The sequence below is a fragment of the Semicossyphus pulcher genome, unplaced genomic scaffold, assembly GCF_022749685.1.
Source record: "Semicossyphus pulcher isolate SPU_LCO1_2020_fin unplaced genomic scaffold, fSemPul1.0.p SCAF_12, whole genome shotgun sequence".
Classification (NCBI taxonomy): Eukaryota; Metazoa; Chordata; class Actinopteri; order Labriformes; family Labridae; genus Semicossyphus; species Semicossyphus pulcher.
Window position 1 is genome coordinate 15,457,733 of NW_027211626.1, and position 121,896 is coordinate 15,579,628.

At 41.3% G+C, this 121,896-nt stretch overlaps 8 protein-coding genes across 16 annotated transcripts; 5 read left to right on the plus strand and 3 right to left on the minus strand.

Annotated features, from left to right (window-relative positions):
- Window positions 1-5,304: 5,304 nt before the first annotated feature.
- On the minus strand, window positions 5,305-10,274 carry LOC138588810 (uncharacterized). Its single transcript, XM_069659061.1, has 6 exons — window positions 10,139-10,274; window positions 9,467-9,661; window positions 9,076-9,242; window positions 8,795-8,944; window positions 7,329-7,501; window positions 5,305-7,252 (listed from the first exon to the last, which is right to left on the minus strand). Exons 1-6 carry the CDS (start codon window positions 10,247-10,249, stop codon window positions 6,804-6,806), a joined length of 1,245 nt encoding a protein of 414 aa, XP_069515162.1. The 5' UTR covers window positions 10,250-10,274; the 3' UTR covers window positions 5,305-6,803.
- Window positions 10,275-17,803: 7,529 nt separating this feature from the next.
- thumpd2 (THUMP domain containing 2) lies at window positions 17,804-22,855 on the plus strand. Its single transcript, XM_069659042.1, has 11 exons — window positions 17,804-17,992; window positions 18,767-18,905; window positions 19,058-19,588; window positions 19,710-19,843; window positions 19,926-20,003; window positions 20,205-20,257; window positions 20,354-20,441; window positions 20,764-20,835; window positions 21,173-21,287; window positions 21,950-22,070; window positions 22,270-22,855. Exons 1-11 carry the CDS (start codon window positions 17,882-17,884, stop codon window positions 22,616-22,618), a joined length of 1,791 nt encoding a protein of 596 aa, XP_069515143.1. The 5' UTR covers window positions 17,804-17,881; the 3' UTR covers window positions 22,619-22,855.
- A 795-nt stretch (window positions 22,856-23,650) lies between these two features.
- Window positions 23,651-71,388, plus strand: LOC138588192 (mitogen-activated protein kinase kinase kinase kinase 3-like). 8 transcript variants are annotated; one of them, XM_069658118.1, is made up of 35 exons: window positions 23,651-23,852; window positions 36,690-36,747; window positions 37,167-37,257; window positions 37,348-37,412; window positions 37,553-37,608; window positions 39,182-39,229; window positions 39,628-39,670; window positions 39,931-40,003; window positions 40,282-40,413; window positions 41,946-42,008; window positions 42,188-42,269; window positions 43,700-43,816; window positions 46,748-46,826; window positions 46,927-46,985; window positions 49,660-49,722; window positions 53,476-53,528; window positions 53,953-53,991; window positions 56,692-56,766; window positions 59,184-59,235; window positions 59,341-59,710; window positions 61,532-61,638; window positions 61,746-61,787; window positions 61,879-61,963; window positions 62,117-62,196; window positions 62,998-63,058; window positions 63,212-63,329; window positions 63,461-63,519; window positions 63,757-63,860; window positions 64,035-64,206; window positions 64,308-64,376; window positions 64,488-64,580; window positions 64,734-64,804; window positions 65,751-65,806; window positions 65,905-65,958; window positions 66,649-71,388. In XM_069658118.1, exons 1-35 carry the CDS (start codon window positions 23,754-23,756, stop codon window positions 66,734-66,736), a joined length of 2,976 nt encoding a protein of 991 aa, XP_069514219.1. In that variant the 5' UTR covers window positions 23,651-23,753; the 3' UTR covers window positions 66,737-71,388. The 8 variants fall into 8 exon arrangements, with proteins under 8 accessions (XP_069514219.1, XP_069514220.1, XP_069514224.1 ...); XM_069658119.1 differs by having other exon boundaries at window positions 61,749-61,787; XM_069658123.1 differs by having other exon boundaries at window positions 59,341-59,533.
- Window positions 71,389-73,593: 2,205 nt separating this feature from the next.
- Window positions 73,594-90,909, minus strand: arhgef33 (Rho guanine nucleotide exchange factor (GEF) 33). Its single transcript, XM_069659091.1, has 17 exons — window positions 90,858-90,909; window positions 88,152-88,195; window positions 84,700-84,864; window positions 82,195-82,316; window positions 81,819-81,967; window positions 81,522-81,647; window positions 80,057-80,183; window positions 79,294-79,426; window positions 77,802-77,909; window positions 77,336-77,428; window positions 76,971-77,119; window positions 76,777-76,866; window positions 76,490-76,668; window positions 74,945-75,405; window positions 74,640-74,861; window positions 74,121-74,263; window positions 73,594-74,026 (listed from the first exon to the last, which is right to left on the minus strand). Exons 1-17 carry the CDS (start codon window positions 90,907-90,909, stop codon window positions 73,897-73,899), a joined length of 2,493 nt encoding a protein of 830 aa, XP_069515192.1. The 3' UTR covers window positions 73,594-73,896.
- Window positions 90,910-93,777: 2,868 nt separating this feature from the next.
- On the plus strand, window positions 93,778-101,826 carry slc17a5 (solute carrier family 17 member 5). Its single transcript, XM_069659092.1, has 11 exons — window positions 93,778-93,934; window positions 95,113-95,309; window positions 95,773-96,006; window positions 96,154-96,241; window positions 96,372-96,458; window positions 97,371-97,489; window positions 98,321-98,482; window positions 98,699-98,831; window positions 98,943-99,090; window positions 99,248-99,338; window positions 99,891-101,826. Exons 1-11 carry the CDS (start codon window positions 93,850-93,852, stop codon window positions 100,026-100,028), a joined length of 1,482 nt encoding a protein of 493 aa, XP_069515193.1. The 5' UTR covers window positions 93,778-93,849; the 3' UTR covers window positions 100,029-101,826.
- Window positions 101,827-102,741: 915 nt separating this feature from the next.
- On the plus strand, window positions 102,742-107,333 carry eef1a1a (eukaryotic translation elongation factor 1 alpha 1a). 2 transcript variants are annotated; one of them, XM_069658977.1, is made up of 8 exons: window positions 102,742-102,807; window positions 104,011-104,191; window positions 104,301-104,480; window positions 104,882-105,178; window positions 105,517-105,667; window positions 105,800-106,056; window positions 106,165-106,399; window positions 106,508-107,333. In XM_069658977.1, the coding sequence occupies exons 2-8, from the start codon at window positions 104,048-104,050 to the stop codon at window positions 106,630-106,632; spliced, it is 1,389 nt and encodes a 462-aa protein (XP_069515078.1). In that variant the 5' UTR covers window positions 102,742-102,807; window positions 104,011-104,047; the 3' UTR covers window positions 106,633-107,333. The 2 variants fall into 2 exon arrangements, with proteins under 2 accessions (XP_069515078.1, XP_069515079.1); XM_069658978.1 differs by lacking the exon at window positions 102,742-102,807 and having other exon boundaries at window positions 104,171-104,214.
- Window positions 107,334-107,549: 216 nt separating this feature from the next.
- On the plus strand, window positions 107,550-110,224 carry cgasa (cyclic GMP-AMP synthase a). Its single transcript, XM_069658914.1, has 5 exons — window positions 107,550-108,260; window positions 108,360-108,573; window positions 108,811-109,068; window positions 109,277-109,376; window positions 109,535-110,224. Exons 1-5 carry the CDS (start codon window positions 107,571-107,573, stop codon window positions 109,875-109,877), a joined length of 1,605 nt encoding a protein of 534 aa, XP_069515015.1. The 5' UTR covers window positions 107,550-107,570; the 3' UTR covers window positions 109,878-110,224.
- Window positions 110,225-112,025: 1,801 nt separating this feature from the next.
- On the minus strand, window positions 112,026-121,595 carry ddx43 (DEAD (Asp-Glu-Ala-Asp) box polypeptide 43). Its single transcript, XM_069659203.1, has 17 exons — window positions 121,247-121,595; window positions 120,924-120,979; window positions 120,040-120,157; window positions 119,445-119,642; window positions 119,097-119,178; window positions 118,213-118,372; window positions 115,588-115,706; window positions 115,325-115,435; window positions 115,076-115,217; window positions 114,732-114,832; window positions 113,648-113,735; window positions 113,332-113,459; window positions 113,067-113,176; window positions 112,782-112,920; window positions 112,609-112,696; window positions 112,171-112,271; window positions 112,026-112,104 (listed from the first exon to the last, which is right to left on the minus strand). The coding sequence occupies exons 1-17, from the start codon at window positions 121,593-121,595 to the stop codon at window positions 112,026-112,028; spliced, it is 2,169 nt and encodes a 722-aa protein (XP_069515304.1).
- Between the last annotated feature and the right edge of the window lie 301 nt (window positions 121,596-121,896).

Consider the following 121,896-nt stretch of genomic DNA (forward strand, 5'->3'; position numbering starts at 1 on the left):
TATATTGACGCCTCCCTTAAAGTTTCCGAGAAGCCAAATCAGGGCAAACCAGATTGTTATCATTGGCATTTTCTGGAAGTAATTACACACTTGTACTGTCTGAGGTTTCTCCTTGATGATCCTTTCCTTCACATATTCTGACATACTTTTTCTCCCCTACCCTGCTGTGCCACATTCAGCAGATGCGGTGGCATTTAAGTGGTTTAATGTCAAGATTGTTGAAAAAAGAGCGGGAGGGGGATGTCGGCATGTCTAGGCAGGCCGGGGGGTTAATTTTTAGTAATGGGACTGTCACTTCTTCCTTCCAGCACTTAAGGGGCAGGTAGAACCAGCACACACACACACACACACACACACACACACACACACACAAATATGAAGGAAAAGCCTATCAGGCTCCAATATTGTACATGTCTGCTTCTATCTCTCTGCAAATTACTAGCTGCTCAAGTACTTTGACATACTGTGTGTGCGTGTCTGTGTGCATGTGCGTGAGTTTGTAGCCATGTTAGAGCAGGTGTTTCACACACATGAAACGGATTGAAATTAAATGTCAGGGAAATACCAGAGCATGAACTCTTGCCCAGATCTGGCATGCGTGTTGTGTGTTTGTGCCAGCAGTAATGCATCAGATCTCGACAATGTTCTGGACACCGTTGGTGTCGGTGGGCCTGGGGACATTACATGGCCTTTAAACAGCAATGAATGGAACATGGATGAAGCTTTCCTGTGTGCAGCATGTGTATAAACACATGCATGCTTCTTCATGATGTGTGTTCACAAATAAACGCCTTTTATCCAGATCATTTGAATGCAGCACATATAGCATTCAGAGTGTGGATGCGTCTGCGTGAGACACAAGGAAAAAGGAAAATTTTACTGGTAAATCTTTCTTACATACAATACAGACTTATTCAGGAAATTGTTTTTTGCATTGTTTTTGAATAACTGATGCTTTTACTTTACACAGTACACTGCACATCAATTTAGTACACTTAAGAATCCAATGTTACAGTTTTTATTTAGTTAATGTGTGACAGCTCTCTGAATAGATAACTTAGCACTTACCTTTTAACTGTGCAACATGGACACATTAAACATAGTGTTTATAATGAACTACTACCATTTGACAGCCATTGCCAAAGGAGATAACTTAATGATGAATCAAGCTGTTCTGACCAGAAAAGACTTTAAAATGTTGAGAAGAGTTGCAATTTTGTCTCAGTGATGTTACACTTTATGTGTCAGACTCAGCTGCCGAAAGGTATTCCATTCATAAGCTATGTTGCTAGAAAATAAGAGCCAAAATTGTACCACTAAACAAACATGGATGAGGATAAAATGACTTTTGCAGCTTCACATTCTCAAATCTTTGAGACTTTTAAGCGTCCATTAACACCAACGCTCCTTGCTCACAGCTGGCCATATTGGATCTTCGATAAATACATTATTCACTGTGATTGATTATCTATCTCAAATGATTTCCAAGTCAGTGAAGGTTAATTTTCCCTTGGTGAAATGACTTGAATCCAAAGGATGGCGTGAAGGTAAGGAATCAATCTAATAGCCTATATGGCTCTGCTATAAAGTAAAGTGTATGCAATTTGGAGTTAATGGGCTAAAACATGCAAAGTCACCAGAATGCTACGTGAACACTTAGGTCTTATTCAAGCTGCACTAATCCATAATTTTATATAATGATGATTGATCAAATAACTATGTGTTATGTCAAAGTTGATCGCAGCAAACCAAAGGCAATTAGAAGTTTTGGACCCCTCCACAGAGCATTTTAGTATCTTAAGATGATTGTTCATCCATCCAAAAAATTATCGTTTTCTTTTTCCACTTTTAATTATTCAGCCCTAAAAAACAACCTCGTTTCAGAAATTCTATGCTACCACATTAACTATAAAAACGTCATGTGTTAAACACTTAAAGCTGTATTTGTTAATAATAAGAATAAGAAGAAAAGTTTTTAATCTTGAGTACCATTGAGTATTTTGTGTACCAGCCCCCTGGCCCTTCTGTGGGCGGCAGTGAAGTGCTACTAGCATTAGCTCATGACACACTCAAAGACATTACTCACTGTACAGTTTGTCACATAAACGCAGTTGATGTGCTAAGTGATGCGGCTAATTAGCTTCCAGCATGTATTGTGTCATGTTTTTTGCTAAATTTTAGCCACACTTATGATTGTTAACGCAGTCAATCTTTAACACTGTGCCGGCATTAGCCGTGCATGCTAGCTAGTTTGTTAATAAAAGAACACACTGTTTTTCTAGTGCAAGGCACATTCAAGTAGGATACAGGTCCTTTCTTAATTACTTACTTATTAATCAAAAGGGTTATCATGTTTGGTAACGTAAACTGAAATTAATAATGGGACTTGATTTTTGCTCATTTAGTCATGAGTATCAATGCGAAAGAGAAACACCATGAAGACAGGATTTGTGATGGCTTTAAGCTTTTGTGATTTTTTCAACCTTACCAATTTGTTCTTTTCTTCTGATTCTTTCTCGCCCTCTTCTCTCAGGTCTGTCACCCCCTTCCCTCTCTCTTTTGCTCCTTCCTTCCTCTCTCCATCATTAAAACTTTCTTCTTCCTTATTTCTTACATCTGGTCCTGTTTTACACGTTGTCTTTTCGCGTTTTCTGTCTCAATTACATGTCTCCCACTTTGTCTTTTGCTTGAAGTTGAAGACCATGTGCTCCTTTCTTTGAATCGCTAACACCAACTCAAGAACACACACACTCTTGACAGTAGGTTACTCTCAGTCAGGGACGGTTCTCTGCAGAGTAGCTGTGGGTGGCATGGTGATGATGAGTTAGTGTGGCGATTTTTTCATGCTGCAGTGACGGTTACAGCACAACAGACTGTGGTAGAGAAACGGAGACATGTGAACACAAAGACTATGCAATATATGTATTTACTATCAGTGAAACATTCTCACTCCCAACTACAGCAATAATAAATAAGCAGTGTCAAGTGTGACTTTAAGTGGTCAATTAAAATATGCAACTTCCTGAAGACTTTCTTTAAAGCCTACATAGAAACATTTCAAATTTTATCTTGGTTGGGTTCAGTGAAAGATCGTGGTTTGGGTTAAAATAAGGAGGTAATATACGCAAAAAGAAAAAGTCAACTAATAAAAAGAATGTCAATGTTGACAATAGGCTTTACATGTGAAACAACCCTGGTCTCCCTAGTTAAATTCCCGTGATTGAGCCATCAACCACCCTCTCCTTGTAGTGACATTTTTCACTCTTTACTTACCTGACTGCAGTGTCATTTCAAATGAAAGAGTTGGTCTCACCTTTGATCCTTAGTTGATACATGTCCAATCAGAGTTAGGAGGGGCATACAAGCTGACAACGTATGTAGCTGCATCTCCACCAGGCACGTAAAATGTTGACCAACCCATTAAAACCACCCCTGATACCTCCTCCAGGATGGACATACACGCAGTAGATGTTGTAAGGAAACTGGTGCTGTGTTCAAAATTGGATACTATATGCTACATACTGCGTTCGGCAGTCGTATGTCGTATGGAGGAGCTTTTGAAAATGTTATTGGTGGCGCCAGTTTCCGGTTTCGGAAGTAAACAAAAAACGCTACTTCTTTAGCTATAGCGCCCCCTGCTGCTGCTGTCCGTCATTTCAACTGCCACTGTGACGTTCCAGCGCTTTGCATTGTGGGATACAGTAGGCGAGGCAGACCGGTCCGATGCATACTGGAGATTTTCTCCGAATCAGAACGACACCCGGGTATTTTTGGCATACTGCACATTTTGCTTGCTTGCATACTGCATACTACATTTTGGCCAAATCAGTACGTACTGCTAGTATAGTATGGCATTTCCAACACAGCAATAGAGAACTATTGTAAAACTGCAAGATGGAGGAGCAGGGTGACAGCATTATGTAATGTGAGTGTGAACGGTTGTGATAGACTGACAACCTGTCCCCTGTGTACACCACCTCCCACCCTGTGTGAGCTGGCTCAGGCACCCTGTGACCTCACACAGGATTAGCACACAATGGATCGACGGTACGTACATATGTCACAAAGTTAGCTTTAAAATAAATGTGATATCTCGACGTTCTTGCAGAAGTAGCTTGTTTCGTCTAATGGTGATAATGATGGATTCAAAGCATGCTTTAGGTCAGCCAGTGCTGCTCGGTTATGGATCAATGCTCGTCAGCCCTTTTCAGTCTCTTTTTTACTGTCTTTGTGTTTACCTGGCTGTGAAAGAAACTCTTTACTGTGCCAATAAATCAATATGAAATGCTTAAACTAGGCAACAAGCGGGGCTGTTTATAAAGATCGGGGATGAAAAGCGAGATAGAAGATTAAAAGGAGAAAAAATAAAAAATATATTAAATATTTGCAAGAAAAAAACAGCGAATGAGTGCAGATTATTGCAATGTCACGCGCACAGCTGTGTACATAAATGACATGACTGTTTTTCATTAGTGTCTGTGTATAAAAACCAGTCAGTTACATTACAAGGAATAATAAAGTCACACCGGTCTGATAGCTAGAGGGATGAAAAGGAAAAAAAAGAGAGCGAGATGGAGGAAGAGAATAAAAGAGCGAGAGAGTAATAACACCAATCAGACGGCATTAGCAGAGCAGAGACCAGTAATTGAGCTGTGAAGTGTGACTCATCGATAGCTTGCGAGACCCGACACACAAACACACAGAGAAAAACCATCAACCACTTGTTCCACTCTCCATCTTTCTTTTTATGCACACACACATTTCTCACCCATTCACACACACACGTTATTTTGCACATACCTGAATTCTTTACACATCTTTCTCCTTCTCTAATCTAGACATACAGACACACACACACACACACACACTCTCCTTCCCGGCTTGACATTCACACAGCGCTGCCAGCTCCACCACATAAGAGCTTCTTCCTGTGCCGCTCGCCCACCTGCTGCATCGCACGCCGTTCTGCTGAGAGAGAAAGCATCTTTTCAACCTTTTCTGAGTGAGAAACACTTAATGGAAAGTGCCATGTCTCCTGTGGACGTCACTCAAAATGTCCTGCTTTTCAGCACATACATAAGGGAGAACGGAGGTGGAGGACAGGTTGTCGTAGCTTGTGACCTTTGAGAGGAAGTCTCAGCCGTGTGATTTGAGTCCATTTTTCCACCAACTCTAGTACTTTGCAGGTGTCAAATGTGGGAGAAAAAACAGCCCTGCATTATTATAAAAAACACACAGCACTTTGTAAAGGCAGCTCAATATCTTACTGTTTATTAAATATTAGCATAAATAAGTTTACTTTCACATGTTTACATTTATAAGCTCATACTGACACTTCAGCAGCTGCACAACAAACAAATCTCTGTTACAGTTACTAGCAATCAGTAACCATGGAGACCATGTTTTGCTATGCTCCTTCAATGGCTGCATAACTGTGACTACAGACCCCATAATTCACTTCATTAAAGCGGTTGGCACATTTAAGATAGGTGGAGTGATTTACATTATCTCGTTACAATGGAGCCTGTCAGTGGGTGGTATATTTTAGGCAGCAAGAGGACAGTCTGTCTTTAAAGTTGATGTGTTGGAAGCAGGAAAAATGGGCAAACGTAAGGATGTGGCGTGACTTTGACGAGGACCAAATTGTGATGGCTTGACGACTGGGTCAGAGCGTCTCCAAAACCCCAGCTCTTGTTGGGTGTTGTCGGTCTGCAGCGGTCGGGACTAACCAAAAGTGGTCAAAGGAAAGAAAACCAGTGAAACGGCGACAGGGTCACGGGCTGCCAAGCCTCATTGATGTACGTCGGGAGCAAAGCCTAGCCTCTGTGGTCCGATCCAACAGAAGAGCTACTCTACATCAAACTGCTGAAAAAGTGAATGCTGGTTCTGACAGAAAGGTGTCAGAACACACAGTGCATCACAGTTTGTTGTGTGTGGGGCAGCATAGCTGCAGACCGGACAGGGTGCCCATGCCGATCCCTGTCCACCGCTGAAAGCGCCTACAATGAGCATGTGAGCATCAGAACTGGACCACCTACCTAAGCATTGTTGCAGACCAAGAACACCCCTTCATGGAAACAGTATCTTTCAGCATTATAATGCTCCCTGCCACACTGCAACAATGGTTCAGGAATAGTTTGAGGAACAACAAGGTCAAAGTGTTGACTTGGCCTCCAAATTCCCCAGATCTCAATCCAATCGAGCATCTGTAGGATGTGCTGGACAAACAAGTCTGATCCATGGAGGCCCCACCTCGCAACTTACAGGACTTAAAGGATCTGCTGCTAACGTCTTGGTGCCAGATACCTCAGCACACCTTCAGAGGTCTAGCGGAGTCTATGCCTCGACGGGTCAGGGCTGTTTTGGTGGCAAAAGGGGGTCCTACAAAACATTAGGCAGGTGGTCATAACGTTATGGCGGATCTGTTTATCAAGCTTAATGTGAAATCAATTCCAAAATTATACATTTCCTAAATTAAAGTCGTACATTTTCAGGGGGAAAAAATCACAAATCTTGGAGAAATGAACTGCAATATAGTTTCAGATTATGAAGTCATTAATGTAACTTTAAAAAAAACCCAACAGAATTTTATATTAAACTCACAAATTTGCAACATAAAATGTGGTCAATAAGCCTGTGTGAAACTGAAATAACAGAAATCCCATTAAAACACAAAGTTCCAATTGCCATTCAGCTTTTATCCAGCACTTAGTTTCAAGCTCTCTGAATAAATTACAGATAACTTTGCAAAAATCCTTCATGTGTCTGTTGTGTTTTCTCTCCAATAAAGGACGGATACTCCTTCATGCACTGTGCAGACTGTGACCGAGGCTCTCATCTGCCTGCGTCTCCACAATACTCAGCTTCAAACCTTCACCTCTCTGCTCACATTCCTCCGTCTCATCTCGTCTTCCTCTCCTCTCCACCTCTCTCTCTTTACCACCTTCTCCCCCGTCCTTGTTTGGTTCTCCGCTCATGCCCTCTGCTCGGTCTTTAAGTTGCACTCCATCACTTTGCTCTGTCCCATTTCTCACCTCTGTTGCCTTTGTACTTCCTGCTTCCGTTCTTAGTGTTCTCAGACTGTCACTCGCTTTTATGAAGTAGTTCTCCAGCTCTGCCACAGGTCCTTTATCAGAGAACAGATGGTCCAGGTAGGCCTGGGCGTACTGATCTGAGGTGATCAGGTCCAGGTTAATGGAGGAGGACACAGCTGGAGAGGTGGTTTCCTGCACAGGGACTCTCCTTCTTCTTCCTGTTAAGTTCAACTTAGTTCAGTTAAATGCATCTTGACTGACAGAGGAATGATTGGCCCCTTTAAGAAAACGTACCTGTCTCTGTCTGCATGGTGGAGAGAGAGATGGTCACACTCTCTCCTGTCTCTCTGTCAGTCACAGTGAGTCCCGTCATGGATCCTTCCTCTGGCATCTCGCTGGAGGTGTCACATGATCCCAGAAGTCCCCCGCGACATTTAACCACACACACTGTATTTGACTTGTAACACCTGTGATGAAGAGATAGCAGGAAGGCAGGAAGAGAAGTTCAATCAGCTAATCACTTATCTTTTTTTAATGAGATGTAGATGCGTCACACGATGTAGGATGTTTGTACTCAACTGCTAGTTCCGTAAGTGCATATTCATCAACTAAGAGAGAGACATGGATCATCTATTCAACACTACAGAGAGGAGATGTTGCAGGCTTAATGGGTAAGGAGGTATTAAATATGAAAGCAAATTAAAAAATGTTTCTCTTCCGCTTTTACTCAAATGCTGCTGCTGATGTCATAATTGCAGCTTTCGCCTGTCTGACTGAATGTTTTTGCTGTAAGCAGCAAGTCCATATGCAAGCCAAAAGTTTCGGGCCAGACTTTTTCTGACAGTCTGCTGGTTTTTCTGTGTCATGTTTGGAGCCGGCTGGAGAGCGTATCTCACTGTAGACAGCCCTGCGCAGCTCTGATTTCCACTGGCAGGATGTTTTGTTAGACTTCTGCTTTCACTGAAGTGCTGTGTGGTCTCTTTCTTCTGTGTCTGTAGTGTCACGACACGCTATCTCCTGATTGGCTGTCAAGTATGGCCGTCAGGCGAGGGGGTGGGCCTAGCTAGTCGCACGGGCAGTGTCTAATTAAAAGTGATTGGAGAGATGAAGAGACAGCTGCGAGGGAGTCGCAGCGTGAGGAGATGTTTGGAAGTGCTGCATGAGAGGAAGACCGTCGAGTTCCCTTGTTATAACTTGTTTAAAGTTATTGTCTGTCTGTCTATGTAAAAAATGTCGAAGAGAGCGAGCTAGCCGTGGGTGAAGAGTCAACAGCAGGTAGGCCCATTTCACACAACTTGAATCTGGCAGCCGAATTCTTAAAATCAGTGACTAATATGCACGGGCAATAGACTCCTGGAAGCCCTAGACAAGAGCTGGAGTACCTTTTCCCAGGCTTGTCTTGCCATGACGGTAGTTTGACTCATGCTGTGTTGTAAATTTTTCCGCATAGGTTCAGTAAAATGTACTATGTGGCTCATTAAATGGATCATGCACTTTGTTTGCATGCACTTGTTGCTGGCCAAACAAATGAACTCCATGTCAATGCCAATATGCAGCTTAATATACAGTTTGCGACATAACTCATCCTGTCTAACCCACACTGTAACCAACAGATACACGCCCTAACTTGAGGTCACTTTGGCCCCATTAGTGACACAAATAGGCCTATACGTGGAGTCAGTTTAGGCACAACATGTTTGCCTAAGTGATAACAACCTCCAATATGGTTAATATGTAGATTAGTCGAACTAGTATATTACCTGTAGGCAGGTATGATCTGTGTGAGGTCTTCCTTGTATTGCTCCAGTGCTGCTCTTGCAGACAGAGGCTCAGTCTGACCCTCAAGACCCGCCAGGTGAACCAACATCTGTGTGTGAAATGCTGCTCCGCTGGCCCAGTGCCTCACAGACCTGGAGGAAACAAATAAACAAACCCATCTTATTTTGTATTCTCACCTGCATGCAGCTACATTGTGTCTCCATTCCTCCACCCCTCCCTGTTTCCCTGCTATATGACACCAAACTCTGCTGTCTTCTCTGACCTGGAGTCACAGTCTCCCCCCAGCAGACAGCTCTTCAGCTGGGTGAGGGTGAGGCTGAGCTGGGCCTCAAGTCTGTTGGAGTCCTGGATCAGCTTGCTTTTGTCGCTCAGGTTGATCCGACAGCGCTTCAGGTACTCCTCCATCACCTCCTGGAGCTCCCACACTCTCTGCTGGATGTTAATTCAAGCATGGGAATTGTAGTTTATTGTCTTTATTTTGCAACAATCTTTGGCGCTTCATCACTTCCTCCTGCATTTTCTACTTGTTCTTGTTGCACTTTACATCAAGATTTCATGGACACAGTTTGCTCAGAGGTATTCGTTAATACATCGAGAAATATACTCTCCTATTTCCACTAGCACTCATATTTTAAGCACTTCAGAGACGTTACCTTGCATGATGATGACCCTGCAGACTTCCCTTTCACACTTGATGACTGTTTTGATGATGTGTATGCCATATCCATCACCATAGTAACCACTAATCCCACAAGGCCGGCCAGGCGGGGCTCATCTGAGAATGTCGACAATCGACCAATCAGGTCTTTCAGGTAGGTGGGCGCCTTGTTCCCAATGTCGCCCTGCAGCTGGGTTAAGAGGAAACGAACAGAAATATTGATGGCAAACTTTTCCTTACCATCCGTCTCAATGAAATAAAAATGCTTGGTGAGTAGATCGCCCTCCGCTCTTTTCAAAAACATAAGAGACCAGCAATTTGTCATCATCAGTTTGCTTCTCTAGGCCACTGTATTGATTTGTATCATCTTTATAATCCCCAGCAGGACTACATTTCTAATACTGAGTGCTGCCTCATTTTGCACAGTTGCTCTTTGTTGACTGTCTCAAGGCAACAACATCTTTCTTTCCCTGATGTACATCTGCACTTCATGACTGGATGGTTTTAAAGGTTAAATCGATGAGCAGTTCGCCCACACAGCCGATTTCAGAAGGATGAAATCAACTGATGTTTTGTAGTTTGGTCTTTGTCCCCTCGGTGTTTTGCTTTCATGCTGCATCATCATCACTCATGTATACTGTAACTCTTTCATTTAAATGTGTTTTACCTTTTTCAGTTGTTCCTGGAGGCGGGCCCGTGGGTCAAAGCTCACACCGTGATTGGTTAGGAGGAGAGGGTGGACGACCCCGAGGTCAGGGACCGCACCACCTTCTAGCATGGCATCGTAGATAAGAGAACCAACCACGCCCTTTACTTCAGACAGCTCTCCTTCTGACGATAAGAGCTGGCCCATAATGACTTTTTATATGCGTGTTTGTGTAGTCGGTGACAAATGCGTGAACACTAGAAAATCATTGCAGAATCTGAGGGAGAAAAGAGGTAAAATACACTTAAATGCAGGTGATACAGTAGATTTTTTATCTTAAATTAGATTATCATACTACAAATATACATATTCTCATTTCCATACGTAGTTCATCATGCTATGCAATAATTCTGCGCTATAATTTCTCCTACACTGTGCAATATTACAGCAATATATTTTTGTCATTCTGGTTTTATTCATACTACACACCATGTGTGTTTTGATTTTAAAAAATGACAATGAAAAATTAATTAAATTATTTTGTTACTGTTATTTATATTGTCTTTTTTTAAATCTTTTTATTGCCACCTGTACTTTTTGTCTATTTTAATAACTTGAGTACTTTAATTTGCCTGTTTTGTGAGCTGCTGTAAGGAGTACATTTCAGCTGTGGGGATCAATAAAGCTCATCTTAAACAATCAAGTTCAGATAATATAATTGCAATCGATGTCAGACCTGTTCAATTGGTGGCCCCTTCACAGAACTCAATCCGGCCCTTTAATCATATCATATCTCAAGCTGTTGACGCAGCTATAGATGGCTAACATTAGTTCATCTGACAGTATATTTATTGATTAGAAGATAATTTACTGGCTATATAGTCCATTCATTAGTTTTGTCTGTTTGTGCACCGAAATACATATTTTATTCAAAAGCATATACCAGGCAGTTTAAGCAGAGAGGATTTAGTTAAACTAAAAAAAAAACATAAATGCAACACTGAGTGTATTAAAACAACTTTTTTCTCCTCAAAGTTTGAGAGGGTGGGTTAACACGTTCAATATCCTATTGTCTGACATAGGACATGTAAAATCTAGTGCTTGTAAAAATAAATAAATAAATAAAAGACTTCAATAGGCATCGTCTATGTCTTAAATTGCATTAGTTTTTAACGTAATATTCGTATACTAATATAGTATAACCTAGTAGTTTCAACAAAAGTTAACAAGTTCAATACATAAGCAGTATTATACATATATTTAATTAATATCAGCCAGACGTAACATTTTCTAAATACCTCCAAAATAACATCCTTACATTTCACACTAACATCCCAGCTGCAGTTCAGTCACTTATTTTTCTTGGTTACTTCAGTTTGTTGTATTTTGGTCTGTTTCTTTCTCCTCCCGTCTTTGCCCATGTCACGTGCTGCAGAGAAGAAAACAACCAAGACGACACAGCAGCAGGAAGTAGCTCAGACGTAAACCTAGCGCGCCCCCTAGCTGCGCTGACCAGGAAGTGCAACCTGATTTGAATGCCAAGGAGAGTTTGTTATGTCTGCAAGGCAGAGAATGCCATCCTTTTTAAGTGTTTAATCTCCACTTCAGAAGGTTTTTGTAGCCTGTCTGCTCTTGTTTCATGGAAAATTTAAGCCTCTGAGAAAAGTTATTTAGCACTCTTTCTTAAAGTGCCATCTTTAAGTGAATGATAGTGAGATTAAACTAATCCTCCTTGTGCCGGGGGACTCCCTGGAACACGCCGGAGGTCCTTGGGAATTAAAATAATAGGTACAAACTCTTTATGGCTGTGTTAAACATTGACAAAATAGGCCAAGGGCTTTCAGCTTTTTATTTAGCTAAATGGAACAGTGGCCTTGCTGGTGGCGTGATGTTGACTTTTTTTACTTGATAAAATATGGGGCAAGGGGATTTGGGATTTTGTAAAGTGTGAGAGATGTTCTTTTCTAACTGGGACAAGGGCTTGTACACTGTCAGGCCTCAGAGTTTGTGTGTATTACAGATGTAGCTAAATGTCCCACAAGGTGTTGTGGAGTGTAGCCGGGTTAATGTGGATGTTGGTCTGATCATTTAGATTTAATCTCCCTGACCTTCCTCCTCATACTTCTTTATCCTTCTTAGTTACTTTGTTATTTGATGTCATTCTGCACAATAGGTAATTTATAAGTTATATAATTAAGTGTTATGTATTCTCCCTGTTAACTTATGTAGTTAATTCTTTTTTGCGTTAGGTTATCATTTCCTGTTTTACTTGTCACTTACCTTTCCTCGTGTATGTAGCTTTTCTTCCTACCTTTATCGTTTCCCGCCTGTGTGATTGTGCCCCACCCTAATTGTTTTCACCCGTGCCTAATTAGTCTCACCTGTGTCTAATAACCTAACAATGTTTATAGTGTGAATTGCTTATTCTTCTTCTTTCTTATTCCTAGTGTTCCTTTTCTTCTGGACCATGTTATTTCCTGGGTCGTCTTTCTCTGTATTACTACCTGACTCTATCACTTACTTCAAGTTACTCACTTACTGTTTTTGAGAATAAATTAAACAGAATTGTCCTTTACCTAGGTATATAGCCATTTTATGTAACTTAAAATTTCCCCCAAAGTCCCCTAAATTGAGCGTTTTAGCATCTTTCAGCTCAATGTTTTGGTTTTATTGCCCAAGTCAGTTTCCAGTCGCAGGAGGCAGCTGTTTTTTGACACACAAGAAAAAAATATATAAACCAACTGTACACACTACCGGTGGAGCCCAAACCAGAGCTTCAAGGAAAACAAATGGACTTCATGTGGTGGCTTGAAATGCAAGATGAGACTTCATACCTGCTGGATGCACATATGGAGGGTGTGCGCTGACACATCACTTTCCTACCGGAGCACGCCCCCTCAGTCAGACTGAGTGGCATACGTAAAAGACCAAAGTCAAAGTGGTCCGTGGACATTTCCTGACATTTACTTGTACCTGAATTCAAAGCCGGGGGAGAACACAAAGCAAAGCCTGAATGCGTACAACAGCCAAGGACAGCCAAGACACTTCAAGGCGGGATTTGTTGGCGAAATTACATTTATTTTAATCTCTGCACAGGATGTAGACATGATTTCATCATTACTTTAACATATGACCCGAGTATAATAGTATCGTTTTTTTAATGCAAAATCTCTTCAGTCAAGTGTATATGTCTTTGAAGGATGATGTGTTACTCCCTCCTCAACCTAATAAGCATCTATTTAGGACCGTATGTGTGCTTTAGCAAAACCCCTACCTTGGTTGAAATCACTTGCACCACAAATAGAAGAATTAAATTCATTTCACTTCTTCACTGTCACACTGTTACGGTTTATTAAGGCAGAACGGAGCCCTCGTTAATATTATTAGTTACACCTGTGCTTTTACTGCAATGACAAGTGAGAATACCTGCTGTCAAAAAGGCCCACAGCTGCAGGATATATCATTTATTTGAGTTTAGATGCAGGATAAAATTAATTAGAATGTGAAGAATTCCAACCAACACACACGTACACACATTTTCTCATTTCCCTCTCCTCCTCTTCTCTCCATACATCTTCCTCTCCCTCCACGCTCCTTCCATGCTCCTGCCCTTCCCCATTTCTCCTGCTATTGTTGATTCTGATAGCTTCTGCCAGGGTGATGCTGTGCTCACTGCATCAGCTCTGCTGCCGGGGTTGTGTCTCTCTCACTCTGTTCCTGTCTGTCTCTCTCTTTTTATCTCTCTCCATGGATGCATGGCCCTGTTAGCACACTTCACACTCCTCCGAGAGCAGTAAATATTTAAATGTGCTCACTCACACACACACATCAGCACTCTGAAATGGGAATGGATGCACACATATATACCTGATTGCGTGCAAAACTTCCACTGCACCCTCTCTCTTACTTTCACTTGGATTTTTTTTTCGCTCTGACTCTTTTAAAAGGTTGCATTTCCATCTAGGAGTGAAGTGAGGATGAAAGGATAGACAGTCAGGGAAGAGGAGGCGAGGAGAGGAGAGAAAAGGAAAGCAAAATAAAAGGAATGAAAGATAAAATAAATGAATGAAGTTGTTGGAGGGGATTACACACACACACACACACACACACACACACAAAGATACTAGCCTTTTTAATAACAGCCCTCCTGAAGCGTCACTGAATATTAATCATTACACACACAATGTGTAATTTCAAGAGATAATTCCACTTGAAATTCAAGTTTAATTTTCAATTACAAAATAGATGATTCAGGAAGGTGACCTTTGACATTTACACTTGTGTGAGTGTGGGTTGAAGTGTGTGTGAGTGTGTGTCCATGTCCGAAATCCTTGTTGCTGAGATCCTCTGACAAAAGATCCAATCTTTCCGTTTAGGTTTGGACTTGAAGCGATGTACTCTAGGATCCATGGGGAAAATGTTAACAAACCACACAGGATGATTAAACGACTTTCGATGCCACAGACTCTTGAAAATGTTCTATTAATCTTTTAATTCTAATTTTTTGCAATGATTTGTTGGTTTGACGATCCCAGTTTGGTTCACAAAAATAGTCTGGGTTTTAAGATAAGATAATCCTTTATTAATCCCCAGAGGGGAAATTTGAGAATTTATTTATTAAACTTTGCCAAAACTGTCCATTCATTCTAAGCTTAATCCAAAAGGCAATTGGACATAGTTAAAGTTCTTGGAGATGTTTCACCTCTCATCCGAAAGGCTTTTTTCAGATGAGAGGTCAGTTCAGAACTGAAGAAGCCTTTTGGATGAGAGGTGAAACGTCTTCAAGAACTTCAACCAAGTCCAGTTGCCTTTTGGATTAAGCTTTGAATAACCATCACCTGGATGACTGACAACCTTCACAGACACGTCCATTCACTATGTTCACACAGTGACAATTTTCCTCTGATATCATGCTCATGGCGGGAAGCTTGCTGTTATCATTTTGCTTGCTGTGCACTTGTGCTTCCAAGTTGGCAAGATGTAGGCAAAAAAACATGGGAATCAGGCTAAATTGCTAACATTTCACTGCTTCTTGAATGATCAGCAACAGGAAAGACAATCCACAGGGACTTTTCCATATAAAACAACGTATTTGACAACTCCTTAGCTAACATTAGCTAACAATAGCATTCAGCTAGTTCCTAGCTATCATTTGTTAGTGTTACAAAAAAACCAAAACAATGGAAAAGGCATGAATTGCCAGCTTACTGCAATCTCAGAACCCATCGGCTATTGAGGATGGTGTAGCCTCTGGGAGTGACGGCAAACTTGTCAGGCATTCCAGTTTAGCCAGCACTTAGCGATAAGGGACTTCCAGCCTAGACTTTGTTTCCGTGTACTGTGGACTCCCAACGGAAACCAGAATACTTCCAGGACTAAAATCCAGTTGAGTGCCGACAAGCTGTTAGTTTCACACACTCTTCTACTGTATGTTTATCATAGTTATTTATGTCTTTTCTAAAGATGTTGTGTATTGGTTGTGTGTCAAATTCAAGAGAACAGATATTTCAGACCATCTTTGTCATTACAATATTTGAATGTTGTTAGTTGACTGGTGTTGGCAATTAAATATTCCAAAGACAAACTCCACTCTTTTGGTATATCCAAAGCTGATGGAGGCCTTGTTGGCACAGAGATGGTTGTATTTGTTATCATGCAACTTTAGTACTGAGTTTTGTTCACACAGTAGTAACATGTAACCCACGCACTAGAAAAAATCTGTCTCTTAATCTCACCTCACCCCACTCTTTTGTTGTTGAAAATGTATCGGGGCATTTGTGAACAAAAGAAGAGTGACAGCAAATATGGGGAGACTCCAGGCCACTGGCAGGCTCCCTCAGTGTGCTGTAGCTCTACAATACTGGTACAAAATACATTTCTGGCAAGAGAGCAGCGCAAAAACAAAAATGTTTGTAATGACTTAAGCACCTTGGTTTTCTCCAAGCTTTTAACCAGGACTAATTTGTTTTCTCATTCTACAAATGGAATTATGTCAAGTGAAGGTCGAATGTGGGTTTGTGAGTGTCATTATCTATGCAGAACTTTAAATCTGCCCTTTTATCCTGCATCGTTTGCAGTTTTACCAACACTGCGTACATTATTGTCCCATTTGCAAACTCTTCAGCCTTGAGCTCTACATTAAAAGCAAAGGCTGCACTAATAGGTCCACCATGACGAAGAAAACAAAGCAATAGTTTTCTTTGCTCTTTTCATGCCCATGTATTTATCCCTTTCCAACATTTCTTTTCCCTCTTATCTGTGCCTCTATCGTCATTTTTCCTTGTCTTATTCTCCCATCTCCTATTTTCTATCTGCTTTATCAACCTCCCTCACTCCGATCATTTATGGGGTGTGGAGGAGAATAAAAACAAGTTTAATGTACTGTAATACATCACTCCATGGCTGGCGTGCCAGGCAGCATCCATTTTGTGAGGCTGTTGTGTTCACTTAGCAGCAGTGGGGCTAATTATTGCAAATGGCAGCTGTTGAAAGGAGTATTAATGTCTCCTTTCTACATGGATAGATCCAATATTATGGGCTGATGAGAGTAGTCAGTGGATAAACTTTAGGGAGAGAGAGAGTGACAAAGAAAAGAGGAAACTGGATTTTGTTGTGTCAGTTAAACGCCCCATAAATCCAACTTTAGTTTCAATTAAAGCCAAGAGCAAAAGGTACTTTAATCAACATCCATCTGCAGACCAGTAAAGTTTATATTTGGAGCAGTTTGATGGAACAGGACGTCTGACTGTACGCATATGGTAATTATGTGACCAGTAAGTATTTTCAATCCAGTAGCTGGATGCAAACCGACATTGTTGGGAATAAGGTAGAGAGGGGACACTTATTGATTTGTTGGGAATCAAATTCCATTTATATCCCATCTGAGCAACACCACATCAATCTGCATTAATACTGATGTTCGCTGTTGTTTAAACATATTTATACACCATAATTCTTCACTTTGTTATGAGCAGGTGGTACAATGTGGCAGGTCACATGAGCCTGTCAGCGTTTGATCTGTTTATAGTACAAGGCCACAAGCAGAACACTGTTCATCATACAAAGTAAGGGTGGATTAAATGTGTTTGGGGTCATTAAAATGTCAGAGTGAGGAAAGAAGGAGATTAAAAAGTGTTAGAGAGAGTGTGACAGGGCAAGAGGAGAGCCAGAGATTTAGAAAAAGGGGGTTTAGAGAATGAAGTCTTAAGACACAGATAGATGAAGAATCTCTCTGACTTAAGTAGAGGAAAAGCAGGGATTGTGTGAAAGTAATCATTTCTGCTGCAGGGTTTTTAGAAGTCTCCTCTCAACGTTGCAGGAACACCTGTTCAAAACAGCCTCAAGCCAGGTAACATACTGCAGATCCATCCTTACTTCAATCCATGAGTTAAAATTAATCCCAAAAGAAGGCTTGTTGTTGTGGCCTTTCCACAGCACTTTCACATTTACATGCAATTAGTACAAAGAAAATTGATGTGAACAATTATTACTACATTCTTACGGTGATAAATGTTACGATTAATATGCAGATTGTGTCTGCAAAAAGAACATTTATTTTACAGTCGTCACATCAGAATTTTTTTTCTCCACTGTTTGAGAGAGACCCCTGCTGGCCAAGACTAGTCACCGCAATCTGAGGACGTCATTCCATTTCCGTTGTAAACAAACAATCCAATATGGCGACTTGGTGACAATTAGAAGATATGTCAAACTTCTACTAAAAGTAATTGAATTTTCTCAACACGGAACACATTTTACAACATAATGACTGGAACGGAAAGTGAGGGGAGTTTAGTTCGCTACTACTGCACCGCTGGTAATGGGATGGAGCGTTTTTTAATTGACGAGGTGAAGAAGAAGCTGGCAGCTGAACATGTGAGTGTTTCTTATCAGCACGGGTCCGTATATCCCGTACCCTTTACGTTAGTCTATTGTAGTTAAAGAATTTGATTGAAAGACGTGTGCGAAACAGTTCCCTTTATATGTGCATTATTGTAAATTACCTATCGAACACTGTTAGATGTGTTGTGAGACGTTGTGTTAAGCTCAAGAATAAGCAAAAATGCGCTCCGATTCTAACATGTCATGGAATTTAGTTACTGTTAGTAGTAACCTGTGGGTTATATTACTTGTTCTTATTTCCTGTGGTTTTTATTACTTGTGGTTTGATGCTCGTGTTTTTGTTCTGTAGCTCTTTGAGATTTGCTTCAAATGTAAAGTGAGTTTAAAAAAGAAAGATAGGCTATTGTTAATAATATTGTTATTATTAGGCATTAGTTATGAAATAAGAAAGATCCTTGCCAAAAGTATTTATTTTGTGTATATGTCACATATGCTGTTTATAGTTCCCCTGAGATAAAAATAGATTTTTTTAAATGTAAGTATGCAATGTAGTTTATGTTAGTGGAGGGGTTCTTAGTTTCGGGTGAGGTGGACCCTATCTGCTATAAAACACAGCAGGACAGCCTGAAGAATTGTCCAGTATGTCAACACCCAATACTCTTAATTACTCCGTTAAGTGTCCTTCTACAAGATAATGGAAGACAGAACTGTAATTAAAGTGTTGAATATGGGATTTAATTATTGGCCTTTTGGCAAAAGTGCAAAGTCTTTAAACACTGGCCTGTTCTTTGTGTTGTGTGTGTGCAGGTGTGTCAGTTGCCAGGTAAAGTGTTGTTCAGCTCCTCTGCGAGGATCGACAGGTTAACTGAGTTAAAGGCTGCAGAAAGACTCTTCCTACTGTTGAAACAAGACTCACCTGTGCAGCTCTCTGCGCACACAAGCCCAGGTACCAACCTGACTAATGAAATACCCAGATTCATGCAATACAAAACATTAGGAATACTTTAAATTGTATGCCATTTAATTTCAGCTCCTGTTCCATCAACTTGTATCTTATTTTAACTGACTTTAGTTTCATTTTCTCTGTGATATTTACAGCAAAGGCAGCCTCTGTGCTGCAGTCCAGACTGCTGGGTGACAGGAATCAGTGGACCTCTGCTTTAATGACATGGAGCCGCCTGCAGGGGGAGCTGGCTGACAGAGGAACCACTGTCAAGACACAGAAGAAAGAGGAGGAGAAGTGCAATGTTGAGTCTAGTAAAAGTACAGGAGAGCAGGGGGAGGAGGAGAATGGGAGCGGGAGGCTGAGGAGTGGTGAACATAATGGAACTCAGACACTGGAAAAGAGAGAGAAAGAGGAGAAAAGAAGTGAAGGAGAGAGACATTTAGAGAGAAATGAGGAGGAAGAGTTGAGTGGAGAAACCTGCGTGGAAGCTAAGAGAGTGGAGAAGAAGAGAAAGAGGGATGATGATGAAGAAGAGGAGTTTAGCAGCTGTAGGAAAAATGGTAAAAATGTTATATTAGGAACAGATTTTTCTGGAAGAGACGCAGTATCATGTCCAGACCACAATATGGAAAATAGCTGCAGGAATATGGAGCACATGGCAAAGGACTTTACTGTGGAAAATGGTAATAAAAGATTTTTTCAGTTTTATTTCAACATGTTAACTTCAAGGTTTTATCTATTCATCTGTTTTCATTGCTTCTTTTTTCTCTTCTGTCTTCTGATGTCTGCCTTTATGTAATAAAGTGAAGACTACAGGAGGAAGCGATAAGAGTCTGCCACATCCCAGCGTGATCAAACCAGAGGCTGCCTCTGTCCCAGTGTCTTTTAGGGTCAACTGCAAGTGCACCGGATCTCTGTCCCGATACTTCAGCACACAGGTTTCGGCAGTTGACAAAGCAGTGCAATGTCAGAATGTTGTCCATAAATAGCTGTTTATTACGTTAAGTGTATTTAATACAGGAGGTGAGCAGAGTTGTTGGAGTAGGACTGAGCAGACTGCTGGGCTGGACGGTGGACCTGAAGAATCCACAGATGGAGGTTCTCTTCATCTCTTTGATAATTATCATTCAGATTGTCTTCATTTGTGCCAAGACAGTTTACAACACAATGTTCCTTCATTGGAATAACTGTGACATATAAGTAAATACTCCCTCACTGATAATGCTGTAAGCAGAGACTCTCTGCTCTCTAGCCTGTCCTTTCAAATTAAAAGCCTTATTTGTTTGCTCTTCTTTGCAGATAAATGTTTATTTGAGTGATGACCACTGCCTGCTGGGGATTCCACTAACCAGGTTATTGATAGAAAAAAGTATTTTTTTATATTTATTTTTTTAACACATACTTGATAAGAAGTCCTAAGTTATGGGTTTCCTGCGTCTCTCCTTCAGGTTACCGCTGGCTAACAGAAGCTACATCAAAACCACAGGACTGAGAGCTACTGTAGCCTGGGCTATGGTCTCATTGGCTCACATACAGGTACTTACACACACAGCTGCTGGGTGCCTGCTGCTGTATCCTTATGTATGCAAAACCACTTTTGTGTATGTTTTTGTTTATGTATGCAAATCAGAAGGAATTAATAAATACTTCAAGAAAAAGTCAAGATTTGTCTTTCTTGTAGGGAGATCGTCTGCCATTTAGAGATTATTTTGTTTTACTAATACCTTAACATTTTAAGGCAGGTTTAAATCTGAGCATTTTCCATGTGCTTAAACATTTAGGGCTGTGATGTAATATTGACCTACAGTCAAAGTGTTACTATGTGATGCTGACAAGCATGTGCTCCCCTGTTTCCCAGCCAGGCTTCTGTGTGGTCGACCCGATGTGTGGAGTGGGAACCATCCTGATAGAAGCAGCACGGGAACATATGGTCAGGACAGAGATCTACATAAACCTCCTGTATATCGGTCAAATGTAGAAAAGTCTGGAAGGTTAACTTTTTAAGTTTAAAAAATGTTGAGGTTGTAAAAATGTTTCAGTCCTGTTACACTTGGATACACATTTTATACAGCTGTTGTTGACCTGATTTTTGTGTGACATTTATCAATATAAGTGCCCTGTGTACAGCCTTTCTTTTAATCATCTCTGGTCTCAATAGAATTATTATTTTTTTGTTTTTAAACATACATAGTTTTTAGTTGTAGTATATACTTTATTGGAATACCACTGTTCAAATCTGATATTTAATCATTAATGGGGACTTCTAGGCTGCTCATTTCCTGGGCATGGACAATGATGATGGACAGCTCCAGAAGGCCAATGAGAACATAGAGTTTGCAGAGCTGGGAAACAGGATGCAGCTGCTGAAAGCTTCGTCTATGGGTAGGAAACATGCACAAAATCATCACTGGACTCATGTTTATGTGTTACATTAAAGCTTTTACATTTCTGGCGTTAAGCTGATTTTAATCTCCAGCGTGGCCAACGGGGTGCCACAGTTTAAGGTTAGAGTAGATTTCAGGTAGGATTTGTTTGGCATTGTAAAGTTGTACACGATCAAAAGGGCAAAGGGTAAAGTTAAAGTATTTGACATTAAGTGATATAATCGAAGAAAAATCTCATGTTCAAGAGTTTCATTTAACTTGCTTTTATGTGTTTTGTTATACAGTTTGGACCAGGTTATAGACTATGACATGGCATAATTTAAACTTTTAGAAATATAATAATATATAATCACTTAACCCTTAACCAAACAAAAAGATAACTCAGATTGAAATACCTCATGAATTCTTCTAAAGCATTTTTAGCAACATCAATAAATAACACTGTTACATAGCGTCATTAATGTCACAGAGAAATAATCTTGGAATCTCGGGTGATTATGTCTTTTATTCAATCCATGTGAAGACATTGACCTCTTTGTTTTGTTCCGGGGATCCAAAGCTGCATGTTCTGGAAGGGAACCAGTGAGAGGGAGGTGAGAGTGAAGCCCGCTGTCATGTATTCAATTACCTCTTGGCTTGTCTGTCCTCCTCTGTGTGCAGCTCTGCCTCTGCCCAGCGCCAGTGTAGATGCTGTAGTCTGTGACCTGCCATTTGGCAGGAAGTTTGGCACCAAAACAAACATGGCTGCCAACCTGCCACTCATCCTCACTGAGATGGAAAGGTTTGTGTGTCTGTTTGCATTGTTTCTTTATGAATAGTTCAGTGAATCAGAAAATGTTACAGTGCTTTTCTGTGTGTTTGTTCATGTAATGTGCAGAATTCTAACCCTCTCAGTCAGGTTGCATAACAGAACAGATTCCAAACTGTGTGAGATTTATTGAATATTACATTATTACTTTGACGCGTGTTTGTGTGTCTAGAGTTCTCAGAAGTGGTGGATCCCTGGTTCTCCTGCTGAGTCCTCAGTTGTCCTGTCTCCTGAAAAAGCTCCTGGCACAGAAAGCAACTGGACCGACGCCTAACCAGGAAACAAAGCCTTCCACTGGGATACATGACCGCCCGTCCCGCTCTCCATCTTCCACGAGGCAGCAGAGTTTTCAAATCCATCAGGGGGTCGATTCTTCACCTACCCAGGAAACAGTCCCTCAGTCTGGGCTCCGGCAAAGTCTGCCTCCCCCTCTCTCCTCCCTGAAGCATGATGCTACTTTTAGGGTTAGCTTAGGTGTGATAGATGGACTTATACATAGATATGTCAAAGTAGACTCCTGATCTGCGTTAGTGGAAGCTGCACTTCAAAGTTATAAGTGAATTTTCTTTGTTACTTGTTATTAAAAATAAGGATTCTTGTCTTTAAAACACTTCTCTTCTAAATATAATTTTTTTTCTTGCTGTCTTTAAATTGCAAATAATATGAAAAATGTGTATATATATTTTGGCACAATGGTGAATTTTGACAATATGTGAGCTGTGGATTGGAAATGTAGCAATTCCAGAGGTAAGGTCTTAAAGATGTAATAAATAAGTTGTTTAGGACTATTTTCAGCTTGAAATTAATAAATTTGGTGCTCTGGAAAATATTGACACTATCAAGTAGGTATATTCTTGATTGGCTCAACATAGACTACAGTTCTTATGTCCATTCAGAAGAAGGATCATGTCACCATGTGCAACAGCGTGGCTAATAAGGTATTTCAAATAAATCTTAGACAACAGTCAGCTCTATGCCAAGGAGTAATGAGCCAAGTAAAATGTGGTATAACAGAAGTCTTATCCTGCAGAGAGACACTGTAAAGTTCTGTGTATTGACACTATTGTTCAGCCTGTAACAGACAGAGTCCATAGGCTGAATCACAATGTTGCCATCTGCCACTGTTTAGCCCTGCTTAGCCCAGTTTTACACTGAGGGGCCAGACAAGGCCACACAGGGTTTAGTGTTTTCACTCATTTCTCCATTAGATGTAAACTTCCGGGTTTTTTTTTTCTGCCAGTGCAGATTAGAAATCATGTCGCCCTCATTTTATGGATCTAATAGTGGTGGAAATGATGAAGTGAAGTCAATAATGTGGAAAACAAATTACCCTTTTAAAAAAAATTTTACTTGCACGAACTCATTTTTAATTTATGAATTTGTCTACGTTTCAGTTTATTGTTATTTAATAGTCACATTTGTGTCTAGAAACCATTTTTAAATTCAACAGCTCCCCTTGCCCTCGCCAGACTCTATGGAGAGGGTACGCCATGATGTCCATTGCGCATGCTCAATGCGCAGTGGAAGCCATGTTGGAGCTACATTGGATTCGGGCTGGGATTTTCTGACGCCGTATGTTTTTCCTTAAATATCTGTCTCATAATATTGCTGGGGCTCGGCAACCGCGCGCGATCGGCGCCGTAATCGGCAGTGGAAATGATGAACTCCAGTGTCGACCTGTCCCGGAGGAATCCGCAGGAGGATTTCGAGCTGATCCAGAGAATAGGAAGCGGCACATACGGAGATGTGTACAAGGTAAAACTGCAGTGAGACGAGGAGAAACACAGTTCCATTATCGGACACGGATTGGTTACACATTCAGAGCTTCGCTTTGCAGCTAATCAGTGTTGTCATAATAGTAGAAACGCGTAGAAAATTACATGGTCATCTTTAGCTGGTTTCTAAACTACGTATCTCCCTCCGTGTTTATGTTTACTCATGCGCTGTTTAGGTACATAACTCCATTGTCGGACAAGCAACCATGGCTCGGGTTCGCTGATGTTTTGTGTTTTTGTTTTGGCCTTTCTCTCCGGCTGTTTTTGTCGACATTTTGGACATCCGGGTTAACCCCAAATGATTGCTTTTTATTTTTATAATGCCCAGTTGCCGAAAAAAACACGAATACCATCGCTTACATGACTGTTTAAAAGGCGCTTAAATCTGATGCTGTCGAGCAAACATCATTTTGATTTTAAGTGTGTGAGTTATTACACAGATTTTGAAGCGACTTGCTCGTTGAAACACCAAAGTCTGAGGGTTTTGTGTAATGAATGCTGTGATTATCTACTGTTACTACTAAAGAAGAGCAATTGCAAAAGACGCGTCCGATAATGGATGTTTAGCCACTAGCTGTCCGAAAATGGACGCAGTGGGCTAGCCTGTTAGCAGCAGGGGGCTAACCAGGGTTTGAGCCGCTTCGTGGGAATATTGTGCCCAAATGAACTCAAGGTGTGATTTGCTACATGCGTAGGGACGCAAACAAAAGTACAGAACACGCAGCAGGACCACTTTGAAGCGTAATATTGTGGAGCTTTTGCTTAATTTCTTAAACTATCTCGGTTTGGCCGTGACAGAGACTGACAGCTGGCTGCCTGGGGTCTGGGAGCTACAACAACAGCTATAATACCAGTACATATTATTGTTACCATTCACGTTTTGGCACATGTAAGAAGAAGTGGCCGTTATTAAGGAACCTGGATGTTCATATCCACCTAAACTGTGTGATTTAAGTAGCATTTCGGCTGTCATCTGTGGTCCTTCACTGTACCAAGGGCCTGCGCAGGAGCAGACAGCCTGCATCCACCAGGAGAGGAAGTTCCTGAATTACAGCCCAGCTCCACCACAGTCACATCGGGTATCAACATGTTTATTATACGCAACGTAGAGCAACTGCAGCCATATAACACAATCTTGTAAAATAAAACACAGCATTGTTGCCTCACTTCATGCAAATTTTATAGCATCACGGAAAACGGCTAAGTAATGCTGGTGCTGGATATAAAAGCCATTACCATCATGCGGGATGGAGTTGCTGCTGTAAATCCACAGACTCAAGGAAAGTCCCATTATAATTATAAAAGATATTTGAAATGTTGATTCCTCATTCTTGATGCTTTGGAGATGTATGTTCCATCAGCCTTACCGGTTTATTTGTGCATCAGCTCTCTGTTTATCAGTCAGGTTATGCAAGTTAAACATCCACGCTCTAAGCTCTGTGGTTGTTTGTGTCTCGGTCACTCTGTTGAGGAATTTAATTTAACCGCTGTGTGAGGGAGAGGCTTCTGGCAGACTGGAGATTCATTAAACACTTAAATAGGAGTAGATGATGTTTGGTTAACCTCTAGGCTCTTGATGGAAGTTACAGGAATATCAATGTATACTAAAGAGTAGAAGCCAAAAGTACATCCACAAACCCCTCTATCTGTCTCTGTTTCTTACCTTTTTGTGTGTGTTCAGTCTTGTGTCCCTCCCTTGCTGCAGCTAATCTGGTTTGTTTCTAATTTAGGTTCGGTATCTTGTGTTGTTGCAGACACACAGGTCTGACAGGACCTCCTCAACAGGTCAGCAGCTTAGAGTTAACCATCTGACACAAACATTACACAGCTCATTACGGTAAATAAGATTGTAAAGAGAGGAAGCTTTTCATCTATTTTACACAACCACGGCAGGATAATGAGCAGCATCCTTGAATAAAGCTGATATATGATGATTATACAGCTGTTAGCCTGCTGCTCCGGATCATGGCAACAACAGGGTTTTTTCCCCGAGGGACACTTGATGAAACCTGGAACCTCTGGTTTAAAGGATGTGCTTGTGAGCACCAGGGCACTTGGTAAACCTCGCTGAGTGATGCCTATATTTGGTTCTACCGCTGTGTGAAATCTGTGGCTCGGATAGGAATGTTTGAGCAGGAAACAAAGTGTGAACTCGAGCTGGCTTGTTTTCTCCTCTGTTTGTGGCCCGGCCTCTGTCTGTATCAGTCCGACACTGAGGGAGGATTGGCTGATGGTGGGACAGGCCTCCTGGCCACTAGATCACAAGTTTGATCCTTTTGAAGAGGGTGCTTGTGGAGTACAGTAAACTGGCATCTTTTTTTCTTAGGGCGCTACCATATTTTTATTTTAGCCTTGCAACACTGTTTGCTGATAGGCAGTGTCAAAAAACTAGGCCGTTTTTATTACAGAATTCATGCCAAGGATTAGGTTATTTCCGTCCGGACTGTATCCTTAGAAGAGTTTTAAACACCTTATCAGCACTCAGAGAATTCAGTAGCATTGAAATCCGACTAATGACATTCTTAAAGGGCCAGTTCGCCGATTGTCAACCTCACTTCTGTCATGCTATTGTGGGGAGCTAATGCCATTATGGCCTCTGTGCCTTTGGAGGACGCTATCCGCTCCACTCCGATATCCAGACTATGTAAAATGCGTCGTCTGGTGGAGACCATAATCTAGGACGCCCGCCTCAGATGTCATGTCTCGTTCAAAATCGTCAGGTTTGAAATTTAGACTGCAGACCCCAATATATATATATATTCTCGTAGTATTTCCGAGCCATTGCCTGCAGCGAAAACGGTAGTATTCACTCCAGCGTCTCTCGCTGGGCTGGGAGGGGCGCAATGCACGCTGGGAGTTGTAGGAATGTAGAATGGGCGAAGCCACGAGCTGTTTGTACAACTTTCTCCACAGCTATGGCGTCAATTTCAAATATGATTGCCTCTATCGATTACAGAGGACACCAGCTTTGACTGACAGTGCCTTCATCCAGGGGCAAGTTGCTCCTTTAAATTGCTCAGGGTGAGGCGGGGGTGACATTTAAAGCACACCCCTCAGGCTGTTCAGTGAAAAACAAAAACTTAAGCATGTATGGCTGCATAATTCATCAGCTTTTCACGTTCTGTCGATTATTATTATAGAATAAAATCACAATTTTACCTTTCAACAGAAGACAAAAATCAGCTCTTCTCCCAGAATGGCTCCTGACCTCATTATACAGTCAGTGTAAATAACCCCAATAGGACATGTTCATGTGTTTACTACTCCTGAAGACAAATCATTAGCCAAGTGTCGATACAGGAGGAAGCCAACCTACTCCCCTGGACTGGAGGTGGCAGCAGCACTGAACGATTTCCAATCTTTAAACCTGCTTTAGGTCCAGTGAAATGACACAGTTTGTTCACTCTGGAGTTCCTCCAACATGAAGCCAGTAAACTGCTTATGCTACCTGATCTAACTGGCGTCTGAAGCTTTACCAACGCACGTCGGATCGGACGTAACTTCTGTTTGAAGAGGATGACTGGCTCTGTTTCTCAAGGTGACTGTACTTGCGGCTTCAGATTGAGGAAGTAAAGATGCAGATGACGGCCTTCAGCGGGGATAGAGATCAGTTAATGACGAATTAAATTCACTAGAAGCAGTGTGTGCTTTGGAAACGTCCCCGACAAGTGGGTATTTTTGGAGTTGATGTAAGGGGAAAGCAATGCTACCGGTCTTTATGTTGGTTTTGGTTGATATTACCGGCACATGAAGCCAAATATCCCAAAGCTGACAGGGTTACTTTGAGCATGTAGTCGATGTAATAAGAAATAAAGAGATAAAACAGTATATTTGGCCATATTTTAGGAAGAATTTATTATTCTAATCCCTTCAAACTGCTTTGAAACAATCCAGGGAATAAACGAGGATAATAAGCTCACAAGCCGTCGTCACTAGTCCATCATTGAAGCCATATTAAGTGGCTCTCTTTGTACGCATTCACACACATTTAATGCTTTTAATATAAGACTGATGTACTTAGCAGTGGTAAGTGTAGTGACGTTAACAATTTCCTCTGACCAGACCTAAGTCTCTGTATGTATGTGTGTGTGTGTGTGTGTGTGTGTGTGGCACAGCTGGGCATCCGTGCTCCAGGAATGCAGGACTCTTCACTTCCTCCGTGTGTGCGTTCAATTCATGTCCTATTGTTTCACACTAGTCGTCGGCCTGCAGCATAACGCGCACACACACAACCAGATGATTGTATCCCCACATGCATGCATAGACGCACACACACACATGCACAGATGGCTGCAAAGTCACAATCAAACCATCCTGTTTTTGTCGCTGTTCCTCCAGTTGTTGCTCGGTGAGGTGGACGCACAGACCTCAGCCTGCCTTCACAAGATAGGATACTTAGTCCCCCGTCCGGGCTCTCTGGTTCTGTTCACCAAGTGCAGTTCATGTTCTGTGCAGGAATTTGTCTCGGCCTCTTTGGTGCTGTGACATATTGATAACTTGCGTAGTTACACGGTAGTTAATAACAGTGTAGCGGCAAGGGACAAAACCAGATGCACCAGTAAAAATAGCCGTCTGAAGTTATTTAACATTCATCCTAAAAGGAAGCCTTTAATAAGAATTCCTCTGCACTGACTGTCAGAAGTGACTGATCTATATCTCCTGCTTAAAGCCCTTACATTTTGACTATATAAACACATGGCCATGTCAGAGCATAACCAACTAGGCCTATTTAAAGTCCACTTGAGCCATGTTAATTAAGTCAACATTAAATACCTTGCATTTTTCCACTATCAAAATACTAAATGATAACAGAACATCTGCAAGGTTAAGCTGTAAGTTTGCAAAGTGTTCGCATAGCACGCCGTGAATGTCATGACACTTCTCTGCAGGAGGGATCAACACAAAAGAAGTCATGCAGTGACAGGTGAAGCCTCCTCCCCCGCACTTATAGCACCGCTTAGCTGCATTTGAGCTGGAAAACCTCAACTCAGCAGGTTCTCATCCAGCTCCCGAGGAGCTGCTACTGTCAGTCACCTTGTTTCAACCGGGCGTAGACACATAGCATGTTACCATGCAGCAGTGGGATAGCATTAAAACATTGTGTGTGTGGCTGGATGTCTTCCTGATGAGCCCAACGGATATTTTGCTTATATATGGTTGACAATGGACCTACCACAGATGAATGTATCACCTTATAATTACCAGAAGAAAAACAACTTTTACAGAAAACAGTGTTTGGGGTGATTAAGTAATGGTGCCATTCATAGTTTGTCTTGACTCCATACTCTCAACACTGTCTGTAGCACACGTCACAGAGAATCACAGCTGAGCAGACTTGTGGTCTTTCTGGAGCTGATGGATGTAAATTATGTTTCTTTAATAAAATTATTTGTTTAAGGTGCGCTGGTTTAGGAAAGGTCAAAGTTCATCCCAGCTCTAAAAATCAGTATATAGGCTGCCATATCTATAATAATGGTTTTTACCCCCCTTACAGCCTATGCTGTATCGGGTATCCGCAAGAGTGCCGGTCAATGCATGCATCCAATACCAAATTTTATTAGCCCCCCCAAAAAATCAATAAGTAGTGCCGTGCTAACAGAAGATGCAATGCAAAGCTAGAAATTAGAAAACAATCATGTTTTTACACCGATAACATTTTTGTTATCACACTGGTATCGGAGGGTTAGTCGTGGGTCAACACTCGATGTCCAGAGAAATATGTAATCTGAACATCTGTATTGCAAATCAGGGAATTTGTTCCCTCTGTAATTGGTATCCGTAAAGATCCCATATCGGTCGGGCTCTAGATGGAATATGGATTTATATTTCTGCCAGTGTAAGTTTCAGATCCAGGCTGAAACACTCTCCATTTTCAACCCTAATTAATCGTTAAAGATCTACGTGCTAGAATAACAACACGTCTTTTTAGGTGAGGACAAAACTATGCTGCCTGGCATCCAGATGAATGACTCTCTTGTGCTCTGACGGGCAATGCTAACCTCTGAGTGAGTAACCTGTCACTTCAGCCAAAAGCCGCCTCATTACTAAGTAACCACGAAGGCCTCACTTCTCTGAGGCTTCTTCGCAGCACCTTTTTGTTCATACCTGTGCCCGGGCTTCAGCTGTGCTGCTGAACCGGTTCAGCAAACCTTGGCACCGTGCTTGTACAATTGTCAAATCCTATTTTGAGCTCGTGTGCTCATGTGATGGAGCGCTCAAAGCCGGCCTGGGCTGAATAACTGTTTAATACCAGCTGAATGCTTGTCAGGAAACATGTATGTGAACAGTCATGGGTGACAGGAGTATTTCTGTCTGCTGTCTCGGCTGTCATTGCTGTTTCTTTGACTCCTCTAACACGTACAATAGAGCACATACAGAGTGTTTGGGTTGGTCAGGGTAGCAGGAGGGTGTGAGGTGTGTGTCCATGTGACTTTGCAGGTCGACACTGAATGTGGATGCCATTGGTGACATTATATTAAATTCCGTTGTATTACTGCTGACAGAGACTTTGCTTGCTTTAAGAACAGAGGATTTTTATGTCTTAACGCTGGATTAAAGGCTCCTCTGTGACTTTTCAGTGTACAGAAGGAGGGTGAATATAAAGCTACTCTGCTAAAGTGAAGCGGCTCTGAGAGCTTTTTGTGAGTCTAGTGTGTGTGTGTGCGTGCGCATATATATGGGTGTTTTGCTTGAGTGAGTGGGCTTTTTGTCAAAAGACAGGTGTGTTCATTAAAAACACTTCATTGCAGGCAGCTTCCCGCCTCACCTGTTCCCCTCCTGGGGCCATGTGTTTATTAATGGCTGAGCAGTGGAGCTGTAAAGAGTGAGCTTCTACACTCTAAAAGAAAAACAAGCTGCAGGGTTTTACCTTCACATTTTTGCCAAAAGCAAAATCGCTAATTGAATCATGCTCTTTCTTTAAACTCATTTGTCATGCTAATTAAAGTACATGTTTTGATTAACTGATGTTAATCTAATAAATGTCAGTGTTTCCCAAAGCCCAAAGATATTCAGTTGAATAGAAAATAAACACATTTAAGACACTTAAAAGATATAAAACATTGTGTAATTAATTTAATGATTAACAACAAATCAATTCATTGATTAATTGTTGCAGCTTTATTGTTAACCTCTTGGTTCCTTGGAGGGAATGACATACCAACCATGTCAGGGCCTGTGTCCACTAACAGCATTTTTTGCGCTGCAGCGCCTATTTTCTACATTAAATCAATGCAGTTCTGTGTTTTCAGCGCTCAGCGTCAGCTTTTAAAAAATAAACATTTTGGCTTTTTGCCTTTTATTGGATAGGACAGCTGAAGAGAGACAGTAAACATGGGGAGTAGAGAGCGGGGGATGACATGCACCAAATGATCAGCAGACCAGGATTCCAACCTGCGTCGAACCTGCACAATGGGCCGCCCGCTTCACCAACTGAGCCAAACCAGCTCCCCTTTTTTTTTGTCATTGCACTCTCAGCTGAAAATAGTTCAACTTTTGGAACACCGCCGTGCTCGACAAGCACGTCACAATGTCAATAAGTGAGGTGGAAGAAAGATCATTGCTGCATGGCCTAACGCTTAGGTTATCTTAAGGTCAGAGTAGAATTGTTGTTGTGACTGGGAGGTCACCTTAAAGCACCTCAACTCTCTTGGAAAAATCGTGTCAAAGGAACTGAATAACCACTGCTATTGTTGCCCCAGGCCGTTTTAACACGCTAACTTACTGCATTGGAGCTGCTCTGTGGCTTTCTGCAGAAGGCTCTGCATAAACTGGGCTGCTCCTGTGTGTGTGTTTGATTGTTTGTGCGACACCCGCATCCCCCAGGCCGTTCTTAGGAAAAAGAAGTGTATTTTTGACTGTTTCCGTGTAAATAGGGGTTTGAAAATGTCAAGACAATGATTAATTATGACATCATAAGTGTGCAAGAGATTGTTGACACAATGGAAAAGTTCAGAAGGCAACTTTTCCAAGTTGTCTTGAGAGGAAGAGAAGAGGTGAGGAGGCTTGCATATTTCCTATTTCTTACAAGGAATAAATTTATAAATTGGTCTGAAAAAAAAGGCATAAAATAAAAGATGATACATAGTAGAATAAAAAAACTATTCTGAGGCCTTTTCATGCTGAAGGAAGAAATGTGTCCCTGTCTTACATGTGCGTGCAAAGATCGGCTTTAAAAATGGGGACGTTAAAAGAAATCAAATCAGTTCCAGACAGGACGCTTTATAAAAAACATGCTGTCCTCTCTTATTAAGATATCGTAATTGTTGCATTAAGAGCTGTTTTATAATTTAATCTGGAAGCCTCGGCTCGTTCCCGTCACCGCGGAGGAGAGAGAGAGTAAAGTTAGTGGACCCTGTGACCTGAGACGACCCGTCTCTGCAGCCAGATCCACTACCCTGACATGACCTCTGACCTTTATGTGAAGTCAACCTCCTAACTCTGTTAGCGCGCAAGATTAACTATAAGCGTTGTGGTGATTTATTCGGTTATAAAGATCTACAGTATTTGGTGCAGCTCTGTCTGCGTGTGACGACGTGTGAGCTGCTGCTGCTCGGGCTTGTTTTCATGGTCAGAGAGAGGAGAGAGTGAAATGCCACACTGATCCTCCACTGAGCGGGCCATATGCTGAGCGCATGACACGCACACACACACACACACACACACACACACACACACACACACACACACACACACACACACACACACACACACACACACACACACACACACACACACAGAGACACACACATGCAGCCTAAAAGAGGTGTTACTGACGGATGCAAGCTAAGTTTCTCCATTACTGTGTAATAGAAGCTTACATCAATCTGCTGCTGATCTGGCGACGCAATACATGTAAACAAGTGCTTTATCTCTAAGCTTTGAAGGAATATTTGTGTTGAATATTTAAGAGCTTTGGCTTCTTTTAGACGGAGGAAGATGTCTTTTATTCCCAGAGAAAAATACATTGTTTTGTTATCGAAAACAAACTCACTTTAGCGGTCGTTTCTGATTAGCCTAGCATGATTTGTTCCTTTGCTAGCTAGCTGCTTCCAGCCCTTTAACTGTCTGTCTGAAGGTTTATACAGGTGTCTGTTTCTGAGCGCACACAGCTTAAGGACCTTGTTATCTAGCTCAAACCTAAAAGTCCTCGGTCTCACCAGCCACACGCCGGCATGCTTCAGTCGGTCGTGTGTTGTTGCCGCTAACAGTGGCACTGAGCGCTATGAGTCATCTCTGGCCTGTCTGCTGACTGAAGACATACTGTCTCTGCTCTGCACTCACATTCCCTCTTCTTCTTTTCTCTGTGCGTCTCTTTGTATCTCCTCCCTCCCTCCGCAACTCTGTGTTGTTGTGTCTTCCTTTTGCCTCTGTGCTTCTGCTTTCTTCTTCACTTGTTCTTCCCCTTGAAGTGAGGAAACCATCTTTGCCTTCCTCTCAGATCAAACAAAAAAAAACTGCTCTTGTTTTAAATATCACTGGTACATTATTTAGTTGTCCTTGAGTTCTTTGCTTTATTCGCTCTCCTTATCATGACTGTGCTTCTGCAGTCCACTTGCCTTATTCGTGGCATTTTTCCCCCTTTTTCCTCGAGCCATGGAGGCTGTCACTCCTCATGCTGACTGGGCACTTCCGTTTGCACATTATGCATCAGTGTACCACAGAAAAATTAAATTACATTGCTCAGAACTTGTCATGTTTTTACAGCAGTAGGTAAGAGGCCAGTGGTGCAAGCCTTTCCTTCAGATATAGCTAAACGTTCCTCTTCTTTCACACAAAACTTTTCATTATTAAGTGCTTAAATAGCATTTTTGTCTCATTAGATTGTAGAAAACAGTAGAGAATGTACAGAGGGATGGGAGATGGGTCAGTTCCCCGACTCCAAACTAAAGACACTGGGCATACATAAACCCATACCCAAACATAGAGCTGCCTTTTCACACATGTCCCCCACAGCAGGAGGGGGAGGGAGGTCTCATGAGGCAGGACGTGATGTAAAAAGTACACTGCGGTCCCCACCCACTCGCTTGCAGTGAATGTTCCTGACTATTACCTGCTGCGTTCACACTTCGGCTCACCCCGGACATTTTACTAGGCAGCTGGCTGGAAAAAGTCAGCTTAAAATCGAGGTTAAAAAAAGGGGGTGGAAAAAGGGAAATTAAATTTTTCACTTTGTTAGTACAAACACGCTACACACACACAAAGGCCTGCAATACTGTATACTACTACTAATGGAGAGATGTCAGAGTGAGGGGGCTGCACATGGACGTGCAACCCCTTGCTCAGGGGCACCTTGACAGTGCCCAGGGAAGGAAGTGGCACCTCTTTAGCTACCAGCCCCAATGCCACGCTTGGTCTACCCCAGTTACATTCACACATGCAGCCCACTGGAGAATGTGGGGACGTTTTCAGGAGTGCAGTGCAGGTGTGAGAGGGGCTGTAGTGTGTATCTTAAACCCTTAGGACCCCCAGCACTCTTATGTATGCAATCATTCAAAGTAGATCGTCTTTATTGAGATAAATGCAGTTTGTGCAAACTAATGGAAAACTCAACATAAAGATGGCAAAGACCGCCCTATTTTTAATATATTATAACTTGTAAAATGTGATTTAAAGTCTTTTTAAAAGGAATTCTTGTCCGGACGTATTGAAATGACTGCCGTGCCTTTAAAACAGAAGGTTAACCCTCCAGTATGTTACAACCTTTCCAGTAAAGTGAACAGACCAGACAGTAAAATGTCATGTGTCTGTTCTCTAATGTTGGATAAATATGATGGTGCTGCTGCAGCCGGGATGAGGGCAGACAGGTCTGTTCCTGTCTGTCTCTCAGTTGAAAGTAGAAATAGAGACACCAAAGCATTAGTAAATACATCAGGATGATGGTCAAACACGGTGTTGAAGCTCTTATGTCGAAAGTCTCATCAGTTAATATAAAACTTTCTCTCTCACATTCTTCTCACTGAGTCTTATTTGCACATTCTTGGCCGGAGAGCAGCGAGCAGTTCCTGTCTCCTCTGAAAGGCCATCTTTTATTCATGTATACTTCATATAGAATTCCCCCCCCTGTCCCACCAGCACTGCTGCTAAATGTAAACACAGATCGCTATTTATAGAAGATCTGCCTTAGTGCCCTGCACAAATACAGCTTTCATGACGAATGTCAGCTTTTCAGGAATACAAGAAAAACTGTCTCGATTTCCTGCTGAAGTCCGAACATTCCTCCGTCTCTCCGCCTTATCGCAGTTTGCATGTTAATGTGCTGGGGATGTGGTATGCAGGAATTCTGCTGCTTTGACTCTGTCATAGTGGTTGCAAACAACATATTGATTAAATGGTGTTCTTTGTGGGCACATTTAGGAACACAGAAATAAAAAGATACATGACAAAAATCGGACAGAATTTAAATCCTAATAATACCTCAGTTGTGCAGATTTTTCTTGCTGTATGAAGAGCAAGAGAAGTTGTTCTGCAGTGTTTCTTCCGAATGGATTCACACTTCCAAAATCGATTCAGCCTTTTTCCCATCATGCTCTTGTTCCTCCCGTGCACATCTCTCCATCATAGCTGTGTGACCTGTACTGAAGGCGCACGGAGCTGACAGGATTATGTGCTCGCCTCGCACGTATTGGACTGTTCAACATAGTGTTTTGCTCCACATCGCATAGTGGAAAAAGATTAACAGTGGTCACCTTGTCTTTGTTGGTTGGTGTTTATAAAGGATGGCGCTATAACCCAGTCATTCAAAGAAGAAAAAGAAAATCAAAAGTCTGAAAAAAAAATCTATAGCCGGAAGACTGCATGGCAGGCTGCAATAGCGGGCTGAGGAAGGAACACAATATATCAATATAGGTGACAAGTAACTGTACATGTGTAAACATGTAAAAAGTCCTGTTAGCAAGGTTAGAAGCATCACTGCTTTTGGCGAGGAATGTTGCCTCATTTGTGACGCCTCACAAAGGAGATAACGGTGCACAGCCTGACGTCACGAGCCAAAAACACTGTTTACTCCGTCTACACGAGTTTCTGAAAGTCTTCACCCTGGCTGGAGTTTTACAAAAAAGTGTGTTTGTGTGGACGAAAGGCCAAAACGCAGAGAAAAAGCTACATTTTGAAAAATACCCATTTATGTGTGGACATGGCCTAAATGTGGGTGAGGTTTCAAATCTGTAGGTAAAAGTGTGTTGGAGTAATCCCCAGGCTGCTCAGCTCAGTCTGCAGGCTGCTGTGAACGCCAGGTTTCACACTGTTTTTTCTACACGCTGCACTTCGTGACGTCACAAAATGCAGCCTCAGCAGGCTTCGGAGAGCTGGCCAATCAGAAGAAAGCGGGCTTGTAGGGGCGGGGTTTCTTAAAGGGACAGAGCTGACTGAGTCGTTTCAGGCAGAGGCTGTATGAGTTTTTTTTTTTTAACTGAAAATTATGCTAAGCTACTCCACAGGTGTCAACGAGAGAAATATGAAGCTTGAAATTAGCATAATACCGCACCTTTAAGGGTTCAAAAGTAATTGTAAGACAACCAGGAAGTTATGACTCAAGTATTTTGGCCTGGACAGTTGTCAAATGAAATTTTCACATGGTCCCACCCCTAGGTGTGACATTTATTAGTGCTTAATCACCGTCCAATCAGCTTGTAGATGCATTCCTGATGTTCATTTGATGTCTTGCAACATTCTGCTTTGTGGTTGGACGAAAACAGCTACAGTTTTCTCTCTTTCTTTCCCCCCCCCGTTCGTTAAAATCTGTCTCTATGTTGCCGTATCTTGGATGTATGTTTCAGAGCCTCTAATGACTCACTTTCTCTCATTCGTCCTCCTGTAGGCTCGCAATGTAAACACAGGAGAGCTGGCTGCTATCAAAGTCATCAAACTGGAACCGGGTATGTAATCTCATCCAGCATATCTTTCTCTCCATCCCTTCTATTCTTCTCCTTTCTTCTCGGCAGCACCCTCACTCACTTTTTCATTTAGCTTTTTTTTTGTTCATTTTTACACACTCATGTCCAACACTCGCACATCACTGCCCGTAACCTTGTTTGTCTCTCCCTCCCCATGCATTATTTGCCCCTTTTCCTTCCCCTCTGCTGGTTTTCATCTTCCACCTCTCTACCCAAGGAAAACACACACACAAAACACTGCTTATCACAGTATGACCCGAGCACACACTCATGAACAAACCCACCTGTCCTCTTTTCTGTGGCTTTGCATTCCTGTGAAATTTAAGACATTTCAAGTATTAAGATGTTCGATAATCTCTCTGATGATAACGTGTGTTTGTGTGTACACGTGGTCCCTGCAGGTGAGGACTTTGCTGTCGTCCAGCAGGAGATTATAATGATGAAGGACTGTAAACACTCCAACATCGTAGCCTATTTCGGCAGTTATCTCCGGTAAGACTGTGTGAAAGACAGATGTGTGAGAGACAACTACTACTGTGAGATTTGTGTGTGTACTGACCCAGTGTTCTGTTTGTGTGTCAGGAGAGATAAGTTATGGATCAGTATGGAGTACTGTGGAGGAGGTTCTCTGCAGGACATCTACCACAGTAGGAACAACATGCACCCAAACACACGGACACATAATATGATTCAAGCTGTGCCTTTATTTGTACCCTGTCTCACACTGTGATATCCATCTTTCTCTTTTCCTCACACTCTGTCTATCTGCCTCGTCTCTCTGCTTCAGTAACCGGGCCTTTGTCAGAGTCACAGATAGCCTACATGTCACGGGAGACCCTGCAGGTAGAGTATACACTGTGTTTATTGTTAGTGTAGATGTGTTTTGACAAGATTCAGCTTCTTGCTGTACATCAATCAAGTCAGAAAATGACCTTGAGTTATTAAAGAAGTTAGATTTTAAAACATTGCTCATTGAATTTAGAGAATTACATCAATTTGGGAACCGATTCCTCAAATACAACACAGATGAAACACTCTAAAGTGTAAGCTTTATACCCTGGAGCCAGTCCTCTAACAGGGACACAGTTGTTCTATAAAGATGGACGACACGTCTCCATCTGCTTTCAATGTATGAAATTAAAGCTGAAATAACCTCCGTGACAGGCTCTGCCACCTTGCGATTGGTGGCGTCATTTGGAGCCAGAGCTGCGCAGTAGAGATCAGCAGGTGGAGCCGCAGCAGCCACTTCCACTAAACCAGCGGTTCCCAAACTTTTCATCAAATGCACCCCCTTCTACATCCCGACCGAGTTGATGTTCCCCCAACTCCCAACACTTGAAAAGAAAAAAACGCAACACAGCCTATTTATAAGCACTTAAAGTTTAATTCTGCACAAATAATCAAGATATTCAAAATATTCCACAGATTACAACAATGCGATCTTACATTCGAAACTGAAACTACACTGCAACCAACTTACAAATCCTCACTTTTAAAGAGCAAAGAAGATGAGTATGGGCGAGGAGAAACGCACAGGCAGACAGGTCCATCATGAGAGAAGATGGGGGAAATGCTGTCATATTTTCAGCCACATTAAAGAAAAGTTGAATCAAGTTTAAATTATAATTACCAAACATAACATAGCAGTTATGGAAATCAGAACATCAGTCGTCTAATGTGAATCAAACTGCAGTTACACAAGATCCACCAGATAAAGAAAACTTGACACACGCACAGGCTCACAAACCGATCACATGGACAAAAAGCGGATTCACTTGAGGATTTGAAGTGAAAAATCCCACTTTGTGTAATTAATACACCGTTACACCACCATTACATTTTTCCTCACACGCACCCCACATTGGGAATCCCTGCGCTAAACAAAACACACTTAACTTAGTAAAAATAAATACAGCCGATCTTTTCCTCCTCTACTCTGCTTATCCGGGACAGATCGGCTGCAGGTGCCGGATTTGACAACATATTTTTACAGCATCAAATAACTAATTAAAACTAAAATGAACACTTGGATGTAAATCAGCATGATAAGAACTAACTATAATGACAGAAACCATGTTTGAGAAATTTATTTGGCGTGTTTTGATTTTATAGTTTGACTCATGTCCCACCTGTTAACATGGAGGAGGCAGGCTTTATGACCTATACTGCAGCCAGTCAGCATTTAAAGTTTTGGCTTCACTTTTAGGGAGCTGTCACGTCGTCCATCTTTTTATACCGTCTATGGTTCAGCCAGACAGATTAAAACATTTACTTCTGCTGAAAAAAATATTTCCTTTAACAACTGTTTTAAACACGAGTTGTATTCTGTCTTTCAGAGCTTTGTTGTTATTTTGATCACATGACTGTTTCCATTGTTTCTGCAATAACACCAGTCCCTTTGTGATTCTGTTAACAGGGTTTATACTACTTACACAACAAAGGCAAAATGCACAGAGATATCAAGGTGAGTGTGGAGTGACATGGATGGCCTATGCATGTCACCAGAACTTGTCATTATAAAATCTCTTCAGGCTTTTTAAGACACAATTTAATTGTTAAGGGAAATGTACCGTGTGTGACTTCCTGTTGGACTGGATAAAATATAATTTTGCTTTGTGTGAGACAACTTTATATCCTGCTGCAATTTAAAGTAAATCAGTAACAGGTACACGTAGATACATGATAAGTCATTGAATTCAGAAACAGAATGCAATCAATCAAGAGACACATCTTACGGTATGAGAAAATGAGTATTGGTCCATAGCTGCTGTGTTCATGGATCTATGACGAACTCTGCTGATTGCACTAAAATCAGATTTCTTGTGTTGAATCTGATGCATGCTGTCTTTGTCTCTGTTTCAGGGAGCCAACATCCTCCTGACAGACAACGGCTACGTTAAACTAGGTGAGGGGAACACGCGAGGCTCCTGCGATTACCTTCTGCTCCAAGAGACTGAATCTGACTGGCCTCATTTACTGACTCTCTCTCCTCTGCCTTTCTCCTGTCCCCCCCCCTTCATCTAACCCTCCACTTTCTCTATATAATCTTCCCTTATCATGTTTCTTCTTTTTTCCTTTTTCTCTCTTTTTCCCTCTATTATTCTCATTTTTCTTCTGTATCCCCCCCACTTTTTTTCCTCTCCTCTCTTCGTTTTTTCTCCTTAGCTGACTTTGGTGTGTCGGCCCAGATCACAGCGACTCTAGCCAAGAGGAAGTCTTTCATTGGAACTCCGTACTGGTTAGTTGTGCTTGTTTTCTCAACCAGCTCCCTTTGTACAACATATTAATATGCATGCAGGTAGATAGCATGTATGAAATACAGCTTTCTTCCGCGTAAAAGAGCTCTATATGTTGAACATCATGGAAAAATCTTAGCTGAACATCAGGGTCATGGTTGCTGCTACTGTAGTTACTGCAGCCAAGAAGAATATACTGTAGGAAATTCAAAATCTTTCCTTCACGCCCTCCCTCTTTCTCTATTTTCCCCTCTATCTCTCTCCTTCACTCTCTCCACAGGATGGCTCCAGAGGTAGCAGCAGTGGAGAGGAAAGGCGGTTACAACCAGCTGTGTGATATCTGGGCTGTGGGCATCACTGCAATAGAGCTGGCTGAACTGCAGCCACCCATGTTTGACCTGCACCCCATGAGGTAGGCAGAGGAATGTGTGCTGTGATAAATAGTGTGATGATCGCTGAGTGGACCTGCAGCGAATGTGAAAAAAACATCATTAAGGATATGCATTATACCACAATACCTGTGCGTCTCCTGCTGTGATCCAGAATGAGGCTGGGCTGGTGTCCTCAGTAAATGTAACAAGCTTTCACTGAGCGTTAAACAAAGGATAACTGTAACATATGAGAGGAACATGGATGCTAAACTAGAAGCACCTTCCTTTTGACCCTGTTATTATGAACTGGTTAGAGGCCAGTTCACCGTTATTTATAGGAGCAATTTGAAAAAGCCACTGTCAGTCAAAGCTGGTGTTCTCTGTAATCGATAGAAGCAATAATATCTGAAATTGGCGCCATAGCTGTCGTGAAAGTTGGACAAACAGTTTGTGGTTTTCGCCCATTCTACATTCCTACAACACCCAGCATGCATTGTGCCCTCCCTCTGAAAGGAACGGCCCAGTGAGAGACGCTGGAGTGAAATACTACAGTGTCGCTGCAGGCAATGGCTCAGAGCGGTACAGAATCCAAAATAAGAATCAGTCTACATTTCAAACCTGACGAAGACATGGCATCGGAGGCGGGCGTCCTAGATTGAGGCAGTTTAGTTAAGCAAGCTCCCTGGCCTCCGCCAGATGACGCGTTTTACGTAGTCTGGCGGAGGTTTTCCAGGACCCATTGGAGAAGCGGATAGCGTCATCCAAAGGCACAGACAGGGTTCCCACGCGTCCTGGAAAACCTGGAAAATCTGGAAATTTAGAGACTAGTTTTCCAGTCCTGGAAACACCTGGAAATTGATTAAAATGAGCAAATATCATGGAAATAATTTCATGTTGTCCTGGAAAATGTAAATTTAATTTAACCCCACTCTCAGCACAAGTTTGCCGCCTCAACTCCGGTCGGGGCTCCCAGAGATGTCACATTCACAATCGAGTCCTGCGAGTGATGTAAGATCACCGCTTTTAGACGCTTTCTAACAAACTGAAAGACGATAGAAAAGTATGACACTTGAATTTTATCATCTTTTTTTCATCATCTATGTCCTTTCAGGTGTAACTTGGATAGATGTAGGCTTAATGAACGACTTCGCTCCATCATTGCGCCTCCGTGCGTTTTACACAGAAGACAGAACATGACAGGTGTAATAATCCCACCTTGAACTGGCAGTGTAAAAGGGGCTGGAGACACTTCATCGTGAACCCTGCATCATCAAAAAAAGGAGGAATAAAACTGGGGTTAAATGTGTCAGTACTAGGCCTACCGGTAAATGATATATTTGAGAGCAAGTGCTGTCCTGTATTGTCAGGAAAAACTCCTGGAAAATGTCCTGGAAAATAATTTTGTAAAAAGAGTGGGAACCCTGACAGAGCGAAAGTGCTTTTATTTTCTACCATAATGGCAGTAGCTCCTCATAATAGCATGATAGGAGTGAGGTTGTAAATCGGCGCACTGGCCCTTTAAATATACTCTGAAGAGTCGAGGTTTAATCTTTGTCCCTCTGTCTCCCTGCAGGGCTCTCTTCTTAATGACCAAGAGTAATTTCCAGCCTCCGAAGTTGAAAGATAAAGTCAAGTGGTAAGAAACACTCTGTCCATCTGTCTTTACTATTTCCAGCCATTAAGATACATTATTTTTAGATCCCAACTGTTGAGATTACCCAGTTTTATCAAACTGTAAACGGTACCTCGCTCGTAACAAGGCTGAAATATTAACCCCCTTTTACCTTTTGTCTCCCTTTCAATGTTGGACAACAGGACAAATAACTTCCACCACTTTGTCAAACTGGCCCTGATAAAGAACCCAAAGAAGAGGCCCACAGCTGAGAAACTGCTGCAGGTGAGTAAAACATTTTCCACCTCCATATAACAAGCAGAATGGACGGTTTTGCTCTTAGTAAGGATGCTCCTTCCCAATACACACTGCAGACTAAAGTATATACACTAGGGACACAGAATATGGATTCTTCTGATTCTTATGGTCAATACTATAAACATAACAGATATTTACAGATTCCTGTACTTTAAATTAGAGGTTATAAACCTATTTTTATAGACACCTATGAGTAAGAAAGTCTAAGATGTAATGACCAAATATGGTTGATTTGATTTCTCCGCTCTCTAAATGCCTGCTGAATGTGCACTGCAGCTTGTATTGTTGTAAAATTCTTGTTAACAGAGAAGTCAGAGCTGCAAGACAATTTATCTGTCGGCATCTTTTTCTTCACGTGGGTTTATAAAAGACAACATGCAAGCCGATACCTACATAACTGATATTCTCATATTGACTTGATATATATCTTGCATTCCTAATCCAATGATTCGTATAATGCTTTTGGCATGTATGGATGTGTATGTAAACAGTGGCACATTATATATAAAATATAGCAAAAATCAGTTAGTAGAGCAGACGCCCTTTATACTGAGGCTACAGTCCTCAACACAGCGGCCCGCAGGTTCAACTCCCACCCTAGGCCCCCCACTCTATTCTCCAGATACTTCCTGTCTCTCTTCAGCTGTCCTATAAGTAAAAGCAAAAATGCTAGGGATAGACCGATTATCGGCCGGGCATTTTGACGCATATCGGCATCGGCCATTTTTTTTTTTTAATCCGACGGCCGATAAGAGATCAATTTAAAACTGGGTTATTTTGGCTCTGATGCATATGCTTAAAGGCATTTAAACAAAGTTAAGTGTTGGAGTTTGTATTATTCAAAATTTTGACGCCAATATTTTCACTTTTACTGCAAATGAATATCATCTCCAAATATCGGTTATCGGCCTCCTTGACTACTAATAATCGATATCGGTATCGGCCCTGAAAAAACCATATCGGTCTATCTCTAAAAAATGCCCCAAAAATGTGTAAGTGAATAATAAAGTTAGAATCCTGGATGACAGTAAAACAGTACCACATACACTTAATTAACACAAATGCAAAATGTAAGTACTTCAGCAAGAGAAACTCCAGTCTCTGCTCTATAATCTGAGTCAATCACGAGGTGTTAGTTGTTATATCCATTCTCACTTGTGCCACAGCATGTAGTCACTGATTAATGGGTCAGTCAGTAGACAAAAGCTTAAGCTACTGTCTTACAGCTCTGATAAGCAGTCCTTTCTGTTATTTGTCAAGCAAACACCAAATAGCAATCACAGTTTCTCACACATGAACAGCTGAGTTATAGTTGGTTCTTTCAGATTTGGTGTGACAAAAGAGAGAAGCATTTTTAAAGCTCCCCTCTGATTGGCTCCTCTCTCTCCTTCTTCCAGCACCCCTTTGTGTCGCAGCCTCTCAGCCGGACGCTGGCGATAGAGCTGCTGGACAAAGCCAACAACCCCGACCACAGCACCTTCAACGACTTTGATGATGACGACCCTGAACCAGAGGTAACCTTTGACCTTCTCAGGCTTACCTTTCAAAACAAAAGTCTTTATCAGCTGTGCAGGCAGGTCAACAGAGCAGCGATTATGTTTTGCCGGGTTTTCTTTAAATCGTGTCTCTCCTCATGTGTTCATGAAATTCCTTCTTCATCAACCACAACCTCAGTCCTTCTTTTCCCTGGCACAAATGACTCATCTTTCTGCTCTTTGTCCTTCTTCTTCTTCTTCTTCTTCTTCTCCCTTTTGTCTCCCATTTCACTCGTCTTCTTGGCTTTTATCTTCTCTCCCCTCTGACTCCTCTTCCTCTTTCCTGCTCTCTTCCTCCTTGTAGCACTTCTCCTTTCTCTCTTCCCTTCTCTTCTCCTCCTCTCTCCCTTCCTTTTTTCTGTCCTCTTTTATCTACCCCACATCCTCTACCTCCTCCTCCTCAGTTTAAGTACAGGGGTCACTTCTTACCCGTAAGCCCCGGTGCTCGACGTGCACCCCGTTTTGCGGCCCGCAGGAAGGTACCAGTTTGGGCTGCGGTGTCTGAAGTGATGTCATTCTAACACGATGTCGATGCTGTCAGTAGTTTCTTGAGGGGAGGGTCTGCTGGTGCTGTCATGGAAACGAGCACTGGGATGTGATTTTCAGAACTAATGAAGTACACACTGCCGTTGTCTAAGTGTGGCTATCGGGGTGTTTTATTGTTGTTACAGTTGTTCAGTTTTGGAAATACGCTTAATCCCTTTGTTGCCGACATTTAGATGAAAAGATTGATATCACTTTCATGTCTGTTCAGAAAATATGAAGCCTCATCCAACAGCTTAAAGGAGCACTTGGCCCCTGGAAAAACCCCCTGTCAGTCAGAGCTGGTGTTCTCTGTAATCGATAGAAGCAATAATATTTGAAATTGGCGGCATAGCTGTGGAGAAAGTCGTACAAACAGCTCGTGGTTTCGCCCCTTCTACTTTCCTACAACACCCAGCGTGCATTGCGCCCCTCCCTCTAAAAGGAACAACCCAGCGAGAGACGCTGGAGTGAAATACTAACATTGCAGCTGCAGGCAACGACTCAGAGTGGTACAGAATCGGAAATACGACGAGGATATACCGGTGGATCGTCTAAAAAATCTTCAGGTCTGCATTCTACATTTCAAACCTGAAGATTTTGAACGAGACATGACATCAGAGGCGGGCGTCCTAGATTGAGGCAGTTTAGTTAAGCAAGCTCCCTGGCCTCCGCCAGATGACGCGTTTTACGTAGTCTGACGGAGGTTTTCCAGGGCCCATTGGAGAAGCGGATAGCGTCATCCAAAGGCACAGAGCGAAATTGAATTTATTTTCTACCATAATGGCATTAGCTCCTCATAATAGCATGATAGTACTGAGGATGAAAATCAGCGAACTGGCCCTTTAAGCTCACATTAAAACTAAAAACAGCCACTCTGGCTCTGTCCAAAGGTAACAAAATTTACCAGCCCATAGATAGCTCACTAATTAACACATAATATCCATTTCTTTCATTAATACAACATTAAAGTGTAAAAACAACAAATTGTGATTTATGGAGGGGTTACTGCTGACTTTATTATCTTTGCACAGAACCAGGCTAGCTGTTACCTGTCGTATCCAATGCTAAGCAAACCTTCCTCTGGCTGTAGCTTCACATTTACTGTACACATCAGAGTGGTATCAATCCTCTCATCTGACTCTTAAGTTATTTCCTAATATGCAGAGTTGTTCCTTTAATTGTTATGCAACTACATAATTATTGCAACTTGGCAGTGACACCCTTTGATCACTCACTTGCTCACTTCCATGACGGCATTATTGCCATCTTGGCTAAACCACAGCCGATCACTCACCATCATCAATCAGGACTCTCTTCATTTAAGTTCTGTGGCAGCGGCCGTCCAATAAAGACATGGCATAAGAAATTCATGAAGATGGCTACCAAAATGTGACATCATCACACTCCTTCGAATGATGCATCCAAACCACGTTGAGGTTAGATTATGTTAGTGAACAAATAGTGCTGACGCTGCGATCTGTTTTTGTCCGGTGCTAGAGAAGCAGGGTTTTTTTTCACTTTAAATTAAAAAAGTCCCTTAAATTAAACACATCAGCTGTCCAGTGAAGGCTGCCCATCTGTTCCTCCAAGCAGCCCAAAATAGACGGTACAAATGGATTCATGCAGCCCTTGTTGAAAACTCTCTCATTTGTGGTTTGATGATGCATTTTTACGGCAGCCATCCTCATCTACCTTTGCCTTTTACGGTTACTAATCTTCAGTTGTGTGTTATTATATTGAACTGTATTACATCTGCAGAATCAGACATGAAACATTTCAGCGAGTCTGTGCAACAAATGTGGTTTTTGAGCATTTCTGTGTGTTTCCAGAGCTGAACAAGCATGGGTTGAGGTTGCTGTGTGCTACAAGGACGAGTTTGGATTGTTTGGAATTGTTGTTTAATTCGTGAATGAGCGGTTGTGCTGTATAAACACTAACACAATGGTCATGAAACAATACGTATCCCCCATTATTTATAGAGGAAACCGACTACTAGCGTCACATACAGTAGCTGACTGGATGGGTTTTAAAGGACGAGGCAATAAAACAGTGTAAATCAGTGGATAGTGTGTGATGCTGAGACAGCTGGGATATGTTACCTTCAGGGACCCATGAGAACTCTGAAAACACTAAACTTAAAATTGTCATCGTTGCCAGGAAAGGTTTGTGTTTTCCGTCGACTGTGTTGCTATGTTCTGGTTGTCTGGCTGCAGTGTGTGGCTGCCTGTTTTTGCTGTGTCATTGAATCCCACCCACAGGAAATAGCAGAGGGATCATAGCTTTTTTTAAACCTATTGTAATCTTTAAAGTACCCTGTAAACTCTTACACTGTGTGTATTCTTTAAAGAGTTTTTTTTAAATGTGCGTCTTTCTCTTTCCTGATAGTCTCCGGTCTCCGTTCCTCATCGCATTCGTTCCACCAGCAGGAGCGCCAGGGAGGGGAAGACGCTGTCGGAGATTAACTGTGAGTTCATTCGCAAGGTCAACGCCAAGAGGAACATTTTATTCTGTTCATACTTTATCCCCCTGTTCTTCTTTGTTTTCACTCCTGTTATCTTTCTCAGTTGGTCAGGTGAAGTTTGATCCTCCGTTGAGAAAGGAGACAGAACCTCATCATGAACCGGTGAGTGTTAAGTTGTGCCATGTATTTATGTGTGTGTGTGTGTGTGTGTGTGTGTGTGTGTGTGTGTGTGTATGTGTGTGTTTGTCTGTGTGTTTGTGTCACTTCACCAGTACCAGCATGGCCGATCCTTTTCTAATCAAAGGAAGCACCCCGACCAATCTGTGTTAACCTGACATGAAGCCCATCCACATAGTTCACTCTGGTAGTTTAGGGACGTCCGAACTATGCCAGCCATATTTTATAAATCTGCCAGCATTCAAACAAGTAGCTGCAGTGTATGCTAATTTTTTCCTTGAATTGACCGGCACCTGATTTTGTTCCCCTGTAACCTCACATGTATGCAGTTGAAGTTCTTAGGGATCTCCTTTAGGGACCGGGTGAGGTGCCTAGATGCCCATTGGGAGCTCAGAGTTGTTTGGCTCTTGCTGGGAAGTCTTCTGGTTTCTGATTGTGGTATGCTCGTAGTCCAAGTAGTATTGACCAATCACTTATCAGCAGGCTGCGGTGTATGCAGAGCAAAAGCAGGCTGAACGTAACCCATCCTGCCTCTCATCTGCGGTCATCTGACAACAATTTACCTTCTTATTTATATAAATAAACAGACATCTGATGCAAGTTCTAGATCAAAACACTGTGTCACAGAAGCCGTTCAGCGTCTATATTTCCTGACTTCCTTGAATACACCAGAAATGATCGATCGGACTTCCGTTCAACAAACGAGCATTATTAGGTAGTTTTCTTCTCCTCTTGAGGACAGACCTGACTAAGCTTAATTTTTACCTTTTACTGATCTGCATTATGATGTTACTTGTTGATTAAAGTAAATCACAAGAAAATCTGTTTCTTTTCTGGGTTCATACTCCAGTAGTAAGTAGTAACTTACTATTTACAGTGAAACTGAGACTCACCAGAAACAGATGAACGGGCTCTCCTCCGGGGGATTTAATAATCCATGAAATGACAGCATTTATTTTGCAGACGTATCATGAGGGTAGAATTTCACTTCACTTTTCATCTGAACACAAGTTGCTTACTGGATTTTAAACCAGTGGTTCTCAACTGGTCTTATCTCAGGACCCACCACCACCTGCTTAATGACAATTCGCGACCCAAATTTCTGAAATTTTTAACCACTCTAATTATTAATGAAAAATGGTGCAGTTTGGACCTGAGATGGAACGAGACATGACATCAGCTTCACAAAACAACAGTATAATATTCAACCAAAATGACCAGGCGGTAGCAGTGCGAGAAAAATATTCCCTCTATTTCTTTTTCAACAGAAATAAACTGCTACTGTCGGGCTCTTCAAGTTTCAGTAATGTAATGTAGCTGGGATTACTCAATCAGTGGATACATGGAGTGTAAATAAACTATACTTCTACTGCATGCACGACACGTCACAGGTAACCCATGTCCTTCAAATTAAAAGCGCAGCATAGACTTTTGGCCACAACATTTTTCTTTCAAACACACTTCCACTGAAAACACCTCTGCGACCCACTTTTGGGTCCCGACCCACCAGTTGAGAACCATGGCTTTAAACAATGCAGCACACGGAAAAGGAAGTCTTGGTCCTTATTACTAAATGCTGGCTACACCAGAATGCCCGGCATGTTCATCGTTGCTCCTGGACGCTATATGGTCGTCAGACTACAGCTGATGGGTTCCGAGATTTTTCTACGTATGACCTTAGTTGTAGCATGGATGGACACATATCTTCCAGGTTAGACTGAAATCAAATCACAGATGATTGATTTGTATTTTATTTTATTAATGCCTGATTTTGGCATGGGCCTATGTTATATCCAGTTGTGGTTACAGGTGCGTGTTTCGTTGATCTGATCACGTTTGGAAGAAGTGTGTGAACAAATGGGATGGTGCGAGGTTCATGCACAGCCACAGCGTCTTGTTAAAGCTCCCTCACTCCCTCCCACTTCCTGTCTTTCCTTTGCACTTTCATCTTTTCCACAACTTCACTGTTGTATTCCTCCTACAAGAAACTCCATCCTAAAATCCCTCCTTATTTCCTCTCTCTGTATCCATCAACATATTTATCAATTTAGAGCAAGACAGACACTGGTGTAGGTCTTTGGGACATTCACATCCATTGCCCTTGTCCTTCAGTCTCCATCCTCTCCTTTGATGTCATATAATAACGTGGGGTCTGTCTCTGTCTCTCTGACCAGTATGACTTTTAGCTCTGCAAGATCAGCCCATTAGGGATTATGGTGCTACAATATGTTTGGCTTTTAAAGATCAGTCATTACCGTATTAATTGGTGAATATAATAAATAACATGGCTACTGTCGCAAAAAGGATAAGCTGCAGAATATCGGTCACCTTTAAAAAAAAGTATCTATATTTTCTAACCGATGATATTTGAATGTAATCTGTTGTCTCTCCTCCTCAGTTCTGCTGATTTTAAACCCCCGCCCACACCCGTTTACTCCGTCCCTCCCTCATTCTCTAACCCCATGATCCTGTCTTCTCTTCAGATTAATATTGCAGTATCTCCCTCCTTCTCTGTCTTGCTGATACATGGACTTCAGAGCCCATTTTGGCCTTAATCCATTTTTCATCCATCATCCGTGTCTCCGTTCCTCCCCGTTCCCTCCATCAGTCCAGGTTAATGTATTAACTGAGGTCTCTCTCGCTCTGTCTTGCTGACCAGTGTGAATCTGAGCCCTATCTGGACTGTGTTGAGGAGCTCTACTATACCGCCAGACCTAATATGGTAGTACTCTTTCTAACTGTCTCTCTCTCTCTCTTTCGGCCTCTATCTCTGTCCACCTACTCTGGCCTTTTTATTTTCAATCCTTCTTATATTCTTCAACCTTCTACAATCTTTCTTTTGTACCGCCGTCTTACTCTCTCCATGTTCCTCTTCAGTTCTTAATCTGTTTCTGAAGGACGAGTCTGTGCTCGTCTTCTTGCTCTCTTGCTTTCCGAGCCCTCGCTGTCGCTTTAATTGTATTTTATTTTCCAGACTGCTGATTATTTTGGCTGCTTCGTGTCCAACATGTATTTTTGTTAATTTTCACAGTTTTGTTCCATCTATTCTGGTCCACCCATCTGTCTCTGTGCCTTTTATTTCTTCTTTTTTTCCCAGCCTTGGCTTTGGCCTCACTAACTGGTGTTGTAGTTTTCACGGTGATTTGGGTCCTTAGTGGTGTTGTTGTCTTTTCAGATATACTGTACATACAGCACACATTCACTCAAACATTGCAAATAATCATATTATGTCATTAATGCTCTTGTTTAGGATAAAAATGAAGCTAGTGTGACACAGACAAGGTCAGAGGTCATGGTATTTTATCTGTACAATGCAGTGTCTTGCTCAAGAACACTTGGGTTTGAACGTCAAAAGTTGATGCTTTAAATACCAACATTTATGAAGGTACACTCAACCTTTATGTTTGCTGTTTTGTGCCTGATATTGATTTGACAAATCTTTTGATTAGGGCTGTCGCGGTCACCGCATGACCACATGACCGCGGTTACGAGACGCCAACCCAGTGACCACCATCACCACCCTTTTTTTTTATGTTTATTTTTTTATGTTTATTGTCTTACATGTATGCGTACATGGGTGCATATGGTGTGAAATCATGACAATACAAGTGAAAATACACCAGATTTGAATTTGTCAAACAAACCAGCAGGGAATAGAGACGGGCCTGGCTGACGGGCTTATAGTCCCAACCAATGACTGTATATATAGACGGACGACGCACCTCCATCTGCTCTTATCTGCTCTCGAAAGTGAAGCCAAAATAGCCACCGTGATAGGCTCTGCCATCTTGTGATGGTGCCATCATTTAGAGCCAGAGTTGCGCTGAAGATATCGGCGGGTGGAGCCGCCGTAGCCACTTCCGCTAACCAAAACACACAGATAACTTACCGAAAAAATGCAGCAAAGATCCTGCACGTCGGCGTATTTAACAGCATAACAGCTTCTTGTGTTGTTCTGAAGCAGACGTTCACAGATATGGAAACTTCACTGACTGTAGTGACTGTTTTAGTCACGTTTCCTCTCACCATTTGTCTCTGGTCTGCTAATCCGGAGCAGCTCAGCCATATTTGTCAACAGAGCTGTCAATCATCCTTTTTACAGCATCAAATAACTAATTAAAAATAAACTTGTCAGAAAAATGAACACTTGGACGTAAATCAGCATGATAAGAACTAACTATAATGACAGAAACCATGTTTGAGAAACATGTATTTGGCGTGTATTTTGATTTTATAGTTTGACTCATGTCCCATCTGTTAACACGGAGGAGGCAGGCTTTATGACCTATACTGCAGCCAGTCAGCAGGGGGCGCTCCAAATGTTTTGTCTTCACTTTTATGGAGCTGTCATGTCGTCCATCTTTTTATACAGTCTATGGTCCAAACAAATAAAAACGCACAACAGCTGGCTCGACTCGTGGATAGTATTTAATGTCTGGCGGGGAGAATATTAACTTTATCTTGTACTTCGTGTGCACGTTGTGTAAACCAGTAAGAATGTTTACCTTTATACAAAATTAGGCTATCGACCAACACAGGCGTTAGTGATTCACCGCGGTTAGAAAAATTCAGAACTGCGACAGCCCTACTTTCTCTGAACATTACTGTTTGTATGTCCTCTAACCTCTCACGTCCTGTAGTTGACCAGAGTAATGAGGCCTTCATGTGTGTCTGTGTGTGTGTGTCTGTATAATGTTGGTACTTGTTTGTTTGCTGTATGTGTGTTTTCCTCTGCATGCTTGTTGATTTATGTCACTATCTTAAAACATGTTTTTGTGGCGAGATGCTGCATTCACATTGTGGCAGAATGTAATCAGTGTTAAAACCAGGTTTTCATTCATTTCAGTCAGTGAATGATGCTAATTGTCAACCTGCTCCTTAATCAATGTAGGCCAGGTTAGAAAGGCATCGTTGGACTAAAAACCAAATGAGTAATGATTTTTCCACGTGCCTTAGCGATGTGTACTGTGCTGAAGAAAGAGAGTTTAGAGGGTTCTGTCTTGTTTAAGGTGCTAAAAAGTGTGTGCTTATCTGCTCTCACCTGCTGCTCTTAGCTGCAACTGTTAGCATGTGTGGCCAGAAGCTAACATGCTGCAGTCTTCCAAGTCATCACAGCACAGAAACTTTATTATATTAGTTTGTTGGGTTACATTAGGAAACTAGCACATCAACTGTGTAGTATGCCCCTGTTAGATTTAAAGCCTGCTTAATTAGCCAGCTAGCTACAGCTGCTAGCAAGACTTGAAGTATTACTTTGCTATGTGTATCATATTTTTTTATGATAACAGGACTGGATAAGCTTAGTGATATGATTATAATAATAATAACAACAACAACAACAATACAATTTATTTATATAGTGTTTTTCATCATACTAAAATGCACTTTAAATTTTTAATACAACTGAAGAAACAAAATTAGAACAGAAGAAGCGCAATGAGAGGAAACCACGCAATTAAAACAATTAAAACAATCAGCATCAGAGGTTAAAAGCAGTCAAAAGACACACACTGGTCAAATATGACTCCGAGATTCTTTGCGACAGGTTTGATATTTTATTGAAGTGGTCCAATAAACTGTCGAACTCCAGTGTTGAAGTTATCAGGTCCAATTAAAAGTATTAGAGTAGTAGATACATCCACTCTTGGATAGCAGCTAAACAATAATGAAGGGAGGACAGTTGATTCAGGTTGGTTTTGCGGAGAAATAGATCTGAGTATCATCGGCATAATATTGATAAGATACATCATGAAATCGGCTAAACAAATCACCTAAAGGAAGCATGTACAGTGAGAATAGGATTGGTCCAAGGACCGAACCCTGTGGAACTCCACACAGCAGAGAAGCAGAGGACGACACATGATTATTAATGTAGACTTTAAAATACTCAAATATGAGTGAAACCAGTTTAAGGCTGTTCCAGAAATGCCGACCCAGTTATGCAACTACCCTCAGTTCATGTACACACAGAGGCTACAGTATAACGTGTGATGACAGGTCACAAGTAGATATTGCATCATTTAGGGTGTCACCAGCAGAAAAAAAACGACTTTTGCTCACTTCTAAGCACATATTGAACACATTAAGGATAACTGCAGGTGTCTACATGTTTCTACCTGCTTCTTCCAATGACTGACAACAATTAAGTTTTGTTTTTAGGCCACAATGTGAACTCATAGGTCGCCATACGTTCACTCTGTTCAACCTCTGTCTAATGTCTGTGGTTATTAAATAAAACCTAAGGTGAAATAGCTGTTAAATCAGGGTTCGTATCATAACCAGCAGCTCAGCAGCAATTCTTAAATTAAGCACGGTTTCACAGTAGTCACTATTTCGGTGTGGTGTATTTTGGCACTTGTCCAAGATCTTCTGCCTTGTTTGTCTCCGTGCAGAAATCAAACACATTACACCTTCTTACATGAGCTAGTTATAAAGTATTATGCCACAGGTGTAATGTAATTTGTTTGTCTTGCAGGACTTGCAGTTGGAGTACGGGCACGATTCACCAAGTCTACTGGGAGGAAACAAGTAAGTCGCTCTTTACTTTTCACCTCTGTCTTGCTGTCTTTATCCTGTCATGTATACTTCTTTCACTTTTCACTCCTTTATCTCTCTGATGCATCCGTTTTCTCCCAGTCTGTCATATGCAGTTGAAGTTAGGAGAGCCAGATTGTAGGATAATTAGGGTTTTCATGCTGTAGGTTTGATGATTTATTCATTATTGCAGCTTGGGGGTGTTCTGCAGCTGTTTGTTCGTGTGAGTTTTGTGCTTTCAACTGTGCTTTATAAGCAGAAAGCTCAGGTTCAGATCAGTGCTGCTGCAAAAGGTTGTTTGTTTCTCGAGCTATAGATTTTCAGTGTCAGTGAATATATTAAGGAATCAAATCTTTGTCAGATTATCTGTGTACGTTTACATCATTTACACTTTTCTGTTTCCTTGTCTGTCACACAGGAGTCTTCTCAAATCAGTGGAGGAGGAGCTGCAGCAGAGGTAAGTCAGCCCTCGCGTCCTGATTCACTCGGGGCCTCTGAAAATGCTGGTGTTCTAACCACGCCACCCATCAGCCAATCATTGTTAACGGCAGGACTAATCTTGGCCAATCACACGCAACTAATGCTGTCGTAATGACTTCAGGCTGTGACGCCTCTCAGCATTTCGGATTCTTGTGGGTTTTATTTTCCCCTCTGCGGCTTGCTTCACGCTTTGATTTCATCAGGGGGAAGGCTGTGCTTCATAGGAGCTTCCTGCAGAGCATGGCTTACGCACACACACACAAACACACATTTATGCAGACACACATGCACGTGTACACAGATCTTTAGCCAAAGCTGCAGTCGGTGTCTCAAGCAATTTTACCAGCGAGTGTCAGGAGAGACAATGATGATCATTTACTTGTGCTTTGCTATTTTCTATGAGATGATCTGAAAAGATAAATGTGTTTCACTGAATAATTTGGTCTCTATAGAAAAGTGAGTGTTTTCACATCCATTGCGGGTCTTAACATCCCTTTTTAGAACCTAGATGCTTAATTTGTTCCCCCTTGCAAATTCCCACTGTGTACAAGTTAGATCTACCCAATCAATGTTTTACATACTGTATATAATCTAGCTATTAATGCTAAATTCAAATGATTCTTGTCTGTGAGGCTTTTGCTCCCTGTTGTCATCCCTTTTAGTATGCTTAAGTGGACTGAGGTAGTAAAGTAGTTGATAACAGTGATCCTGTTTCAGTCTTTGAGAGAGTTATCGTACAGTTGATGTTTATTTTGCTGTAAAAAAGGCACCTTAAAGTAGATGAAAGTGGCTTTTTCTTACTTAGCTCTGACAGTGATATTTATTCTGTTGTGGTTTACTCAACCCTCTGGTTCCCTAAGAGGATAAAACCATGAACATTTGTTCACAGAGGCTTTTAAACCAAGGACGGGTCAATAACTGTCTGAATGTAGCCTCTTCTAGTTCTATCGAGTTTTGTCACTGCAGATTTTTAATGTATCTTAACTTAAGAAAATTTTTAGTTTACAAGAGTTCTAAATGGATGGAATAAATCATTATAACCTTATGTTGGAAAATATGCTACCGTATTGGTTCGAATATAAGACGGGGTTTTTTTGTCCTTGAAGTACATCTGAAAAAGTGGGATCGTCTTATACTGTATTCGGGGTCTCGACTTTTCAATGCCAATATTCGTTCCCACCAGTAGATGGCGCCACTAATCTGTAAAGCGAGTGTACCGGTCATGACTGAGGCCAGCCGTCACTCACATATACAGTGCCAGGGGATGAAGACGGAACGAGTGGCTTGAGTGTAGGCAAAGTTAACCGACAACTGAGACGGAGTAATGATGCCAATTTTAAAATAATTGTTATCAATGCTGCAGAGTCATTAAACAACCGTCAAGCAGCCAAGAAATACGGTGTCACAGAATGTAATGTCCGACGATGTCGAGCCCAAAATGATCGTCTTTAAAACGCTAACATTCTTAGCGAATAGATGGTAACAGAGAAATCGTACCCTAGTCCTCATAGCAGCCGCTTCCAAGAGATTGACAGGGGAGTGTGTGAGTATGTAACTGAAAAACGGAACTAAGGTTTGCCCGTTACCAGAGCTGTCATCCAGCTGTTTCTACAAATAGACCTCACTTCGATGGTAAATGATTTATTGAAATGTTGAAAGGCATTTTATTTAATTTAAATGTGATTATTAAAGATATTGAAAACGTGATTTATTTAAAAGGTAAAATAAATAGTATTCTTCATAAAAACAAAAAACAAAACAAGATTTGTCTTTTTCGAAAAAATTAGTCTTGAAAAGGGGGGTCGTCTTATATTCGGACCAATACGGTAATACAAACAGACCTTCCTATTCGGTGAACTCTCAAATAAAAGCTGATGTTAAAACACTAGCTTAGTCTCACAGCTTCCTGCACACGTTTCTCAACAAATCAGTAAAATCCTTCTGTTGGCTGTAAAGGCAGGATCACTTTTCTTTATACTTTTACTTTTAAAAAATTAGCAGGAAGTAATGTTTAAGTAGAAGCAACTTCACTTATCTAGTGAGGATGATCTCTGTTTTAAAAGATAGTTGGAAATGATGGTACAGCTCTAGTGTTGTACTTTAAAGATGTAACGCTGAAGAAAGGACAGAGCTTTCATTACATTTTTAAACGCGGCATATTAGAAATCAGGGACATGTGTTACTTAAATATCGTTATGTATTAACTTTGATATAAAATATATAAATATTGTGTAAAGTCTAGGCCTACATGGTTGTTTAGTTGCCATAAGATGAGTAGAAGATCTGCTGTTGAAGGGTGTGTAGATCTGTAAGGACTGGATAGGTTTGAACAACTTGTGGAAGTTATTGTGGCATGATTTGGCTGGTGGTTGTTGAATCTATAGAAATAAATGTATGAAAATAAAAATATTTAATGGTGAAAGGAAATCCTTAGGTTTGGATCTGTTCAGTCCTTTCAGATCTAGTTGAAGGGTTAGAGGTAGATTGTGGACTGAGCTTCACTCAGCTCTCCCTCCCCTTTCCCTTCTTCATCTCTCCTCTTCCTCCTCCTGTTTCCACCTTTGCTTGCTCCCTCTCTCCCTTAACCTCCCCCTCTTATGCTCTCCCTACCTCAACCCCCTTCTCCTTTCTTCCTGACCCCTCCCTCTCCTCCTCCTATCTTCACCTCCTCTCCCAGGGGCCATGTGGCACACTTAGGGGATGATGAGGATGAGGATGATGATGGTGCAGATGATGATGAAACTCACACTCAGTAAGTTCTCTCCCAGTCTCAGAGCGGGAAGCCTCTCCCTCTCCGCCTCCTTCTTTCCTCACCCGTTCCTCCCTCGTATCAAAGAGGAAAGGATGAGGGAAGACGGGGGGGAAGGCTTCCTTTCTTTGCCACAGTTTCATCCACACATCTCTGTGCGACACACCCACCCATCACGCCACATATGCCACCTGTGTTTGTGTGTGTTTAGAGCCGGTGTGTTTTCTATGCCATTAATACTGTCTTGTGTGGAGTCTAATAGCTACTAACAGTAACCCTAACCCTAAAAACTGACCTGGAGGCTGTTTATATAGAGTATCTTCCTGTTTATTTTTCTACATGTTACCTCCTTTAATGCACACAGGTGCAGGGAATAACTTGAGCCACAGATAGAACTTAACAATGCAGCATTAAAGGATGTATTTTTGGCACATGTAAACCCAGGGCACATGTAATATAAGGGTCTTCGGTGCTTAGATAACTGATCCTCGTGACCTTGAAATCTGATTTGCTGTTGTCTTGTTTTGTTCTCCACTTGCATCGCCATCTGTGTGCTTCCTTGCTGTGTGTGTGTGTGTGTGTGTGTGTGAGAGCGCACACGCTGCCTTCTGGCTTCTCCTGCCTTTTTATAAAACTGTATATTTGGCATCCAGCCTGATCCCTTATTGTTCCCAGGCCAAATGTCTGCAGCAGACTTCAGCTTTCTTAGTAGACATGTATTTTTCACTGCGGTCAGAAAAGGGGAAGTACTAACACATGCACATCAGAAAAATATGGAGAAACTGAAGTCCTAAATTGACGGCAACTGGAAGTGGTGTAAAGTAGGGACGGAACAAAATATTGATACGGTGATATTTCGTTGTCCTGACAAATAAAAGGCTCTAAACAGATTTCCCTACGATTTTGATTCACCACGTCACTACTTCATGACTCCCCGCGGTGGCGCTTATGACACGAGTAAAGGTAGCGTAAATGGAAATTAATTGGCTGAGGAAGAAGTTGGCAGCGGGATAAAAGAAGAAGACAGCGACATAATGTTGGACAGTGGTGAAAAGAAATGAAGAGATGCGCCAGCCACTTTCAAATCCAAAGTCCAAAGTTGTTTTTACACTTCTATAGTTCTGTAAATGTAATCGACAGGCTGAAAACAGGTACATTGTTTCATCTCAGTTTGTGTCGCATTCTGTGAAACTGACTCCAAGTTGCAGAGAATAAATACATTGATCCTGCACTTTTACTTTTAAAGGGCATTTTGTATTCTTCAGTCAATCATATATCGCGATGTATCATAATGATTGTCTTGCGATATAGCAATTATTGCAGAATCGCTGAGCGTGATATTATCATTATCGTGGGCCACATTTCGTCTCATGAGTTACCCTGTGTGTAAAGTGAGTCAGAGCCATGTTTCCTGTCTATAAATATGTTTAATAAGTGAAGCCAAGTTATCAGAGGAGATTGGAAAAGTATAAATACAGTCAATGGCTAGCCATAGTTGCTATGTAGCATGTTAATGAAAACAAAAATAATTATCTCGCTCATTTTCACACAAAAGTAAAGCTTTCCTTTTGATAGAAAACACTGGTTCAGCTCCAGAAAAAGATCAGAGGTTCCTTTTCCGTTATCCATTTCTTATGTGGTCGGCGTAGGATCAGTGGATTGTCTGACAAATCATCTTGCTTTCTTTTTCGATGCTTTTTTTCTTGGCAGTTTCTCTAATTTCTGCTCCCTTATTTTCTCTGCTGAAGGAGGTTTTTTTCTTTGACATTTTCCACCCACCACAATGCCACATTTTCCAAAACAGTTTTTGTATTCTAACCGTATAAAGATCAGAGGTGGGGCGATACATCATTCACAGACTTTTTAGCTGTCGGAGTGTGTCATCACTTGCCTTCATTATTCTCTGCTAAAGTTTCCATTAGCGGGGTGGGCAATATGCCGACCGCCAATCAACTTTTATTGGTGTTCTTGTATTTGTGTTGTGATCGGTTCTTTGTCTGTCGTTCATTAACAAATGGCTCATTAAGTCTGCAGTTCATCGGGCAAAATGGATGAAGTCTCTGGGAATATAATGCTGATTCATTACGAGGTGTTCGAAAGCCTAACATCTCTTGAGTCAATGGAACAAACATTTAGCAAAGCTGTTTAATTAGTGGCTTTTAAAGTCAGTTATTTCAGTAGAAATGCATGTGGTGCTTTAAGCAACAATGTTTTTGTTCATTGTCGGTGTTTCTATTCTCAGAGACTTTAACCGCCCTCCATCTGTAGTTTGTCTGTAGTGCCAGTTTCACTTTGTTTGTAGTCGTTCAAGTCTTAAATACTGCTCTGATTAGACTTGTCATTTCAGAGTGTCCTGTGAAACCTGACCCAAAATACATTAATGAGGCAGAGTCTTTAATCTAAGTCTTCTCATTCTTCAGTAAATCGAGCACTATCATGAGGCCGAAGGTCCCGCCTCCACTTCCTCCCAAGGTTTGAATAATTCATGCATCTACCAGCCACAGTCAGTGATTTGTCTTATAAAGATTTGAGAGCACAGTTTAGTTGTCTTGACTCTTTCTCTATGTTTCCTTTCAGCCGAAGTCGATCTGCTCGTCCCAACAGCCACAAAAGCACGACGAGAGCCAATCGCACAGCGAGGACGACGGCGGAGGAGGGGGCACCATCAAACGCTGTCCGGTCCCGGAGACGCCGAGCCCCGCCAAGCCCTCCAACGTCCCCCCGCGGCCCCCGCCCCCGAAGCTGCCACCCCACCGCCGCAGCAGCCTAGGTAACGAGAGCCCCAAGCGCACGGACGTGGAAAACTCTGCCCCAGAGGATGATGGGAGCTTTAGGCATTTCTGGGAGTGGCTCCACACGCCTCACACAGAGGAGGAGCTGGAGGAGGCGTGGGAGGTGCTGAAGGAGGTGAAAGAGGAGCAGGAAAAAGAGGAGGAAGTGGAAGAGAGTAAGAGCAGCGAACTTGATAGATTGGTAGTGTCCACAGACCCTGTCGTCCCCTCCGACCTCCCATTAGTCAGCCCTCGTAGTCTGATTTCTTTGTTCCATGAGTGCGTTAATAACAGCGCTTTGACATTTTTTTGTTTGTAGCTCCTCCTGTCCATCAGCTCCTGGTCAATATAAGTGTTTGTCATTCGTTTGTGAACTCTGATTGGTTGATTAACCCAATCAATCAAAAACTAGCTGTCTGCTACCAACCCCCCCTCGCTTCCTAGGAGGAAGAAGGAAGAGGAGAAAACATTGTCCTGGCTGATCAGAACAACACAGGAGAGTGACTAAACATGTGATATGATAGAACGCAAGTTAGGAATGAAGCTCACCTCTCAGTCAGTTTGAATGCTGGTACACACATACAGCTCTGAAATTAAGAGACCACTGCTCGTGTTTGTGTGAAATGAACATCTCCCGTACACTTCCAAATCAAATGTTCTCATTGAGGTCTTTTATTTGCAGAAAATGACACCTGGTTAAGAAAACAAAAAGTTGCAAAAAAGATGTTTTTCAGAGCTCGAATAATGCAAAGAAAACAAGTTTAAACAACAGAATACTAATGTTTTAACTGAGGAAGAGTTCACGAATCAATTACAGCTCTCATGCATCTTGTCGTGCTCTCCACCAGTCTGTCACATTGCTGCTGGGTGACGTTAGGCCACTCTTGGCGCAAAAATTCAAGCAGCTCGACTTTGTTCGATGGCTTGTGGCCGTCCATCTTCCTTTTGTTTCAGGAGGTTTTTAATTGGGTTCAGATCTGGATTGGGCTGGCCGTGACATGACGAGAGAGATGATGATTTAAGGAACATTTGGAGTTATCTCTTAATTATTTTCCAGAGCTTTACGTCCATGTATCCTCATAATCCCCATAATATTGCAAGATATATCAGTCTTATAATTTCATTACATCCACTAAAGAAAAAGTTTAGTTTTTATAAAAGCCACAAAGCTGGAAAATATACATTATAGTTCCCATGTTATTTATACACTAAATAGTTAAAGGTTTTGTTAAGCTGTTTGCTCCCCAGATTGATTGCACCTATGTATTTGGAGATGTTAACAGTGCAGTTGGGAGTTTAAGCCCACAAATTAGGCAAATCATTGGAGAATTTGGTTGATTCTCGTTACACAAAAAATCTTCAATAACATTAAATATGTAAAAAAAAAATACATACAAGAATGATCCTTTAAGCCCTCAACAGGCCGTGGTTGAGCTGTCTGAGTGTTGTTCTCCCAATCATTACAGGAAGTGTCCTAAAGGCGAGCTGCTGCAAATTCTTTTTTTAATCAGAGCAGGACAGTAAGAGTTAATGATTTTTTTAGGGTGTTGGATTAGACAAACCCAGCAGTCACAAAGACCGATTCTGGCCATTATCTGTCAGGCAGGTTGTATGTGGTGCATTAACACCTCCCATTCGCTCATGGCTATATTTGATCCTCTGTATTCTTCCTGCTAGCCTGCTCCCTCCTTCCCTCCCTCTCTGCTCCCAGTAGTTTGTTTGTTACTGTTCAAGTTTAACTCTTTGTGTCTTTAGTCCTGCAGATAAGACTGTACTCACTGAAACCAAATATGTGTTTAAAAAAGTGTCTGTGTGAGTGGAAAGAGTCGACGTGCCTGCAGCGTGTTCTGCAGCGGAGTCTTTTCACTCACAGCGCAGCATATTCACACACACACACACACACACACACACACTCTCTCTCTCTCTGTCCCTCACTCATATGCTCACTCTCTTTTTGTTTCTCCATCACACGTTTAGTTGTGTCTCTGTCGTTGTAGGTAACGGGCTGAATTCTCCACACAGTGGAGAGAGGGATAGTCCTGCAGAAAGACAGTCCACTATGCCCCCTAGTGTCCCTATACGGAAAGACAAGAAGGACGTTCCGGTAAGCAGACTTTTCTCTAAAGCAAAGACCCAGATATCGACTGTATAAAGTGGATGTTTACTGACAGTATGTGTGTGTATGTGTGTGTGTTTATCTGCCTGTCCTAGAAGCCAATCAGTAATGGCCTCCCACCAACACCCAAAGTCCATGTAAGTGGAAACATTTGTGCATCATACTCTGCAGAATGGTCTGTCAAGTCAATCCCTTGCATTGCATTCATTCTCGTCCTCCCGTTCCCAGATGGGTGCCTGCTTCTCCAAGGTGTTCAACGGCTGTCCTTTGAAGATCCACTGTGCCACTTCCTGGATCAATCCCGACACCAGAGGTAACCAATAGGAAGCCAGATACTGTTTTAAACATTAAGCCTACAGTGTGATGGATGCATCTTCATAGCTTCATCCTGAATCTACCAGCCTGTCTTAATGTGAGCTGTTGCTTTGCTCTTCAAAGGTAAAATGTTTGTGTTTGTGTGTTTCAGATCAGTATTTAATATTTGGAGCTGAGGAGGGAATCTACACATTAAACCTTAACGAGCTGCATGAGACCTCAATGGAACAGGTGAGACTGGAAATCATGCATTTAAAGATTATAGTGATACATTTTAGGAAATTTACATTTAGGTTTACACCTATATAAAGAGATGGAAGACGCGTCTCCTTCTTCTCTCATCTTATAAAATTGAAGCCAAAATACTCCGAGGCGTGCGCTGCCATCTTGCACATTTGGAGTCACAGTCTGCGCAGTAGAGATCTGCCGGCAGAGCTGCTGTAGACTAACCAAAACACACTTAAATTACCCCCCAAAAAAACAGCAAAGATCCCACACGTTGGCATATTTAACAGCAGAACAGCTTCTTGAGTTTGTCTGAAGCAGACGTTCACAGGAGGAGCTGTCAATCATCCTTTTTACAGCATCAAATATCTCATTAAAAGTACACTTGTCAGAAAAACACTCGGACGTAAATCAGCAGGATAAGAACTAACTTTAATGACAGAAACCATGTTTATGAAACATTCATTCAACATGCATTTTTATTTTATAATTTGACTCATGTACCATTTGTTAACATGGAGGAGGTGGGCTTTGTGACCTATACTGCAGCCAGGGGGTGATAGAGATGTTTTGGCTTCACTTTTAGCGAGCTGTCATGTCATCCATCTTTTTATACAGTCTATGGTTTACACTGTTTACAAAAAAATGCACCAATAAAAGATGCTTTATAGTGGTAGTCCTGTATTTCAATTTTCAAGAAAAACACAGTTTTAAAAGTCAAATTCTTTAACCTTTGAAAATGTGGCAAATCACTGAAGCAAATTATGTTGCTCATTTGTTGTCTCTCCACCTTGTATCTGTCTGCAGCTCTTTCCTCGGCGGTGTACCTGGCTATACGTCATGAACAACTGTCTTCTTTCCATATCTGGTGAGCTATAACAAGTTTGCGTGATGGAAATGTTTGGAAGTTGACAATAGAACAAGTTTTTTCTTATAAAATCTGTATCTAAAGTCAACTTTTTAACTCTCCACTTTTGGTCTCCTCTTATCCTTCTCTTCTATCCTCTCTGTGTCACTGCAGGGAAAGCCTCTCAGCTGTACTCTCACAGTCTGAGCGGCCTGTTCGAACAGGCCAGACAGTTACAGAAGTTACCAGTAGCCATTCCCACACACAAGCTGCCTGATAAGATGATTCCCAGGTAACTCCACAACCAGGAAGTCGACATTATCAATCATGCAAATAATAAACATCATCTGCGACACAATATTGACCTGAACACAAAAAGCCATCTTTGGACTGACACAGAGTTGTTTGTTTTTCTGTTAACAGGAAGTTTGCTGTGTCCAATAAAATTCCAGACACTAAAGGGTGCCAAAAGTGTTGCGTAGGTGAGTGTTCAAGTTCAGTGTTGAACTCTTGCATGTTTAGCGTTACTGACATAAATACCTTAGAAAAGGTTGTGCAGTGTTGCTTTTCATATTAACCTGTGTATTAACCCATAGAAACATGTGAAATATAACAGTACATTGCAGAGTTACATGCACACAAATGAAGCCCAAGCTTAGAGAATAGAAGAATATTAAGAAGATACAGAGTTATTGATCGCTGGTGTCGTTTCCCTGCAGTTCGCAACCCGTACACCGGCCATAAGTACCTGTGTGGAGCCTTTCAGTCTAGTGTCATGCTGTTGGAGTGGGTGGAGTCCATGCAGAAGTTCATGCTCATCAAGGTCAGTTTTTTTTGTGCTTCAAAACTTTGTTGGACTTTCTGGGAGTGACTTTGTTGACTTGGAGAGTACAGAATGCTACACTGTTAGCACAACTAGCTCTTAAGTTTCTATAGCAGAATATACCGCTGACTCATACTGACCCATCCTCTTACTATCTTTTCATCTCCTCCACAGAATATCGACTTCCCCTTGCCGTGTCCGTTAGAGGTCTTTGAGATGTTGGTGGTCCCGGAGCAGACCTACCCTCTGATCTGTGTGGCGGTCAGTAAAGGCACAGAACTCAACCAGGTGGTCCGGTTCGGCACCGTCAACCCCAACTCTACCTCCTCCTGGTTCACAGAAGCAGGTGAGAACTGTGAGGCCCGTTCTCTTCTCTATCAACATTTCACCTGTTCTCATGTTGCTGTGTGCAAAAATAACGCTCTGCCCTCGTCCTTCTCTCTGCAGACACACCACAGACGTGTGTGATCCACGTCACCCAGCTAGAGAGAGACACTATTCTAGTCTGCCTTGACAGTGAGTAACAAACGTCTGTGCATTTGCACTGTGCAACTTCAGCCAGGTCACAACTCAGAGGTTTTTGACTCATCAGATTTACACTAAGCTGCTTCCTCTCTCTCTCTGCAGGGTGTATAAAGATAGTGAACCTCCAGGGAAGGTTGAAATCCAGCAGGAAGTTGTCAGCCGAGCTCACCTTTAACTTCCAGATCGAATCCACAGGTAAAAAAAACGTTAATTTGGAGACAGCACAACTTAAGGCCACATCTGAAATGGATGTTATTTCTCATTATTTAAGGAACTTCTAGTGAATTCCTACCATACAAGCTTATTTGTATTCAAAGTAATAATTTTTTCATCCCTGTTTCTTTGCAGTTTGTCTTCAAGACAGCGTTCTGGCCTTCTGGAGGCATGGCATGCAGGGGCGGAGTTTCAAGACCAATGAGGTGAGACTGATACCGAGTATCTCTGCATGGGGGATTGTGCTCATTCAGCAAGAGTTCATTTGGACCGTGTAATGAGGTTCACTTCTAAGCGTCACGGCAGACTGTTATTTACCGTAAAATTTGGGGTTTTTTAAATATTTTTTTAAATCTAAAAAGTGGGCTGCATCCTATAAACCAGTGCAACCAATTTACCAGTATAAAATGCAGAGGTATTTTATTGTGTTACGGTATTTTACCCACACGATGGAGCTATAAGCTAGCTAACACTTCATCACGAACATGCGCCGTCATGATCGCAAGTGCAGCCGCCACCATCACAACAAATAATGTTAACGTAGGCTGCTCGCTACCGCAAAAGTAGCAACAACTCGACATGGCGAAAGCAGACGGTAGGCTATAAATTGTGTGGGTTTTTTTAGGTTATTTTGTTGGCTTTTTTTATGCCTTTATTGTAGAGATAGGACAGTGCATAGTGGCGGAAATGGGGAAGAGAGAGTGGGGACGACACGCGTCAAAGGGCCCAGGGCGGGAGTTGAACCCTGGGCCTCCGCATCATGGACTATAGCCTCTGTATATGGACGCTGATTTAACCGCTGAGCTAAACCAGCGCCCTAAAGTGTGTGTTTTTAATAAAAATAAATTGAAATTGTGTCGAAATAACTTGTATACAAGTTGTATAAATAGCTATAGAAAACCTTCTTCCCTCTGGGATACCCCTAAAACAGACTGCGTCTTACATTTTGGTGTGGCTTATATTCCGGATTTTACGGTAATCTTAGACTATAATATACATTATTATCACCATTGTTGTAGTTGCTGAATTTCTAAAATATAAGTGGATTAATGGCACTGATGCAATAAATATAAATTCATCCCTAGATCAGGAAGTTAGGACTAGTTTCTCCTGCCGAGCTCTGACCTTGACTCTGTGTAATGTATTCATCAGATCACACAGGAGATCTCCGACAGCACACGCATCTTTAGACTACTGGGATCAGACAGGTGAGAAAACACACGCACACCCTCTCCTCACTTCATATAAATCACGCACACACACGTAGGTCTCTGTTAACATCCTCTCTGATGTCTCATCACTAAAGACGTGCCGACTGCAGAGATCCAGAGGCCGAGGACAGAGGCCTCACTCTGCCCAGGTATACACACTGCCAGCTGAAAACGCTGCCTCTATCTGTTGGGATGTCACGAGACTGTCTGAGAGGGAGAGTGTGTGTCTGAGGAAACTTTTTGGGTGGTTTCAACTGCTTCGTCATGACTCCTTAGACACCAAATGACCTTGTCTGCACGTTAACACAATTAAAATGCAGTTTTGTGTCATGAATTGGTAAAAACATGCTAATTGTTTGAACCACTTTCGCTGTCTTTTGTGTCATGACTTACCAGCTGACTCCCTGTGAGGTATGATGTGTGAATGTGTGAGCCTTTGGGTCCCTGTTCAAACAGTATTAACAGCTTTCTCACCTTCCTCAGGGTAAACAGCGTGTACTTTTTAAAGTGCTAAGTGTCCAAGCAAGTCATCTCCCTCTGCTGCCTTCTTCCTAATAACAGGGCTTTTACAGGATCGGACCATATCCTGTGTGGTTTGCTGGCTGTTTGTACATGCTGCTACAATAAATCCTGGGTCTTTACTTTGTCTTCTCACTAGATTTTCCTCAGTGTTAAATTTGTTTTTGCCAAAACACTAACAACATGCTGAAGCAAGCTGTGCTGTTCTTCTGTCTGGGATTTAAAGGCGAATAAAGACTGATTGATGTTTTGTTATCTTCCCTTGAAACTAAACTGGATGTTGTGTGTGCTTGTTTTTCCTGTGTGTGTTTGTCTTGCAGGGTGGTGGTGCTGGAGAGCCGGCCTACAGACAACCCCACAGCCCACAGCAACCTCTACATCCTGGCAGGCCATGAAAACAGCTACTGAGACGCACACACACAAACACACATGCACATAAACACACTCTCTAAAACAGCCTACCACTAATGCAAACGAGGGATGAGTGAGCAACCGGGAGACATGCTCAGCCCAAACCTACCGCTAACCCACCCCACCTCCTGTCGGGCCGTGTAACTGGGAGATGGGCCACTGGCGGGCGCAGACGTGGATTCCCAGTTGCAGACGTTAAAATAAACCACAGTGTTACATGTGTACTAGCTAAGCGTGTTGTAGTAGAGCAGCGGGATGTTGACACTTTTCTGACACAGTGAGGTTTAAAACTGCTGGTCTGTACCCAGAATCCTTCCTGATACCCTCCCCTGCACACTGCACACTGGGAAAAACTGCATCCAGCACAGAAGTCTGACTTCAACACTACTTCTACTACTTGTTCTACACATACTACAACTACTACTGCTACTGCTACCTGCGCTAAAGCTTCACAGAAGAGCCATCTTGCACAGAAAACCTTTCTGTCCTTCATCGTCTCTTTGTCTCCCTCTTCTTCTTCTTCTTCCCTTTTCTCCCTTTTTTTAAAACTACACCTTCTTTATTTATTGTGGCATGATGTAACTTTAACAACCAGGATGGCTCACCTGTTTTATTTGTTTGTTTTTTTAAAAAAGGATAAAAAAAAAAGAGAAAACCGACTAAAAAGCTTCGCCACCTCTGCTAGCATTGAATTCCAATACCCGTCACCACACCACACAAGTGCTTAATTGACCTCTATTTAATTGTTGTAAATATAAATGTAGTATTTTTTTGACAGAGACGAACACTAAAAAGACTGGTCATGTAGATAGCCATGTGTATAGTTGCTCTGTACAACTGTGGAGACAGACAGAGAGACAGACAGGCGAGGAGGAGTGACAGGGGCAGTAAATTCACTTCCTGGTTCTGCGATCATGTGACAAGAGTCAGGAAGCCCCCTGCGGTCTCCTCAGGCGGACAGCTTAAGTAATGTGATATTACTCAAATACCTATCCGGAGCTCAGGATTGGACTGAGCGAACACAGCGAGCAGCACCGATTGGTCGTTTTCATTTTGCATGAGTCACCATCATAACCTCCTTCTCGTCTGCGCCATAGCAACAATCGTCAGGAAGGCAGACGTTACAAGTTCTGTTCATTTAAGTTTTTTTTGACATCATCCTTTTTAATTTTTAAAAGCTGTTTTAATCAGAAACTTTTTTTTTCTTTTTTTTATTGAACCACTGGTGTTACAAATTTGCACAGAGAAAAAGGTATTTGACAAACAAATGTGATGTCATTATAATATATGACCCTGTGTGTATGCACAGTGTGTGTGTTATGTGTGTGTGTGCGTAGACTTATAATATGCACATACAGGTGCATCATGTACAGATCTGGTCTTTAACAAGTGACAGTTTCGTCCTTTGGCCAAATTAAAATAGCAGCAACAGATAATTACATAAAATTGTTGAAATGGCTTCACATATTCTACAATGAATGCTCTGGAACAATTTGATTAAATAGTGGCAGAAACCCTAAATTATGTGGTTATTAAAAGAGGATCAGATAAATGCTAACAATTGCTTTAAAATAGTGTTTAGTAAAGACCTTTCAATCTAGGACACAAGCACTCAAGGCCAGATGAAACATATTTAGTGTACAGAGTAAAATAAGAACTTAAGGCCCAACTCCCATTCTTAGCTAGCTTCTGTGCTACTAGCCTGCAAAACAAAATGTATTTTCTTGTCCCATAAGTTTATCATGAGCTGAAACAAGATTCTGGATAAATATGTGTGTTCAGTTCTACTAAGATACGCATATTGTCAAATTTTCATTAAACAATCGTTTTGTTAGCATTAGCGTCTGCAGCGTCTTTGATAGGTCACAGTTGTTCTATGCTAGCAAGACAGGTTGTTAGCTTGTTTTATCTTTGTTGTGATAATGACAGACACCTATTTAGTATAATATTAGCCACCCCTCTACCTTAGATAATAAAAAGAGAACTTTTTTTAATGTTTCGGGAAAAGAAAATTTGTGAAAACATCGAGCTAATGACGCTAACAGAACCTAAGCTAGCCAAAAAGTGAAGCAGGAAAGTTTTTCTATTTTTTGTCCAATTTGGCGAAATTTTAACTTCAGCCTACGTTGCTGTGACTTTTTTAAAGGCCAACATCTGTATGACTGATCACTTCATGCATGTAGATGTGCACTTTGTGGTGTGTAGGAGAGTCTACATGTGACAGTACACTACCAGTCTTTACAAGCTGTGACACAAGAGGTGGCTTAGGAGGACGAGAACACTAGTTTAGCTGAACCTGAAAGAGACTCCATCGCTTACAGGGCTGAAATGTTTGGGTTCATTTGTTATGGATTAATTTTCTTCATAGACAGACTAGTTTTAGCCTAAAGCTACAGATGAACAATTACAACAATACAACACAGGAGTAAACTGCTGATCACCTGCTCTCCACATGGAGCATTAAGTGACGTCATCAGATCAATAACGGACACTAAACTAAAATCATTAATGTACTCAAAGAGAAGTGATTACTGATGAGGTTTTGTGTCATGTTAAGGCTAGCTATCTAGTAAATGAACGTGTACAGCAACATTTCAGCTCTGTACAGGTGTGTCGCTGAATGTACTCGAGGTGGTTGTAAAGGGAACATGTCGCCATGTTGTGGGCTGATAATTTAAGAATGAATGTAACAGCTTCATGTTCCTGCTGACCTCTCATCCAACCTTTGTTTGGTGAATTTGATTTACTTCCAACACGCAGAATTATTTTTTTTTCTTCCAACACGGCGGCATGTCCCTCCTCCAAACATTCAGCGACAGGAGTCACACCAATGTCCCTACACACTATTTCATAATGTTCTCATGGTTTTATTTCTAAGATCCTCCTGCTGGATTCCAGCTCCTGGTGCTTTATTGCGCTCTTGTGAAGTAACTCAGATAAGCATGGTCTAGTTAGGTGTAAAGAGCTTGAATCCACTGTGAGGATATAAATTGTCTCTTTTTATCGCTGTGCACACTTTTATTTCATAAGATTCCCACAGAGTGTTGCTTTGCACCTGGAAATCAAAAATAGAGATGAATCATGCAAGACGTTAAGATGCTAAACTTAATTGCCATGTAGTAAGTTTGAAGTGGAAAATTCCCTAATGTTTGATGGACTTGTAATATCGCCATAGATCAGCCAAAGAAGAGATAGATGTCAAATTAGTTGAACTCTTCTAGCAACAGCTGGCACATTTGCTTAAACCAGGAAGGGAACTGTTTAAAACTGCAATTCGTGGGAATGTTACAATATCACAAGTTATATATTCGAACCAGTAACCTTAGACCTTAAAAAGCTTTTATGTGCAAAAGCAAACAATGTATTTTTTTGAATTGCCTTTTAAGTGAGTCACGACCCCAGATGAGTGATTTAGCCACAATCCTGCTAATAATTGTGCTTCTAGCCAACGATATTAAATACAGCAGTGTCATAGTTTTAAGGCTGCAACAAAGTTGTTTTCACACAATCAAGTTATTTCACAAATACTTTCCCATGGATTTGTTCTTTCAGTGTCAAAAACATATAATACTCAATAGCCTCACATTTACATCAGCCAAATCACTTTTCATATTTAGACTTAAATCGATGATTGGTTTCTTGTCACCCAAATGGTTGGAATATGACGCATGATTAAATCTGATAACAGTTTTTATTCATTTTGGAAAATGTTTTACATGTTTCTGGCTTCTAGATGTCAAAGAACATTTATTTTACGTTTTTAATTATAATGCCAAAATATGTTGTTGGAAATTGTAATGGCCAAGCTTAGATAGTCTACCTCGTGGTTTGTCCTAGATTCAAAAGACAGCTGTCTTCAGCCTCTAAGGTTAATCTTAAACACATGTTAAACATGTTCTCTGAGACTTGTTAAAATGTCTTACTTGATGTATGTAAATGACTAAAAGTTAAGACTTTAACTAGTTCCCAAAACAACTTCACATGAGGACAAAGTTAAAGAGAGATTCTATCAAAATTAATTCAAATTTTAAGGTTTTCTTTGTTTCCAAAATGTCTTCTTTCTTTAAATTTTTATGCAACTGTCCCTTAAGCAGAATTAAATGATTCAATGATAATTTCTTCAACTCAATCTATCATCCTCTAATGCAGGTGCCAACATGGCCATTGTGGGTTTTAAAATGTTAAGTCTGTGTTTTTTTAATCTCAACTACTGCTGAGTCAAGCCAAGTGTGAAATATAAATCATAGGGTTGTTTTAGGATGATGTGGGCACCAGATATATGGAGGCAGTCACAGAAAATAAGACTTTTTTTCCTGTGATTGCCTGTTTTGTCTGGTCTACATGTTGTAAATCTATGTGGTGCTTCATGCAGATTAAAGTGAACACAAATGAGTTCTTTGCAGAAGCTGGTTTAGCCCAGGTCTACTACCGACATATAACAATGCAAAATAAGTCTCCTCTGTTCTGTCGCTATTACATCACCTTTGTCTTTTGTTTTCATAATGCAATGCACACGTTATGAAATGTATATATTGTAAAATAAAAATGGGTTTGTTTTACATACTGTATAATTGCCTATATTTTGGTTCAGAAGTGTAACAGATTTATGAGATGACAGGTTAACACATTAAAAAGAAGGATATCAACCATTTGGTTTCTTGAGGTGGTTATTTCTGATGGGCCTCTTTCATGGAAGACACTTGGAAGACGTCAAAGTGAAGAAAAGCACAAGTGTAAATAATAAAATGGGTTGTGGTGGAACTATGGTAAGCTGGAAGAATGCTGTTATAGTTATTAGAAACGCCTGTTCTTTTCCTACAATAAAACATTATATACATTATGTGATATAGTGACAGTGTGCCCTAGACCTGTGGCACCCAAGCTTTTCTGCACGTAAATCCAAAAAATTCAGCTTAAATTGTCCATAAAGGCTTTAATTGTACGAATTTTATTTTTTTCACCTTTGAAGATTATTTAATTTGAGCGATGAGCAAAGCTCCTGTATGGTGGAGCCTGATACATGTCAGAAGCTGTATTGAGCTTCGCTATGTGTCCTACATAGCTAGGGCTATCATGCTAACATGCTAAACAAAGATGGTATGAACGTTGTAATCAATATGCAACTTTGCAAAACATGATTAGCTCAAAGAAATGTACTGTGTTACAGCCTAACAGAACCGCTAGCATGGCTGTTGATTCTTGTTTTCATGGTCTTGCCCCTCAGTATCTGTCTGACCTGCTTCGGCCGTACGCTCCCTCAGGTCAGCAGATCAGTCATTGTTAGTCATCCCAAAGACGAAGAGGAAGTCGAGAGGGGACCGAGCCTTTTCAGTTGCTGCCCCAAAACTCTGGAATGAGTTGCCCTTGCACATTGGGCAGGTCGACTCACTTCCTGTTTTTAAATCCTCACATTTTTTCTCTTTGGCTTTTAACTCAGTTTGAGATGCTGGCTTTTATTGTTTTCTTCTATAGTTTTAACTGTTTTGTGTTTTTATGTGTGTACAGCACTTTGGCCAACTGTTATTTTAAAAAAAGTGCTCTATAAATAAAGTTGAGTTGCATTGAGTTGTTTGCTTACACCTTTTTCTTTTTGTATCCAGGAAATCATCTTGAGAGACTTTAGATATGTTTTGGTACCAACCATGTATTCTTAAATTCAACACTTACTGTACGTTGACAGATATTAAGAAAACCACAAGCTGAATTGTATTGATGTTTTAGTATTTATTATTTACTGAGGGGAAATGTGACACAATTATGTTTCTTCTTCATTTTATATGACCTTACAGCTTCTTGCCTGCAGATGGACCTCTAACTAGGACCAAACAGCTCATCCTAGGTGAGGAATCTGCAGACTGTACATTATGAGTGACTTACAAGCCAGTTCCAAAGGTGATACAAATCAACAATGTGTCTATAAAAAGGTTGTTCAAGTTAGGGCTTTAATATACCCGATCACAGAATCAATATTGGGGTTCTTTTTTATCAGTGAAAGACCTTTCTTTTTTTTTTCAAATATTTTTTATTGTGAAGAGTAGCATCATGATACATGGCAGCCAGAAAAACATTTTCTCTTCCTTTTTATCACAGTGTGAACAACAGTGAGGAGGGCTACTCATCATTTGTTTAAAAAAAGAAATAGTCCTCACAGTGAAAGACCATTTTAAGGATTTAACATTGATACTGACATTTATTCATAAGTCCATTTTGATTTGTATACTCCGAACATGTCTGAAAGGAGATCCAGCATATTAAAAAACAGAGTGTTTTATTTTAATCAGGTGATATTTTCCAGTGATTCAAATACAAGGAAGCTGCAGAGCCGTGTGATGTATTTTCAGTATGGACCTTTATTAAACATTCCTCATGTCTCTTGATTGACACATTCACCTCTTAACAAAATAATTATGTTCAATGTATAGAAATAACAGTCTTGCCTTTAAGCAAAATGCTAAAACACAAAATAACATACACACACCCCAGTGTAATTTTTCTTCTCCTGAGTAAATACATAATATAATTTGGTTAAGGCTTAAGACATTAAGCAGACTGATAGAAAGTTGGACTTTGTTAAAACCCATAAAATAAGTGTTAGAGCCTGTTGAGTTGGTAAGGTTCTTCAATTTAGCAACAGTTTTTATGACTGGAAAATGTGCTGGTTCAGTACACGGAGAGGGGACCGTCTGGCAAAGAAGGGACGTACCAAAATAAGGATGTTTATGAGGTTTGCACAGATTTTAAAAGTTGCAAATGACACAGCAAAGCTTTTGTTTTCTATAAAACTTCTAGAAACAGGAGGTAGAGCAAAGCTATGTACAGTAAGGGGATGGATAGTGTCAAACTGTGCCCTCTAGTGGTCAGGTTTGGCTGTCCACTGTGGCCTCCAATTCATTTAGTTAAAATTGACATCCAAAGTCTTGCAAAGTGCTTTCTCTCACAATAAAGGCCAAGGGCAGGACAGGTCTCTCAAAAACAACAACAACAACAACTTTATACTTGGAAATGATTAGAGCAAAGGTAGCTTAGCTTAATGGCTTATACCAGCATTTATATTTCAGTTGTAAATGTTATTAAAAAAAAGAACCTCATGTTGTACTGATACTGCATTTGTTACACTTTATATTTGATCAGTCTGTAACAGTGTTTGTGTGATAGCCTTATACAGCTGTGCCACGGTTTATCTCCAGATGCACCAGCTTGGTATTTTTCCCCGGTGTCTCATGTTCACCGTTGTTTTGATTTTCTGGTGTTTTGTCACTTCCCTTGTCCTTCTTCTCATCACCGCTCCTATAAGACAGAAGAAGCAGGGGGACATTTTAATCTATTTCAGAGTAATATTTTTTTTTTGTATGCTCACATTTCTATGTTTCAATATTCTCACTTCTTCTTGAAGAGTTTCTTAAACGAGCTCCTGAACCCTCCTTTGTCCTGCTTCCGACTCCTCTCGCTGAAGGGTGTCTGATTACTCTCCTCTGCCCCGCCCCTCCACTTTGAATCGTCCCCCCATGATTGGAATCCAGAGTCCTGGAGGAGTTGAACACAATATTACAATTAATTCAATTACAGTTTTATGACATTGATACCATTCATAGTGTTTATGTCCCTGTAAGATCAACAACAGAGAAAAGGGCCATAGAGTTTGTTTTTAGATTGCCCTTGGGTTTAGGGAAAGTAAAATAGACTGCACTTGTATAACGCCTTTCTAGTTTCCGACCACTCGAGGCACTTTTAGAACTCGTGAAACTCACCCTTTCACACACTCATTCATAGACTTATGTAGTGCCAAGTATGGTCCTTTGACAAGGTACTAAATATCCACTGCTCCAACTAGTAAAAAATATTGATTGATTGACATATTTCACTCAAGACATTTAATTTGTTCACGTTTGCTCAAACCCACAATGCTGAGCATCCCATGGAGATCGTCATTCTGTTTGTCAGTTTCAGCTCTGGTCCCCAGGGGGCTCTGGACCCTACGGGATGGGGTGGAACATCCTCTGCTGCCCTTACTGCCCTGGCGCTCCAGCTTAGCATGGCTGCCCAGTCCCACCCTATGCAGATGGTCTGACAGAGCACCACCATCCAGGCTCACTGTGGCGTCCATCTGCAGGCCGTTCAGTGACTAGAGACAACAGAAAACATGTACATGTTGATTTTTGTAAGAATTTTTTGAGAATCTTTGTACGCAAACTCAAACGAGCTCACCTTGCTCTTACGCTGGCTGGCCTGAAGGGGGCGATGCTGATTGTGCCGCATCATTACAGCTTCATCTGGAGACACACACCCTCGGTTGGGCAGTTTGTTATAACCATTCCCATGTCTTCCACCATTGCCAAAGACATCGCGTGTTGTCGACACATTTGCTGCAGCGGAATGATGTGACGCTGAGGGGCCTTTGGGGCACTTCACAAAGGCAATGTCGATGGAGGAATCTGAAGAGTCAGAGGAGCAGTGGTCGAACATGGTGACGGCATGGAGGGAGCCTCCCTCCTCTTCGTAGAGGCTCTCCATCCCTGGTGGGTCTGGAGGAAGAAGGAACTCTCCAAGGGCATCAGCCAGAGCAGAGCCTGGTTGAACTTGACGGTACTCTGCAGGTCTGGAGGGCACATGATGATGGCACGGCATGGACCTCTCTGATGCCTCACTCTCCGGGATACTGCCAAGAGCTGAAAGCCAAAAATTGGTTGACTGGTGGGGGAAAGCATTTAAGAATCTGCGTCTGTTTGCATGTCAGTTTCTGCTGAAACCCTACATTTAATACATGAGGGAAATCCGGACAAAACTTCCCAAATAAATAGCAAAAGGGTCCCAAAGCCAACAAGTAGGACATGGGGTAGATACCTGGGTGATGATGCTGATTGTACCAAGTCTTGTTGACCCTGACAAAGGGGCCTGTGCCCTGAACTGGGGATTATCAATTTAAATTAGTTTTTGGCTCTTGCCTTAGTGTATAGGACAGCGGAAGAGAGACAGGAAATGTGGGGAGTAGAGAGTGGGGGATGACTTGCACCAAAAGATCGGCAGACTCAGAGTCGAACCTGCAATCAGTAGCCTCTGTACATGGAGCACCTGCTCTACCAACTGAGCTAAACCAGCACCTTGGGGATTATCAATGAATTTGGGTGCTTAACATTTGCCACACAATCTCAGATTGTACTGGGAGTTAAAAAGCTTTGGCATAGGAGTAGGCAGACTTTCCTCTACATGGTTGGACCAGGGTTAAACCTCTGTGTTGGCAAGCGGTCACCCTGCTGTGCCCTTTAGCAAGTCATTAATACCAGCTCTTGGGGAGCTACTCAACGGGTTCATTGTGCTCTAAACAAAGTGCTTTATATGAGTTCCTAAAAGTCTTTCGACCTATTCCAAGTGGTCACTCTGATGCGGGGCAAAAAGCCAGTCATCAAATTGTACAAATCAGGCTTACAAGCATAAGACATTCTTGCACGCCAGTATGCACTTGGTGCTAAAAGTAACTGTGTACTGATTTTTAAATCCTGACTGCTTGCTTACATGCAGACACTTGGCAAATTGCTGCTTAATGTAGGCATGCTGGGAAGATTCAGATAATTACAAAACACTGGTTTTGGACACCATTCTACAGTCCAACAAGTAACTCATTTGAAGAATACTGATAGCTCCCAAGATCAACCTAATAACATGCACAGCATTCATGCATTCAAGGACAAATCAATTACAAACCACAGAAAGATTAATCTGTTGCACACATTAGAAACTTTTGTGATCACAGACCTGTTGGTTTGTGGTTCCTTGAGTCCATGCTGGGGCTGAAGAACTGGAGCTGGGGCGGCCACTCTGTGTCGTAACAATGAGCATCCGAATCCTGGTCCTGATCCCAAGTTTGGAAACGGTGAGACTGGATCTGCTCCAGGAGACGCTGCTTGCTCTGCTTCACCTGGTTTGCATGTTCTCTGTGACGGATGGACAGTTCACATAAGCGGATTCATCAACCCTGCCATAACACTTGTGTGTGCTACCTTTCTAGATACAAATATGAGATAAACAGAGCCACTACTCACAGCATGGCACCGTTGCATGGGTACGGCGAGCCAATGTTGTTAGCCTGAATCCCACTTTCTACTGTCTTTAGTAGCTGTTTCATGGTAGACCTGCAGGGGACAGAACACTATTTTACCATATTTTACAGTGACAACATGTCATGTTTAGCCTCATTCTTGTCATGTCTTTTGTTTCATACAGTTGCAATCCTGACCTCTTCATCTCCTTGCGGTTGTGCAGCAGCAGCTCCTGGTTGTGCTGCAGGAGGTGGTGGTACTGAGCCGTGAAGGACCTGAACTGCTGGATGCACACCAGCAGCAGGTAGTAGTCTGGGTGCTCTGCGTCTGTTTGCCTCAGCAGCCCCTGCACACACACACATTGATTATTCATGTTGACACATGTTTTAGCAGATGCTGCGTTCAGTCTCATCTGCGTCAATGGGATATGAAACATATTTCTGTGCTTCCACTCTATGATCCTGTGTGTGAAATTTAATACAGGAAATGAGTTTGAGTAGTGTATGGCATTTTAAGTGAATTCCTTTTAGTTGTTAAAAGTGTGTGTGGATAAAAATCGAACCTGCAGCAACAGCAGGTACTCAGGGATCCTCTGAACCGGCTGAAGGAGCAGAGTGTAGAGAGACGGCTTGGACTCGTCGCCCGTGATGTCACTCTGTTGGAAGCATCATGGGCCAATCAGAGCATAAGGAGTCAGGTTGACCGATCAGGATGGAAGGACAAAGCCAGTTAGTACAGCAGGTTTAACAATCTGTTGCTATGGTACACAAACATGGCAGAGAAATGAACTCTTTGGATCAATAACTAACCATACATAGATTCATCAGAAATGTCTTGGAATAACAGAGATGCTGGTGTTAAAAAAACAAACATTTTTATAATTACCTTATAGTTGTGTCATTCTAAAATAAATATTAAGCTGTCTCATCCTGACCTGTCATCTCAAATTCAAATGCCCAACAGTTTCATGTCCTGTCATTTCCTTTTATGCAATATTCTGCCACCTTATCATTTCCTTCTTTTGTTACCTCCAGGAAGGCAGCAGATTTCACGGAGCTGGAGGAAAGCATGGTGACGACTGACAGACAGTCTGGAAGCTCCTTCAGGTAGGACACATAAAAGTCCAAGAAATCATTCTGAAAGAAGACGGAGAGAAGAAGCGTCATCTTCCTTGTGACTGATTTCATAAACAGACTTAATGTGAGCTTACATTTTTTTCTGATTTAAAGCACATTTTCTCTTCACATATATCTTTGTGTTCTGTTGAGATGACGTCGTTTCAGATACCTCACCAGCACAATCTACCTTTTCGGGTCACCCTCTAATTCACTTTGAATAGAAGCATGTAAATTTAACTAAACCAATTAAATATGTATGAAAAGGAAGATTTAATGTAAAGATTTAAAATTAATTTTTGTAATAAGAGAATACCTCTCTTTGTTTCTTTCCTTCCTTCTTGCCTGCTATTTTCCCTCTTTAACCCCATAACCCATAATGCATTGTGAACCTGCCTTTATTGTTTTTTTCTAAATAGGTAGGTTCATACCACTTACTGCATTTCCTTCTGTTCACTTCACACAGAATTACCCCCACATTGACTTTAATTGAATAGACTCCTTAGCTTTAGTTAATTGTGTCCATTTAAGGTTTTTCTTTTGGCTCAGGTTGCCACTTGGTCTTCCTGACATTTCAGAACATTACATTTTTATCTTTCAGTATTTGTTTTTTAAAATTTAAATCCACAAATGTCACTTGACCTTTTTTTTTCTTTTTAACACTACTGACATAATTGTGGCATTATGAACTCCTAATGTTGTGATTGTAGAAGTTTCCTTCAATGAAACAGGACACCCTGAAGTTGCTTTTTTAATCATAAAAAACATTATAGTTCCATCTTCAATCAGTCTCTAAAGAGAACTCTTGGTCTGTCAAGTCTTTCAGTGAATTGTAATCATCCAAGCATCAGTTCATCCTTTTTGCCGTGAGTTAATTTGTACAGTGATAACAAGAATCACTTTTGTCTTTGTACATCTGTATTCCAGCTGTCGACGTGGCCCCACTGGAATTTGACATTTGATTTAATGTCCGTCATGGCAGCCAAAGCGATTCAGATTCATTAGAAATGGCCCGTCACAAGACCAAACCTTCTGACCCCGCCACATTAAGCAGCCTGGAACAGCACTGTGCATTGTGTATGACAAGTTTTGGACTTCCAAGCTTGTAAACAGGCGGTCCAGATCCTTTGAGTTATATCCACAGAAGTACCAGATAAATCCTACATGTAGTGATATTCTAAGATCAACAAGATGATGATTCAACTCTATGGAGAATTTTAGAGTCAGTGGATTTGGTGGTGGTGTACTGTGATTCAGTATACCACAGGATTCCTTAAATATGTTGTCTACAGTGGCCAAAATACATAAAGAGGTGATTATGATCTTACAAATGCACATACAGTAAAATGCAGAGTAGCTTGTACTAATGAGTCTAATGAATTCAGAGTCTCTGTTGGCTGATTACCTCTTTGCTGGTGAGCCTCATAAACACATCCCCCATGATGCCTTGCCACTGGCACTTGAGCACACGTTCCTGGAGAGTATGGAGGAGCTCCAGGTGCTGCTGGATCAGAAACCTCAGAGAGCTGGGAAACGGACTGAAGACAAGAAAAATAATGTTCTTATGAAGTTTCTGATGTGACAGACATCTGACAGCAGCAGGTAGATCAGATTAAAACAAACAGAACTGCTAATAAAACTGCTACCAATTGACCGAGTTCAATATTTGAACCTTCTTAGCGATACTTTGGGTCATTGGGAACCTGTGTTCTGCAGCTAAGCAGTGATTACATTAGCAGGCTACATGAAGAGTATCCCCTCTGTTTGGCTGGTGTTTATATCCTGCTTTCATTTGATTACTTTATTTCCTGTTCTCCCCTCACTGCAAGCTCTCAAATTAGATCAGTAGCCACCCCTGGGATCAATTCTGAGTGTTTATCTGTGTGTGAGTTTATGCGGATGTGAATGAGAGAGACAGACAAAGAGTTACACAACTGTGGTCTGTAATATTTATTGAGTTTGGTTTAAAACGTTTCAGGGAAATCTTTCCAGCAGATAAGGATGACGATGTCTGGGTCATCCTGCACTTTCACAAGCCTCCTCTTTATTACATTACATACTTATCCATTATGAGTTCATTTTAATGATGTCTTTTTTATGTCGCATTTTGAAATATAGTTAGTTTTGTCAAAGCTCACCCAGTTGTCTTTGTGTGTTTGCAGGCTTACCGTTTGTCTTTGGAAGTGAGAGCTTCTGTTCCATTAAAGGAGATGTTGGCCTTCAGTAACAGAGACAGGTGAGACACATAAACTCTCTCTGACTCCAGCAGCTCCAGAGCCACTCTCTGCCTCTTATCTGCAAACACAGACACAAAATACAAGGTTAAACTATGTTGAGCTACAAATAAGTCATGTGTCGTCTTCTTGTTCTGACTTTAAACAGCCCCTCGGCTATTGGCTGATATTTAAAGTCGCGTACTGGTGACTATAAAGAGATCATCTGATATCAAAGAACAGCCAACGGCAGATGGCGAGTTCTGTTTTATCCCTGGATGTGATACTAAGAGATTAAGTGATTCTTTGAGTGTTTTGTGATGTGGATAGTATGTTGCCTGTGTAAAAAGATCGTTTTGCTATATTTAACTTTAAAGGGCCAGTTCGCCGATTTTCAACCTCAGTCCTATCGTGCTATTATGGGGAGCTAATGCCATTATGGTAGGAAAAAAATGCTATTTCATTCTGCGCCTTTGGAGGACGCTATCCGCTTCTCAAAACTACACTTCCTCAATCTAGGACGCCCACCTCCGATGTCATGTCTCGTTTCAAAATCGTCAGGTTTGAATTGTAGACTGCAGACCTGAAGATTTTTTAGACGATCCACCGGTATATTCTCATCGTATTTCAGATTCTGTCCCGCTCTGAGCCGTTGCCTGCAGCGAAACGGTAGTATTTCACTCCAGCGTCTCTCGCTAGGCCGTTCCTTTCAGAGGGAGGGGCGCAATGCACGCTGGGTGTTGTAGGAATGTAGAATGGGTGAAACCCTGAGATGTTTGTACAACTTTCTCCACAGACAGTGACTTTTTCCAGGGGCAAATTGCTCCTTTAAATATCTGTTTGAATTACAGGAAGTCTGACGACTAGAAAAATGCACTTAGCTAGCTGTCTCCTAGCTTATACAGTTAGCTAAGCACATTTTCTCTAGCCTATCTTAGATTAAAAACTGGAAACGGGGACAATGCCTAGTACTGTCCAAAGGTAACATACACCTAACAGCTCTCTAAATAAGAATATATATATATGGTCATATATCTTAGTGTTGCATACCAACTTCCTGTAGCATTTTCTAGTTGGCTCTTAACTTTACAGTTAAAACTAAACTCTAAGAACAAGATATGAATGTTGATAAGTGAGCTTCAAAGGTGCTATCAGGTGAAAATGTTATCCTTTTGATAGAGCTCAGCTAGCTGTTTCCCCCTGTTTCAAGTCTTTATGCTAAGCTAGGCTAACTGATTGTAGGCGAACATTTAGCAGAGAGTGATCTTGATCTTCTCGACTAACTGTTGGCTAAACAGTGAAAAGGCGAATATACCATACGTAAAACTGTTCCTTTTATCAATTGGTGAATGTATTAGCGTGAGGTAGCAAACTGTGAGTGGTAGTGTTAATAATCATTTTAGTTATTTGTGTCTCTCACTGGTTTCAGTCGGGTTGGTTGGTGTCTCTGAGTCGTCTCTGCTGTTCTTCCTCTCTCCCCACGCTGGAGTCTTGGGCAGAAAACCTCTCTGCTGCTGCTGCTGAGCCTCCTGCTCAGAGGTAGAGGCTACCACACACACACACACACACACACGCACACACACACACACACACACACACACACACACACACACACACACACACACACACACAAATGGGTAAATGGCTCTTCTAGGTCTTCACTTGAACTTTTAGCTGAGTGGTTGTACGTGGATTTATTTTACACACATAGACTCACTCTGTGTGGATGTGGTGCTCCTCTGTGGTGATCCACTCGGGGGCAGACTGGAGAAGAAGTGTTGAATAACACTGATGTCTGACTGGCTGGGCACACAGATGTGTTCATCCCCTGTTGCTGCAAGCACATCTGCCTTAGAGCCCTTTCTACTTTTAAAGCAGTTAGAAGTAGAGTGAGAAGAAGATACAAACGAATTACTCACCAAGTTACACAACAAAAACTCTGGGGCAGTTTTGCAGTATGAGCCTTGCTTAAACTGTACAGATCCATTCATTTTTATTTAGAGCAGCAAATCAGTAAGAAAGAGGCTTTTTTTGTGGATGAAACACATTTAGTTTTATCCACAGATCATATTTATTAGTAATTTCTGTTGTACCTGTGTGGAACAGAGATGAAGTCTTTGTTGTTTTCGGACTGAAGCAGTTCTATCCTCTTCTGCATCTCTCTCTGTCTGCTGGACACATCTCTGACGTGAAACAACGCCACATTCAGCTCCTCCTGCATGCAGATTACACCAAGGAACTGCATGAGTGTAACTGACACAGTCTGTGCTGTATTTTACACTGTAAACCCCCAGGTCAGATTTTAAGGGAAATGTACTGGATTCATAAAAAAAGGACATTTTTCTTTCAACTAGAGCTTCTTTTAATAAGATGGAAAACCTACTAAGTAATAAAAAAAATGGTTAAGAAAGGAATCTATGAAAAATATATTCTAAATGTCACTAAAAATAAAAATACTTATGACATATAGGGCCAGTGATAGGGCGGAGTGATCTTGCGCCCATGTTAGCGCCCATGAACATGTTGGTCTTAAAATGAGGTCAGGCAAACGGGTGGCATGTTGCTACCTTGAGGATGCAGAAAGTGACTGCGCCATAGACCTGACAAAAACCTGGTCTGAAGTCTAAAGTCTATGTCTGTGCTATTTAAAGTGTTCATTATGGACATACATCGGCGAGTTCACAACATGCAGGCTGAAATCCGCCGTGTAAGTAGCAACACGCCTGCCTGCAGACGCATCTGGCTCATAAAGGGAATGAGAGCTGACTAATCGGTTTGAGTCATGTTGCGGCCAAAACGCACCGATGAAAAATCAAGGGACTTAAGCCAACCTCTTTGCGCCTTGTGCCTCACTTTGCGCCCAGATTGTGCACCGCGTAACTAGCAAAAGTGGGTCTGACACGACCAGACTTTTTTGAGTGGGGTGGCCCAACTGGGGCATTTAATTAACCCTTCCTTCTAAGCTTAATTCTTTAAGAACTCAAACAGAAGATGTGTGGTCAGAGTAAAAATTAAAGGTATAAAGGAAATGTGCCACACTGAAATGGAAAGAAAGCTACTAGGAGCCTGGTGCAACACAGCCCAAAAAGTTGATTTTAACACAAGTCCCGCCTCTGACAAGGCAAATAGCCAATCCTTGGGGTGGATCAGATTTCAAGGGGGGCCCAGACCACCCCTCTGGATCCGTCCCTGGCGCCATGCACTTTAGACCAGCGGTTCTGTAGACAAGTGGGGTCCACGAAAATAATAGCCTGGCTGTCCGCGAAATAGTAATAATAATACATTTATAATAAATTATAAAATTGTGCTGCATCATTAAAAACTGCTTGTCTACAGATAAGGACTGTTTAGGACCACAGCATTAATGCTGCCAAGTTAAGTCCACAAGAAATTTGAATAAAATTAACCTCTGTTTTTAAGTATTTACGTGATTCAAATTGAAATGTTTTTTCTGTTTATCGTCGGTTTGTATTACGTGCGTCGATGCGTCGCAAGCTGGAGCACAGTAAAGTTATAAAGCAGAAATGGATCTTGTCACTCTTTGCTGGCGGTCTCCCTGGGCGTCATGTTCTGGGGAGCGCTGGCTTCAGCCTCAACCGTTTGAATGAAGCCGCGGTACGTTCAGTATAAGCCTAAATGTCTCTCTGCTCCGCTTGTATTTACTGTTTAGTTCTCTCTCTCGTACTTGCTCGACCAATGCGCACTCAACGACACAAGTTACAGCGAGACGAGAGGAGAGATGCGTTCCAGTCCAGTTGGTAAAACTCAAACTCCATCTTTTAATAGAGGGGAGGGTAAGAAGTAGACTTCTGAAGTAGCCTACCTTCTCAATAATTGTTGATTTATGTTTTCAAGTAGCCCAGTATGTTCTGTTGTTTCATTAGCTCACCCTGCTCGTCTTAAATAAGTACTTAGGTAAAAATACTGATTCTCCAGTTCAGGGAAAGGGATGCTTTGAAATGCAGTGATTAGATTAATCTATGTGTCATAAGTCCAGTATTTTTCTGATCAGGCATCTGACAAATAGTCTATTATTATTTTTACTTTTTTTGTTTATATTACACATTTTGTCAGTATTAATATCATCACACAGTGATGTAGAAATTGGAGACTAAAAAAGTAATCTTAAAAAAATAGTCTTCGGAATAATTGATAAATTAGTCGTTATTAATCGAAAAAGAATTGTTAGATTAATTGACAAGAAAATAATCATTAGGTCATAAATGGGGCCCATAGAGTTTGATGTTTGTGTACTCAGGTTTAATATGATACAATTTAAAGATACACATTTATTACACTGCTGCAATGTGCATGTATGTTCAATAGTATCACCTTCCATTCAAATCCACTTTTAACCATCATTAAGATCATAAAATATATGTTAAAATAGAAATAAGGTTTTCACAGGTCTGTTTTTCCTCTACTGTTTAGCAGTGTGACTGGCCTTTCTAATAAATTAAATTAGTTTACATCAGAGTTCCAGTCAGATGTTCTAAATTATCCCACAGCCGCCTCTTGATCTCACTCATGAAAGACTGTTTGTGTGTGTGTGTGTGTGTGTGTGTGTGTGTGTGTGTCCTGTGTAGTGTCTCCAGCACCTTGAAAGTGTTGAGGGAGTTCTTGAGGCCCATTATCTTATCATCCACTTCGGTCTCATGAGCCTGCAGCTTCTCCTCCAGGCAGTTGTCCCTCTGACGCAGCACGCACAGCTCCGTCAGGGCGGCGTGGAGCCCCTCGCGCAGCTCTGCCACCAGGCCCTGCAGCTGCATCACAGGAAGCAGATGTTTTAGGCATGTGATTTGGGGTTGCTGACGTCTTCAAATTGAAAGAGGAACATTATTTTAAAGAATTTTGAAGTCTAAACTTTGAACTAAAGCATTCAGTATTTACAGTGGGGCAAAAAAGTATTTAGTCAGCCACCAATTGTGCAAGTTCTCCCACTTAAAAAGATGAGAGATGCCTGTAATTTTCATCATAGGTACACTTCAACTATGAGAGACAGAATGGGGGGAAAGAATCCAGGAAATCACATTGTAGGATTTTTAATGAATTAATTGGTAAATTCCTCGGTAAAATAAGTATTTGGTCACCTACAAACAAGCAAGATTTCTGGCTCTCACAGACCTGTAACTTCTTCTTTAAGAGGCTCCTCTGTCCTCCACTCGTTACCTGTATTAATGGCACCTGTTTGAACTCGTTATCAGTATAAAAGACACCTGTCCACAACCTCAAACAGTCACACTCCAAACTCCACTATGGCCAAGACCAAAGAGCTGTCAAAGGACACCAGAAACAAAATTGTAGACCTGCACCAGGCTGGGAAGACTGAATGTGCAATAGGTAAGCAGCTTGGTGTGAAGAAATCAACTGTGGGAGCAATTATTAGAAAATGGAAGACATACAAGACCACTGATAATCTCCCTCGATCTGGGGCTCCACGCAAGATCTCACCCCGTGGGGTCAAAATGATCACAAGAACGGTGAACAAAAATCCCAGGACCACACGGGGGGACCTAGTGAATGACCTGCAGAGAGCTGGGACCAAAGTAACAAAGGCTACCATCAGTAACACACTACGCCGCCAGGGACTCAAATCCTGCAGTGCCAGACGTGTCCCCCTGCTTAAGCCAGTACATGTCCAGGCCCGTCTGAAGTTTGCTAGAGAGCATTTGGATGATCCAGAAGAGGATTGGGAGAATGTCATATGGTCAGATGAAACCAAAATAGAACTTTTTGGTAAAAACTCAACTCGTCGTGTTTGGAGGAGAAAGAATGCCGAGTTGCATCCAAAGAACACCATACCTACTGTGAAGCATGGGGGTGGAAACATCATGCTTTGGGGCTGTTTTTCTGCAAGGGGACCAGGACGACTGATCCGTGTAAAGGAAAGAATGAATGGGGCCATGTATCGTGAGATTTTGAGTGAAAACCTCCTTCCATCAGAAAGGGCATTGAAGATGAAACGTGGCTGGGTCTTTCAGCATGACAATGATCCCAAACACACCGCCCGGGCAACGAAGGAGTGGCTTCGTAAGAAGCATTTCAAGGTCCTGGAGTGGCCTAGCCAGTCTCCAGATCTCAACCCCATAGAAAATCTGTGGAGGGAGTTGAAAGTCCGTGTTGCCCAGCGACAGGCCCAAAACATCACTGCTCTAGAGGAGATCTGCATGGAGGAATGGGCCAAAATACCAGCAACAGTGTGTGAAAACCTTGTGAAGACTTACAGAAAACGTTTGACCTCTGTCATTGCCAACAAAGGGTATATAACAAAGTATTGAGATGAACTTTTGTTATTGACCAAATACTTATTTTCCACCATAATTTGCAAATAAATTCTTTAAAAATCAGACAATGTGATTTTCTGGATTTTTTTTTCTCATTTTGTCTCTCATAGTTGAGGTATACCTATGATGAAAATTACAGGCCTCTCTCATCTTTTTAAGTGGGAGAACTTGCACAATTGGTGGCTGACTAAATACTTTTTTGCCCCACTGTATGTTCTTATATTTTCTTTAGTGGTTTTTTTAGTAGTGTTTGGGCTCTTTTACTTCAAGTTATTTTTAGGCCCAGAAACGTCTCTTAATCATATTCTGTGTGTTGGATTCCACCACCTTCCTTTTTCTGTCATAGCTGATTGAATTTATCCAGGAGGGATAACTGAATCAGCTCATGGGAACGAAACATTGGTCGAAGCTGCTCTCTCTCTCTCCCCCAAATCTTTCCATCTCTCTCTCTCGCTCACACTCTCTCGGTCATGTGAAAGGCATGAGGCAGTAGGCTGAATAGAGCATCTGTCCGCAGAGCCTTCTTGCTCTGCTTCTCCTCTGATGCTATCTGTCGCCGAAAGTGCTACAGTACGTCTGTACACCTGGGGGCTGCAGGTTTAAAGAGCAACAATGATACGAATTCCTCACAGATCTTATTATTTCATTATTTCATTTGCACGTTTAAGCTCAAGTTGAAGTTTGTTCCTTTGATGAGACTTAAATAAGGACAGAAATGAATACGTTTTGGGTTAGCTTGTTGCTTTTCTACAGCAACCTTTGTGTGACAGCTAATGTGTTAAACATAAACTATAAATTAACGGCAAAATGCCTGAAAAACAAGTGCGGAAATCTTTACCTAAGTATTTGTAAAGACACAGTAAGTCTACTCTATGAGCAAACATGCACTCATCCAAAAGTCATGAGACTTCGCAGAAACTAAAATCGGAGAAACATGAAGCGAACCTTCACACCACACGCTCTGTGATTAAAAACGCTCGGACACTTTGTTTTCTCTGCATGTTACCCTTCAGCTAAGCGGGCACTATTTGTGGCTTTGCTTTTCATGAAGTGAAACCTTGTTATGAGTTAGAAAGCTCAACAGTTACTAGTTGGTCTGAGGGCACAGACAGCATGTAATCTCTGACGAGTCATCACCGTCATTAGACTCAGTGTTGTTGTGAGTCTAAATATCAGAGAAGTGGATGTTGAACTGCAGAATAGTGCTTCTTTTCCTCTCTCCAAGAATGTTACAAAAACAAAAAAATCGTATAGATCAAACAGCTCCTCAAATTTGAAGTTTGACCTTTGACCTTTTTGTGACTTATGACCACAATGTTTGCTGGAGTTCTTCAGAAGATTGCAAATCATAAGACTAAAGAATTTTCCCATGACAAATGTAAAAGAATGTGTGAAACAATCAGCGAGCAGGTCATTTAGTACAGCTTAAAGGGGCTTAAACAGATCTTTTACGTATGTATGTATAAATATGTATACAATTTTTAAAATGAAACAAACTTTACCGAGTGATTGTGATTCAAAACGTAATCGTAAGAGAAACCACTACAAAAAGGCTTAAATGTTTTCCTTGTAGTAAAGTTTTGCCCTCTGCTCCTAAAAAACGGAGGGACCAATTTGAAGGAGAAGAGATGGAAATTGTTACCAGAATCCAGCAAAGCAGCCGTATCCAAGTTGGTTGGTAAAGTAATGAAAGTCCTTGGCGATGTTTGTTCTAAACTCACCTTATGAGGTGTAAACCCAAGGCTACTTAAGTCATCCATTATTACCTGAACAATCTCCAGGTTGGCCTCCTCCACATTTTCTTCTTTATCTGAAAGAGTACAAAACAGAGCTGAGATAGGCGACACACAGGAAACAGCTCACTATGAAGATGTTGACTGATTCTATAATCTGATTAATCATCAATATCAATAAGAAGGGTCAATAATACCTTGGATAATAATGCGTTGTTCCAACATAAAAGGGGAGATTATGTTCGACAATAAGGTCTGCAATGAACAATGACCCTTACTGTTTTAATTTATAATCCCTTTATTTACTTAGATATTTAATTCTCAAATTGTTTTAGAATTAAAAAATTACACACATTTCAGCTTTTAACTTGAAGTGCAGGTGCCACATGTACCTTAATTTACAATCAATAATGTTCCCTTTAGATCTCATTAGCATACAAGTAACAGAGAGCAAAGGTTTATCTCAGAATTGTAAATACTTCCTAATATCAAAATGACAAAACCGACCTGGCGCCTCCTGACACTGTAAACTCTGTTGGTTTCCAAAATTGACTCTTTGGTTTGCCTTAAAATGACTGTAATAATCGAATTGTAAAGGATGTGTAATTTCACAAACTCTTTGTCCATAAACCGTCTCAATACAAGGAAAAAGCACCTTAAATAGTAAAAACATTTTTACTTTTAGTGAACAACATAGGAGAGTAGAGTAAGTTATTACCTGCACTTAACTGTATTGTCAACCCTATACACCTATGTTGTATACAACCTGTCCTTAATACAACTTTTTTTAGTATGGTTTACATTCACCTTTTTGGGTAAGTTATCATTCATGGCTCAGATTTCGATGCAAACTTGGTAATGGAGGGTGCGTATTTGCAGCAGGGTCCATGATAAATATTTTATGCCACAAAGGTCAAGTAGAGTACAGCCAGGTTTGAGAGTGCTCCAGCGGTCATGTGAAAGTGCTACGCACACCAGTCCTTCTCAACCAACTGCCCGAATGAACAAGCATTCTTCTTATGTCCTCTCTGGGCTTATGCGTCAATCTTCCTGTTACTTGAGGTAGCCAAGTGTTATGGCTCCAGGAGGTGACTCCTGATGGAATCATGTATTCATTTGTACTTGTTCGTTGCTGCCTTAGAGTGGGTTCACACAATATTTTGACTGCAGGAAAGTGCTGCACAAGGAAACTATGATGGATTGTACTTTTTAACGCAGTGCATTTTGAGACAATTAACGGGCTGTGTAAAAGCACAATGCTTCTGTTTGTTGTTGAAAGTTCAGAAGTCGAGGCTGCTGTCAACGTTGCCCAGGGTCATCTGAAATGCGCACTTAGCATATATTATCATGCATAATTGACAAGGCCTTCAGGCGCAATGTGCCACATCTGTACTGCTTAACCCTTCCTATCTGAAAGAGCAAAAGAAGCAATACAGGGTGAAACAATGGAGTCTTTCAGTCTGCAGGATTTACAGTACGACAAATTTCCTCTAACGACTTAGCTTTGTCATATTGTTACAGTTTTTACAGGCCGGAAAATATTGGGTTCAAGATGTCAACACTGAGCTACACTGTCCCAGACTGACCTCAAGCTGAAACAGAAATATGGTTTAATTATTACCCGTGTGAAACCAAAAGGTTCCTTGACTTAAAGCTAGACCATAGCATGTATAATCAGTGAACGCAGCCACTTGGTTTCAAAAGTGAAGCAAATCCGGAATAGTACTTGGCCAGCAGGGGGCGACTCCACTGGTTTGCCACCAGTTAATAATGACCCTACTGCTCATTAGATGTTACCCTAGTAAACACTTCCGCTAAATTGCCGTCTTCTTCAACACAGCATGACGTAAAATAGACGATAAAGTAAGGTATGCTTTGGGGCGTGGCTACCTGTGATTGACAAGCCGCAACGGCAATCTGTTAACCAGGATAGGGGAGTAGCAATGCGTATACACCCTCCGAATACGGTCACTTAAGGTTTTAAAAATCCAAGATGGCGAAGGCCAAATATTGCCCCACAAAGTAGTCCACAAACCAGTGGGTTACGTCAAAGTAACGTCACCCTCGTCACTGTAAAGTCAATTTTTTACATACAGTCTGAGGTATGTAAGAAATAGATCTATGATGAGGGACGAGTAACTGCAGTGCTGACAGTATATCTAAAATTAAATGTCCCACTTAGTACATCTTACATATTGTAAAGGATAAAATGAACACATTTATGGGATCATTATCAAAAACGCTTGTTGTGTTATGTGTTAAAGTAAAGCAATTGTCCAATATAATATCAGTATGGGATCCAGAGTGTTTCTACTTCTGCATGAGATCAGCCAAATGCATCTTTTCACACGACTTCCTTTCACACAAATTGTTGAGTTTTCAGAATAAATCCTTCTAATTCTTGAACAGATAGTTATTTTACCACACTTCTATCAAATTGGTACAATCCAGTGCAACAACTGATAGTTAACAGCAGATTTGCTGCTTTTTCTCTACTTTCTTTCACAGTGAATTTAATCTCTTTTGGTTTAAACCTTATGATCTGGGACCCTTGGGAGTTGTGATTCTAAGTTTGGTGACATTTTCCAAACAAACAATTGATTTAAAAGACTAATTTACAAATGAATCCATAACTATCATATCTGTAAGTCGCAGCGACAGAACAACGCACAACCTTTCTCTCGAAGTGCATCCATTTAAAAAGTCACAACTCAAGTCTTTTGACACTTTTTTTTTTACCTTCTGACACATCTTCCGTCCTATCCTCTGTTTCTGTTTGACCGTTTTCCATGTTTAGGTATCCTGTCCGCTCTGGTCCAATGTAGATTCAGCTGTCTGCTTCTGAGGTCCTTATCCAGCTCAAGAAGACTTCAGTCCGCTCCTCTGCCTTGTTCTCTCCCTCTGAACAGCCCCTATCTTCTGCTGTGATTAGTTTTTTCTCCTCCAAAGCATGTGAGTCCTATGATTCCCCTTGTGCACAAAAAGGCCCTTGTCTTCAGAGAGTAGAGGGACAGGAGGGAAGATCAGGAGGAGAGAGAGAGAGATATTTGCACATCATACAGTCACATACTGTAGCTCAATCATTAGACTGATGGAGGCGTTTCTGGGTGCTAATGAGGATCATTAACACAGCAAGCAATGCTGAAATGGAAAAGCCAGTTTTTGCAGGGGGTAATTGAAACGAGATTATTGAAGCGTTGTAAACAACTTTTCAAACAACTCGTTCAGTCATTTCTCTTTCACATAGATGGATAAATATTTAAACAAGTACCCAAATGTTTGCCGTTAGCCTACTCACGGCCATGGCTACATTAGCTCATAAACAGCTTATCAATTAAGTCTAAAAAAACTCTGATATCTTTCAATCTTTTTGCACAAAGTCGGTTTAAAGGTTTTTTTATATGTAAAATAAAGTTGTAAAAAAACATTTGTGGCTCCAAAGATAACTACACCTCTCTTTATCTTTGCTTGAGGCTCAAGGCTATGTTAGCCGCTACTAGCATAACTCACCCACATCTCCAGCTGAACTGTTGGTGGTTGAGTTAGGTTGTGGGTAATGTGGGAGCAACTGTAGACAAGGTAGGAGAATGTGTGAAGTATTAAGACTATGTATCTATCACGGCACTATAAGAAAGCGCATAAACATCAGTCATGATAGGTTTTACTCGGAAACAGATATTGTTCATGTGTGTGTGCGTGTGTTAGCCTGAGTATCAGTCTAATAGCCTCTTCCTTCATTGTAACACAGAAGCCTGTGTTTGCATCTTAGTCCATGTTGGTACCTCACTGCATGTGGAGTCCATCTGTCTGTCCCTCTGTTGTCTTCTTATCTTCAGGAAGTGTCTCTTTGGTTTCTCAGTCCCTCTGTCTGTGAAGCCCGGAGACAAACAGCTGAGCCGCTCCTCCTTTCAACAACAAACCTGTGTTTGAAGGTTACATCATTCCCACACATCATCTGATTATTTGGCTACATGTGAGTGTTTGCGAGGAGGATGTACTCTCCATTTCTCTCTGCACAACAAACAGAACTTCTCTTATTCACCCTTATTGTGCAGTTCAGAGAAAATGATATTTGGACGATTTGCTAATTGGGGCCTGCAAATCAATTTATTTTGAATGCCATGTGTTCAAAACTGTTGTCAATGTAGGATTGAGAACTTAGACAGCTCAAAATACATTATCATTATAAGATGAATCATTACTTGTAGTACAGGATTACCCTCTGTGCTGGATAGAGGACAAAAGACTTCTCCGGTCTGCTGTGTAGAGGGAAGATTTGTCCGCTAGGGTCTTTCCAAGGTAGACTTGACTATTGCAACGCACTTCTGTTTTTCAGGGATAAAAGCAGGGGTGACCTTTGTTGGACAGTAATAATGAGCATGCTGTTGTATCCTGGGTTCTTTGATCTGAGTCTAATATGATTAGAAACCAGGAACAATAAGGATCAGATAATATAAAGGTCAGAACTCCTTTCTTATTTGTTGACTGCAAAAGACAGAGTCTCTGTGTAACGTGGTTGTTCCTCTGTGATCGAAGCGGACTAAAAATGATTACATTCACTATATCAAAACCACAAACTAGAGGCCTCAAATTCCTGTAACCAAACATTACAGGCTGTAATGAACAACACTTACACAACAGTTAAAAACACTTAGAGTGTAACTTAAATGCATAATTTTATTTTGAAAAATGGTAACAAGTGGGAAAGGGGTTGAAGGTGGGCCTGAGGGTTGCACAGTGACAATAGCTTTAGGGCATTTTAATTATTATTATTATTTTTTAATTATAACACAGAAAAGTCCCAACTGGTCAGCTCTATGACATCATTGGCCTTGCAAGATTCAAGGCTGAGGGCATGTCAATCAATTTTAAACCCATGAAATCTTTTAAAGTATAATATGTATGAAATGCCAGAAACAACACCAGCACGGATGTGTTTCATCACTGTACAGTCATATTATTCAGTTAATGCTTAAGTTTGCATTACTACACAACTGTTACATAGCCAAGTTTATAATCTGTAGCATCTCTCAGTCGCTCTTCCCAATTATTCACCGAAACTTTTATCTGGTTATTTAATATTATTATTATTATTATATTTAATATTGTTTTTACCTGCAGTCAAAACTCGGGGAAGAGGTTTGAATATTCCTTCCTTCCGGTCTTAAGCTCCTCGTCAAATGACAGCAGTATGCTGCATTCAAGTGCTCATCGAGTGGTCCGTTTTCCCCAGATGCCAAGTCGTTCTTCACACTTCAGTGTGTTCACCAGTCTATGGTGTTCACGGACTTAATTCTTAATCTCCTGTTTTGTTTTCTTTTTGTTAATACGGAAACAGCATGGACGCTGCATATAATCTAGATCCATTAACTAATCTAATCTATTAATTAACTAATGGTTAACCTAATTCCATATTATAAATTATAAATGAGCCAAGTATTGATATGCAATACGTAGATTTATACAAATTTTTTTTCATAACATTTATCTTAGTCCGCCATGTTGCTGTGTTTTATGAAGTCAAGTCTTCAGGTCAGGTGCTTTTTTCCCCCCCAATCGGATACACATTTTTCCGATTATTCATCCAGCACGTGAATGCAGGATACGCTGTGTCGAGTAGAGTTGAGCTCAGCTGACCGGACGCTCCAGTCAAGTTTTTGCTGCTGCTGTTGTTGTCAGGTGTGTTTAGCCTGTAATGCAGTAGACCCAGTTAATTATCTTTGACTGGACAATGGCGGAGTACGGGTCGGACACGGAGGGGGACGAGCAGGAGACACCGCTGCTTCACCGGAGACACGAAGACAAAGTCCAGAGAGGTGAAGGAAATAAATCTCGAGCTAACTAACCCAGCGAGCTAACAATAACGCTGCCCGTATGCTCGGTTCATTTAGGGCAACATACGTATGTCTTAAAATGCGCTGGAAAAGCAGGAACGCGGCATGTATGTTTGATTTACTGGGTTTTCCTGTTTGTAGCTCTTTGTTTACCTTGCGAAGAGACAACATGAACACCTGCTCAAAGATACATGTTCTAATGCACCATGACTGACTTATACTACTACATATGTATAGTGCGCTATGACTGTTTACATTAGCAGCTACGTTTGAAGGGTCTATGGTTCTGTTCTTTACACCTATCCTGTTCTACTGTACACATGCTGACATGATAGTTAGCCTGAGTCACGAGTTAAAGTGCCATCTGCCCAGCTCAAATCATAAGACTGACACACCTGAGCTGCATTCACATCTGCAGGAAATACCAGTTTGAAAATCATGTATATTCTACTATGGATGTTGTAGCCCTGAAAAACAGTTTGTATTAAACTGTGCTGAGGATCCAGCCAGGCAATTTTGCCATGTTTGAACAGTACTTATTTGGTTAAGCTGAAATTATGTTTACAAAGTAAGCATTGCAACATGCTACGCAAGAACAAGGACAGGATTGTATTGTGCCATTGCCTATATTGTTATAAAAAGATGAAGAGCAGTGTAGTAGCAGTGTTTCACGCAATGACTTCAGTTTCGAACATGAAAAAGATCAGAAATAAAAATATAAGATGCATAAATATAATAAGAAAACATTTTCTCATTCCTCTAATTGACAGAAAATTAACCTGTTATAGATTTTTGAGAAAGGCTTCATTTATTACTCTGTGATTAAGTTAGGCTAAGTTGATTACAATGGTAGTCTACAGCATTAATAAGCTTGCTGTTATGTCTTTTATGTAATCAATACTAAGTTAACTAAATTCTTATTTTTCACTGCAGATTAATATTTTGCAACTGGAACTGGAACCTTTTTCTTGTAAAGAATATCAAACAAAAAGCTTTCTATAGCTCCCTATGCTGCACTGACAATACTACCTCCTCTGACAAATCTGCTTTATAAAGTAAATGTTCCATATTGTGTTGTTCAACTTGTTATTACGCCCTATACTAAGACAGTGTCATCTGCCAAACAGGTCTCATTATTTCTCTCTCTCTTCCCCTTGTAGCCCCAGCATGCTGCTCATCACGCTACGGCCTGGCGCTGCTCTCCTCCTTTGGCTTCTTCGTGGTCTACTCCTTGCGGGTGAACCTCAGCGTGGCTATGGTGGACATGCTTAACACCACACACCAATCCGACACCAACCACAGCGTCTCGGTTTGTCCTGCGCACCCCAGCCCTGCTCGACCCAAACACAACCACACGGTGAGCGAGAATGCGAACACAACTATCCATTACAGATTGACAGACTTTTGTTGGTCAGCTTGAACATACCCCCTTTAAGGCAAAAACTGTTCGTGTAACCATGAACAAAACGCTGATACAACTATCCAGATTTTTTGTGGTATTTATGGAAGAAAAGTTTTGCAAGAAGGCTGTTATTTGGTTAAGTTAGCTTCCCACATGTGACTACTGTCGAGCTGTGCTGATGACCACTTCTCCACAGACATGACGTAACAAGGCTAAGTCACAATCCACATCACAAGTCTTACATACGCTGCCTGGTAGATGTGGCTTCCATGTTTTGAAAGAAAGATTATTGCGTAAAGTAGAATATAAAGGCAGCTGGCAGACTGTGTAGCCAAAGAATCAGAAACACTGCGTTGGGTATTTATTCACTAAGTAATATTTGATCCAGCCTAAATCGCTCTCTGCCCTCCCCTCACAGGCCAAAGTGTACGACTGGGACTCTCAGACGCAGGGCTGGATCCTGGGCTCCTTCTTTTACGGCTACATCCTGACACAGATCCCTGGGGGCTACATGGCCGGCCGCTTTGGACCCAAGTGGCTGATGGGCTTTGGAATCCTGGGAACTGCAGTTTTTACTCTGCTCACCCCTGTGGCTGCTGACCTGGGTGCGAGCTACCTCATCGCTGTGAGGGTGCTGGAAGGGATAGGAGAGGTGGGGGAACTTAATAAGCTACTTGTATTAAAGGGTTTTCTAGGATCTAGGAATATAGATCAAACGTTTATAGAGTTGTAGACATAGGCTGCAAGCCAAGCTCTCTGCCTGCACTCCTGTTTATTATTTTCCTTTGTTTATCTTCAGGGAGTCACTTTCCCTGCAATGTACACCATGTGGGCAGCATGGGCCCCGCCTCTGGAGAGGAGCAGACTGCTCACTATTTCATACATTGGTAAGACACACAGACACAAGAGAAACAACGTCAAAACACAAAGGTTGGACTCCAAGTTATCATTCAGAAGTTAAACTACTGTATGTGCAGCTGTGAAGTGAAGTGGTTTGTCTTTTCTCTTCCATCCCAGGAGCCCAGCTGGGGACCGTAATCGCTCTCCCTCTGTCCGGTGAAATCTGTTTCTACCTGGACTGGACCTACGTCTTCTACCTCTTTGGTAATACACCTGGGTTGTCACTAGCGGAGGGGTTTTATACTGTGGTTTCTGATGGGCAACTCAGTCATGAGGTTTTAAGGGACTAATCCACCCTGTTAGAGCTAATCACAGATTTAGATTCCAACAGCTACTCTGTGCTGAAATATTTTAGGAGTTTCAGACTTCTTACTGTCGCTCAACTGGTTGTATCTATTTATTTTTATTTAATTTAATTTGTGAGTTATTGAACCTAAATCCTAGATTTCCTGTTTGGAGCTGATGAGTGCGGTAGTTTCTACATAGGCGACTGTCTTTTGCTTCTGATTAGCAGGAAGTTCTAATCTTATTTTAGACATGGGATGCATTAATGTATTTATTTGAAATAAAAGATACCTTAAAGTTTTCCCGTCATGACACTTCATAGTTAGTGAGCTGAAGGAAAGAGATGTGACTGGTTGTAGAAAAGGCACATGATATAATGTCTAATGACGTTTCAGCCACTTGTGACTCTAGTTTTTTTGCATATATATATCTGACCTCAAGTGCTCTCTGCACTAATACGTCACAGAATTATTATTATCTTCTTATTGTTATTTTCCTTTCATACACTTATCCATCACGGTGCTCTTTTGAAAGCTTCAGACGAGCTGTTTCCAGTGTCTGTTCTTTTGTTCCTCTTTGTTTCTGCGTAAACGATGATTTAGCAAGTTGAAGAAGAAAATGTGCTTACATGTTGAACCATAGAACAAGTCACCTTATTTACTTGTCTGGTGAACTACTTTAACTCCATCGCGAACGTAACGAGCAAACACACCACAGTGTCTTCCTTTTGTATCAAAACAGTCTGATAATCTTTGATCTTGTGACTCCGTACGATCTGTCAATCTTAGATGTTTGAGTAAGTGCTTGATTCCTTCTTGCGTGTGTGTCCAGGTGCCATCGGCCTGGTGTGGTTCGTCTTGTGGGCTTTCCTCGTCTTTGACAGTCCAAACACTCACCCACGGATATCAGAGGAGGAGAAACTCTACATCAACGCCTCACTCAAGAATGAGGTAACACAAAAACAGACTGTGTCCTTAAAAACAAAGTCAAACTATGAAAAACAATGTAAGAGAAAACAAAGGGTCGGGATTCCTTTTTTTCATTCCTCTGTTTTTAACATGAAATGGTAGTGATACTATTAATGGCCATTTTGAAATGATGTACTGCTAAGACATCAGCAGCAGCGTGCTTGAGGCTTTTAGGGTCCAGTGCTGTTATCAGATGCTGCTGTTACGTAATCTCAGCGTATTGCAGCAATGTATTCTTATCTTTCTTACTCAACACTTCCTATTACTCTGCAGTTTTCATGACATTCAGTAGCAAAGCTAAGCCTTTGCTCACAGTGATGGAGAACATACTTACTGGGTTTATCATTTGTACTGGAAAACAAACTCTGGCATCTGTCTGGCCTCTGATTTAGTGCAATCTACGGCAACCTTTAAGGTCTTCTTTCATCAGAGACTTCTGTGTGGAAACTGATCGTAAAATGTGTGTGAGATTATGACTTAAAATTGTCCTAAACAATATTTCACATACAATGTTATTTTTCATTGACTGTTGGATATAATAAAATAAAGTAGAATGGAGACATGAAATTTGTCTGGCCAGCAGGGGGAGTAAGACCTAAAACAGGAACCAGTTAATGCAACAGAGGAGAGATGACAGACAGATTCATGTCTATTGGTTTCTTCTAAAGTAGTGTAGTGTCTAAAGTTAAAACCCATTTTAATGGTACTACAACATTTTAACATCTCAGTTATTAAAGATGTATCTGTTTTTAATGGTAGATGTATTAATAAAAAACTAACAACATATTTATTTCTGCTTCCTGTGTGTCCAAGCTGTCCACTTCAAAAGCTGGCATCCCCTGGGGAGCCATAGTGACGTCCAGACCGCTGTGGGCCATCGTGGTGGCTCACTTCTCCTACAACTGGACCTTCTACACCCTCCTCACCCTGCTGCCGACCTACATGAACGACATCCTGGGCTTCAGCATACAGCAGGTGAAGTACTTCACTTACAAAGCATTAATTTATGGGCTCAATCACCATTGTGTTACCTCATTCGGCGACAGATAGTGACTTAACAGACATTTATTTATGCAAATTTTTGATTAATATCGCTAGAGTCCAAAATGATTTATACACACTGATGCATATAATACCTTATAATGAAATAATAAATAATAGCTTGCTGTTGTCTCTTTCTGTCTACAATAGAATGGTATCCTGTCAGCTCTTCCTTACCTGGGCTGTGCCGTGGTTGCTGTGCTGAGCGGCCAGCTTGCTGATTACCTGCGGGAAACCCTCCTCTACCGCACCGTCGTCGTCCGGAAGTCCTTCTCACTTGTTGGTAAGAAATACCCAAATCACTGCGCAATCTTAAAGTCATCTGTAAACTGTCTGATACATCTGGTTTACTACCTCTGAAGATGTTTTAAGAGTTATTGTGTTACTTCTGCAGGAATGATTGGCCCGGCGGTGTTCCTGGTGGCGGCAGGATACACAGGCTGTAACTACACCTTGGCTGTGACCTTCCTCACCCTCTCCTCCGCTCTGGGTGGGGTGTCGGCCTCCGGCTTCAACATCAACCACCTTGACATTGCACCTTCGTAAGAACTTATCTCAATAACCTCTGATTGTAAACACAATAGAGAGATCCTGCTCATGATGCAGAAAACCAAATCAAACCAATTACAGTCAAAGCTGTTGTTTAACAGGTTAATAACTATTCAAGACTTTTAACAATCAATGTGCTTGTGTCTGTAGGTATGCTGGTATTCTCCTGGGAATCACCAACACCTTCGCCACCATCCCTGGCATGGTGGGACCAGTCATCGCAAGAGCACTCACCAAACATGTAAGAAACTCATGCACACACACACTTTATTAACCATTCTGCACATTTCTTCCCTGAAGTTTAGCAGCTCTGAGCAGCGCATGAACTAACAGGGGTCACACTGGGTAATAGTGTCCCAAACAGATGGTATCTTTGGCTCGATGCTCTCTTTCCTGTCTAATTGGTTTAGTCAGTGCCGGATTAGCATGTCAACATTTGTCCATCAGGGGGCATCCATAGACCTTTAGAAAAGACCAGACAGTCAGTTAGATGAATCGTCAGAAAAACTATAAGTAACCTTTTTTATTTAATATATCATTAAGCATTAAAAGAATTAAGATTATAGAGGAAAAGACATTAAGAGATCATATATTTTCTTTTCTTCTTCTTACTTTTATAATTGTTTTGTTTGTATTTTCTTTTGCTAAAACAGGAAGTAACAAATTGTAAAATCTTGACCTTGTACATTTTTATTATCGGGGCACCTGTGACTTTTTTTTTAGTTATGCACCAGATCATATTACTAATGACACACAAGTGCAATGATGACTATCTGTGCTTACCGTCCTTCAGAACACCATAGAAGAATGGCAGGCCGTCTTCTACATCGCTGCTGCCATCAACGTGTTGGGAGCGGCCGTCTACACTCTGTTTGGTCGAGGAACGGTGCAGCCCTGGGCCGTCCACACGTCCTACTCCCATGGAGACTGAGGCAGAAGACACGTACCAGACTTTTACAGTGTATGTCTCAATCACAGGCTTATTCAACAGGTACTTTTATCAAGGGATGTTCCAGCTGTGCTGATGATTCTCAAAGCACAGCTGTCTTACAGCGAGTAACAGCCATATTACACTCTTAATGTTCTTTACTGTGACTGTGGGTCTGTTGATAGATAAACCTGCATCCACAGCAATGAACAAAGAGGAGTGCAGTTTACAGGAAATAATTACTATCAGAGACAAAAATAATTTATGAGAAGAAGAAACAACCCAAGTTTAATGTTCAAAACGTGCACCGCAGACAGCTGGTTTTGTGGAAGCACTCTCATCTCTGACTGAGAAAAAGAGAACTTAGCCAGTTAAGGCTGGCTGGTTGTCAGGCATTATGAATATCATAAGCCATGAAAGCTTCACTATCCCAATGTAGTTCTCTTCTGGTGTTCAGGTTTGCCAATCTGCCAACTTCCTGGGCTCAGTTGCTTTGTCAGTCTCCAGAGCACTTTCCTTCCTTTACCACATTTTTAACCCAAGAAGTCCACAGCAAAATCCTGTTGAGTTTTATTGCCAATTGAAGGATGCTTTCTTTTACCCGTGTTTCTAAAGTCACAAACACAAAACGTGCTACTTTGCAACCTTACAAAGTGCCAGCAAGTGTAGCTTTTAACGTCTAAATAGTTTGACCTAATAATGACAAACACGTCTTTCTAAACTCACCACGTCTTTAATGAGACAGACACGTGATTGCACAGCACGCACAAACACTTGCCTTATCGTGAAGCCTCCTCAGAATGATTTTAAATCTCTTTGTCTTTCACATGATTGACAATGGACCATTTTTGTCGTATTGTTCACGTCTGTGATTTTATGTGCGCAACGACACGTGTTGTCTTTTTGGGTAATGCCCACCAGGCACCTCTTTTATTTCAGGTAGTGGCCCTTCACTTGTGCATACTAAAGCATGGGCCGTTTTTCTGTCAATCTATAACACTAAGAAGATGCTACGTGTTAAAACCATTCTAATGTAGGGAGAAGAAACGCTTGAAAGATGTTCCTGGTGGCGTTACTTGATTTAAGGAATTTGCACTTTCTGTGTCGATTCTCAGGTATCTTATGTCTTATAATGATCGATAAGGATGTTTACTTTTATGACGTGATCTGCTTTATTCATGTGTTCTCAAGTTTTAAGTGTCATGTGATTCCTCTTAAAAAACAGAACATATAGCTATGTTAATAATTGAACATATCTTGTAGTCATATGGTATTTCTTTGTTTTAAATTTTCATCAACGTGATGAGCTGAAGAAATATAATTTTTCCATGCAGTTTGCACTCTTACAGGTCAAATGTTCAGTATAACTTTCTGTATTTCTACATGTTAAAAAGTGACTCTAGAGAGGTAAATCAAAACCAATCCATCGGGGAAAATATGTTTTCTTAGTTGTAATTTCTGTCAACAAGTAGCATCATCAACATCACCATCCCAGATTCAGATGTAATGCACTTGTGCCTTATGACATTATCTTAAACGGGGTCAGACACTTCAGGTCTGTAGATTTGTTCTCTTGATAAAGGGTTCCATTTGTTACTGATTTTTATTTTAAATTTTTACATTAGTGTTTATATACATAGGATAAAGGGACTTTTATGTGATATGTGAATGCACACTGTACTTTGAAGGTAACAGTTGTAAACCTTTAACCTGGAAATATTACAGAAATGTGTCTTAAATTACTCGTGTTGTGAATACTTAATCATATACAGTAATGCTCCCATCTGATATTGTGTTTGATTATTATTTTATTATATTGCCACTGTCACAGCTCTCGCCTAACTAAAGGAACAATGTCCTTTTCTATATTGCAGCTGTATTTTATACAGAATCATATTTACACACATACGTTCTCCTGTGGACGACTACTGTTCTGATTGAATGCAGATCTACATTTGGACACACTTCACTATTAACAAAGGCAGAAAGAGTAGCTCATTATTTCAAATATTTCACAATATCATCATAAAATGTATTAAAGGATTAGTTAACGCCTCTACAAAACATAATGAAATAACGACTTTATATTTACCTTTACTTGTTTCTTTCACTATGTGTCGCCCTCCTGCTGTTTCCCAGCAGTCCTGCATCCTGTGACACTATAAGCAGACAGGCCTACAGACAGACGCACTTGAAAAAAGTCAAGGGCAGGCAGGTTGATTTTAATCCATCAAGGGAGCGTCTGGAAAGGTGAGCGCTCCACCTGCTGCACGTGACAGTACGCTACTCGCTTCATTTATTCCCTAGCAGACATCAAGCGGTTTCGCAAAACCGACACCATCGCTGAAGCTATATGCATCTCTGTGACACAATTGCGATACTCGTTTGTAAATCTGGAGCTTGTAGCGTGTTTTTATTCCTATTGGACAGTTTCTACAGCGCCAAATAATACAACAGCAAAAAAAATACCAGTCTTAAACACCTCTATGTACTCTTTGTAAATCTTAAAACGGACTGGCGGAACACCTTCAGTGGTTTGCTTTTTTATATTTTGTAAGGAAACGTAATCGTTGTTGTGTCCGATAATGGATGCGTCGCCGGTGTCCTATGATAAACTCGTTTACGCTAACTTCTCCTGGTCCCTCGTTGTGATGCTGTAGTCACAACAGCGAGCGCGCGCAATTACGCAACACCCCCGCCTGTCCTGTGCGCTATAACCGGATCAGCGTCTCTCCTCAGCTTCTCCGGTCCTGCACCGAACCTGACGCCGGCCAGCTCTCAGGTACGACTCAGTACATGACATTATGCATTGAAGGTATATCGCTTTGCATGCAATGTAAAACGTGTGAGCGTGGTCTTTGGGCTCCACGCGGTGTTTTGGGAATATTGTTGTGATGCAGAAGAGAGGGCAGACGGCTGGTAGTTAATACGCATCCAGGCGTCAGTAAGAGGGCAGATGATAGAACATGGCGGAGGGGTGACATTTCCCTTAAATCCCTCAGACATTAGATTTATCGCTATAGTTGTTAAAATTTCCACGCATGCTCTGATTTTTTTGTAATCTTTTGTACAATAAAGCGCACTGCGGCATCTGCTGTGACGTTGTATATGAGGGATGACTTTAAATACGCGAATGTAGCCTACATGTTTATCTGTCCTGGCACTGACTTCACCCGATCAAGTCTAAAGAGTCAAGATCAAGTGGGGATTCATGTTACAGTTGGATTTAAGCTACTGGGCTTTGCTACCTGGTGCAACTACATTTAAAGCAAATACAACAAATTCTTACTCACTAGGATAAGTTAATAGAGGACTTCTTTGTGCACATATATACACACTCCTGCAAAGTTAACATCATACTGAGTTGTGTATACTCTCCCCTGCATTAACCTGTGAAATGCACTGCAGAGTCTGACAAATGGCTGCTACACTATCAGGGGATAGGACCTGACAAAATGGTGGATTCTGGCTTCAAATGAAGCTTTAGAAAGTCTGTGCTTGTGAAAAGAGGACGGTGCAGGGAAACATCAGAGTCTTGTTGTCTGGAGCAGAGCAGGTACAGGAGCGCAGGTGGGATGTGAAAGATGAGAGCAGGGGTGTGCATGGATGGAGGAATAGAGGGAAGGAGGGGCAGAGTGTTTTGTGCTTGGCGCAGTTCAGTGGCCATAGATACCATTCTTAATCTTCAGAGATGCACCTTTAAGGAAAACATCCACTGTTTTCTGTTGCCACATATCCAGGACCAAACAACACGGACAGTTTAAGGGATGGTGAAATCAAAGAAAAGGTGCAGCATGTTAAATTCTTTCTGCGCAAGTCACTTGAAGAGGCATTAGCACTCTACTCATGTTTTTATTGTTAGCGCTGAATATCCAGCTGTGTGATCTTGCAAAGGCTCAATCTGCCGATCACAATAACTAGTGTTTCCTGTCCTGCAAACCATCTGTGCACCGCACTGACTGTAATTTAACACTGCTTTTATCAGACAGACCGCCTTGTAACTCCAGCCTGCTGCAGTCACCATGGGAAAGGAGAAACTCCACATCAACATTGTCGTGATCGGCCATGTGGACTCTGGCAAGTCCACCACTACTGGCCACCTCATCTACAAGTGTGGGGGCATCGACAAGAGAACCATTGAGAAGTTCGAAAAGGAAGCTGCCGAGGTAAGAAGATACAGATAAGAGAGGTAGATGCCTTCTTGAATCCACTTATTCCTTTCCTCGATGAGCCACACCAACTGAAAACAAACTACTATGTCGTTCTTTTTGTCAGATGGGGAAGGGGTCTTTCAAGTACGCCTGGGTGCTGGACAAGCTTAAGGCAGAAAGGGAGCGTGGCATTACCATCGATATCTCACTGTGGAAGTTTGAAACCAGCAAGTACTACGTGACCATCATCGATGCCCCCGGTCATAGGGACTTCATCAAGAACATGATCACTGGCACCTCCCAGGTATGTAACTTGAGGATGATCGGCCATTCAGTGTGCATTACAGTGTATGGCAAAGCTGTCGGATCATTGCATCAGCCTATGTGCCTTTTTAGAAAGACTGACCCGTGACTCTTATCTATAGAGACTTTTCCACTGGTTCTTGAAGAACAGGCTTTCATGCCTTTCTAAAAAAGCTTTGCATATTGCCACAAAAGGCCCTATAAACATAGTATAAGTAGCAGCAAGTTCAAGTGTTTTATCCTAACTTTTAATTGTGTTAGACAGGACTTCTGTTTCACCTGATAGACTTCTTCATTTATTTTACCACAATCAGAAAAGGAACTTTGAAAAGATCCAGAACAGTGCAATGGTCGAAGCTGCTTTGACCCAACAGTACCGATGTTTTACCTCTGCATCTTCAGGCGGACTGTGCAGTGCTGATTGTGGCAGCAGGCGTGGGAGAGTTCGAGGCCGGCATTTCCAAGAACGGACAGACCCGGGAGCACGCCCTGCTGGCCTACACTCTGGGAGTGAAGCAGCTCATCGTGGGCATCAACAAGATGGACTCCACCGAGCCAAACTACAGCCAGAAGCGTTATGAGGAAATTGTGAAGGAAGTGAGCACCTACATCAAGAAGATTGGCTACAATCCGGACACTGTTGCCTTCGTACCCATTTCAGGCTGGAATGGAGACAACATGCTTGAGCCAAGCCCCAATGTAAGTAGAACAAATAAAATAGCCATGCAAATACTTTAAGAATCAGTGAGATGTACCAACCTTGTATTTGAATACAAATTTGGATGGCTCCTGCCAGGGGAAGCTGTAGCTCAAAGGCTGACCATTTACTGTGACTACTGGTCCAACCCAAATAATCAGTCCAGATACAGAGTTTGATTTTTCACACTTTACCCTGAAATCACCGTAGCAGTGGCCTTCTGCTACTCATGTCAACCAATAATATCTAACTATAACTTACTATATGTAACAACAGAACAACGTAGTTTGCTTTTAACTGACAAAACACTTCTTATCACTTCACATCTTATTCTCTCTAGATGACGTGGTTTAAGGGATGGAAGATCACCAGGAAAGAAGGCAACGCATCGGGGACGACACTACTGGAGGCTCTGGACGCCATCCAGCCCCCCAGCCGTCCCACAGACAAAGCTCTACGTCTACCCCTGCAGGATGTCTACAAGATAGGAGGCATGTAGCACGCTGATAAAGACATTTGGAAAATCTCCAAACTTTTGGAATAGAGTCTTTTTATGTCTGACGGCCTTTATATTCACATAAATGCCCTTTCTTGAGTTGTCTCTGTTCTGGACTTCTTCTCAGGTATTGGAACAGTGCCTGTAGGCCGTGTGGAAACGGGCATACTAAAGCCAGGCATGGTGGTGACTTTTGCGCCCGTCAATGTGACTACTGAGGTAAAGTCTGTGGAGATGCACCACGAGGCGCTGACTGAGGCCCTCCCTGGCGACAATGTGGGCTTCAACGTCAAGAACGTGTCAGTCAAGGATATTCGTCGTGGCAATGTAGCCGGGGATAGCAAGAACGACCCACCGCAGGAAGCTGCCAACTTCACTGCTCAGGTACACATTACAAATTTTTTCTTGACACACAGAGGGAGAACTTCTTTAACAGGAAGTAAATAATCTTTCTTAATAGGGCATTCATCACAATGTCTCATTGCTTTATAGGTGATCATCCTTAATCACCCCGGCCAGATCAGTGCTGGCTATGCTCCCGTGCTGGATTGTCACACAGCTCACATCGCCTGCAAGTTTGCAGAGCTCAAGGAAAAGATTGATCGTCGCTCGGGCAAGAAGCTGGAGGACAACCCCAAATCACTCAAGTCTGGAGATGCTGCTATTGTGGATATGATTCCTGGAAAGCCAATGTGTGTTGAGAGCTTCTCGGAGTACCCTCCACTTGGTAAGTTCAAGGCTAGAACCTTCAAACACACTATCAAAGGCACTGGGGGTCATACCAGTTTAAAGCATAATCTAAAATATATATCTAAATATCCTCTTCACCTTGCAGGTCGTTTTGCCGTGCGTGACATGCGGCAGACTGTGGCCGTTGGCGTGATTAAGGGCGTGGAGAAGAAGGTCTCCACCACTGGTAAAGTTACCAAGTCCGCCCAGAAGGCCCAGAGGAACAAATGAATGTTGTGCTTCTCTGCCGACCCCAAGGTCTCCCATGGCAGGACATCAGTCATCCAACTTCATCCTACAATTGGCTGCTTCAACTTAATTATCAAAGACTGGTTAATCATCACAATGCATCGCAAAAGCATTCGAAGGAAAGAACAACGTTTAGATGTTAAGTCCTTGAGGCGGCACTCCTGACTCCATTTCAGTGGTTAGATTACCATTACGTACAATGTTATATCAAACAGATCGTTTTAATTGTGCACTGTTGATTTGATTCAATGCAGTATCTTTCTGTGATATTGATATTGAGACATTGATCAATTAGAGGTACTGAAATATATCATTTCTCTAGCTCGTTGGAGTGCAGGTACTGGTCTCTTTACATGGTACATGTTGTCTTGCTTTTAGTGTTTGTTTGCAAAAACATTGTGCTCTGTAGGAGCCTTAGGGAAGAAGTTGTTCTTCCGAGAACTAGATGAGTAGAACTTTGTGATTTCTTGTGTTTAAGCTTTAAAAAGCACTTAAACTAATGGTTCAAATGTATCCTTCCCAGGGGGCTCTGAGTAGGCCACCTGTCGATTCTTAAAGCACTTTGATTGGAGTTTTGCTAACTTTGCACTTGCACTGGAGAAGCTTAAATTAGCATAAGCTACTGCACCTTACTGTAAGATGGCATGAGCCTCTTTGCAACATTAAACATGTTTCAACCAAAAGTCTTGTGCTGGGTTCTTCAATCATTTTTTTTGAGTGTCTGGCAAAGTGACTTCAACTTTCAGCCTTCAACTTTTTAATCCTATTAGACATTACATTACATATCTTTGTCCACAAGATGTAGCTATAAGTCAATGGGTAGGATGCCACGTAGGCAAGGGGCGTGCTCTCACAGACTTGCCGGAAACACTCGCAGTACAACTACAACAGAAGAGTTTCACTCTTTTCATTGCACCATCATGACTGGTAGAGGAAGACCACGCAAGGCAAAGAGTCCTGACAAAACTAGACAGGAGGATAAGAAAGTAGTGAGTCTGCCCAGATGTCCAGGAAAGGACTTTTCAGAGGAGAAACAGAATGGCACCCCGAAGGAGCAGAAACCAAAGGAGAGGAAAAAGATAAACCAATCTGAGGAGAATCCACCAAAAGAAACCACAAAGCATCAAAGGGCACCTGTAGATAACACAAAGGCTTCTGCACGAGGCACACGACCCAAAACAACACGACAATCTGCAGATGGGATAACAAAGACGCAGCCAAAGACACCAACGGACACCACAAAGGATTTGATGAAGGCTGAAAAAGCAAAACCATCTGTTAGAAAGGCAAAATCACCACAAGAATTTATAGAGGTGTCTGATGTGCAGCCAGAGACACCAAAGGACACCACAAAGGATTTGATAAAGGCTGAAAAAGCAAAACCAAAAGGTCGTGTGCCACAAAAAAAGCGTGAAGACAAAACTTCAGAGGACTCCATCCTCTCCACAACTCTGGAAAAATTGAAAATTAAGAGGCAAGAGAAATCTGACGCCTCAAAAGTCGTCAATAACCTAATAGATCATATAATTGCACACATGAAACAAAACACCCTATGCTTTAAAGAAGTACAAGAACCACTTCGTACTGGAAGTTACTATGAAAATCTGAAGGTAAGCACTGAGTTCCATAATCAACAAGTGGTGATTTTAGCAGAATTGTTTCCAAAGTATGTCACGGTGTATCCGACGGTGATGCGTTTATGTACACAGATTTCCAATCCTGATGAATTTGATGTAATGCTGCCCATTCGTGTTGACCGAGTGGACGTTCAACCATTTGGAGATGATGGAGCTTTTTACAGCGTGGCCTTAAAGCGCGGAAAGAGCCCTTTGCAAAAATTTCAGGAGACCAGCATTTTATCTGCCAGCGAAATGCTCAAGGACTTCAGGGACGAAGTGAAGAAGTGTGCAAAGAAATTTCCAGGTGAATACTTAACTAAGCATGCAGCTGTGGAACCAGTCACTGTGGCTGGCAGGTACAAAATTCCCTACAATTATCTGAGCAACAGCAATACCTTAAAGTCATTTTTTAGATGGTGCTGTCTGACACTGCCTTTGTCTAACCAAAGCAGGGTACTTACACAATCTGACATAACTGAGACTTTAATGTGGCTACATAATTTAATGTTATTCTTCTTCGTCTACTTTTTTGTTCTTTTAGAATGGAAGATGGACAAAAAGAAAAAAGGCTGCCCTGCAGTGACTCTGACCACAACTGTGCAATCAGTCACCATTTCACTGGATGTTGTTCTCAGTCTTGTGGTTAAATCCAGCTGGCCATCTTTCACTCGAGAAGGTCTTAAAGTAGAGGGCTGGCTGGGAAGAAAAGTAAAGCAAGAATACAAGTGGCTGCCATATTATCTTGTCCCAAAATATGAAGGCAAGGGGACAGTGGTTAAGGATGATGTTCCTGCTAAGGGTAAGTCAGAGAGATAGCTGTTTAAATTTGCCTCATGCCTCGAGTCCAAGCATTTGAAATGTTTCATGTTTTCATATACTGTGTGCTCAGCAGTTTCACGTCATTTTGGGGCTTTCACACCTGTCGTTTCATGAATGATGCCTCCGCAGAAAGAAAAGGAAGTGTCAAATTCCCCTGCTCATTGAGCATTCTGTATTTTGTCACACAGATGTTTGGCGGGTTTCATTCTCTCATGTTGAGAAGGCCATACTGAAGAATCATGGATCTGAGAAGACGTGCTGTGAGAAAGACGGAGTACGCTGCTGCAGGTAAGGTCTCCTTATTTCAGAATAGAAAGTCTGGATGTTCTCGTTAAAAGGCATCTTATTTGTAATTACATAGAAATAACTTTAAATTATGATGATCAACGTATAATTATTTTCTTAAAAAGGTAACAATCAGTCTGTTCCATTCTCTTTACACACAGGAAGGAGTGTTTGAAGCTCCTGAAGCACCTTCTCGGCCTGCTCAAGGAAAAAAACTCTTCTTTGGACAAGTTCTGCTCGTACCACGCCAAGACCACGCTCCTACATGCCTGCTGCTCCAGAACTAAAGACAGCGATTGGAGGGCCTCAGATCTGAGCTCCTGTTTTCGAATGCTCCTAAATGACTTTGTGGAACATCTGGAAAGAGGTTCTCTACAAAACTTCTTTATCCCGTCTCAGAACCTGCTCTCTGGTCCTGGCAAAAAGAAATGCAGTGATCTGGCTCGTTGCATCAGAGAGGAATGTGACAATGGCTTTCTTATTTTCAATGACAAACATCAGTGATTGGCTTGTGAATACTTCAGCCACATTTTGATATGCATTAAGTAAAGATTGGGCCTTAAAACATGTACCTGTAAAAGTAATCTTTTACCGAAGTAAGCAGAATCATAATGGCACCAATTTAATTAAATTTTTTTTTTTTTATTATTGATTGTTTTTTCTGATGTTTCTAACATCATTGTGAAGATCTTTTGCTTTTATATCAAAGCAAAATAAAAAACAAAAGTAATCATTAAATGTATTACTATCATAAAAGGTGAACTGGGTTAAAATTGAACAGCAAAATTCAATTGATTTGATCGTAATCGCGTTTTGAGTGCCAATTATATTCTGTTGTTTCCATTGTATTGTATCTGACTTAAATACATGTCTCCTTAACATTAAACATATGTCAGCAATGTACTACTCTGAGATATTGTCATCTGTGATTGTTTAAGCTTGATCCATGCTATAATGGGACTCTACATGGTTTATTGTAATAACCTTCAAATGTTATGAAATATTTAATCCAAGTCAGATTATAAAACATCTTTAAATGCATTTTGTGTTTGTGTCACGATCAAACACAAAAGCCTTTACAGTTAACAACCCTCACACATTGTCAAAATTAAGCTAGTACACATCAGTTTTAAACATTCATAAGCTTTAGTTAGTAAGTTAGTTCATCTGCTATAGCATCTTTCACAGAGCAAAGTGCTTCACAAAAAAATCACAGTACAATAATATTAACAATAATGACCAAATAATTAAATGTTAATGTAAATTAAATGTATCCTATAACACAATTTTCAGAAGTCCCAGAGGTCAAGTGATGACCTCAGAGGGATCAGGTAACATACCTGGGGCAAAGTAAAATAATTTACACCAAACAGAAATAGAACTAATTGCTTCAAAGTATTGTTAGAATGTATTTTTACTTCTTCCCCTTTTTCAAGTTGGGTTTATTAAGCCCAAACATGCGACTCATCTTGGTAGGATATGGACTTTAAAATGGCTTCTTACCGGAGGCTGAGGACATCCAAACACGCACCACAGAAGCTGATGAAGCAGACAGGCAAGCCAATCTGAAAGTAAGAATATGAAGAGTTTAAATTTCCATCTTATGAAGTATTAGCTTCCAATAAAACACAACAAAGGCCTGTGCTGGTAAAAACTTCAGACAAGAGATGTTTTGACTTGGTGTCAGCACTAAAATGTGAACATGAACAAATCAACCTACAAGACTTGTGTTTATTTTAATATTACGTTGAAATTAGTGAAAACCAATCACGGTCTGGGAGTCAAAGACGATCACTGCATCAAGGACTGTAGCCTCCACACATGGGGCACCTGCTACACCAACTGAGCTAAACCAGCGCCCAAATAATGCTATAATTTTGTAAATATGTCCTGATACCAAGATAAGCTAATGTTGGTTAACCTCTGTTGAACAGGTTTTTATCAGACAGGCTGAATTATTCTTTCAAAACTATTTAGAAATACTTAAACTTACCTTTTCTTCTGGCTTCTCTGGTTAAAACACGGATGGACCGCCTCAGGAGCAAAGAAAAGGATGAGGATTCATCGTCAAATGCAGTTTTTATGACGCTCGGGTCACTTTGCTTACAATGAAACTGTCTTTGGCATAAACTGTGGAGTTCTGGAGAGCAGATTTAATCCTTGAAAGTAACACAGCCAAAGAATAAATATACAATCGTTGTCACATCTCCTTAAAAAGAGAATTTATTATACAGGTTTCTTTTTTCCAAATCAAGACATTACATAACAAAATAATCAGAGTGAAAGAACACACTACTGTGATTAGTGAGATACAGACTGGAGAAAAATGTCATGCTTGTGGACAGACTTTCTTAAACCAGGAGGATAACAAAAGGTGCAACAGCCTCCAAATGAGAACAAACTTTTCATGCAAAGAAAATGAATGACGTGTACATTCAAAAGAAGTAACAACACAGGCAGTTTCAGTTTCTGATCCACTCTGCTGAGAAAGACAAGGCACAAGAAAATTAACATTACTCCCACATTATAGATAAATATTATTATATATAACATCAGAATACTGGAGAAATTAATTTACTACAGTCTACTTCTTACAAAAGTTTCTCTTATTGACTGCGTTATGTCAAATAGACTTACGTTAACGATCACACGTTAGAATCCCCAGTTTTGTCCTTGATCCCTGCCTCCTCTTCTCCCCCATCCTCCTCCTCCTCCTCCACCACCTCCATCTCTTCTCCCCCATCCTCCTCCTCCTCCTCCTCCTCCTCCTCCTCCTCCACCATCCCTTCTCCCCCACCCTCCTCCTCCTCCCTGTCCTCCCCTTGGACTGCATTCATCCTTCTCCCTCTTGTGCTTCTCGTATCTCTCTGCCATAAGCACCAGCTCCTCAGGGACCTCCTGCAACAGGATTCGACACGATTAAACACTTTAATATGGTTTGCTGGATTCTATTTGACATAGTTGAAAAATTGCTACAAATAAGAACATAACTTTCATAGCTTTCAAGTTGCAATAAAACAGAAAAAAAAAAAATTCTGATTGTGTGCCTCAGTGCCATGAAGTGTGTGAAACTAGCTAAACTCTCATCAAACAAGCCATCCTGTGATCATGGTTTAATTTGTTAGCAATGTAAAATCCTATTCCTCAGTCTGCTTTGAAATATCATTCATCATCATCACATGTGCATTATTGATATTCCCATTTATATTGTAAATAAACTTCTTGTCCTGCCAACCTGTCCTGCTCTCTCCAGGATGGGAATAAGCTCAGGGGCCATCCTCCAGTTTTCTCTTGTTACTAGGGTAACGGCAGCACCTGATCGTCTGAAAAATAAATGCATCAATATCACAAACCAACGAAAGAACAGTCCATCACAGGCAGTGATTTTCCATCGTGTGGCACTCTTACCCTGCTCGGCCGGTGCGGCCAACGCGATGCACGTACTCCTCTATGTTACGAGGGAAGTCGTAGTTAAACACATGCGTTATGTCATGGACATCCAAGCCTCGAGATGCTAAGTCTGTGGCGACCAGGATCCGAACTCGACCTGGAAAAAGAGAACTGTTGATCTACGGTCCACTTGGATAGTTCAGCCTTAACTTGGGGTACCTTGTTTGCTTCAAGGTAAAAAGGTAAACATTAGAGGTGTCTGTTTCAATTTCCTTTGATGTCATTTTCCATCATGTAACATACTCTCTTTAAAGTCCTTGAGGGCTTCTTCACGGTCACACTGCTCGCGGTCACCGTGGAGACTTTGCACAGCCAGACCCTGCAGACACATGTCACTGGACAGGTCATCAGCCCTGAGATTGCACGCAAAGAGAGGAAAAGACATACACACAGGAGGTCATTACTGTAGCTGGTATTAACCAGAAACTGCGGTATCACGCTGCAAACTCAGACAACAATCTACTCCCTTGATTACAAGCAGAACGTGGGTGACCGACTCCCTACTCACAGAAGCTTTTTGCCAACAAAGATGAGGACCTTATCCTCAGGCAGCATGTTTCTGATGAAGTCAAACACGTAGGACTTCTTCTCCTCTTCATGAACAATCAGCACTGTTTGCTGCACCGTGTTAACCGCCTAAGACCGAGAGAAACACAGGTCGTGACTAAACATTCAAATAGGAACACGGCATCTGAAATTCACCGCACAGAATAAATAATGAAGTCATATTTTAGCTGACTTTGTTGCAGAGAAACTGGAATCTGTAGGTGTGCTCTCATTTAATTCCCTAACATTAAGACAAGAGACAATCAATTTCCACTAACTGCCAAGTCCAGGGTGCCCACATAAACCATCATGGGGTTCTTCAGGTAGGATTTGGAAAGTCGTCTCACACCAGTGGGCCAGGTGGCACTGAAACACATCGAGTTAACAATTGTAAAACGATATTTGTTTGAAATTTTTTCACATACTTCAGTTAGTGATACATATATTGTTACGCTATAATAAATATATAATATAAAATAAAGCATTTATACAATATACACATTTTATCACTGTAAAATACTTCATGCTGATTGGTTAATTACAGCATTCCAATTTCTGCAATTCTTCTAAGCAGACCGTTTCTATGAAGAATAGGGATAGACCGATTATCGGCCGGGCCGACAATCGGCACCGATATTCAGGATTTTGACGCATATCGGCATCGGCCTTTTTTTTTTGTTTGTTTTTTTTTTTAAATCCGGCGGCCGATAAGAGATCAATTTAAAACTGGGTTATTTTGCCTCTGATGCATATGCTTAAAGGCATTTAAACAAAGTTAAGTGTTGGAGTTTGTATTATTCAAAATTTTGACGCCAATATTTTCACCTTTACTGCAAATGAATATCGGCTTCAAATATCGGTTATCGGCCTCCTTGACTACTAATAATCGGTATCGGCCCTGAAAAAACCATATCAGTCTATCTCTAATGAAGAACAGGCCGTTGCTAGGGAAGCGGCTCTAATCAAACAATCCGGAGGATTAAGTGTCATCATAAATCTGCAATAAAAAAAATCCGGAACTATAATCATTTTTTTTAATCAATAATCAATTTATAAATCAATATTTAGTGTCAAATCATTGATTTCTTAAATAAATAGCCGTGTAATAAGTTGGACAATGTATAGTGAGCGGGTTCTTTTAGTGGAGGAACCCCCACGGGGCTGTCAGGGTTCCATTTCGCAATAACAACCTGCTACCTACATTATCCCTTACATAAAACTTTCTCAAAACTGTGGAAGGAATGCTAACCAATGCTTGATGGGTTAAGATCAGCAATGTAAAAGCTGTCTCTCTTTGTCCTGTATTACTTTTCATCAACCATGCAATGATGTTTAAAGTGCTTGATGCAACGTGACTTATACCTGGTCATGACAGTCTGGCGGTCTGGCCTGATGTCCAGGAGAATCTTCATAATCTGGGGCTCAAAGCCCATATCGAGCATACGGTCAGCCTCGTCCAGCACCTTTTCCCAAAAATAATAATAAATAATGATTCAAAACTACGCAGCTGCACTTCCAGACACAACATACAGTACAAAAAAACAGTTGCTTCACTGGTTTGCCTGTGGTGAGCAGTGGTAAGTTGAACAAATATTCTGACACTTTTAAAGAATTAATCTAAAAGTGGAAAGGTTAGGATGGATGAAGCACCACTCAAACGTTCAATCACTCTCACACAACAACAACAACAGACACTAACAGCTGACCAAGTAGGTGATGGAGCTGAGATTGATGAGCTCATTCATCTGTAGATCATTCAGGCGGCCTGGTGTGGCGATCACTATGTCCACTCCGCCCTTCACCAGGTTGATCTGGCCTCTCCTATCCCCTCCGCCATAGATACAGATACTAAGAGAAGGTACAGAAGGAACAGTCTATGTCATGCTGCAACTAGATCACATTTTAGATTACTAGCTCTATCCTTCTACAGGAATTATAATACAGGACTGCTGGACCTCTTGTAGCTCTTGAAGCGGTACTTTTTGCACTCAGTTTCAATCTGCAAGGCCAGCTCTCTGGTGGGAGTCAGCACCAACATGCCTGGACCACCCCGCTCAGCTCTGGGTCTGTCAAGAGAGGAAGGACAAAAAGATGGACAGAGTTTGACAGACAATCAAAGCGGCACCTCTCTAAAAGACATATTTATGAACAGAATTTTCACCTTTTAGAAGGATTAACTACAAATGGTCTTAAGGTAAGCAACAGGTCCTGTACTCACACAGGTTGCCCCTCCATGTGGATGAACCCTGGCAGCAGGTAGGCCAGGGTTTTCCCTGTTCCTGTCTGAGCGATGGCTATCAGGTCCACCCCGCTCAGCAACACTGGCCAAGCCTGAGACTGTTGAAGACACAAACAAAAACATCACAATAAAACACAAAGATTAAGACTACATATCACAAAAAAAAACCCAGGGCTGTATCTAACTCAGATTTTCATCCTGTCATCCTGAAGTCATGTCATTCTCACTTTTAATAACACTATATCATTTGTCAAGAAGAAGGAAGATCTTAGGCAATAAAGTACAAATAAACCACTGAAAAAATCTGAGTTAACTCTGGATCTTGTCTGATGTTTTGAATTGGGGGGCGGTCTACACGAAAGCTGGTTTCAACAAACTAACCATGTAACTACTCTGCAAATACAGTCAATTAACCGGAGTCATAGCGTTTTTAGCTTAACTAAGCACGAGAGGTGAAATTTGACAAAGTGAAAACTTTTAACTCCAAAGTGTCAATGTATGTATAACTTGTTCATAAGAAAGTTGTCATACTTTTCGATACCACGTGTTTAAAACAATACAATTGATATTTTTATGGTTGATAGTAACGAAACATACCGAAGCTTGGAAAAAAAACACACATCAGGATCAGTTTTCACACCAAATCTGCCACGAGTGAGAGAGAGAGAGATAGCAGCTGTGGTCGAGTAACATAGACATAAAGGGGAGACAACGAGCGCCGTTAATGAAAACAAAACGGTTAAATGTAAAAAATAAGACGCAATTTCTGATATTAGTTTAAAGCGTAACCGCTGAAAAACTAACTAATTTGCTCACACCGCCGTACAACCCCACAGGAATGTACAGCATTTTCACATTTTGAAGTCCTTTTGGCATCAAATAAAGAGGTTACATTAGCGTCTGTTGCAGACGGAGAGAGCAGAGCAGAGAGACAGTGCTGTCACCTGGTCTCTACGTTTAATGTTAGTCCCGACCTGCAGACTGCTGGCTGTGAGCACCACCAGAAGTGTTCCAAGCACAGCAGAGTTAGAAGAAAATACAGATAAATGGCAGATCGTCTGCAGATACAGACACAACTAAACACTTCTTATGTTTATGATTGATAACTGAGAGGGGAGGCTATATTTTAATATGGGTCTAAACATAAACCTATCAAATAACAATAATAAACAATTCAAACATTAAGATCCTGCTCATTACTGTAAACAGGATGTCAAATGAGCATAGTATGTGTTCTGTGACTTTTTATGTACCAGCACTGTGTGCAGGACAAAATTAAAAACAAGATTACCCACTTTTTGGAACCCAACAGTTCTTTTATTGTTGCCGTGGTATCGAAACAGGTATCGAGTATAATTTTTTTTTTTAATAGTATTGTATCAAAGTTTACAATTCTGCTTTGTGACAACCCTAGTTCATAAACATAAAAGTAAACGCTATAACACCTGAATTTTCCCACTGGGGATCAATAAAGGATTATCTTATCATATACTGTTTACGATTTACAGGGGAAGTCACACGTAGGAGCCGTATCTTGATGAACCGACGAACAACAGTAACCTTTAAAGGCCGTACGACCTGGTAAATTGCACTGAAGAGAAAGGAAGTCTTTGTAATGATCAGGTTGGCACAGAAGCTTATCTAACAGCATACCAGCTGCTTTCAGTAAGCATGCGGGGTGGATCAAAGACAAGGTTGAGGCATTGCAGAAGCTTGCATTAAACACAGGTGCAACCTGTCATTGCATCATACAGAGCCTGATCTACAACATGTTGAAAGCCAGGCCCACTTGTATTACATTTCATTCGGCCAAACCTTTTTATTGTGAAACGAAAGTAAAAACAGAGAGATGAGTTTTTATTTCTCCTTGCAGCATACTCATTCTTGTAATTTTGTGCCGACACATCCAAGTGAAAAACTAAGGAAACCTAAGACTAGGCCTAAATGTACCTACATTTGCCACTGGATTTACAATATATACATCTAGCTGATGAGACTTGTGTGATTGATATTTAGATATTATGTAGATACATGTCTGAAAATATTAATTATCTCTGGCTTCTGTAGGAAAGTTTCACTGGCTCAGTGACTTGTTCTGACTCTGTCTCTGCTGCCGACTCAGCACCACACCTGTCTGCACTCCATCTGTGTTTTGGCACAATAGCTAATGTAACCGATCTTACTGGATTTTCAATCGGTTTGATGTTTCAGGATGGACTTGATTCAAACTCATAAACAGGTCTTTCTAACAAAGTCCCTGAACACGCCTTTCTGTTTCTACAAAGAAACCATAATATAGGATGAAATGAGCATGTTCTGTTTGTTTCCTGGGAACTAGAACTCTGGGAAAGAACTAACTGGAAGGATTTGACTTAACTAGTGATGGTTGTTTACTGAAGTTACCAAAAGAAGGGGTGATTTGTAAATATAAAAAACAAGAGAACTTTTCCATCTCTTTTGCAGCCACGCTTGAGTGATTTAGTCTGAAAAAAAATGTAGCATAAAAATGCGCCACACTTGTTGAACAAAAAACTAGTTTGCATACAATGGAGACACAATCATTCTAAGCAAAAGGGCAGGTTTGACCAGGAGCCAGGCTCATACCTGGATGGGGGTTGGTTTGACAAAACCAACATGCTGTATATTTTCCATGATCTCTGGATAGAGTTCAAAGGCCTCCAGAAAGGTGCGACAGGGGTTGGGGATAGACCGCTTCTGCCCCTCCTCCTTTAGGTCGTCCACAAAGATATTGTTATTGTCCTTCCTGTGGAAAAATACACAACACACGACAAAAACAAGAACAAAGTACAACTGGTTAAAAAAGCAGAGAGGTTGACTTAAAACTGAGCTAGACAAGACAAATACATAATGTTTGTAGCTGTGTTTCATGTTGAGGAGAGTACATTTGGGCCAAAATAACAAAAACAATATACAAGTTTTTTCTTCATGTTTTACATAGGGAAAAATTATTTTATTTCTACTAAAAAATACAAACCATAATCAATGCAAATGACATTTAACAAACAGGAATTTGTGAAGGCTAAATTGACCCGGAGACAGATAACTGTTTCATAATTTCCTGTCATGAGGATAAACAGATCAAGGCTGTAAAACCACATTTGATCGCAACACTGAAACTAACCCTTATAATGAAACCATGAGGATAAACCACTGACATACTCAAAGACAAGCAGGCTCGAGGTGTGTACACTAGAAATTTGCATACAGTAAACTTAAAGCACAGCAGCTCTGATATCATAGACGTGGATAAATTGTGCCACCTATCTGTCTGAGGCTGGAATGGAAAACAAAGCAGGGTTTGAGGTTTTGAAGAACCTGTCCATGACATCCTTAAGAGTCTGGGCACTTGACTCTGCCTCTACTTATATGATTCCCAATGGCCTTTGAAATACTGATGTCTAGCATTGTTTAACATGATGTGGTACTTTTTTAAAACCCGTAGGATGATGTCATCCTGCCAGATTCACCTCCATTCACTGACTTCCTCTGCTGTGAGCATGGAAACACTCTCTGCCTCAGTGTAAAACTCCTTCTTCATGGGTGGGAGGTCTGAGGGAAGTTGCAAAATATCACAGAAAGAGATTAAAGAGATGGATGAGGCACATTCCATTTTTGCTAATAAAATGCTGGTGTCATATCAAAAATGATGAACACAAGTTGGTAACAACCAACAAACCAGGACATGGAGTGTAAATGAAACATTGAAATGTATCACTCTATTCAGCAGCTGTGTTAGTATATAAAAATATCCTGTGAGGGTTTGGTGGGGAACTGAACCTCTGTAGATGAAGATCAGTTATAATATGAGCCCTCACCTTTCCACTTGAGTGCTGCATACTTGTCCTTGTTCTCCCGGATAGAATTCCAGTCTATGAATTCACGGGGTGGTGCTGTATCCGCAGCCTGCAATTCTGTAGCAGACCACACAGAGCCATTCCTTACTCCTCCATCACCTCCCCTTCTATAGCCTCCTCCGCCACCTCCTCCTCCAAAGTCTGCCCACTTACCAGGACCTGAGGATAAAACTGAATTACATTAATCGGAAAAGTCGGTTTTACCATATTTAGAGAAATTAAGGTAAGTGGAACCATTTGTGCAGCCTGTGCTAATATGAAGCAAACAGTACCAACAGTAAAGAGTTAGCTGGAAGTAAGCTAGTAACATACGCATCAACGAGGGTTATTGGAATGTGCATGTGTTTGTTGCTGAAAAAAAAAAGCCAATGGGAGGAAAAGCCTCAGAAAAAGATGCACGAATTATATTACATACGATCTTATTTTTAACTAAGACAGATTAGATCCCTTCACGGACTCAAAAGGAGTTTATGTTAAAATTCTGAAGCAAAAGTATGATGTCACCAAGGAATCCTTGTAGCATCAAGTTTTTTTCCAAGAAATAAACTGTTCATACCACCGCGGAATCGGGAGTTGCCATCTGCCACCAGTTCTTCAATCATCTCCGTGGCCTTCTGCTGGGCATCAGGTGTCCCAAAGATGAGCACCTCGCCTTCATTGTCCCCCTTGTTTATCTAGGGACAAAAAAAAAAAAAAGAGGTCAGCTGCTTATCATGTTTTTCAACAGAGAAGGGGGTTATAATTTAAAAGGAAACCTTAGGAGAAGAAAACAATAAAGAAGAGTATGTTAATAACAATCTGTGGTATTACTTTTTTAGAAAAGTTTGAACCTCAAAACTCAAATTCAGCCAAAACTTTATTCTGTTTAAGAACTCAAGAAAAAAAATGCTATTGACACTGGGTGTAAATTTGGGTTTTAAAAAAAACTGCAATTACAAATTGTTGATACAGGGCTGTAGAGCTGCAGAAAAACAAACAAAAGAAAAAAAGTTGTAATCCTGAGTCTTGCTCATAACTTGCATATATGTTAAACTTGGTCTAATGATATGCATTAAAACAAAAAGATGATCTGTATACAACATCAGTAAATAAAGAGCTACTTCAAAGTGCTGACTGTTTATGTGGCACGTACTGCTGGAAAAAATGTGCAGCCGAATGTGAACTTTATCATCATGTATTATATCTGACATTTTTAATTATAGCCAAAGTTAATTCAGACAGGAAGAGATGCCTTCATTCTGCTTTCTTTTTCCTTTTCAGGACCCTAGCAAAATCATCTGTGGTAAACGCATTGTTAATCTTGCCCAGATAGCATAGCCTACATAAAACCGGAACAAGAACGCAGGTTCCTTTTTTTAGGTGTACCTCATTGTTGCCTAGCACCAGCAGTTCATCAATGTATGTGCTGCACTAGATTGACACTGACACACGTCAACTTGCCTTGATTCTTGCACCGCTGCTCTCTTCAAGTTCACGGATTTTGGTTCCTCCTCGACCTTTAACAACAATAAAATCCGACTAAAATCTCTCTACATGGGTGGTTTGACAGCATAAAGTAAATACATAACTTACAGGGAGGTTGTACCCACAAACCAGAAACTTAAACAGGTAACCGGTATGTTGTTCCACATGGGAATGATTGCACGTGATTTGGCTAAGGTCACCTAGCAACACGAGCTAACAGCGAGATCAAATTTAATTTAGCCATACACTGTCTAGCAACATTCGCTTATGAAACTGATATTTTTGCTTTATAAACCTACCTATCACTCTTCCGACTGAGGAACTTTCTACGGTGATAGTCACAGGCGGGGCAGAGTCTGACTTTTCCTCGCCAAAGGTTCGTCTACCCGGCGGGCCTCCGCGATCCGTGCTCCGCGGAAACGGACGGCCTTCGCCTCCATCTCTCCAACCTCTGTGCTCGGACTCGTCGCCGCTACGATGTGCTCTCCACTCTCTAGGGGCTCCAAACCTGTTGCCATTTCTTACACCGAAAGATACATTTTCCTTTTGACCGTCATTAAATGTGAATTCGCATTTAGTCGGGGATAATTTGGTGGAAGGTTTCTGGATAGCAACGCCGTCCTCGTACTGATCTTCCCAGTCGGACATTTTAAATTGTCCGTCCCACCTGCCAGCTAGATGCACCGCTAACAGCAATTAACTGCCAAGCTGTCAATCAAGTCAGTGTTGCCTTCACTCTTCTCTGTTAATTTACACTTCTGACTATTTTTAGCGAGATTTGACGATTTAAACACTTTTGGATTAATATTATATTTATAAATAAGGAATGTAGTTTAATAAAAAATATTAAATTCTTCATATAACATTTCAGGTGGAGAAAATGCAAAATCCACATAACTAGATACCATACCTTGTACATTCTTTAGCCAATCCTGAAAAATTATAAAAT

Bases quoted from the DNA above. Each gene is read 5' to 3' on its own strand.
- LOC138588810 (XM_069659061.1), bottom strand. From the start codon at position 10,249: ATGCTAGAAGGTGGTGCGGTCCCTGACCTCGGGGTCGTCCACCCTCTC. The intron at 9,243-9,466 runs GTAACGTCTCTG...AACATCCAGCAG, and splicing joins CAGGGTCATCATCATGCAAG to AGAGTGTGGGAGCTCCAGGA. The intron at 8,945-9,075 runs GTCAGAGAAGAC...TGTTTCCTCCAG, and splicing joins GGGGGAGACTGTGACTCCAG to GTCTGTGAGGCACTGGGCCA.
- thumpd2 (XM_069659042.1), top strand. From the start codon at position 17,882: ATGACTGGAACGGAAAGTGAGGGGAGTTTAGTTCGCTACTACTGCACC. The intron at 20,004-20,204 runs GTTCTCTTCATC...TCTTCTTTGCAG, and splicing joins TGAAGAATCCACAGATGGAG to ATAAATGTTTATTTGAGTGA. The intron at 21,288-21,949 runs GTAGGAAACATG...CTCTGTGTGCAG, and splicing joins GCTGAAAGCTTCGTCTATGG to CTCTGCCTCTGCCCAGCGCC.
- LOC138588192 (XM_069658118.1), top strand. From the start codon at position 23,754: ATGATGAACTCCAGTGTCGACCTGTCCCGGAGGAATCCGCAGGAGGAT. The intron at 39,671-39,930 runs GTGAGGGGAACA...TTTTCTCCTTAG, and splicing joins CAACGGCTACGTTAAACTAG to CTGACTTTGGTGTGTCGGCC. The intron at 53,992-56,691 runs GTAAGTCAGCCC...CTCCTCTCCCAG, and splicing joins GAGGAGGAGCTGCAGCAGAG to GGGCCATGTGGCACACTTAG.
- arhgef33 (XM_069659091.1), bottom strand. From the start codon at position 90,909: ATGGAAAACGGTCAAACAGAAACAGAGGATAGGACGGAAGATGTGTCA. The intron at 80,184-81,521 runs GTGAGAGACACA...CTGTGTTTGCAG, and splicing joins AACCAACCCGACTGAAACCA to ATAAGAGGCAGAGAGTGGCT. The intron at 74,027-74,120 runs GTGAGAATATTG...TCTGTCTTATAG, and splicing joins AAGAAACTCTTCAAGAAGAA to GAGCGGTGATGAGAAGAAGG.
- slc17a5 (XM_069659092.1), top strand. From the start codon at position 93,850: ATGGCGGAGTACGGGTCGGACACGGAGGGGGACGAGCAGGAGACACCG. The intron at 97,490-98,320 runs GTAACACAAAAA...TGTGTGTCCAAG, and splicing joins ACGCCTCACTCAAGAATGAG to CTGTCCACTTCAAAAGCTGG. The intron at 98,483-98,698 runs GTGAAGTACTTC...TGTCTACAATAG, and splicing joins TGGGCTTCAGCATACAGCAG to AATGGTATCCTGTCAGCTCT.
- eef1a1a (XM_069658977.1), top strand. From the start codon at position 104,048: ATGGGAAAGGAGAAACTCCACATCAACATTGTCGTGATCGGCCATGTG. The intron at 105,179-105,516 runs GTAAGTAGAACA...TATTCTCTCTAG, and splicing joins TGCTTGAGCCAAGCCCCAAT to ATGACGTGGTTTAAGGGATG. The intron at 106,057-106,164 runs GTACACATTACA...ATTGCTTTATAG, and splicing joins CTGCCAACTTCACTGCTCAG to GTGATCATCCTTAATCACCC.
- cgasa (XM_069658914.1), top strand. From the start codon at position 107,571: ATGACTGGTAGAGGAAGACCACGCAAGGCAAAGAGTCCTGACAAAACT. The intron at 108,574-108,810 runs GTGAATACTTAA...TTGTTCTTTTAG, and splicing joins GTGTGCAAAGAAATTTCCAG to AATGGAAGATGGACAAAAAG. The intron at 109,377-109,534 runs GTAAGGTCTCCT...CTTTACACACAG, and splicing joins GACGGAGTACGCTGCTGCAG to GAAGGAGTGTTTGAAGCTCC.
- ddx43 (XM_069659203.1), bottom strand. From the start codon at position 121,595: ATGTCCGACTGGGAAGATCAGTACGAGGACGGCGTTGCTATCCAGAAA. The intron at 114,833-115,075 runs GTCAGCTGTTAG...TTTTGGGAAAAG, and splicing joins TCAGCTCCATCACCTACTTG to GTGCTGGACGAGGCTGACCG. The intron at 113,177-113,331 runs GTGAGTAGGGAG...GTGCAATCTCAG, and splicing joins TTTGTTGGCAAAAAGCTTCT to GGCTGATGACCTGTCCAGTG.